Source organism: Pseudophryne corroboree, chromosome 9 (genome assembly GCF_028390025.1).
Source record: "Pseudophryne corroboree isolate aPseCor3 chromosome 9, aPseCor3.hap2, whole genome shotgun sequence".
Lineage (NCBI taxonomy): Eukaryota > Metazoa > Chordata > Amphibia > Anura > Myobatrachidae > Pseudophryne > Pseudophryne corroboree.
In genome coordinates, this window is record NC_086452.1 from 86,774,616 (window position 1) to 86,918,794 (window position 144,179).

Here is a 144,179-nt window from a genome sequence, read left to right on the forward strand (position 1 = left end):
CAGAAACTGCATGAAAGATCCAGTTTAAACTGTATGTTACAGTAGTAAACGATATCCAACTGGCTAAGGAAAAACATGCAGGAACATAAAAATGGAATGCTAGAGGCAGGATCTCAGCTCTAGTCAATGGGTAAGGACATACATTGCACTGGAAACAATACATGAAGTGGAATTAAGGCGCACTGTGTGAAAACCAAATGTACAGATATATCAGTATTGAAAGCAACTCATACATAATAGCATGGAAATTGACACTGGAACATCCCTTAAAACCAAAAGGTATAAAGTCAAACAAAAAGGAAACAAGTATGTTTTAGACGCAAGAACAAAGATTGCTCAATATGGAGAGCAGAGCAACAGAGAAATTTTACAAAAGGCTCCAAGCAGAAAATGGTAGCCATACTCACTGATGTACACATCTGTGGCATGCAGCTTTAAAAGCTTTAGAAGTACAAAAAGAACATTAATTAGAGACATAAAATGAGAAAAGAGTGGAGGCCTTGTTACCAGGAGCTTATAATAATAATAATAATAATTATTATTATTATTATCCTTTATCAATATGGCGCCACAAGGGTTCCGCAGCGCCCAATTACAGAGTACATATGCACATAATCAAAACAGGTAAACAGTGAGCAGCGCCAGCTAGACGCCGGGACCCGACGACCGCCGGTGGCGGGGACCGCCAGACGGACCAGCGGACACGCAGGGGTAAGCACGGCGGCCGCTGCCCCTGGCGTGTGACAGTAACCCCTCCTCCAGGAGTGGCCCCCGGACACTTCCTGGGCTTTGTTGGATGTCTGGAATGGAAGATCCGCACTAGTCGGGGAGCCGTGACTTCAGCAGCTTTGACCCAGCTCCTCTCCTCAGGACCATAACCTTTCCATTCCACCAGATACTGTAGATTCTTGTGAAGATAACGAGAGTCAAGAATAGCTTTGATTTCAAATTCCGTTCCAACTTCAGTCTCTGCAGAGGTTGGCCTAGGAGATTCTGAATGGAACCGATTTAAAATGAGGGGACGAAGGAGAGAAACATGGAAAGAATTTGGTACTCGAAAGTGGGAAGGCAATCCCAATTTGCAGACAACTGGGTTCAGGACTTGCAACACAGGGAAAGGACCAATGAACCTCGGAGCAAACTTCATAGCGGGCACTCTTAAACGGAGATTGCGGGTAGAGAGCCATACCCTGTCACCAACTTTATATTGGGGAGCTGCCCGTCGCTTCCTATCCGCAAAGAATTTGTAGCGGCCAGAGATTCTCTTGAGGTTAGCATAAACCCTACTCCAGATTTGACTGAAGTGCCGGAGGGTAGAGGCTGCAGCAGGGACATCTTCCGGAGGACAGATGGGTAATTCTGGAACTTGTGGATGGAATCCATAATTAATGAAGAATGGGGACTCACCAGTGGAAGAGTGGTACAGATGATTATGGGCAAACTCGGCCCAGGGTAACAGTTCCACCCAATCGTCTTGCGAGGGAGAGAGATAAACACGGAGAAAAGTCTCTAAATCTTGATTGACGTATTCAGTTTGCCCATTGGTCTGAGGATGGTAAGCAGATGAGAACTTGAGTTTTATTTGTAAGGCTGAACAGAGAGCCCTCCAGAATCTTGCAGTGAACTGCACCCCCCGATCAGAGACTATCTCCTGAGGTAACCCGTGCAGGCGGAAGTGTTCACGGATAAATAATAAAGCCAACTTGGGAGCTGACGGTAACCCAGTTAATGGAATAAAATGTGCCATCTTAGAAAAGCGGTCAATAATCACCCAGATGGTATTGTGACCCTTGGAGAGAGGTAATTCGGTAACAAAGTCCATAGAAATATGGGTCCAAGGTCTCTTAGGAATGGGTAGTGGACGAAGCAACCCCACAGGAGGCAGACCAAGAGTTTTGTGCTGAGCATACTGAGGACATGAGTTGACATAATCCTGTATATCCTTCTTCATAGTGTCCCACCAGTATGAGCTTCGTAGAAATTCACACATTTTTTGAACTCCAGGATGACCGGAAAACTTGGAGATATGAGCCCACTGCAGCAACTTCGGTCGAAATTCAGCTGGTACCAACATCCTCCCAGGAGGAGGACCCAGAGAGGTGGGAGCTGCCGAAATAGAGACTGGACTGAGAATCAAAGCCTTTTCAACGGAATTCTCCTCATCCGAAGCCATTAAGGAACGAGACAGAGCATCAGCCTTAGCGTTAATAGTCCTGGCCCGGTACTTAATGATGAACGAGAACCGAGTGAAAAAGAGCGCCCATCTAGCTTGACGGGGATTCAAGCACTGGGCCATCTTGAGATACAGCAAGTTCTTGTGATCCGGTGTAAATCGTAATTAGGTGTTTAGCACCTTCCAATAGGTACCTCCATTCTTCTAGGGCAGATTTTATCGCTAAAAGTTCCTGATCTCCAATGGTGTAGTTTCGTTCAGCAGGAGAGAACTTGCGAGAATGGAAACCACATGGATGCAACTTCCCATCAGAGGAGTACTGAGAAAGCACGGCACCGATGCCTACTGAGGAAGCATCGACCTCCAAGAAGAATGGTTTTGAAAAATTCGGTTGCTGGAGTACCGGAGCGGACATAAAGGCTGCTTTCAACCGGGCAAACGCTGCTACAGCTTCAGAAGACCAGTGACTTGGGTCAGACCCCTTTTTGGTTAGGGCAGTAATAGGTTCCACAATGGTAGAGAATCCCTTTATGAATTTCCGGTAGTAGTTTGCAAAACCCAGAAATCTTTGTACCGCTTTCAAGGAGAGAGGCTGAGTCCAGTCCCGAATGGCAGTGAGTTTTTCCGGATCCATGCGAAGCTCCGTACCTGAGATGACATAGCCAAGAAATGGAATTGAAGGAACCTCAAAGGTACATTTGGAAATCTTGCCGTAGAGATGATTCCTTCGTAGGTGAAGAAGTACTTACTTGACCTGTACTCTGTGCTCGGAGAGATTCTTAGAGAATATCAGAATGTCATCCAAGTATACCACTACGCTTAGATATAACATATCTCGGAAGATTTCATTCACAAATCCCTGGAAGACGGCAGGGGCATTGCTGAGGCCAAACGGCATTACCAGATATTCGTAATGCCCGTCCCTGGTATTGAAGGCCGTCTTCCATTCGTCCCCCTGTTGGATACGTATCAAATTATAGGCTCCCCTTAAGTCGAGCTTAGTGAAGACGTGGGCTCCACGAACCCTATTAAATAGTCCCGTGATGAGCGGCAAAGGGTATTTGTTCTTAACGGTAATATCATTTAAGCCACAATAGTCAATACATGGGGGTATATTTACTAAGGTCCCGATTTTGACCGAGATGGTGTTTTTTCTTCAAAGTGTTATCTCGGGAATTTACTAAACTCAAATCACAGCAGTGATGAGGGCATTCGTATTTTTTTGGAACTCAAAGAAAAAAATTACGAATGAATACACCATCGGTCAAATACGCCTGAAATTTGGTAGAACTCAGTCATTTACTAAAAAGTGTAATTCACAAACACTGCCGGCAATAGCCAAACACTGCCGTGAAAAAATACAAATTGTAAAAAAGTGCTAAAATAAAACAGACCTGCTTTTTTTTACCGTGTTCTGATAGGCATGCACGGGTCCATGAGATCCGTGCATGTTTATCAGTGGGAAGGGGTGGGAAAGTGTTACATTTTTAGGAAAAAAATGCGTAGGGTCCCCCCTCCTAAGCAGAACCAGCCTCGGGCTCATTGAGCCAGTCCTGGTTGAAATAATATGGGGGAAAAAGTGACAGGGGTTCCCCCATATTTAATCAACCAGCACCGGGCTCTGCGCCTGGTCCTGGTTCCAAAAATACGGGGGACAAAAAGCGTAGGGGTCCCCCGTATTTCTGAAACCAGCACCGGGCTCCACTAGCCAGATACATAATGCCACAGCCGGGGGACACTTTTATATTGGTCCCTGCGGCCTTGGCATTACATACCCAACTAGTCATCCCTGGCCGGGGTACCCTGGAGGAGTGGGAACCCCTTAAATCAAGGGGTCCCCCCTCCAGCCACCCAAGGGCCAGGGGTGAAGCCCGAGGCTGTCCCCCCCATCCAAGGGCGGCGGATGGGGGGCTGATAGCCTTTTTGACAAAATGTGAATATTGGTTTTAGTAGCAGTACTACAAGTCCCAGCAAGCCTCCCCCGCAAGCTGGTACTTGGAGAACCACAAGTACCAGCATGCGGAGGAAAACCGGGCCCACTGGTACCTGTAGTACTACTACTACTAAAAAAATACCCCAATAAAAACAGGGGACACACACCTTGAAAGTAAAAGTTTATTACATACATCCACACCACCAAACATACATACTTACCTATGTCCACACGAGGGTCGGTCCTCTTCTCCATGTAGAATCCATGGGGTACCTGTAGGAAAAATTATACTCACATAATCTAGTGTAGATCGGTCCTCTTCTGTTCTATTTGTAATCCACGTACTTTGCAAAATAAAAAAATGGACACCCGACCACGCACTGAAAGGGGCCCCATGTTTTCACATGGGACCCCTTTCCCCGACTGCCAGGAACCCCCCTGACTTCTAAGGGGCCCCATGTTTTCACATGGGACCCCTTTCCCCGACTGCCAGGAACCCCCCCTGACTTCTGTCTAAGAGGGTTCCTTCAGCCAATCAGGGAGCACCACGTCGTGGCACCCTCCTGATTGGCTGTGTGCTCCTGTAGTGTCTGTCAGGCAGCACACAGCAGTGATACAATGTAGCGCCTATGCGCCCCATTGTAACCAATGGTGGGAACTTTGTGGTCAGCGGTGAGGTTACTTTCGGTCAACCACTGACCACAAAGTTCCCACCATTGGTTACAATGGAGCGCATAGGCGCTACATTGTATCACTGCCGTGTGCTGCCTGACAGACACTACAGGAGCACACAGCCAATCAGGAGGGTGCCACGACGTGGCACTCCCTGATTGGCTGAAGGAACCCTCTTAGACAGAAGTCAGGGGGGTTCCTGGCAGTCGGGCAAAGGGGTCCCATGTGAAAACATGGGGCCCCTGGGTGTCCGTTTTTTTATTTTGCAAAGTATGTGGATTACAAATAGAACAGAAGAGGACCGATCTACACTGGATTATGCAAGTATAATTTTTCCTACAGGTACCCCATGGATTCTACATGGAGAAGAGGACCGACCGTCGTGTGAACATAGGTAAGTATGTATGTTTGGTGGTGTGGATGTATGTAATAAACTTTTACTTTCAAGGTGTGTGTCTCCTATTTTTATTGGGGTGTTTTTTTAGTAGTAGTACTACAGGTACCAGCGGGCCCGGTTTTCCTCCGCATACTGGTACTTGCGGTTCTCCAAGTACCAGCTTGCGGGGGAGGCTTGCTGGGACTTGTAGTACTGCTACTAAAACCAATATTCACATTTTGTCAAAAAGGCTATCAGCCCCCCATCCGCCGCCCTTGGATGGGGGGGGGACAGCCTCGGGCTTCACCCCTGGCCCTTGGGTGGCTGGAGGGGGGGACCCCTTGATTTAAGGGGTTCCCACTCCTCCAGGGTACCCCGGCCAGGGGTGACTAGTTGGGTATGTAATGCCAGGGCCGCAGGGACCAATATAAAAGTGTCCCCCGGCTGTGGCATTATGTATCTGGCTAGTGGAGCCCGGTGCTGGTTTCAGAAATACGGGGGACCCCTACGCTTTTTGTCCCCCGTATTTTTGGAACCAGGACCAGGCGCAGAGCCCGGTGCTGGTTGATTAAATATGGGGGAACCCCTGTCACTTTTCCCCCCATATTTTTTCAACCAGGACCGGCTCAATGAGCCCGAGGCTGGTTTTGCTTAGGAGGGGGGACCCCACGCATTTTTTATTTTAACAATGTTTTATTTTTTACGAAAGGTGCACAATGAAGCCCAGCACAGATCTCACAGATCCGGCCGAGATTCATTGTGTTAAAGTCGGCAGTGTTTTACAATTCACTCCCGTAAAACACTGCCAAAAAATACGAATTACATCAACATCGGTAAATACGAAAATGCAGAATACGACAGCTTAGTGAATTAGTCGTAATAAATTCAAAAAGTTGCAAATTTAAACTTTCGATGTCATTCGTGTTTGAACTTTAACCTCATTCGGAAAAATACGAATTTTAGTAAATATACCCCATGGTCTTAACTCTCCGTCCTTCTTCTTTACAAAAAAGAAACCTGCTCCCGCCGGGGAGGTAGAGGGGCGAATGAATCCTTTCAGCAGATTAGACTTGATATAGTCCAACATAGCTTGAGTCTCGGGTAATGACAAGGGATAAGTGCGCCCCCGGGGTGGCATTTTCCCTGGGATAAGCTCAATGGGACAGTCCCAGGGTCTATGGGGCGGTAACTGATCAGAGAATTCCCGATAGACCTCCGGAATGAGCTCCTCATCTGACTTGGAAGATACACGGAGCGGGTAGACAGGAGTGAGACAGTTAGAATGACAAAATGAACTCCAGGACATTATTTGTGACGTGAGGGTTGTGAATTTTAAGCCAAGGAAGACCAAGAACCAAATCGTGGGGCATCTCCCGAATCACTAGGAACTCCAGATGTTCTTGATGCAGAGCTCCAACCTGCAGCTTAATAGGCACTATGCGACTTGTAATAAGACCATTAGAAATTTGGGTACCATTGATGGCAGTCAACGTAATAGGTCGTTTGACAGACTGTAACTGTAAACCCAGATTCTGGACACAAGAAAGGGAAACAAAATTCCCTGCAGCCCCAGAATCCAGCAGAGCCTTAACAGGTTTGGCTACTGACTCAGAAAACAGAGACACGGAGAGTAAACAGTCCACTGTCGGAGAAGGTTTAGATAAGACCCCTAACTCGACTCCTCCGGAACAAGCTAGGACTGCCCGTTTCCCGGTCGGGACTTGCAGAACTTGAGAAAATGATCCGCGGCTCCACAGTAGAGGCAGAGTCTACCCTCACGACGGCGCTGTCGTTCTTCCGGGGACAGCCGAGATCGATTGATTTGCATGGGTTCGTCTGGACTTGGGATAACCATTTGCTTAGACGGGAGAGACCGGAATCTGGATCGATCTGACCGACTACGTTCACCACCTCGTTCCTGCATGCGAAGATCTACCTTTACACAGAGTGAGATCAACTGTTCTAAAGAATCTGGCAGATCCCTAGTGATCAGTTCGTCCTTTAGGCGGTCGGAGAGCCCGTTCCAAAAAGCGGCCCGAAGAGCATCATTATTCCAGCGCAGTTCCGAGGCTATGGTCTGGAAATGAATCACATATTGTCCCACTGAACGGGGGCCTTGTCGGACTCGGAGCAAGTCTGTAGAAGCAGTGGTCGTTCTGCCGGGCTCATCAAAGATCCTTCAGAATGACGCAATGAAATTGATGTAACTGGAAACCAAAGGGTCAGATTGCTCCCATAACGGAGACACCCAATCCAACGCTGAACCTTCAAGCAAGGAAATAATGTATGCCACCTTGGACCGATCCATGGGAAAATTGTGTGAGAGAAGTTCAAAATATACCTCACACTGATTGAGAAAACCACGGTAATTCTTAGGATTCCCATTATAGCGAGAGGGAGTGGGAAGCTGAAGGCGTGACCTGGTTCCAGGCAAGGATTGAACATTACTAGGGACAACCACTGGAGCGGGTACTGGAGCTGGAGCCGGAACTACTGAAGCCAGGGAAGCCTGAATTTGATCCAGCCGGCCGGATAATTCCTGGAGATACTGCATCACCTGGCTCTGTGCCGCCTCCTGACTCTGAACTCGGGAAACCAGGTCCTGGATGGCGCTTGCCTCTGGGTTCCGATCCCCGGGGTCCATGTGGCCTGAGCATACTGTCACTGACCTGGGTTAGGAGTGTTGTGAACTCGGGGGTTCTTCCGATGGTCGGGAAGAGGAACCACAGCTGGGTCGGAGCAGAGATGGCCGGATATAGGTTTTTCTCATACAGGACTCTGACAATTATCATTGGTGAATAATACTAAAGAACTTTATTATGGGAGGGGAGCAATACAGCGACACATAGAAGAAAGAGAACTTGTGGGCGATGTCCAAGGCTACTGAAGAATTTGTGAGTGATGTTTAAAGACACATGAATAAAGAACTTGTGAGCGATGGTGAAAGACACTGATGAATGAAGAACTTGTGAACGATGGTGAAAGACACTGGATAATTTGTGAGCGATGTTTAAAGTTACTGATGAATGAAGAACTTGTGAGCGATGGTAAAAGACACTGAAGAATTTGTGAGCGAGGTTTAAAGACACTGATGAATGAAGAACTTGTGAGCGGTGGTAAAAGACACTGAAGAATTTGTGAGCGATGTTTAAAGACAATGATGAATGAAGAACTTGTGAGCGATGGTGAAAGACACTGAGGAATTTGTGAGCGATGTTTAAAGACACTGATGAATGAAGAGCTTGTGAGCGATGGTAAAAGACACTGAAGAATTTGTGAGCGATGTTTAAAGACACTGATGAATGAAGAGCTTGTGAGCGATGGTAAAAGACACTGAAGAATTTGTGAGCGATGTTTAAAGACACTGATGAATGAAGAACTTGTGAGCGATGGTGAAAGGCACTGGATAATTAGTGAGCGATGTTTGAAGACACTGATGAATGAAGAACTTGTGAGCGGTGGTGAAAGGCACTGAAGAATTAGTGAGCGATGTTTGTAGACACTGATGAAAGAAGAACTTGTGAGTGGTGGTGAAAGGCACTGAAGAATTAGTGAGCGATGTTTGTAGACACTGATGAATGAAGAACTTGTGAGTGGTGGTGAAAGGCACTGAAGAATTAGTGAGCGATGTCTGAAGACACTGATGAATGAAGAACTTGTGAGCGAGCAGAATGATGTGCAGGGAAGGTTGACTGGATGCTGGAAACACTAGGAGATAGCACAGCGGTAACAGGAGCACTGGGGATCACCTCTGGGAAAGCGACGATACTCAGGCGCCGGGGCTCTGGCCGGCATCTGGTTTTGAATCTCCCGCCCTAACAAGATTGGTGGAGCAGGTCGGTGACGTCACCCGCTCCCCTCCTGCGTGACCCCGGGCGTAATGGCGGCGCCCACACTCCGGGGAACCGCCAGGAGCAGCGCCAGCCAGACGCTGGGACCCGACGACTGCCAGAGGCGGGGACCGCCTGACGGACCAGCGGACACGCAGGGGTAAGCGCGGCGGCCGCTGCCCCTGGCGTGTGACAAAAAGAGAAGTGATTTCATCAGTGTCACTATAAAACATCCATTTTCAGTAATAGGGGGATTTTATGTAGATTTGGCTGAATTGCCACAACAACAACAAAAAAGAGAAACTTAGGGGTGCAGCTGCACTCACGTTACCCAATGCACAGAGCCAGCTTGGACACTGCTCTTAGGGCACATTCAAGGTGGACGTTGTTTTTCGATAATCTCGCTATTCTCCAATGGTTTTGGATCTGCGCATGTGCAGGAGGTGTACTGTGCATGTGCAGATCTGGCACTGGATTGTCGGACACTGTGCTGGTGCAGACAACGTCAGGAAATTGAGAGTCTGCAGCTGTTTTGGGTTGTATTGGTGGAGTGTTCCGGAAAATGGGGGCATAAAGGCCTTTTTTTCTGGGCATGGCAAAGCCAGCGCTGGCGTCCTTAGGTGTAGATTCACTGGCCTTGGCAGCATAGTTGGCTGGACATCCTGAGTAATCTGAGGGTTGCTCAAAGGTCTGATGCTGCGACCAATGGATGTTGGGATGTTGATCTGATGCTGCATCTTGGGACGCAAGCAGTGGATCGGAGAAGCTGGCAGTGGGAGATTTAGAATTGGGAGGGGTGTGTCCTAACTGAACTCTAAGTCTAAAAATAAAGCTGTACATGTGGACTACATGCAAAAGCAGACAGTATTTACCCTGCATGTAGAAAATAATTAAATGTATTTGCACCCCTTGTATTGCAACATAGATTGAAGTGCAGAGTTGCTACTTTTTTTTCTTTCCTCCCAACTCTGAATCAGCACCAACAACCCTACAATAGAGCTCTATGGAAGACATTCCATAGATACATACTGAAGAACTATGGCCAGCTTGCAGTGTGCTCATTTTATTAACCTCCCATTATACTGTACATGTATTCTGTGTACAAGATGGTAAATATCAAAATATTGTGGAGGTAATCTATAAAATGCCCAATGACAGCTCCATGGCACAAATGCAGCTGTAGACCCGCCATGTGCCTCAATTTGGGCAGAATATTTCCACATGAGTTATCAGAGCAAGAGGGCAGGAACACAGAAAGATGCATTCAATGCTGCATATGGGCGAATATCCACATTTATGTCCGTGCACACAGTGCAGAGCACTTTTGCCGATTTACAACCAAATTTATGTCATACATGCCTACTTTCTTTTCTCTATGGGGGAGACCGGATGAGAGATGCTGCTGACTGGCAATGGAGGCAGGATTGCGTGACTCTCATCATTAGGCCCACTCCTTATGGCAGTGGTGTTATTTATTCAGCAATGTGACGTGTACAGCCATATTCACTTTTCTGCATTTACAGACTCTTATGCATGGAGCGAAACATACAGGTCACCACCCAATGACTGTGTCAGGGTAGCATACAGGGCAGGATACAAGTGGTAACTGTTGCTAATCCATCCTGCCAGAGCCACTATCTCTCTGGAGCTATGACGTCCACTTCCCACTGTGGCGCCCTAACAGTGATATGGTGCGCAGAAGTATGGTCTGCGGCCATTTTGGTTAGGGATTTGCAGGGCTCTCCAACTTGGCCATAAATGGATTTTCATGCACAGTGTGCTGTGTAAAGAAAAATTTAAACAAATAACTACATTGTTGTCTTGGACTGATTTCCACCGTAACAGGGAGAATGCTGCTCCCCCTGCTACGGATAAAACCAGAACTAAAACAGTGTAATGTACCTATTTTACTCATAAGTTTTTGAGAAGGGAACTTCCTATCACAAAGAGATTGACTTGCGTGTTAATTGGTGCATGCATGTCTGCAACAGATCACAGCGAGTTGACAAACCACAAAAATCTTTCATGTGCCTGGCCAAAAAAAAATATTTATCTACCACAGATCAAATTGATTCGTGTGTGGTCCGCAGAGAACATTTTGCTGAATTAGAGCAGGCACATTTAATTTTGATGTTGATCTGTCACGTCACATTCCTCGTATTCCCCTTGTACGCAGCAACCGAATCTGTGTGAAATCACTGGGGCAATTCGATCTGTGTACAGTCAGCCTTCTTTCTATGCAACTGTGTTTGTCTGCGGGTCTCTGCAGTGTTTCACATTTTCTATTTACTTCTGTAGGTACAACTCTGAATTACAAAAGTATTCAGTCTGAGGTGCACAAGATTATAGTACATGAATATAGGCTGTTTTAAAAGATGGCCGTAAGATTAAATTTATTTACAATGACTCTTTCCATTTTGATCTTGTGGAAACGATGACTCTTTCCATTTTGATCTTGTGGAATGCAAAAATGCAGATTTCTACAGAACTAAAACATCGTAGAAGAATTCCAGAGAAATTATTTAGAACAAACTCTGTAGCCTATGTTGTTGTTTCTTGGTCTTTCACACTATTACAGGGGTGAAGCTAGGCTCTGATTGTGTGTAATTCACAATCAGAGCAGATGGACAGTATTCCCTACCTGCCTCCTAAACTAAGCTCTAGGCACCAGCCCACCCCTGCTTGAAGGCCCCTAAAATCATGGGGCCCTGGGCTCCACAGTGGCCTTGCCTGGGATAGTGGTTCTGTCTCCCCTGCTGGCACCTGCCTCCCAACCTCTGTCACATAGGCCTTGTCTACACCCCTCTAGCTACACCCTTGCATTGTACTTATCCAAACATTGAACCAAATTGGGGCAGAAAAAATAAAGAGCTACCTTGACCATGCCATATTGGGGTTATAGTCACACCACACAGAGGGTGCACCTAACAATTCTGAAGTATTAGGCCACCTCCTCCTCCACTCACCTCCCCTAAAAAGACTTTTGATTAATATGCTCTAACAGGCAAGGGTGTGTAAAGAATCAGGCAATTAGCACATCTCTCAACAATAGGGAGGAGAATGTATCAAGACACTGAACCTCATTTATTTAAGAGCACTGGATGCACAGAGAACAATACCTCTGGCTTGTGCCAGAGCATTTGAATTGGCCACTGAGAGTCCTGGTGGGCCTGGGTGGTTGTGTGGGGGTGTGACCACAGAAGGAGGAGTGGCTATGCCCTAAATGTTATAGTTCTGTTAATTTTATATGTTGTACAACCCTACAAAGTTCTGGGTGAGTGGACATGTCAAAGTGGGGGCATAGCCACACCTCCCTGTAATTCTAGGCCCCTACCCAGCCCTGATAATCACTACCCGCATCTGGTCCTCTCAGTGCCCCTCATGGTTTACCATATCATGCACCCATCATACACATTTCAGTTGCATCCACACTTGAAACTGAAGGGGTTTAACTGGTCTGTATTGAGATACTCTCATGTAGGCAATGTTCAGTAAATGCAGGTCTGTGGAATATGCAGAATAGGCCTGAAGCCTATTTTCTGACAAATCTCTTATACCAAGGATATGGTTGGGGAACTAGTGCACTGATGATGATGATGATGATGATGATGATGATGATGATGATGATGATGATGAAGGCTATCAAGTTAAGAACACAGATACATATGGCCCTTTTGTGTGTTGGACAATTTATTTCCAGCTGAGTTAGAACTGGCAGGTTACACAAATGCACCCAATCTCCTATATATTTGCCTTGTCTGTGCCTGGCCCTCTAACGCTGGGCGGAGTCACAGCGGTGGGCGGAGTCACAGAGCCCACCCACATGTGCAGCAAGTCTCTGTGCAGAGTGTTAGGTCCTGCTGCCTGTCCGCCATCAGCAACTCGGACTCCCCGGCCGCGGCGCCAGGGGCACAACACTGCCGCCGACATACACACTTACGAGGGACGGGTGGTGCAGGAGAAGCTTTTCGTAGCCCTCCCTGACCCGCGCACACAGACCCGGCGCCTCCTCCACGCACGGTGACAGGGGGGTCAGAGGGGTCCCGGGGGTGAAGTATACAGTTTTACAATTGCCGGCCGTCCCCCCCCCCCACCCTTAGCCTGTCACTACGTTCGGCTCGGTCGTGCCGCTGCCCCTGCCCTTCCCACCAGAACTGCCGCAGATGCAGTGGCTCATGCAGCACTGAGCCAGCGCTGCGGTATGCACACCTCTGCCCCAGCCTCCCGCCGGCGCCGAACACAAGGAGAGTGTCAATGTCGTCAGAAGGGGGGACACCAAAGTGCCAGCTGTACTGCTATGACAGGAGCCGAGTGAGATAAGCCTCTGCAGCACTCGCCTCCTGTCACAGAGAAGAGCCGGCACACACTCTCTCCAGTCTCTGGGGGCAGCCAGCATCTTCAGGCAAGCTGGACACACCCCCGGAGCGAGAGAGAAAATACCAGCGAGGCCACGCCCCCTTTTACATTTAGCAACGCCCCATTTTCGGACGCCGCGCGGCACAGGGGGGGGGGGGGGGGGGGTTAGGCATATATAAACGCATGTGTATGTGTGTTGAGGAGGGGGGTGGCCCAAGCTGTCACTGTACAGGGCCCCAAGTATTCAGTTGCCGCCCGTTCGCACGCCACATTCTAACGCTGCCTCCCCAGACGCTCTAACTCCACAACACACGGCCGGCCCGACAGCCCACAGACGGGGGATGAGACAGGCAGAGTGCGTGATACTGTGGAGGGAGATATCTCTGGACGCTGCACCAATTTCACAGGTGAGAGAGCAGCGCTGTGTCAGGTGCCAACTGGGAGCCAGGAGAGAGCTCTGCCACCCCGGTCTCACCCTTCTGGTGTCCACCCCCTCCACAACTTAACATGCTCTCTTTGTCAGCTTCCTCTCTGGGGACTCCCCTCCCTACCACCCCGTGTCTCTGTATCCCCTCCCTACCGCCCCGCGTCTCTGTATCCCCTCCCTACCACCCCGCGTCTCTGTATCCCCTCCCTACCACACCGCGTCTCTGTATCCCCTCCCTACCGCCCTGCGTCTCTCTATCCCCTCCCTACCACCCCACGTCTCTGTATCCCCTCCCTACCGCCCCGCGTCTCTCTGTCCCTTCCCTGCCGCCCTGCGTCTCTGTATTCCCACCCCTCGTCTCTGTATCCCCTCCCTACCGCCCCGCTTCTCTCTGTCCCCTCCCTACCGACCTGCGTCTCTGTATTCCTTCTCTACTGCCCTGCGTCTCTGTATTCCCGCCTGCGTCTCTGTATCCCCTCCCTACCGCCCTTCGTCTCTGTATTCCCGCCTGCGTCTCTGTATCCCCTCCCTACCGCCCTGCATCTCTGTATTCCCGCCCCGCGTCTCTGTATCCCCTCCCTACCACCCCACGTCTCTGTATCCCCTCCCTACCACCCCGCGTCTCTGTATCCCCTCCCTACCGCCCCGCGTCTCTGTATCCCCTCCCTACCACCCCGCGTCTCTGTATCCCCTCCCTACCGCCCCGCGTCTCTCTATCCCCTCTCTACCACCCTACGTCTCTGTATCCCCTCCCTACCGCCCCGCGTCTCTCTGTCCCTTCCCTGACGCCCTGCGTCTCTGTATTCCCACCCCGCGTCTCTGTATCCCCTCCCTACCGCCCCGCGTCTCTCTGTCCCCTCCCTACCGGCCTGCGTCTCTGTATTCCCGCCTGTGTCTTTGTATCCCCTCCCTACCGCCCTGCGTCTCTGTATCCCCTCCCTACCGCCCCGCGTCTCTCTGTTCCCTCCCTACCGGCCTGCGTCTCTGTATTCCCGCCTGCATCTTTGTATCCCCTCCCTACCGCCCTGCGTCTCTGTATCCCCTCCCTACCGCCCCGCGTCTCTGTATCCCCTCCCTACCGCCCCGCTTCTCTGTCCCCTCCCTACCGCCCTGCGTCTCTATTCCCTTCTGCGTCTCTGTATCCCCTCCCTACCGCCCTGCGTCTCTGTATTCCCGCCCCGCATCTCTGTATCCCGTCCCTACCGCCCCGCGTCTCTCTGTCCCTTCCCTGCCGCCCCACGTCTCTGTATCCCCTCCCTACCGCCCTGCGTCTCTGTATTCCCGCTCCGCGTCTCTGTATCCCCTCCCTACCGCCCCGCGTCTCTCTGTCCCTTCCCTGCCGCCCCACGTCTCTGTATCCCCTCCCTACCGCCCCGCGTCTCTGTATTATCGCCCTGTGTCTCTGTATCCCCTCCCTACCACCCTGCGTCTCTGTATCCCCTCCCTACTGCCCTGTGTCTCTGTATCCACTCCCTACCGCCCTGCGTCTCTTTATCCCCTCCCTACCGCCCTGCGTCTCTGTATCCCATCCGTACCACCCTGCGTCTCTGTATGCCCTCCCTACCGCCCCATATCACAGTATTCCCTCCCTTCCGCCCTGCGTCTCTGTATCCCCTCCCTACCGCCCTGCGTCTCTGTATCCCCTCCCTACCGCCCTGCGTCTCTGTATCCACTCCCTACCGCCCTGTGTCTCTGTATCCCCTCCCTGCCGCCCCACATCTATGTATCCCCTCCCTAGCGCCCTGCATCTCTGTATTACCTCCCTGCATCTCTGTATCCCCTCGCTACCGCCCTGTGTCTCTGTATCCACTTCCTACTGCCCTGTGTCTCTGTATCCACTCCCTACCGCCCTGCGTCTCTGTATCCCCTTCCTACCGCCCTGCATCTCTGTATTCCCGCCCTGCATCTCTGTATCCCCTCCCTACCACCCTGTGTCTCTGCATCCCCTCCCTACCGCCCTGCGTCTCTGTATTCCCGCCCTGCGTCTCTGTATCCCCTCCCTACCGCCCTGCGTCTCTGTATTCCCACCCTGCGTCTCTGCATTCCCGCCCTGCGTCTCTGCATTACCACCCTGCGTCTCTGTATCCCCTCCCTACCACCCTGCGTCTCTGTATCCCCTCCCTACCGCCCTGCGTCTCTGTATCCCCTCCCTACCGCCCTGCGTCTCTGTATCCCCTCCCTACCGCCCTGTGCCTCTGTATCCACTCCCTACCGCCCTGTGTCTCTGTATCCCCTCCCTGCCGCCCCACATCTATGTATCCCCTCCCTACCGCCCTGCGTCTCTGTATTACCTCCCTGCATCTCTGTATCCCCTCCCTACCGCCCTGTGTCTCTGTATCCACTCCCTACTGCCCTGTGTCTCTGTATCCACTCCCTACCACCCTGCGTCTCTGTATCCCCTTCCTACCGCCCTGTGTCTCTGTATCCCCTCCCTACCACCCTGTGTCTCTGCATCCCCTCCCTACCGCCCTGCGTCTCTGTATTCCCGCTCTGCGTCTCTGCATTCCCGCCCTGCGTCTCTGCATTCCCGCCCTGCGTCTCTGTATCCCCTCCCTACCGCCCTGCGTCTCTGTATTCCCGCCCTGCGTCTCTGTATTCCCGCCCTGCGTCTCTGCATTACCACCCTGCATCTCTGTATCCCCTCCCTACCACCCTGCGTCTCTCTATCCCCTCCCTACCGCCCTGCGTCTCTCTATCCCCTCCCTACCGCCCTGCGTCTCTCTATCCCCTCCCTACCGCCCTGCGTCTCTGTATTCCCGCCCTGCGTCTCTGTATCCCCTCCCTACCGCCCTGCATCTCTGTATCCCCTCCCTACCAATCCGCGTCTCTCTGTCCCCTCCCTACCGCCCTGCGTCTCTGTATCCCCTCCATACCGCCCTGCGTCTCTGTATCCCCTCCCTACCACCCTGCGTCTCTGTATCCCCTCCCTACCGCCCCGCATCTCTGTATGCCCTCCCTACCGCCCCATATCACAGTATTCCCTCCCTTCCGCCCTGCGTCTCTGTATCCCCTCACTACCGCCCTGCGTCTCTGTATCCCCTCCCTACCGCCCAGCGTCTCTGTATCCCCTCCCTACCGCCTGCCTCTCTCTGTCCCCTCCCTACCGCCCCGCCTCTCTCTGTCCCCTCCTTACCGCCCGCCTCTCTCGTCCCCTCCCTACCGCCCAGCGTCTCTGTATCCCCTCCCTACCGCCCCTCTGTATACCCTCCCTACCGCCCAGCGTCTCTGTATCCCCTCCCTACCGCCCCACGTCTCTGTGTCCCCTCCTCATTGCCGGCCATAGGTATAGGCAAACTAGGCAATTGCCTAGGGCATTTGATATGCCTAGGGGCATCAGAAGCTTCTGCTGATTAAAATGATATGCGGCATGCCTATATTCTGTGTGTAGCATTTCATATGCAGATACAGCCACAGCCTCACACAGTATATAGGCATGCTGCATATCATTTTAATCAGCAGAAGCTGCTTGTGCATCCTAGCCACATAGCAATGCAAATAAGATGCATTTTCATAAAAAAAGGTACCCGACGTTAGCATTGAGGCAAGATTTATGAGGACACATCTGTATCCAAGCAGAGGCAGAGGTCACAGTGTTAGTGGTAGTGTGAGTGCTGTGTGCATGTGAGTGGTTGGTTGTGCATGCAGTAGTGTTCGGAATATATGTAAGGAGTATGTGTGTCATATAAAAATGCATTAATAATGTGCAACATATGTGTAGGGGGCACTATGTGTGTCATTATGTGTATAAGAGCATTAATAATGTGCGGCATATGTGTAACAGGGTACTACTGTATGTGTGTCATTATGTGTATAGGGGCACTAATAATGTGCAGCAAATGTGTAGGGGGCACTATGTGTGTCATTATGTGTATAAGGGCATTAATAATGTGCGGCATATGTGTAAGGGACATTATGTGTAAAAGGGCATTAATAAAGGTTGTCATAATGTGTAAGGCGCATTATGTTTATAAGGACATTAATAATGTGTGTCATATGTGTAAGGTGCATTACTGTGTGGAATTATGTGTATAAATGCATTACTAATGTGTGGCATTATGTGTATAAGGTGCTCTACTATGTGGCGTTGCGTATAGAAAGGGCACTACTGTGTCATCTAATGTGAATAAAGAGCAATAAGGTGTGGTGTAATGTGAATAAGGAGAAATTCAGTGTGATGTAATGTGAATAAGGGGCTCTACTGTGAGGAGTAACGTTTAAGGTAAAGTGATACTACTGTGGGATGTAATATGAATTATGGACACTATCACATGATCAAATGTGAATAAAGCTGCAGTACTGTGTGGCGTAATTGGAATTGGGGTTACTATTGTGTGGTCATGCCTCTTGCCAGCAAAACCACACCCCTTTTTCGGCTGTGCGCCAAATGTGCAAACTGTTCCTATTTAAAATATAGGGGGTACAAACACAAAAATAAGGACTGCTCTGGGTGAGGGGTGATGGTGCTGGGAAAGAGGTGCAAGGTCAGAGGCGGAACCAGCGGTGGTGCTAGGGGGCACCAGCCAAAATCTTGCCTAGGGCATCATATTGGTTAGGGCCGGCTCTGCCCCTCCTTACCCCCCTGTGCCCATACAGGGTCCATACCACCGGCTCCTGGATACCCCCCTGACAAACCCTCACCAGGAGGACAGGAGCCGTAACCCCCTGTGGTGCCCCCCGTAGTTACCGGTATATCGGTGATGCTCTGCTCTGCCGCCTCCTCCCTATCCCTCACACAGCAAGCGCAGGGCGCAAGCCCAGCACCGAGCACATGACCGCGCTGCACATGGCCATTGGCCCTGGTACCACCTCCAGGCTCCGCACCCTCCTCCTACTGCATTTGAGGGGGCGCGCACATAGCAGAGGGAACTGGTGCACCTGTGGCCGCGTGGAGGGCTCGCGTGCGCAACATGTCCGCATCACTACACCTGAAGGATGGTATGGTATAGAGAGAGGACACAGCTGCCCCCGTTCAGCATTGTAGCAGCACTCCTCTGTGTCTGATGACACTATTTACCTCTTCATGCGGGTATGTCTATATCACATACATCCTTATCCGTGTCCTATATATTGTTACACATAACATCACATAGTTATAGGTCCCGCACCCCCCCACCTGCATCCACCCCCCCTCCACCCGCAGCATCTACAGACTCCCTGCCTCATCATCGTGCCCTGCAGCCACTCTTCACGCCATCGCAGGGGACTACTTCCCCCTCACCATCGGACGCCCTTTCGTCGTGCAATATTTAACCACTAACAAACCTAGGAAGGCAGGTAATACTCCATATAATACAAATATTGAACCCCAGCAAAGCGGCCTGGGGTTAAGGGGCGTAGCCCCTTTCGACGGTGTGAAGAGCGCCCGTAGGGCGCGATGAAGCACCTAGTTACAAGTATAGCATGAGATCAATTCAGAGCAGATTATCCACTAGGCGACCAAGGTTCCCACCTAGGTTCTTCTGTTTTTATATCCTGAGGAACCTGGCTTATCCTTTCCTATTGGGCCAGCATTTTTTTGTTTGACTGCATTTTGTCTTCAAATGCTAGCATGTTGCCAGCTCTTCTATAATGAGTGGCGGGCGAGTAGTATAGTGAGTATACAGCACATTTACTGCTATGTCTGGGATCTTGATCTCCACCAGCTAGAGCTGATGCAAGTAACTAGCTCCGTATATAGAGTGAAAATGGCTACACGCCCCAATGCACATCAGGTAACACTCCTAAACATGTGCCCTCTCCATTCCTTTATTCAATTTCAGCTATATTTCTCCACAAAAGGAAATTTAGTTGTTGCATTGCCCCACATAACTAGGGACACTGGCGGACCTCCATACTTCCTTATCAAAGAACTCCCCCCTTCTATTCAGCTCCAACTCCTCACATAACCATGGGAGGGGTTGGAGACTGCAAACCTTTAAACCACTGCATGTGCAGAGAGAGTTAGATTTGAGTGGGGTGTGTTCAAACTGAAATCTAAATTGCAGTGTAAAAATAAAGCAGCCAGTATTTACTCTGCACAGAAACAAAATAACCCACCCAAATCTAACTCTCTCTGCAAATGTTATATCTGCCTCCCCTGCAGTGTACGTGAGGGTCATTCTGACCTGATCGCACGCAGCAGTTGTTCGCAGCGGTGCAATCAGGTCTGAATTGTGCATGTGCCGGCGCCAAAGGCCGTCATTGCCTAGCGATAAATTTGTGTTTGGATGTTAGCTTGTTTATCTGTAGCCTACCTGGAGACAGAAGGGCCTAACCTATTGATTGAACCAAGCAGTGGCGTCACAAGGCGGGTGCGGGGTGTGACACCTGGAGGGGGTGACACCAAGTGTCAGCTCCTCCGCAGTGACAGGAGCCAGGTGCTGCAGTGAGAAAGTCTCCTACAGCACCCGGCTCCTGTCATAGAAGAGGAGCCGACAGCACACGGAGACTGTCTCTGGGGGAAGCCCAGCATCTCCGGAGATGCTGGGCACGCCCCCAGAGTGACGATTCTAGGCTCCCCGCGAAGCCACACCCCCTAAGTGTACGCCCACGCCCCCTTTTTGCCGCAAACGTGGCAGGAGATCAGGGGTGCGCACCGGGTGTCACCACACCCGGTGATGTCTCTGGAACCAAGCACTGAACAATTGGATCAATTTTCTGTTTGGCCACAGAGCCACATGGCCGTGAATGTGTGTGAATAATATTTAGCAGCCCTTTTATAAGAGTCAACTTGTATGTTAGGTTTAGTGGTCCTCTAATGGAACTACTGACAGAAAGACTGATATCCCGAGTACTGTACACCCCTTTACTAATGATCAAAACCTTCTTAATGATATTCTACCAATTGTTCAATGAATTGGTATTTTTATCGTTGACACAAAAACATTTTATTTTTAAAAACCCACTTTTTAAGAGTTGTGCATAATGTACATATTTTAATTCCCCTTTTTTAAGTCACTGTATTAGCACAGGCTGATGTGCTAGACAGGAAACTACTGGCGTAGCAATAATGGTTGCAGGGTGTGTGGTGCACAAGGGTCCCTGTACTCAAAGGGGCACATGTGCAGCACACCATGCACCCATATAGTTACTGATCTAACGGGCTGGCACTGGCAGCAGAGCGGCCATTTTCCCAGTGATTCACACATGTGCACTAGAGATGTCCCCAGGAACAAGGTGTGTGCGCCATGTTCCTGGAGGCCAGCGCAAGTGCAGTAGACTCTGGCACAATGGCAGAGTCTACTGCACTGCCGGAATGGAGGATCTGATCGGAGCCTGCACATTGACCCCCTACTCCAGGCATTCCCAACCACGGTCCTCAAGGCACACCAACAGTGCAGGTTTTAGTGATATCCAGGCTGCAGCACAGATGGTTAAATCATAATAACTGAGCTACTAATTAAGTCACCTGTGCTGAAGCCTGGATATCACTAAAACCTGCACTGTTAGTGTGCCTTGAGGACCGTGGTTGGGAATGCCTGCCCTACTCTCTTAAACCGCTTCTGTAGGAAACACTGAATTCACACAAACCTGACATTTGCTGACATGTTGAACTGAAATGTATATAACTTTCCATTATAATCACAAAGTTGGGCTTATTCAGAGTAGAATGGAAATCATCAGCAGATGCCGCTAACCAGGGACGGTCTGGGCCTCCATTTCAGCATGGGCATTTGTGAACGCGTGCACGCACATCATAGGGGGCTGCGCACACATTACAGAGGGCGAGCTGACACAATGTACGGGGGCGTGCTGCAAGTCAGGGGGCGTGGAACCATGGCACACCCCCATTTCCATGTAGACGCTTGCTGGGCGCCAGGGCGCGCCACGAGTCCGGGGGCGTGGCCTCGCAGCACTCCCCTATTTCCATGGAGACTGGCGAGGCTGCCAAAGCAGAGAGCCGGAGGCTAATTTCAGCCTACCCCTTATGTGCAATCTAGCACCGGACTGTGAAGCACCAAGACGCCCAATTCCAGTGTCCTTGGACAGTGCAACTCTGCTGGTGGTTGTAAAAACTCCATCGTGTGCACCATTGGCACTTGCACCAGCGTATGCCATACCACCCAACTTCTGAAAGCAGTGAAGCGGGACCTGGTGTGCCTGCATCCGAAAAGGGTGGCAGGGCCTCGGGATAAGGGGGCGGCGATTCGCTTTACAACCCCCAGTTTCGTAAGTTTAGGGACGTACTCAGTGCTCCCTGAGCACCTGCGCAGCCCCTGGCTCACCTCCCCGTACTATTAGATCACTATTCAATGATCATCGACTGCTCTGCAGAGCAGCGGCGATCACATGCTCCCCCAACTTACTCCCCCCTGCGCGCCCACAGGATGCTGCGGCTCATGGGTGGGGCAGTGGGACAGTGTCTGAATAGCAGTACTGTCCCGGAGGAATCAGGACAGTTGGGCGGTATGGTATAGCTGGTCTCCTGCACCAGAGTGTTATGGCGGAGCAGTCACTTAGATCTGGTAGACTCGGAATTCAGGAGGATGGTCACATGGATATCCGATTGCATGATTTCTTATTGCAGGAATTTATATTCTAGATCATCTTTTGATAAAGGAGGATATTTCTAATCAGCCAGTTATTTGCCTTACATGTATCAAACATAATAACATTATTCATGTAAACTTAATTTTAGGAATGAAATATTGATTTATAATAGTTTTCAAGCTCACCTGTCACGTGTGTGCGGTTGGTCGAAGGGACTGAGCTACTGCAAAGTGAAAACTTATGGAGAAAGGGTGGGTGGACGTTATTATGTTCCGATCTTGGGCCTGAGTTATGTTTGTAAATAAAGCCAAAAAAAAAGCATGCAACTTTGTATTTGGAACAAACCATGTTGCCATGGAAGGGGAGTAAATACATTTATATTTTTTTCTGTGCAGGGTAAATACTGGCTGCTTTTGCATGTAGCCCACAAATATTATACAGCTTTATTTTGACACTGCAAGTTAGATTTCAGTTTGAACACACCCACCCAAATCTATCTCTCTCTGCACATGTGAAATCTGCCCCACCTGCAGTGCAGCATGGTTTTGCCCAGTTTCTTGCGTTTTCCCTTTACTTACAAACATGAATCAGGCCCTTTCTCTGGATATGTTTAGGGATCCGTGTAACCCTGCTACCTGATTAAATTATAGGGGTTTCATTACAAAGCGTTCGATTGTAAATCTGGTGCTTTTGATGGGCGGTATTTCATGAGACACAGACGTAGTGATGTCACTAGTCCGGGAACGAAGCTTGGAGCTCAGGGACTTCTCTGGCAAAGGCTGGGGGACGGCAGCGTATGGTATATTTTTATTTATATCACATCTACATTTAGAGCCTGATGTAGATGCACATGCTAATGCAATTGCAGCCGCGATTCTGTATGCAGATTGATGTGCAAACATATGCTAACGCTGCCGCCAGCTGGAAATGTATTGAGATCCCCACTGTGGCCCAGCTAATATCCGCCACAGCGTACACACACACAGCAGTGGCTGCAGATCCTTTGATAAGCGATCATCTGAGTGACTCTGTGTTTGCGCAGAATGGCAGCGGGAACTAAGACGCTGGCTCATGTATTCTGCATGTGAGATTGTAGATGTAGGCAGAGATATGCCCGGCAAACAGTGTTTTTGTCCCCACTCCCCATTATTGCTTGTAAAACGGTCTCCTCATGTCAATCATTCGCGATTCATTCTTCACTATGAATGTCCTTGCAAAAGTACACAAAAGTACCTTGGTGTGTGCGCAGTGCCATTTCAGAGCATGCACAGTCGGACGATAATTGGTCCACTGCATTATTATCAGCACTGAGGGCCTAATTCAGCATGGATCGCAAATCAGCAAAATTAGCACACAAAAAAAGCGTAAAACCGCAAATTCTGCAACTTAAATAGCAAAAACTGAGAAAAAAAACAATTTCTGAGACTTAGCAAAAACTGCGTATGCACTACGAAAAGTAAGCGTGTAGGGGGCGTATTAACGGACTGGACTCGCAAATACTACGATCAGGGGCGTGTTGCGGGGCGTGTTGTGGGCGTATGCTGATGGATGGTGGGCGGTGCATTCGCAATTTTTACAACAGATCGCACATTTCTGATGTGCAGTTTCTGAGTGACTACAGGTCTACCTTAAAAATTGCACAAGCTGACCTCAGTTGTAGACTGCATGTATACTGCAATCATTGCTTCATCACACCCAGCTGAAGAAACTCACGCCTCAGACCACAAATCACTTCATTCAGCTGTATTGGAACTTAGAAACATGTAAGGTATTGTATAACTCTGTAACACATGTTGATTGTGAAATATATGTTACTAACCGATTTGTGTTTACACTTACTAACAATCGAGGTTTGACAACCACACTATTTGATGGAAGCAAATGTAAAATAACCTTTACAAGCATTTTGCTTAGTAGTATCTGCTGAATGACATTTAGCTTCCTAACATTTTTGTATTTTTTTTTAAACAACCAACATTTTTTTTGTTAAACAAAACATACCCACATACAATTTTATTTTTTTTATTTTATTTGTGTGCTACACATAAACATATGTGGAAGAACAGCAACACCATCTTTTTATTTTCAAGTTTTGCAAATTCTGCTCCATTTGTATACTTACTTATTGAAACAAATATTTACACATAATTCCTTGAAGTAAGGTATGTAAATAAAAGCAGAGAAACAATAATATGTAATGTTGGACCACTTCACAATCAAAAACACACTATTTTATTTATTTATTTTATAAAAATGTTACTGTTGTTTCCGAATTAAAATATTTAGACTCCAAAAAAAGTGTGTTTGTTAAAACATATACCAATAACTGCTGTTGTGTAGGGTTTAGAGGCTAGAAATCACACTCTCTCTAGTTGAATATATTTGAACACAGTTATGGGCATTAGTCAATGTTTGAAGAAAAACACTATGGTGTCTTTAAGATAATGGCCCTCATTCCGAGTTGATCGGTCGCAAGGCGAATTTAGCAGAGTTACACACGCTAAGCCGCCGCCTACTGGGAGTGTATCTTAGCATCTTAAAATTGCGACCGATGTATTCGCAATATTGCGCTCACAAACTACTTAGCAGTTTTAGAGTAGCTCCAGACTTACTCTGCCTGTGCGATCAGTTCAGTGCTTGTCGTTCCTGGTTTGACGTCACAAACACACCCAGCGTTCGCCCAACCACTCCCCCGTTTCTCCGGCCACTCCTGCGTTTTTTCCGGAAACGGTAGCGTTTTCAGCCACACTCCCATAAAACGGCCTGTTTCCGCCCAGTAACACCCATTTCCTGTCAATCACATTACGATCGCCGGAGCGATGAAAAAGCCGTGAGTAAAAATACTATCTTCATAGCAAAGATACTTGGCACAGTCGCAGTGCGAATATTGCGCATGCGCACTAAGCGGAATTTCACTGCGATGCGATGAAAAATACAGAGCGAACGACTCGGAATGAGAGCCAATAATTGCTAAATTACCACAAGATCATTTGACCAATTAAGTGATGATTGAATTGATTTACAATTGTTGAGTAGTTTCTTTTATTTGGGTGCAGGAAAGTAGGTTGTGCAATTTTTAAGGGAAAAACACTGTTGTTAGCAAAAAATGCAACATCAGAAACATGTACGCAAAAATTGCGTACATTTGTAATATGTACGCAAAAAATTGCGATTATTAGGATGATTTTCGCATTATTTGCACATTTCACAAGGCCACCTTCTTTTTGTTAAATTAAATTAGTGTTGCTGTTTTTCCGTTTGGGTGTGCTTTCGGAATTTTGCTTTTGCTCGCAATTTTTGCTAATTTGTAATTTTTGCAATCCTTGCTGAATTTGCCCCTGAGTCTGCATCTGTATTAGACCCCTTATGAGTGTTTTATTAGGGGTCTATACTAAGCCTTGAATGGAAATAAAGTGGACGGAGATAAAGTACCAACCAATCAGCTCCAAACTACCATGTTACAGGCTGGGGTTAAAAAATGACAGGAACTGGTTGGCTGGTGCTATATCTCCGTCCACTTTAACTCCATCTAAAGTGCCCTACTCACTGGCCGACCCGCCGCCGAGCTGCCCGACGGCAGATACGGCCGACGAGCGACCCGGCGGCGGGGGGCAGTGACGGGGGGAGTGAAGTTTCTTCACTCCCCCCGTCACGCGGCTGCATTGAAGTGCAGGCAAATATGGACGAGATCGTCCATATTGGCCTGCATGCACAGCCGACGGGAGACCAGCGATGAACGAGCGCGGGGCCGCGCATCGTTCATCGCTGGAGTCTCCACACTGAAAGATATGAACGAGTTCTCGTTCATTTATGTACGAGATCGTTCATATCTTTCAAAAAATCGGCCAGTGTGTAGGGCCTATAAGGCTTAGTAAATAGACCCCTAATTAATTCTTTAGTAAAGTTTATTCTTTGGTTTACTTAAGGTGGATCTAATCAACACTACGGGCCATGTCGGCTAGTGTTCTGGCTTGTTTTTTATTTGACAGTGGAGTCAGCCTTTCATATTTTGGGATTTTCTGCGCTGGGATGTGGTAAGCCTATTTTGTGAAAGGTGCCTGGAGCTCGTAGCTTCATCAGCATTTCGCTAATCTGGCCCTGATGTTCTGCTGTAATGACACCCATATGGAATTCATCTATTTTAAGAAATATTCCGTCAAAGAAGCACACGCATGAGAATGAAAGGAGAAATTTGAAATCCATTTTCATGGAACATAGCGAATAAAAAAACAACAAATTTGTCATTGCCTAATGAAAGTTGTTTCTAATTAACAATTAATCGGAGAGCATGCAAATCTCTTTGCTGCGGCTGAGTACTGGCTTAGCATTTTATTGGCACAGTGGGAACGGATTAAAAGAAATTGTGTATTTAGTGTTGGTTCAGCTGTAATCTTCATGTTCTTACCAATAACAGAAGGCAGTGCCCTGGTCACTGCCGGCGTGGGAAGAATAAAGGAAAGGCTGTTAACATGTGTTAATGTGTGACTAGCGTGAATACCATAAGACCGCGCCAATCACGCTCCAAGTAACACCGTCATCTGTTGATGAATGCTGTATATCAGCTGCTTAACACTTAAAAGGAGGCTGAAAGGGGAGAGGTCTACTTAGAAAGGGGTGTGGTCGTACAGAGAGTGGTTATATGGGTTGTAGCCAAAATTTTCCAAAATTTCCAATCAGGGATGCTGTGTGGTACGGGCTATAGTACACCAGTAAATCAGCCCGGTGTTGGACTGGAGTATGAAGGGTCCACCGGAGGAAGGAAGTGGTGAGGTACCATGTTTAGGGGTGTGGCCAGCTAACATAGAAGCTTTGCTAAACATTAGAGAGAGCATGATTTTGGTCCTTTAAAAAAAAAAAAAAATATATATATATATATATATATATATAGTAACAGAGTAGGCAGCACTCCAAATAAAGTTCAAGGTAGCTCCGGTGCCCTCCTAGGTGTCCTGTGCTCAGAAACCCAAATGTACAGCATACAAGGCGGCACTCAATCAAATGATGAAAGGAGCAGGTAAATGTGTTTAACGTTTCGAGATTTATTTCTCGTCGTCAGGATACCACGTCCTGACGACAAGAAATAAATCTCGAAACGTTGAACACATTTACCTGCTCCTTTCATCATTTGATTGAGTGCTGCCTTGTATGCTGTGTATATATATATATATATATATATATATACATACATATATATATATATATATATATATATCTAGCTATACATATATAGATAGATAGATAGATATTTATTTTTACTGATAGTGCATGCATGATAATGTACCAGATTAATAACAGCAATGCACTGTAGAAAATACACCATAGTGCTGTGCTGTATAAGGTAACATATATATAATAATGTACACAGTAAGTGCACAGTCTGAAAATTCATCCCTAGGAGGTGGTGGTCTCTCAGGCGTAGGGACCACCGTGGGGGAGAGTTGTAGGTACAGGGCAGTTGCCATTCCAATTTCTGGTAAACTACACTGCCGATATTTGTGGAACAGCCTCAAAAGGCCTTCCATAGGGCAGGATACGTACAGGGAAGGGAAGCTGTCCCTTCTTTCAGTATCTTACCACATCTATCTTTATGTATGGCTCCAGTGTACAATAGTATGATGCAGGGTGTTGCTGGCTGCTGCTGTGATCTCTGCTCCTGGGTGATGGGTGCTGGGTCAGAGGTGGAACTAGCAGCAGTGCTAGGGGGCACCAGTCAAAACTTCTCTAGGGCATCACATTTGTTACGGCCATAGTTTGCCATCCCTGCTGTCAGTATAAAGCAGCAATAATTTAGAATATGGTTTTGCATTTTACATTTTTGCTGCTTTAAATCTAAGGGCTAAATCATCGGGCTAGGGACACCATTCAGTAAGGATTGCAAATTCTGCTTTGCCTCGCATGCTGGGGGCCGCCCATTGCAGGGCAAGGCTGCCCAGCTGGCTAACCGCCGCTCCCCCCATCTGCGACCCGCCGTAATTATTGCATTGTCACAGAAATTAGGGAAGCCTCCAGCTGCATGAGGCCTGCCGCCAGTGTCGGACTGGGGTAAGAAGGGCCCACCGGGGTAATGCAGTGGTAGGGGTCCATGCTTAAGGGTGTGGCCAGGCAATAGTGGAGGTGTGGCCAACCACCACAGAGACCCGGCTAACCGCTAGGGAGTGCATGGGCTGGGCCCATAGTCCTGTGCAGTATAAGGTAACATGTATAATGTATAATTAAACTGCACTGGGATAATGTCTGGCACCTAATCCCTAGAGGAAGACGTGGCCCCACAGGCAGTGGGGCCCACCGGTGATTTCCCCTGTTCCCCTGTGGGCCAGTCCGACCCTGCCTGCCGCCATCTTTTTGATCGAGGCAACTGTGTGTGACATTACACAGCCCCCCGTTCACACCGCCACACTCCAGTTTCCCTGCCGCCTCCCTCCCTCCCTCTCCGCGAACACCTCTACCTGTCAATCAGGCAGAGGCGCTCGCATTTACTGTGGGGTGCCTGCAGTAAATGCGAGTGCATGCGCAGGACGGGCCCTGTGCATGCACCCGCCGGGCAAATGGAAAATTCCGATTGGATCGCGATTTCTGATCCAACCTGAATTAGGCCCTAAAAATGCAAAACTGAAGCTGAATGAGGGGCCACATTCATTTGGAAGCAGAGCAGATGCGTTGCTTTATTTTATTCTGTGCAGATTAGGGAAAGGTAAGTAGTCATATATGACAATATGAAAATGGTGGGGAGCACATGTGAAAAGAACATTGAGGATGTACAGTATATCACAGGAACTAACCCCCACCCCCCCACCCCCATCAAGCTTGGCATATTGGGGTCTCATATGATAGCTAGGCAATTTTTACACACTGTACTGTAGTCACAAAACTCAAACCATGAGGAAACTGGTGTTTTAAGTAGAGATGAGCGGGTTCGGTTTCTCTGAAACCGAACCCGCACGAACTTCATGTTTTTTTTACGGGTCCGAGCAGACTCGGATCCTCCCGCCTTGCTCGGTTAACCCGAGCGCGCCCGAACGTCATCATGACGCTGTCGGATTCTCGCGAGACTCGGATTCTATATAAGGAGCCGCGCGTCGCCGCCATTTTCACACGTGCATTGAGATTGATAGGGAGAGGACGTGGCTGGCGTCCTCTCCATTAGAAATTAGATTAGAAGAGAGAGAGAGATTGTGCAGAGTCAGACAGAGTTTACCACAGTGACCAGTGCAGTTGTTGTTAGTTAACTTTTATTTATTTTAATATAATATATCCGTTCTCTGCTATATCCGTTCTCTGCCTGAAAAAAAACGATACACAGCAGCAGCCAGTCACACAGTGTGACTCAGTCTGTGTGCACTCAGCTCAGCCCAGTGTGCTGCACATCAATGTATAAAAGGCAAAGCTTATAATAATTGTGGGGGAGACTGGGGAGCACTGCAGGTTGTTATAGCAGGAGCCCCCAGGAGTACATAATATTATATTAATTTAAAATTAAACAGTGCACACTTTTGCTGCAGGAGTGCCACTGCCAGTGTGACTAGTGGTGACCAGTGCCTGACCACCAGTATAGTAGTATATTGTTGTATGTATTGTATACTATCTCTTTATCAACCAGTCTATATTAGCAGCAGACACAGTACAGTGCGGTAGTTCACGGCTGTGGCTACCTCTGTGTCGGCAGTCGGAACTCGGCAGGCAGTCCGTCCATCCATAATTGTATTACAATATATACCACCTAACCGTGGTATTTTTTTTTCTTTCTTTATACCGTCGTCATAGTGTCATACTAGTTGTTACGAGTATACTACTATCTCTTTATCAACCAGTGTACAGTGCGGTAGTTCACGGCTGTGGCTACCTCTGTGTCGGCAGTCGGCAGGCAGTCCGTCCATCCATAATTGTATTATTATTATAATATATACCACCTAACCGTGGTTTTTTTTTCATTCTTTATACCGTCATAGTGTCATACTAGTTGTTACGAGTATACTACTATCTCTTTATCAACCAGTGTACAGTGCGGTAGTTCACGGCTGTGGCTACCTCTGTGTCGGCAGTCGGCAGGCAGTCCGTCCATCCATAATTGTATTATTATTATAATATATACCACCTAACCGTGGTTTTTTTTTTATTCTTTATACCGTCGTCATAGTGTCATACTAGTTGTTACGAGTATACTACTATCTCTTTATCAACCAGTGTACAGTGCGGTAGTTCACGGCTGTGGCTACCTCTGTGTCGGCAGTCGGCAGGCAGTCCGTCCATCCATAATTGTATTATTATTATAATATATACCACCTAACCGTGGTTTTTTTTTCATTCTTTATACCGTCGTCATAGTGTCATACTAGTTGTTACGAGTATACTACTATCTCTTTATCAACCAGTGTACAGTGCGGTAGTTCACGGCTGTGGCTACCTCTGTGTCGGCACTCGGCAGGCAGTCCGTCCATCCATAATTGTATTATTATTATAATATATACCACCTAACTGTGGTATTTTTTTTTCTTTCTTTATACCGTCGTCATAGTGTCATACTAGTTGTTACGAGTATACTACTATCTCTTTATCAACCAGTGTACAGTGCGGTAGTTCACGGCTGTGGCTACCTCTGTGTCGGCAGTCGGCAGGCAGTCCGTCCATCCATAATTGTATTATTATTATAATATATACCACCTAACTGTGGTATTTTTTTTTCTTTCTTTATACCGTCGTCATAGTGTCATACTAGTTGTTACGAGTATACTACTATCTCTTTATCAACCAGTGTACAGTGCGGTAGTTCACGGCTGTGGCTACCTCTGTGTCGGCAGTCGGCAGGCAGTCCGTCCATCCATAATTGTATTATTATTATAATATATACCACCTAACCGTGGTTTTTTTTTCATTCTTTATACCGTCGTCATAGTGTCATACTAGTTGTTACGAGTATACTACTATCTCTTTATCAACCAGTGTACAGTGCGGTAGTTCACGGCTGTGGCTACCTCTGTGTCGGCAGTCGGCAGGCAGTCCGTCCATCCATAATTGTATTATTATTATAATATATACCACCTAACTGTGGTATTTTTTTTTCTTTCTTTATACCGTCGTCATAGTGTCATACTAGTTGTTACGAGTATACTACTATCTCTTTATCAACCAGTGTACAGTGCGGTAGTTCACGGCTGTGGCTACCTCTGTGTCGGCAGTCGGCAGGCAGTCCGTCCATCCATAATTGTATTATTATTATAATATATACCACCTAACCGTGGTTTTTTTATACCACCTAACCGTGGCAGTCCGTCCATAATTGTATACTAGTATCCAATCCATCCATCTCCATTGTTTACCTGAGGTGCCTTTTAGTTCTGCCTATAAAATATGGAGAACAAAAAAGTTGAGGTTCCAAAATTAGGGAAAGATCAAGATCCACTTCCACCTCGTGCTGAAGCTGCTGCCACTAGTCATGGCCGAGACGATGAAATGCCAGCAACGTCGTCTGCCAAGGCCGATGCCCAATGTCATAGTACAGAGCATGTCAAATCCAAAACACCAAATATCAGAAAAAAAAGGACTCCAAAACCTAAAATAAAATTGTCGGAGGAGAAGCGTAAACTTGCCAATATGCCATTTACCACACGGAGTGGCAAGGAACGGCTGAGGCCCTGGCCTATGTTCATGGCTAGTGGTTCAGCTTCACATGAGGATGGAAGCACTCAGCCTCTCGCTAGAAAACTGAAAAGACTCAAGCTGGCAAAAGCACCGCAAAGAACTGTGCGTTCTTTGAAATCCCAAATCCACAAGGAGAGTCCAATTGTGTCGTTTGCGATGCCTGACCTTCCCAACACTGGACGTGAAGAGCATGCGCCTTCCACTATTTGCATGCCCCCTGCAAGTGCTGGAAGGAGCACCCGCAGTCCAGTTCCTGATAGTCAGATTGAAGATGTCAGTGTTGAAGTACACCAGGATGAGGAGGATATGGGTGTTGCTGGCGCTGGGGAGGAAATTGACCAGGAGGATTCTGATGGTGAGGTGGTTTGTTTAAGTCAGGCACCCGGGGAGACACCTGTTGTCCGTGGGAGGAATATGGCCGTTGACATGCCAGGTGAAAATACCAAAAAAATCAGCTCTTCGGTGTGGAGGTATTTCACCAGAAATGCGGACAACAGGTGTCAAGCCGTGTGTTCCCTTTGTCAAGCTGTAATAAGTAGGGGTAAGGACGTTAACCACCTCGGAACATCCTCCCTTATACGTCACCTGCAGCGCATTCATAATAAGTCAGTGACAAGTTCAAAAACTTTGGGTGACAGCGGAAGCAGTCCACTGACCAGTAAATCCCTTCCTCTTGTAACCAAGCTCACGCAAACCACCCCACCAACTCCCTCAGTGTCAATTTCCTCCTTCCCCAGGAATGCCAATAGTCCTGCAGGCCATGTCACTGGCAAGTCTGACGAGTCCTCTCCTGCCTGTGATTCCTCCGATGCATCCTTGCGTGTAACGCCTACTGCTGCTGGCGCTGCTGTTGTTGCCGCTGGGAGTCGATGGTCATCCCAGAGGGGAAGTCGTAAGCCCACTTGTACTACTTCCAGTAAGCAATTGACTGTTCAACAGTCCTTTGCGAGGAAGATGAAATATCACAGCAGTCATCCTACTGCAAAGCGGATAACTGAGTCCTTGACAACTATGTTGGTGTTAGACGTGCGTCCGGTATCCGCCGTTAGTTCACAGGGAACTAGACAATTTATTGAGGCAGTGTGCCCCCGTTACCAAATACCATCTAGGTTCCACTTCTCTAGGCAGGCGATACCGAGAATGTACACGGACGTCAGAAAAAGACTCACCAGTGTCCTAAAAAATGCAGTTGTACCCAATGTCCACTTAACCACGGACATGTGGACAAGTGGAGCAGGGCAGGGTCAGGACTATATGACTGTGACAGCCCACTGGGTAGATGTATGGACTCCCGCCGCAAGAACAGCAGCGGCGGCACCAGTAGCAGCATCTCGCAAACGCCAACTCTTTCCTAGGCAGGCTACGCTTTGTATCACCGCTTTCCAGAATACGCACACAGCTGAAAACCTCTTACGGCAACTGAGGAAGATCATCGCGGAATGGCTTACCCCAATTGGACTCTCCTGTGGATTTGTGGCATCGGACAACGCCAGCAATATTGTGTGTGCATTAAATATGGGCAAATTCCAGCACGTCCCATGTTTTGCACATACCTTGAATTTGGTGGTGCAGAATTTTTTAAAAAACGACAGGGGCGTGCAAGAGATGCTGTCGGTGGCCAGAAAAATTGCGGGACACTTTCGGCGTACAGGCACCACGTACAGAAGACTGGAGCACCACCAAAAACTACTGAACCTGCCCTGCCATCATCTGAAGCAAGAAGTGGTAACGAGGTGGAATTCAACCCTCTATATGCTTCAGAGGTTGGAGGAGCAGCAAAAGGCCATTCAAGCCTATACAATTGAGCACGATATAGGAGATGGAATGCACCTGTCTCAAGTGCAGTGGAGAATGATTTCAACGTTGTGCAAGGTTCTGATGCCCTTTGAACTTGCCACACGTGAAGTCAGTTCAGACACTGCCAGCCTGAGTCAGGTCATTCCCCTCATCAGGCTTTTGCAGAAGAAGCTGGAGGCATTGAAGAAGGAGCTAACACGGAGCGATTCCGCTAGGCATGTGGGACTTGTGGATGCAGCCCTTAATTCGCTTAACAAGGATTCACGGGTGGTCAATCTGTTGAAATCAGAGCACTACATTTTGGCCACCGTGCTCGATCCTAGATTTAAAGCCTACCTTGGATCTCTCTTTCCGGCAGACACAGGTCTGCTGGGGTTGAAAGACCTGCTGGTGACAAAATTGTCAAGTCAAGCGGAACGCGACCTGTCAACATCTCCTCCTTCACATTCTCCCGCAACTGGGGGTGCGAGGAAAAGGCTCAGAATTCCGAGCCCACCCGCTGGCGGTGATGCAGGGCAGTCTGGAGCGACTGCTGATGCTGACATCTGGTCCGGACTGAAGGACCTGACAACGATTACGGACATGTCGTCTACTGTCACTGCATATGATTCTCTCAACATTGATAGAATGGTGGAGGATTATATGAGTGACCGCATCCAAGTAGGCACGTCACACAGTCCGTACTTATACTGGCAGGAAAAAGAGGCAATTTGGAGGCCCTTGCACAAACTGGCTTTATTCTACCTAAGTTGCCCTCCCACAAGTGTGTACTCCGAAAGAGTGTTTAGTGCCGCCGCTCACCTTGTCAGCAATCGGCGTACGAGGTTACATCCAGAAAATGTGGAGAAGATGATGTTCATTAAAATGAATTATAATCAATTCCTCCGCGGAGACATTGACCAGCAGCAATTGCCTCCACAAAGTACACAGGGAGCTGAGATGGTGGATTCCAGTGGGGACGAATTGATAATCTGTGAGGAGGGGGATGTACACGGTGATATATCGGAGGGTGAAGATGAGGTGGACATCTTGCCTCTGTAGAGCCAGTTTGTGCAAGGAGAGATTAATTGCTTCTTTTTTGGGGGGGGTCCAAACCAACCCGTCATATCAGTCACAGTCGTGTGGCAGACCCTGTCACTGAAATGATGGGTTGGTTAAAGTGTGCATGTCCTGTTTTGTTTATACAACATAAGGGTGGGTGGGAGGGCCCAAGGATAATTCCATCTTGCACCTCTTTTTTCTTTTCTTTTTCTTTGCATCATGTGCTGATTGGGGAGGGTTTTTTGGAAGGGACATCCTGCGTGACACTGCAGTGCCACTCCTAGATGGGCCCGGTGTTTGTGTCGGCCACTAGGGTCGCTTATCTTTTTCACACAGTCAGCTACCTCATTGCGCCTCTTTTTTTCTTTGCGTCATGTGCTGTTTGGGGAGGGTTTTTTGGAAGGGACATCCTGCGTGACACTGCAGTGCCACTCCTAGATGGGCCCGGTGTTTGTGTCGGCCACTAGGGTCGCTTATCTTACTCACACAGCGACCTCGGTGCAAATTTTAGGACTAAAAATAATATTGTGAGGTGTGATGTGTTCAGAATAGGCTGAAAATGAGTGTAAATTATGTTTTTTGAGGTTAATAATACTTTGGGATCAAAATTACCCCCAAATTCTATGATTTAAGCTGTTTTTTAGGGTTTTTTGAAAAAAACACCCGAATCCAAAACACACCCGAATCCGACAAAAAAAATTCGGTGAGGTTTTGCCAAAACGCGGTCGAACCCAAAACACGGCCGCGGAACCGAACCCAAAACCAAAACACAAAACCCGAAAAATTTCAGGCGCTCATCTCTAGTTTTAAGTAATAAAAGGGGCTTCATAAATAGGCCCCTATACTGTACTATACTGTACTGTACTGTAAGTGGTAATTCATCAAAGGAACAATAGCAGGTTATGGTCGCAGTATTGGATGTGTAACAGGTGACTGGCTTTAATGTTCCATGTACATCAGAGTATTGGCAAATTGTCTTCACATGCTTACAACATGCATTGTGGGCTGACGCAGTATTGCAGACAATGCGGCTGCATTATGTACAAGGATCTGATTACATATATTTACCATCATCTATTCAGCCGCACTGACCCCCACCCAGTTACTTATGGAAGTACCATTACTATCAGCACGTCTGTGCCCCATACCTCTACCTGCTGTAAAAGAGCTGTGATTCTTACATAAAATGACATGCACGTGACTTTAATAATATTAGATCCCCATATGTAACAAGTTAAATGTTTACTTGTATTCCTTTTGCAGCCAGAACAATGTTTTACCTAATTGAAATACACAAATACATGTTGCATTAATGTAAAACAATGAAAATGAAAAATAGAAAGAAGTTATTCAATTAAGATCAAAAATATGCAGTGATATCAAGTATTCTTTTAGTAGTATAAAAAGAATAAACTGTTTAGTATTGAATAAACATTGAACATGGTAATCTCTTGTGGTACAGGTATTTACTTTCTCTCTCCGAGTTATAATGTGTAGTCTGTATAGGTCGTTCTATTCAGAAATGTAAATGAAACGTATACTACCAAAGGAAAAGTAGAAAAAGTTCGTAACTGGCGCAGTGTAGCGCTGCGCTGCGTTACCATAAACACTTTGTACATTTCACTACAGCTGTCATGCGCATTTACACTAGAGATGAGCGACGGAAATTTTTCGGGTTTTGTGTTTTGGTTTTGGGTTCGGTTCCGCGGCCGTGTTTTGGGTTCGACCGCGTTTTGGCAAAACCTCACCGAATTTTTTTTGTCGGATTCGGGTGTGTTTTGGATTCGGGTGTTTTTTTCAAAAAACCCTAAAAAACAGCTTAAATCATAGAATTTGGGGGTCATTTTGATCCCAAAGTATTATTAACCTCAAAAACCATAATTTCCACTCCTTTTCAGTCTATTCTGAATACCTCACACCTCACAATATTATTTTTAGTCCTAAAATTTGCACCGAGGTCGCTGTGTGAGTAAGATAAGCGACCCTAGTGGCCGACACAAACACCGGGCCCATCTAGGAGTGGCACTGCAGTGTCACGCAGGATGTCCCTTCCAAAAAACCCTCCCCAAACAGCACATGACGCAAAGAAAAAAAGAGGCGCAATGAGGTAGCTGTGTGAGTAAGATAAGCGACCCTAGTGGCCGACACAAACCCCGGGCCCATCTAGGAGTGGCACTGCAGTGTCACGCAGGATGTCCCTTCCAAAAAACCCTCCCCAAACAGCACATGACGCAAAGAAAAAAAGTGGTGCAATGAGGTAGCTGACTGTGTGAGTAAGATAAGCGACCCTAGTGGCCGACACAAACACCGGGCCCATCTAGGAGTGGCACTGCAGTGTCACGCAGGATGTCCCTTCCAAAAAACCCTCCCCAAACAGCACATGACGCAAAGAAAAAAAGAGGCGCAATGAGGTAGCTGTGTGAGTAAGATAAGCGACCCTAGTGGCCGACACAAACACCGGGCCCATCTAGGAGTGGCACTGCAGTGTCACGCAGGATGTCCCTTCCAAAAAACCCTCCCCAAACAGCACATGACGCAAAGAAAAAAAGAGGCGCAATGAGGTAGCTGACTGTGTGAGTAAGATAAGCGACCCTAGTGGCCGACACAAACACCGGGCCCATCTAGGAGTGGCACTGCAGTGTCACGCAGGATGTCCCTTCCAAAAAACCCTCCCCAAACAGCACATGACGCAAAGAAAAAAAGAGGCGCAATGAGGTAGCTGACTGTGTGAGTAAGATAAGCGACCCTAGTGGCCGACACAAACACCGGGCCCATCTAGGAGTGGCACTGCAGTGTCACGCAGGATGTCCCTTCCAAAAAACCCTCCCCAAACAGCACATGACGCAAAGAAAAATAAAAGAAAAAAGAGGTGCAAGATGGAATTGTCCTTGGGCCCTCCCACCCACCCTTATGTTGTATAAACAAAACAGGACATGCACACTTTAACCAACCCATCATTTCAGTGACAGGGTCTGCCACACGACTGTGACTGATATGACGGGTTGGTTTGGACCCCCCCAAAAAAGAAGCAATTAATCTCTCCTTGCACAAACTGGCTCTACAGAGGCAAGATGTCCACCTCATCATCACCCTCCGATATATCACCGTGTACATCCCCCTCCTCACAGATTATCAATTCGTCCCCACTGGAATCCACCATCTCAGCTCCCTGTGTACTTTGTGGAGGCAATTGCTGCTGGTCAATGTCTCCGCGGAGGAATTGATTATAATTCATTTTAATGAACATCATCTTCTCCACATTTTCTGGATGTAACCTCGTACGCCGATTGCTGACAAGGTGAGCGGCGGCACTAAACACTCTTTCGGAGTACACACTTGTGGGAGGGCAACTTAGGTAGAATAAAGCCAGTTTGTGCAAGGGCCTCCAAATTGCCTCTTTTTCCTGCCAGTATAAGTACGGACTGTGTGACGTGCCTACTTGGATGCGGTCACTCATATAATCCTCCACCATTCTTTCAATGTTGAGAGAATCATATGCAGTGACAGTAGACGACATGTCCGTAATCGTTGTCAGGTCCTTCAGTCCGGACCAGATGTCAGCATCAGCAGTCGCTCCAGACTGCCCTGCAACACCGCCAGCGGGTGGGCTCGGAATTCTGAGCCTTTTCCTCGCACCCCCAGTTGCGGGAGAATGTGAAGGAGGAGATGTTGACAGGTCGTGTTCCGCTTGACTTGACAATTTTCTCACCAGCAGGTCTTTCAACCCCAGCAGACTTGTGTCTGCCGGAAAGAGAGATCCAAGGTAGGCTTTAAATCTAGGATCGAGCATGGTGGCCAAAATGTAGTGCTCTGATTTCAACAGATTGACCACCCGTGAATCCTTGTTAAGCGAATTAAGGGCTCCATCCACAAGTCCCACATGCCTAGCGGAATCGCTCCGTGTTAGCTCCTCCTTCAATGTCTCCAGCTTCTTCTGCAAAAGCCTGATGAGGGGAATGACCTGACTCAGGCTGGCAGTGTCTGAACTGACTTCACGTGTGGCAAGTTCAAAGGGCATCAGAACCTTGCACAACGTTGAAATCATTCTCCACTGCGCTTGAGACAGGTGCATTCCACCTCCTATATCGTGCTCAATTGTATAGGCTTGAATGGCCTTTTGCTGCTCCTCCAACCTCTGAAGCATATAGAGGGTTGAATTCCACCTCGTTACCACTTCTTGCTTCAGATGATGGCAGGGCAGGTTCAGTAGTTTTTGGTGGTGCTCCAGTCTTCTGTACGTGGTGCCTGTACGCCGAAAGTGTCCCGCAATTCTTCTGGTCACCGACAGCATCTCTTGCACGCCCCTCTCGTTTTTTAAAAAATTCTGCACCACCAAATTCAAGGTATGTGCAAAACATGGGACGTGCTGGAATTTGCCCATATTTAATGCACACACAATATTGCTGGTGTTGTCCGATGCCACAAATCCACAGGAGAGTCCAATTGGGGTAAGCCATTCCGCGATGATCTTCCTCAGTTGCCGTAAGAGGTTTTCAGCTGTGTGCGTATTCTGGAAACCGGTGATACAAAGCGTAGCCTGCCTAGGAAAGAGTTGGCGTTTGCGAGATGCTGCTACTGGTGCCGCCGCTGCTGTTCTTGCGGCGGGAGTCCATACATCTACCCAGTGGGCTGTCACAGTCATATAGTCCTGACCCTGCCCTGCTCCACTTCTCCACATGTCCGTGGTTAAGTGGACATTGGGTACAGCTGCATTTTTTAGGACACTGGTGACTCTTTTTCTGAGGTCTGTGTACATTTTCGGTATCGCCTGCCTAGAGAAATGGAACCTAGATGGTATTTGGTACCGGGGACACAGTACCTCCAACAAGTCTCTAGTTGGCTCTGCAGTAATGATGGATACCGGAACCACGTTTCTCACCACCCAGGATGCCAAGGCCTCAGTTATCCGCTTTGCAGTAGGATGACTGCTGTGATATTTCATCTTCCTCGCAAAGGACTGTTGGACAGTCAATTGCTTGGTGGAAGTAGTAAAAGTGGTCTTACGACTTCCCCTCTGGGATGACCATCGACTCCCAGCAGCAACAACAGCAGCGCCATCAGCAGTAGGCGTTACACGCAAGGATGCATCGGAGGAATCCCAGGCAGGAGAGGAATCATCAGAATTGCCAGTGACATGGCCTGCAGGACTATTGGCATTCCTGGGGAAGGAGGAAATTGACACTGAGGGAGTTGGTGGGGTGGTTTGCGTGAGCTTGGTTACAAGAGGAAGGGATTTACTGGTCAGTGGACTGCTTCCGCTGTCGGCCAAAGTTTTTGAACTTGTCACTGACTTATTATGAATGTGCTGCAGGTGACGTATAAGGGAGGATGTTCCGAGGTGGTTAACGTCCTTACCCCTACTTATTACAGCTTGACAAAGGGAACACACGGCTTGACAAATGTTGTCCGCATTTCTGGTGAAATACTTCCACACCGAAGAGCTGATTTTTTTGGTATTTTCTCCAGGCATGTCAACGGCCATATTCCTCCCACGGACAACAGGTGTCTCCCCGGGTGCCTGACTTAAACAAACCACTTCACCATCAGAATCCTCCTTGTCAATTTCCTCCCCAGCGCCAGCAACACCCATATCCTCCTCATCCTGGTGTACTTCAACACTGACATCTTCAATCTGACTATCAGGAACTGGACTGCGGGTGCTCCTTCCAGCACTTGCAGGGGGCGTGCAAATGGTGGAAGGCGCATGCTCTTCACGTCCAGTGTTGGGAAGGTCAGGCATCGCAACCGACACAATTGGACTCTCCTTGTGGATTTGGGATTTCGAAGAACGCACAGTTCTTTGCGGTGCTTTTGCCAGCTTGAGTCTTTTCAGTTTTTTAGCGAGAGGCTGAGTGCTTCCATCCTCATGTGAAGCTGAACCACTAGCCATGAACATAGGCCAGGGCCTCAGCCGTTCCTTGCCACTCCGTGTGGTAAATGGCATATTGGCAAGTTTACGCTTCTCCTCCGACAATTTTATTTTAGGTTTTGGAGTCCTTTTTTTACTGATATTTGGTGTTTTGGATTTGACATGCTCTGTACTATGACATTGGGCATCGGCCTTGGCAGACGACGTTGCTGGCATTTCATCGTCTCGGCCATGACTAGTGGCAGCAGCTTCAGCACGAGGTGGAAGTGGATCTTGATCTTTCCCTAATTTTGGAACCTCAACATTTTTGTTCTCCATATTTTAATAGGCACAACTAAAAGGCACCTCAGGTAAACAATGGAGATGGATGGATACTAGTATACAATTATGGATGGACTGCCGAGTGCCGACACAGAGGTAGCTACAGCCGTGGACTACCGTACTGTACTGTGTCTGCTGCTAATATAGACTGGATGATAATGAGATGTAGTATGTATAAAGAAGAAAGAAAAAAAAAACACGGGTAGGTGGTATACAATTATGGATGGACTGCCGAGTGCCGACACAGAGGTAGCTACAGCCGTGGACTACCGTACTGTACTGTGTCTGCTGCTAATATAGACTGGATGATAATGAGATGTAGTATGTATAAAGAAAAAAAAAAAACCACGGGTAGGTGGTATACAATTATGGATGGACTGCCGAGTGCCGACACAGAGGTAGCTACAGCCGTGGACTACCGTACTGTACTGTGTCTGCTGCTAATATAGACTGGATGATAATGAGATGTAGTATGTATAAAGAAGAAAAAAAAACCACGGGTAGGTGGTATACAATTATGGACGGACTGCCGAGTGCCGACACAGAGGTAGCTACAGCCGTGGACTACCGTACTGTACTGTGTCTGCTGCTAATATAGACTGGTTGATAATGAGATGTAGTATGTATAAAGAAGAAAGAAAAAAAAACCACGGGTAGGTGGTATACAATTATGGACGGACTGCCGAGTGCCGACACAGAGGTAGCTACAGCCGTGGACTACCGTACTGTACTGTGTCTGCTGCTAATATAGACTGGTTGATAATGAGATGTAGTATGTATAAAGAAGAAAGAAAAAAAAACCACGGGTAGGTGGTATACAATTATGGATGGACTGCCGAGTGCCGACACAGAGGTAGCTACAGCCGTGGACTACCGTACTGTACTGTGTCTGCTGCTAATATAGACTGGATGATAATGAGATGTAGTATGTATAAAGAAGAAAAAAAAAAACACGGGTAGGTGGTATACAATTATGGATGGACTGCCGAGTGCCAACACAGAGGTAGCTACAGCCGTGGACTACCGTACTGTACTGTGTCTGCTGCTAATATAGACTGGATGATAATGAGATGTAGCATGTATAAAGAAGAAAGAAAAAAAAACCACGGGTAGGTGGTATACAATTATGGACGGACTGCCGAGTGCCGACACAGAGGTAGCTACAGCCGTGGACTACCGTACTGTACTGTGTCTGCTGCTAATATAGACTGGTTGATAATGAGATGTAGTATGTATAAAGAAGAAAGAAAAAAAAAACACGGGTAGGTGGTATACAATTATGGATGGACTGCCGAGTGCCGACACAGAGGTAGCTACAGCCGTGGACTACCGTACTGTACTGTGTCTGCTGCTAATATAGACTGGATGATAATGAGATGTAATATGTATAAAGAAGAAAGAAAAAAAAACCACGGGTAGGTGGTATACAATTATGGATGGACTGCCGAGTGCCGACACAGAGGTAGCTACAGCCGTGGACTACCGTACTGTACTGTGTCTGCTGCTAATATAGACTGGATGATAATGAGATGTAGTATGTATAAAGAAGAAAGAAAAAAAAACCACGGGTAGGTGGTATACAATTATGGACGGACTGCCGAGTGCCGACACAGAGGTAGCTACAGCCGTGGACTACCGTACTGTACTGTGTCTGCTGCTAATATAGACTGGTTGATAATGAGATGTAGTATGTATAAAGAAGAAAGAAAAAAAAACCACGGGTAGGTGGTATACAATTATGGATGGACTGCCGAGTGCCGACACAGAGGTAGCTACAGCCGTGGACTACCGTACTGTACTGTGTCTGCTGCTAATATAGACTGGATGATAATGAGATGTAGTATGTATAAAGAAGAAAAAAAAAACCACGGGTAGGTGGTATACAATTATGGATGGACTGCCGAGTGCCGACACAGAGGTAGCTACAGCCGTGGACTACCGTACTGTACTGTGTCTGCTGCTAATATAGACTGGATGATAATGAGATGTAGTATGTATAAAGAAGAAAGAAAAAAAAAACCACGGGTAGGTGGTATACAATTATGGATGGACTGCCGAGTGCCGACACAGAGGTAGCTACAGCCGTGAACTACCGTACTGTGTCTGCTGCGACTGGATGATAAATAATGATATAAAAAATATATATATATCACTACTGCAGCCGGACAGGTATATATTATATAATGACGGACCTGCTGGACACTGTCTGTCAGCAGAATGAGTTTTTTATAGAATAAAAAAACACCACACAAGTCACACGACGAGTGTTTAACTTTTTCAGGCAATCACAATATAGTATACTATACTGGTGGTCAGTGTGGTCAGGTCACTGGTCAGTCACACTGGCAGTGGCACTCCTGCAGCAAAAGTGTGCACTGTTTAATTTTAATAATATGTATGTACTCCTGGCTCCTGCTATAACCTATAACTGCTCCCCAGTCTCCCCCACAATTAAGCTGTGTGAGCACAGTCAGATATTATACATAGATGATGCAGCACACTGGGCTGAGCACAGATATGGTATGTGACTGAGTCACTGTGTATCGTTTTTTTCAGGCAGAGAACGGATTATATTAAATAAAACTGCACTGGTGGTCACTGGTCAGTGGTCAGTCACTAGTAAACTCTGCACTCTCTAGTACTCCTAAGCTCCAGTAAATCAAGTGTCTCTGTCTCAATCTCACTCTCTCTCTTCTAATCTAAATGGAGAGGACGCCAGCCACGTCCTCTCCCTATCAATCTCAATGCACGTGTGAAAATGGCGGCGACGCGCGGCTCCTTATATAGAATCCGAGTCTCGCGATAGAATCCGAGCCTCGCGAGAATCCGACAGCGTCATGATGACGTTCGGGCGCGCTCGGGTTAACCGAGCAAGGCGGGAAGATCCGAGTCGCTCGGATCCGTGTAAAAAAAGCTGAAGTTCGGGCGGGTTCGGATTCCGAGGAACCGAACCCGCTCATCTCTAATTTACACCTTGCATGCATTTCAATGGCAGAACCTTGTTAACACACTGAGATACGGCTACACAGTGATTATACAACTGTTTGAACACGCATTTGGATTGAACAATATAACAATTTCCTGTTTTGTCACAGACACATGAATGAAACACAAACTGAACACATTTCTAAACACAATCTAAACACATAACACACAGGTATATACTAGAGATGAGCGGGTTCGGTTTCTCTGAATCCGAACCCGCACGAACTTCATGTTTTTTTTCACGGGTCCGAGCGACTCGGATCTTCCCGCCTTGCTCGGTTAACCCGAGCGCGCCCGAACGTCATCATGACGCTGTCGGATTCTCGCGAGGCTCGGATTCTATCGCGAGACTCGGATTCTATATAAGGAGCCGCGCGTCGCCGCCATTTTCACACGTGCATTGAGATTGATAGGGAGAGGACGTGGCTGGCGTCCTCTCCATTTAGATTATAAGAGAGAGAGATTTACTGGAGCTTAGGACTAGGAGGAGTACTGTAGAAGTGTAGAGAGTGCAGAGAGTTTACTAGTGAGTGACCACCAGACAGTGCAGTTTATTTAATATATCCGTTCTCTGCCTGAAAAAAGCGATACACACAGTGACTCAGTCACATACCATATCTGTGTGCACTGCTCAGGCTCAGCCCAGTGTGCTGCATCATCTATATATATTATATATCTGTCTGACTGCTCAGCTCACACAGCTTATAATTGTGGGGGAGACTGGGGAGCACTGCAGTGCCAGTTATAGGTTATAGCAGGAGCCAGGAGTACATAATATTATATAGTGAGTGACCACCAGACAGTGCAGTTTATTTAATATATCCGTTCTCTGCCTGAAAAAAGCGATACACACAGTGACTCAGTCACATACCATATCTGTGTGCACTGCTCAGGCTCAGCCCAGTGTGCTGCATCATCTATATATATTATATATCTGTCTGACTGCTCAGCTCACACAGCTTATAATTGTGGGGGAGACTGGGGAGCACTGCAGTGCCAGTTATAGGTTATAGCAGGAGCCAGGAGTACATAATATTATATAGTGAGTGACCACCAGACAGTGCAGTTTATTTAATATATCCGTTCTCTGCCTGAAAAAAGCGATACACACAGTGACTCAGTCACATACCATATCTGTGTGCACTGCTCAGGCTCAGCCCAGTGTGCTGCATCATCTATATATATTATATATCTGTCTGACTGCTCAGCTCACACAGCTTATAATTGTGGGGGAGACTGGGGAGCACTGCAGTGCCAGTTATAGGTTATAGCAGGAGCCAGGAGTACATAATATTATATTAAAATTAAACAGTGCACACTTTTGCTGCAGGAGTGCCACTGCCAGTGTGACTGACCAGTGACCTGACCACACTGACCACCAGTATAGTTAGTAGTATACTTATATTGTGATTGCCTGAAAAAGTTAAACACTCGTCGTGTGACTTCACTTGTGTGTTGTTGTTGTTTTTTTTATTCTATAAAAATAAAACTCATTCTGCTGACAGACAGTGTCCAGCAGGTCCGTCATTATATAATATATAATATATACCTGTCCGGCTGCAGTAGTGATATATATATATTTTTTATATCATTTATCATCCAGTCGCAGCAGACACAGTACGGTAGTTCACGGCTGTGGCTACCTCTGTGTCTGCACTCGGCAGGCAGTCCGTCCATAATTGTATACCACCTAACCGTGGTTTTTTTTTCTTCTTTATACATACATACTACTACGACATCTCTTTATCAACCAGTCTATATTAGCAGCAGACACAGTACAGTACGGTAGTTCACGGCTGTGGCTACCTCTGTGTCTGCACTCGGCAGGCAGTCCGTCCATAATTGTATACCACCTAACCTTTTTCTTTGCATCATGTGCTGATTGGGGAGGGTTTTTTGGAAGGGACATCCTGCGTGACACTGCAGTGCCACTCCTAAATGGGCCCGGTGTTTGTGTCGGCCACTAGGGTCGCTAATCTTACTCACACAGTCAGCTACCTCATTGCGCCTCTTTTTTTCTTTGCGTCATGTGCTGTTTGGGGAGGGTTTTTTGGAAGGGACATCCTGCGTGACACTGCAGTGCCACTCCTAGATGGGCCCGGTGTTTGTGTCGGCCACTAGGGTCGCTAATCTTACTCACACAGCTACCTCATTGCGCCTCTTTTTTTCTTTGCGTCATGTGCTGTTTGGGGAGGGTTTTTTGGAAGGGACATCCTGCGTGACACTGCAGTGCCACTCCTAGATGGGCCCGGTGTTTGTGTCGGCCACTAGGGTCGCTAATCTTACTCACACAGTCAGCTACCTCATTGCGCCTCTTTTTTTCTTTGCGTCATGTGCTGTTTGGGGAGGGTTTTTTGGAAGGGACATCCTGCGTGACACTGCAGTGCCACTCCTAGATGGGCCCGGTGTTTGTGTCGGCCACTAGGGTCGCTTATCTTACTCACACAGTGACCTCGGTGCAAATTTTAGGACTAAAAATAATATTGTGAGGTGTGAGGTATTCAGAATAGACTGAAAATGAGTGTAAATTATGGTTTTTGAGGTTAATAATACTTTGGGATCAAAATGACCCCCAAATTCTATGATTTAAGCTGTTTTTTAGTGTTTTTTGAAAAAAACACCCGAATCCAAAACACACCCGAATCCGACAAAAAAAATTCGGTGAGGTTTTGCCAAAACGCGTTCGAACCCAAAACACGGCCGCGGAACCGAACCCAAAACCAAAACACAAAACCCGAAAAATTTCAGGCGCTCATCTCTAGTATATACACTCAAAGCCATTCTAAATTAATGTGTTTTTACTGGCATCTTCAAAAATCATTGCAAACACCGGTGTGCATGTAAACTGAGACAACTGCAACTCACAAGTGGTTAAAAGCATACCTCCCAACATTACCCCCTCCAGGAGGGACACAATGCTCTGCTTCTGGACTTTTCTCTTAATTTATGATTGCCATCACCTGTGCTGACCAGGTTAATGGATAAGAAAGGTGTTCCAGCACAGGTGATGACAATCATAAATTAAGAGAGAAGTCCAGCAGCAGAGCATTCTGTCCCTCCTGGAGGGGGTAATGTTGGGAGGTATGTTAAAAGGCATTTTGGCCATAGTTAAAACTACAGTATATAGGCAGTATCCTGAGAACTGGAACCCCTGGAATTTGGACCTATACTCTGACTCCATAATGAACAGAAAAGCGTTCATTTCTTTTATTCATGTACATTTGATACTTACCATTTGTCTTCATAATACATTATTCTAATAAATTAAGCTTTGAAGATCTTTATGAGTTTTGCCATGATTCCTGAGATGGTCTATTTCTAATAGACCCATGCAGTTATATACTGTGCCGCCAACAGTCTCTATAAGTATATATTTCTGATTGGTTCAAATGATCTATACCATAGGTTCTCAAACTTGGTCCTCAGGACCCCACACAGTGCATGTTTTGCAGGTCTCCTCACAGAATCACAAGTGAAATAATTAGCTCCACCTGTGGACCTTTTACAATGTGTCAGTGAGTAATTAATACACCTGTGCACCTGCTAGGTTACCTGCAAAACACGCACTGTGTGGGGTCCTGAGGACCGAGTTTGAGAACCTGTGATCTATACCATGATGATATCCTTTTTTCACTTTTCTACTGCAATATAATGGATCATTCTTTTAGGAACGACTAACAATACCACTTTCAGATATAAGAACAGAGAAATTCCCAGGTCTATCAAGCCAGGGTACTTCCAGGTCTCAGTCTGGCCCTGGCAGTGAGCCGGGTCATAGTTCCAGGAACTTTCATTTCACACATACCAAAAACTCAGGTTGATGTGCATTCACGGGTAAATACCTGGGTTTTTGATGTACTGTATGTGTGATGCCGCTTTCAGACATGTGACCAGGGAATTTACCGGATCTAGCTAGCTGGCAAAATCCTGGGTCTCAGCTCCATGACCCTAGTCAGGAGCAGGGTCGTGGACCCAGGACTTAGGGGGTTATTCAGAGTTGGTAGCAGTTTTTGCTAAAATAGCAAAAACTTCTACCAATAAAATTGCATATTGGGGGCCGTCCCAGCACAGAGCAAGGGCACCCAGCATGTGTAGCACCGCCCAGCGATGTGATCGCAATTCAATTGCGATCACATCGCAAAAACCACTGAACAGTGATCGACCCACTGCCATGTTTCCTATCCAAAAATGGCCTTGACACCCCCGCGTTTCCCGCGATACTCCCACCCCATCGATGCAAGCCACCCCCGACGGTCCGCCGCCTGTCAATCCTTCCAAGATGTGATCACATAGTGAAAGTCCGGGCATGCGCAATTCTGCCGCAGCGCATGTGAAGTTGGCCAAAAACCGGACGTTTGCGATTTTCTTTCTGTTGCATTCATCACTGAATATACATATACAGTATACTGTAAGTTTGGCGTTTTGCCCTACTTTTTCCTAAATTATAGCGCGAAGTAATATTCTTTTGCAGTATTTTATATATGTACATACTCTGCCAAAATCAAGAGATTCAGTAAAAGAAAAGCATACAAAGAAACATATTACTGCAGTAACATGCTAAATTAAAATGATTCAAGTGACCAGGGAATTGAATTTACTTGCCAGATTTGTGCTCAAACAAAATGATATATTCAAAGTCTGATTTTCTCTCTCTTCACGTTCCTGTCTTGTACGTATCAGCTCCTGGCTTAAACTCAATTTCCTGCAGTTAAAAGTTTATAAAGCTCAATGTTCCTGGGCAGGGAGCCATTTGTAATAAAAGTTCAATGCTCTCTATATTTTTATTCAGATGTCACTTGAAGATTCAATATTGTAATGTTTCTGTCATCACCCTCATCTTCATTAGAATATTCCTAATACCGCTGTTTCTGTATCTAGTGCCTGGCTACAAAACAAGGTTTCAGTCAATAATGCTTAATGTTCCTTAAAATGATCATTATAACAATATAATAATCTCTATATGGTTTTGTTAGCATTGGAAAGAGATACTTACAGTACAATGTGATTTGATTATGGTCTATAACTATTAACTATTAAAGGTCATTTAAACGGCAAAACCACTGTCCTCCTTCATCTACACCGCTACTAAGTACTGTTTCTCACTAATGATCTATTCAACCAAACAACTTGCTATTATATTATATTATATCACTGTTTGTTATTTCGTATTGTTATTGATAGTCTACTACTGTATGTACCATTGCTTACATCTGTCTTGTAATGCAATAAATGTATGTACCGGTACTGCTTGATATGTGATGCTTCAATAAACATAAATAGAGTTTAAAAAATTAATTAATAAATATTGAAATCAGTCACCATACATCTACTATATACATATCTACTGTCGTTAAAATGTCCCTCTTGTGGTGTATTCATTTTATTTAAAATAAACTCTTATCTGACTTTGAGGCCTATTTATTAACATTATTTATACTAAAATAATGTGAATAGGGTGTTTTCACAACCGTTTCACATTAATTAGTATCACTTAAATGTATTAAAGGGCTTTTGGAGCAGTTTTCATGGAAAACTGCTCCAAACACTTTAATTCACTTTATCTAGCATCCATAAGGGATATTGGGGAACACATTAGTATGGTGGGGGTATAGACGGGTACAAAGGAGCCAGTGCACTTTAAATTTCTTCAACAGGGTGTGCTGGCTCCTCCCCTCTATGCCCCCTCCTACAGGCAGTTTAGAAATAAGTGCCCTCAGGAGAGGATGCACACTCTGCAAGCTCCAGAGTTTTTCTTCAATTTCATTTAAACTTTTACTTATTTCGATATGCTGTTTGGGCAACAGCATACCTGCACCGTGGGAGTTAGGGGGGGAGACGGTTACTGGCCTCATGGGGTGCAGAGCTGCTTCTCCGCTGCAGGACCACCGCCCTGAGGGGCTGTTTGTTCAGCGGGGCACTGCACCTTAGCTGTCTCGCAGCCGCAGTTTGCCGCACACCCCTAACAGAGCCTGAAGATGATTGTCGTGGTGAGTACAAGCCGGGGACCCCGCTAGGGGTCCCCCCTGGTTCACTGTGTGGCAGAAGCGTAGGTGAGGCATACTGGCTGGAGCGGTGTTGTACCAAGCATTTATGTGAGGCTACACAGCCTGTGGAGACATTGCCTGGCGCCATAGCGGGGGGTGGAGCTACATCAGAGCGGGCTCGGCTGCATTTTGGAGCCTGCCTCTGCATAAGCAAGCAGCAGCAGCCTCATGCAACTCCTCAAAACGGTCACAGGATCACTGGTACTGGGTGTAGAGGGTGAGAGCCGCTATTAGTGCACAGTTTACATTGCTTTGGGGAATTCTCTGTACAGCAGTATCACTGTTATATGTTGCTACATAAAACGCTGACAGTCTCACTGGGGCTGTACAGTGTTGGGTGCGCTGGTGTCCTCTCTTCTGTGTTTCCTCTCGCATGCAATGTGGACTCTCTTCCCTTCACAGGTGAATGGCTCTTCGGAGGCGAATTGGACGCATGGATCTCCAAAGCTACTGCTGGGAAATCCATGTTTCTTCCCTCAGGGGCTCCACCTGCTAGACGTACCTACCCGGGACGTCTACTCAGTCCTTTCGGTCCTCCAGATTTCAATCTAGGGCCAGAGGTGCCTCCAACGCAGCTCGAGGCACCAGAGGTAAGCCTAAGAAACCAGCCATTTGCCGGCTCTCAGGAACAGAGCACGAGTTCAGCTTCCGCAAAGACTTCAGCATGAGGAGATCTCGTGGTGGGAGCTCGGTTACGTCACTACAGCCACATCTGGGTTGGTTCCTGCCAGGATGCCTGGGTAAGGGGCTTATCTCTCAGAGTTACAAGCTGGAGTTTGACGGTGCTCCTCTCCAACGATCTTTCAAATCAAACTTACCAGCTTTGGAAAATGTGTGTGTTACGCTACTACTGGCCATCGAAAAGTTGGTCCAGTCCCAGGTCATTGTTCCAGTATCCCTGCAACAGCAAGGACAAGGTTACTATTCCAGTTTGTTTGTAGTGCCAAAACCAGATGGGTCTGTGAGACCCATTTTGAATCTGAAGTCCTTGAATCCTTACCTGAAGGATTTCAAATTCAAGATGGAATCTTTAAGGGTGGTAATCGCAGGCCTGGAACAACAGGAAATCCTAGTGCCCCTGGATATCAAGGACGCCTACCTCCATATCTCAATTTGGCCTCCTCATCAGGCCTATCTGAGGTTCGCCCTGCTGAACGATCACTACCAGTTCCAGGCGTTACCCTTCGGCCTGTCTAAAGCGCTGAGGGTGTTCACGAAGGTGATGGCGGAAATGATGTTTCAGCTCAGAGTCCAGGGGGTCAACGTGGTTCCTTACCTGGACGATCTCCTGATAAAAGCGAGTTCCTGGGAGCTTCTACTGCTTCATATAGATCGCACTATTCAACTTCTGTCTCACCACGGGTGGATCCTCAATCTACAGAAGTCTCACCTGTCTCCTGTTTCTGGGAATGCTACTGGATACTGTAGTGCAGAAAGTGTTGCTCCCAGAACACAAAGCGAAAACACTCCAAGAAATGGTTCGCATAGTTCTCCGACCTGCTCGAATATCCATCCATCTTTGTATAAAATTTTTGGGAAAATGGTGGCCTCATACGAGGCGATACAGTATGGAAGGTTCCATGCCAGGCCCTTTCAATTGGACATCCTGAACAAGTGGTCTGGTTCCCATCTTCAGATGCACTGGATGATTCAGCTGTCACCCCAGGCCAGGATTTCACTCCTGTGATGGCTACAGTCTCCAAATTTGCTGGAAGGTTGATGCTTCGGGATTCAGGATTGGATCCTCCTCACAACGGATGCGAGTCTGAGAGGATGGGGAGCTGTCACCCAGGGGGCGCATTTCCAGGGCAGGTGGTCTGCCCAAGAGGCCCTGCTTCCGATCAACATCCTGGAACTTCGGGCTATATACAATGCTCTGATTCAGGCTTCCCCTCTGCTCCAGGATCAGGCAATCCAGGTTCAGTCCGCCAACGCCACGGTAGTGGCGTACATCAATCGACAAGGAGGGACAAAAAGCAGAGCCTGCATGCGAGAAATGTCAATAATACTCCTCTGGTAAGAAAGAAATGCAGGAGCACTGTCCGCAATCTTCATCCCAGGAGTGGACAACTGGGAAGCAGTCTTTCTGAGTCGCCACGATCTCTACCCGGGGGAGTGGGGACTACACCCTCAGGTGTTTCAGCAGATCATCGACAGGTGGGGTTGCCCCCAGATCGACTTGATGGCATCTCGCCTCAACAAGAAACTTCACTTCTATTGCTCGCGAACCAGAGACCCTCAGGCGAGCGCAGTGGATGCGCTGACATCGCCTTGGCCTTACCAGCTGACCTACCTACTATATTTCCCCCGATTCCGTTGATTCCAAAGGTGCTCAAGAGAATCAGGCATCAGGGAGTGCAGGCGATCCTGATTGCCCCGGATTGACCCCAGAGAGTGTGGTAAGTGGCTCTTCTGGACATGTCCATAGAAGACCCTTGGCCTCTGCCAATAAGAAAAGATCTTCTTCAGCAAGGACCGTTCATTTACCCGGACTTACGGCGGCTTCGTTTGATGGCATAGAAGTTGAGCAGAACATCCTAGCTCACAAAGGGCTTTCCAAAAAAGTAATTGCCACTATGGTGCAAGCCAGGAAACCCGTGACGTCAAAGCACTATCATCGTATCTGGCAGAGATATATCTCCTGGTGCAAGGAATGCACTTATCCGTCTGCAGAGTTCCACTTGGGAAGATTCCTTTGTTTCCTGTATGCTGAAGTGGATAAAGGTTTACGTCTGGGATCAATTAAGGTCCAGATTTCAGCTCTTTCAATCTTCTTCCAGAAGAAGTTGGCTATGTTGCCAGAAGTCCAGACCTTCTTGCAAGGTGTACTTCACATACAACCTCCGTTTGTGCCGCCTATGGCACCTTGGGACTTGGAGGTGGTGTTAAGATTTCTACAGTCTTCCTGGTTTGAACCTCTGACAACGGTAGAAGATAAGTACCTCACATGGAAGACCGTGATGTTACTGGTCCTGGCTTCTGCTAGGCATGTCTCAGAATTGGGGGCCTTATCATGTAAAAGTCCATACTTGGTCGAGAACAGAGAGGAGCTCGGGACTAGACAGCAGTTCCTGCCGAAGGTGGTCTCCGCGTTTCACTTGAATCAACTTACTGTGAGTCCATCCAGTTGGGGCACTTCTGCTCCTCCGAAGGCATTGGATGCGGTGCGAGACTTGAAGATCTATGTCAAGAGGACGGCTCGTGTCAGAAAGATGGATTCCTTGTTCGTGCTGTATGATGCGCAGAAAAAGGGTTGCCCTGCTTCAAAGCAGTCCATTGCTCGTTGGATTAGGCTCACTATCCAACAGGCCTATATGTCAGCAGCCTTACCTATTCCACAGTCTCTGAAGGCCCACTCTACAAGATCGGTGGGGTCTTCCTGGGCGGCTGCCCGTGAAGTCTCGGCCCTGCAACTGTGCCGAGCTGCTACCTGGTCGGGGAAGAACACCTCTGTGAAGTTCTACAAATTTGATACCATGACCAAAGAGGATACCCAGTTTGGGCAGGTGGTGCTGCAGCAGTCTCCACACATTCCCGCCCGTTCTGGAAGCTTTGGGACGTCCCCATCTTACTAATGTGTTCCCCAATATCCCTTATGGATGCTAGAGAAAATAGGATTTTGATACCCTCCAGTAAATCCTTTTCTTGTAGTCCATAAGGGATATTGGGCGCCCGCCTCTGTGCGGTGACTTTCTGCAGGTTCTCTGTTCTGGGTTACCTGTTCAGCTGTTGCTGTTTTGTGTTGACAGCCGTTGCTGGCCAGGTTATGTTATGGTGTGCTGGTGTGTAAATCTCACCACGCTTATTGTTGTTATGTTCCTTCTCTCAAGTATGTCATTTCTCCTTCAGGCACTGTTTTACCTATAACTGCCTGTAGGAGGAGGCATAGAGGGGAGGAACTAGCACACCCAGTTGAAAAAATGTAAAGTGCACTGGCTCCTTTGGACCCGTCTATATCCCATCGTACTAATGTGTTCCCCAATATCCCTTATGGACTACAAGAACAGGATTTACCGGTAGGTATCAAAATCCTATTTTTATTTTGTAACCTACATTGCATTTCCCATACTTATAATAGGAAATGCGATCTGGGACGGATTTACTAAAATAAAAAAAATGTGAAAAAAAAATCGCAGTGAGCTCTGTGATAATTTTGACAGCTCAGGCTGGCAAAATCACAGGGCAGCACTGCCTTCTGCACAGCTTTCTCTGCCCCCTAGACAGGTCAGTGTGATCAGCTATGTGTGTCCGAAGCTGATCACTTGGAACAAACAAAAACAAAGTAAACAAAGCCAAACAAACTTACTGTACTTACCAGTCCAGGGAGCCGGTGATAGGTGCTCTGCTGCAGGCTGCCGGGTGCCGGGTCCTCCATGCGCTGTGACCCCCAGTGCAGTAAAGTGACGCTGCAAAACGGCAGCTCACTTTACAGCACCGGGGGTCACAGCAGTGCACAGGATCCGGCAGCCCTGCAGGAGCAGCAATGATCGGCTCCCTGGACTGGTACGTATATTTACCATGCGGCACGGGGGGGGGTTAGTCGCGATGGGGGGTTGACCCGGTGGCGGCAGTGGTGGCGCAAAATACCCCAATGATGCTGCGGACAGGCATTGCAGGGACAGAGCTTGCTCGCAAGCTCTGTCCCTGCATGCGATAATTGATACATCTGTGCCATGTAATCAGTTATCGCAGTGCGGATTCGGGCGATTTTATCAGTGCGGATTAGGCCCCTTTCTGAAGACAGCATATTCAAGAGATTGTTTTAAACAGAAATGTAATACATATAACAGAAAATATATATTCAGTTGCACCCAAGTTTGGACAAGAGACCATCATAAAAGCTGGAATCTCAGAGGCAGAATAACTTCAGAATCAGCCTTATTTATCACCATGAAGATTGAATACAATTATTTAACTTTGCTAATATTTTATTTTATAACAGGTTCTGGAGCATCTGCAATATTTTTGTATCATTCAAGAGGCGAATAATGTTCAGCTCCGGATAAGCATCAAGCATGACTTTCCACAAGCTAGTTCAAACCCGCCATGGGAGACCTCATTTAAAAGGTGATTTTGAGTTAACAAATCCTGCTTAATCTGAACTGTCACATCTGATGCTTTAATCTTATTTGATAAATTGTATTTAAAACTAAGAAGCTACTTTCAGTAGGTAGCTGTTTCAACACGAGATTAACGTTGACTGCAATCAGTGATACTGGTGCTCACTGTGGTGTGAACACTCAAGAATGGAGAGTTTTCATAGGCCTGGAACCTTTGCTTAGACTTGTGTGTTGTATTGGTACAGAATGTCTCATTTACAGATGTGCACAACACAGTGCAAATGTTGTTTTGTGATGCAACACCTAACTTTGCACACAAATCGGGGCGACAGTACCAATATTGCTTTTTAAAGTGTTTGCTCCAACTGCTCAAATTAAGTAATAAAAAAATGAATAGTGTGTGTGTGTATATAATTACCTCCCAACGTTCTTCTTTATTAAAGAGGGACACATGCGCGGCTTCGCTGTGCACTCCCAAAGAGGGGCATGGCATCGAAAAGGGGGTGTGGCTTCACGGTGATGCCACGATTGTAAGCCACACCTCCCTTGTCCGTCACTAAAGGGGACATGCCCCGCGCTCTATGAGCTGCTGACATGCCCCTTCTCTCTCTGTCACTCGTGAACAGAAGCTGTGCACATGCGCACAGCTTCTTTTCACCGCTGCAGAGCAACAGTGACAGGAGCCTCCCAACTGCCCCCCCACCCCCACCACGGGACACTGCGGCCCGGGGATTGGACAGCGGGACAGTCCCAAAAAAACGGGACTGTTGGGAGGTATGGTATATACGAAAGTTACATTTTTTTAAAAACGTTGATATTTCAACACCGACTATGAGTAGTTATCTAAAGTCATCTTGAGTGCCTCCTCCATGGACTTTATATATATATATGAATATATATATATATATATATATATATATATATATGCAGTCATGTAGAAGTGGCACTCTGGGTTCTTGCTAGGATGCCGGGGTGCCTTCCTGGAAATAATTGTATATCATACCAGTTTCCTTAGGGCAAAGGAGAGGCGGCACTCATCCGGTCTTGAGTAAAGGTGAAAAAATGCTGTTTATTCACAAAGTTTCAAAGCTTACATGCTTTGTCATCAGGTGCATAATAGTGTAAATTGCAAAAGACATACCTTATATAGGGAGGATAAATGATCCTCAGATGCAGTGCATCAACGTGATCTCCCGCCAAGTGGATCCGGTCCAGTGATGTCACTGATGCGCCAGAATCCAGATTGGACCAGCAGGGGTTGCTAAGTAGCCAAATGCCGCTGGCTCGAGCGGCCGGAAGGGCGGGTTTAAACATGAGACCTGTGCTGTATACACGCGTTGTCTCAGTAACCAAATGCCGCTGGCTGGGGCGGCCGGAAGTGACGTGTAGTTGCTAGGAGATGGCCACGCCATAGAGGGGGGAAGCAGCCGTGTTTATCGTTGCTATGCAACGTGCGGCTGACGGCCAATGGGGAAGCGCTGGGTGTGGCCACCGGACCGGGGACACCACTCTGAAAGAGAGAGGGCAACAGTGAAAATAACGTGAAAAAGATCCAAAATACAAATTCACATACCAAAGTGGGCATTTGTACATGGAAATAAAGATACATATGGAACCAAAGATAAATATGGAACTACTGAAGGGGATGCTGTCCATGCATGTCACAGGAAAACATTCCAAAGGATCTTTTCATTTAAACCCTTAGGGGCAATGGTGTCTAGGATGTAAATCCATTTGGATTCAATTTGAAGCAGTCTCCTTGCTCGATCTCTACCCCGTATGGATGGAGGTACATGATCAATAATTTTGTATCGGAGTGCAGATAGTTGGTGTCCAGCCTGTAAGAAATGTTTGGCTACTGGTTGGTCTGAACTTTTTGTGGTGAGCGCTTGTTTAATTGATGACTTATGCATGGCCATGCGTTCTTTGAACATGCGGGTAGTTTGCCCTATATAGCTCAACCCGCATGGGCATGTAATCATGTAAATGACGTACCTTGTACTACACGACAGGAAATGATTGATTTTGTATTTTTTTCCCGTATGTGGGTGATTGAATGTTGATCCAATTTCAAGACGACTACATGTAATACATGAGACACAGCGGTAACACCCTGTTTTTTTGTAGAAGGTGTTGGGTTGTTTAGATAGCAATGGGGTTATGTCTGTCTTGACAATCATATTCTTCAGGTTACGTCCCCTGCGGTAGCAAATTAAAGGTTTGTATTGTTGTAAACCTGGAAGGTCCTTGTCAGTGGTGATAATGGGCCAAAGTGCCTTGGTGGCCTTTGCGATGACTGGACTGGCAAGAGTATATTCAGTGGTAAATGGCAGAAGTTGTGAAGACTGTGATTTCCGTTTGACAGCTAATAGTTGTTGTCTAGAGTATTTCATAACCTCCATTTTTTGCTGTTTTAATTGTTGAAGGTTATATCCCCGTTGTGTAAATTACTCCACTATATTGTCTATGGCAGCCTCAACGTCCTCAGGGTTACTGGTGATGTGCGCTACACGCATCATTTGGGACTTGGCTAGTCCTTTTTTAAGGGCTGGAGGGTGGAAGCAGGGTGTTACGATCTGTGTCTTTTACGTATACTGAAGTTTGTATAGTATTGTCCTTGCATCCTAGCAAGAACCCAGAGTGCCACTTCTACATGACTGCATATCTATTGGGACCAGCAAAGTCCCTAATTAGCGAAGAGGCACCGGGCAATAATATACTATCAGCACCTTTGTAGCTTCTACCAGTGCATTTTCCCTGACACTAAGCACTTTTTTCAACTAAGCACTTTACCACTGAAGCACCTTTATATCACTTGCACTAGCACTTTGATACCACTATGGAGGCATCTTCAAGCAAAACGGACCACTTTGCCTTCACTAGTATGGAACTACCCAAGGGAGAAACATTGGGGGTAATTCCAAGTTGATCTCAGCAGGATTTTTTTTTTAGCAGTTGGGCAAAACCATGTGCACTGCAGGGGAGGCAGATATAACATGTGCAGAGAGAGTTAGATTTGGGTGGGGTGTGTTCAATCTGCAATCTAATTTGCAGTGTAAAAATAAAGCAGCCAGTATTTACCCTGCACATAAACAAAATAACCCACCCAAATCTAACTCTCTCTGCACATGTTATATCTGCCTCCCCTGCAGTGCACATGGTTTTGCCCAATTGCTATAAAAAAATCCTGCTGCGATCAACTTGGAATTACCCCCTTTGTCGTTCACTGATGATCAAATTACACAGATACTATTTACCAACAATGATGACTTTTCCATAGAATCCTCCACAGCAGAGGACATCTACCATCAACTTCTCAAGCTTAAAAAATGGGAAATAGACTTCCAGTTACACGGCAGTATGCTGTCGGATTATTTTAGATCAAAAATGATTCCCCGGGGATTTCGTACAAAAAACTGCCCCACCATAGGACGCCACAATGCAGAATTTTGTCGTCGTTGGATAGCTATTTTAAACAAATGCAGCCTAGACGTAATGATCCTGGTCATTGAGGAAGCAGGAAAAGAGCTCAAGTTTACCAAAACGAAAATACAAACCCTGTCGGAAACACATGTAACAACTCTACAAGATCCTGCACATCAGCATTTATGGAATCGTTTAAAAGCACAATGTGACCAATATAGAAAAGATCTGCTAAAGTATAAAAAAGGCAAACTGCATACGGTCACGGCCGACTATGACAATCACCAAGTATATAAGTGCCTGACAGGCACAGACAGGCCCCAGGGAATACCAAGACGTGATCCTAGAGGATCTTGGGGAAACAAAAAATACCGGCAAAGACGGGAACCTGCCACATCCAACAGTGACAGCGACTTTCAAATGGCTGACTCAGATGATCCATCTACTCCCAGGTTGGCCCCTTTAGGGACCACCAACAGGGCCAAAGCCGACATCCCTCCATCAGGCCTACACGGCCCTGGGAGACAAAATCAAAGGATCCACAAAGGCCACAAAAGAAAAGAAAAAGAACACCTGATCCACAACCTATCCTCTAGAATCTTCACATCTGCCGAACTAGATGTCTTATTCAAAGGTTTATCCTTCATCCCCACTAACAAACATAGGGAGTTTGAATGGAAAGTGGAAAACCATAAATTCACAAGATCACTGCGTCTCAAGGAACATTTTCAACATCAACCTTCAATAGAAGCTTCACCACTTGCTTTCACATTAAAAAACAAATTAAAAAGGAATGTCACCACATTTGACCCCATGTCATCGAACGCATCAATCAAAACATTCTCCAGGTTTATGGATGATTCAGTTCAAAAGTACAATGCGGCACAACCCAAAATTTATCACAATTTATACAAACTGCCCTTAAAGCTCTGTCCAATTATACAGACATCATCATACGCCCCGCGGATAAAGGCGGGGTTATAGTCATACAATACATTAATGACTATAAAACTGAATTAGAATCCCAATTGTCAGATGTAAAAGTGTATGAAAAACTGCCACGTGACCCCACCGAAATGTACCAACAGGAATTGGATTCCATTTTGACTCAAGCAGCACGTGACGGCTTACTGGACCCCAAAATTGTCAAAAAACGTCAAACTACATCTCCCAGGGTCCCAGTGATATACAGATGTAGCCACTTTTATCTTGACCGATTCTCCGCCAAGACGGACGTTTAGTCACGCTAAGGCGATAGCTGAGTTTAATCACAGGCAGGCGCGTTGAGGCGATTCTAGATACTCAGCATGCATTACACATCTCCACCACTGGGTGGCTAATGCTCCACTAATCCAGTACTTTCGATCGTACAGTATAGTGGCGGATTGATCTACAGCTCTGGCAATTGGTCAGTGACGACTGTAATGTTAATACTGTAAGCGTAACGGGAGGCGGTGGAAAAAGATGGTGACCTACACTGTGCTTTTAAAATACATGTACAGTACATGAGCGTCTGAGTTCCCTAAGGCATAATGGGAATGGTGGGCTAGCGGGAAGCGGTGGAAAATACCGTGCTTTACAAATGCGAGCGTCTGAGTCCCCTAAGGCATAAACCAACACCAATGGGGAGGGGGCCGGGCGCTTGTGACAGGACGGTACCGTACGGAAGCACTCGCCGCTTGCCGCGTCCCGTCGACTGCGCACAGAATAGAAGGTCAAGCCGCACGAGGCCTGACCACATAGGGGATTCCCGCTTACCGTCAGTAACCGCCTGTTACTGACTCCACCCACTGCGTTGTGGGCGGGTTCTCGCTGCCACCACCAAACTCCTAACCTGCCGTGGCGTTTGGAACCACGGTTCTGCTCTGTATGTGCCGACGCACTGCCTTACCACACCTGTGTGGTGTTGACGAATCCCCTCTAGCCACTTGCTAGGCCTCTACCGGTAGCTGGCGGAAGGCGGAGCTTGGAGACGTCAGGTGCTTCCCTGGACAGCCGGAGAACGGGGCTAGGTTTGGCCTAACCCTGTAGGTCACAAGATGAAGCAGTCTTGAGGCAAAGATGTTTATTGCTCAGATAACCTTTAAAAAGGCTCCTCCCTATTGCTAGGGGCAACAGCATACAATCAAGATGTTTTCAGCAGAAGAAGATGTTACAATTACACACTCCTATGGGCCAACTGCCCTTCTTTTATCCCTCTCCAAGACCCCTTACCACAGGGGGTAAGCCCGCCCTGTGGTGCACAACCAATCAATGTTTACCCATGAGCTGTGCATGCTCTGGTCTCATGCACACCTAACATTGTTCCCTATGGACAGTGGGGAGTGGTCGGTCTCCTTGGACTCTACCATCTGGGAGAGTCAGGATACTCCCCGGTGCCGTTCAGTCTGGTTGGGGGGAAGTTTTCCCTCCTAAACTGACTTCCAGAAACCTGCCCGGGACCCCTCTCACTGCCTGCAGCCTGGATTTGGGCTCCAGAGCTGGGCAGCCTGGCTCCCCGGTCCAGGTTTCTTGGCACTACGGCTGATCTCCATGGAGCTCCAAGAAACCACTCAGCTTGTTTCATAGCTAAGCTGCTTCTCTCTCTCCCTGTGCCTCTTGGAAATGTGAGGCTGGATGGGAAAACATTCCGTTTTTGGGGAAAAGGTCTGGGAGAATCCATCAGCCTGCACAGCTATGGATTCCCCCCTCCTGGGACACACAATCAAGTAAGTGCAATTTATCTTTAAATACATTACATTTAAATCACACTGTACATTTCCCTGTAAATATACACTGAGCCTGTGCCCTGCACAGACTCTACATACTCAGGCACTGCAGTGCCTTACAACACACTGTATGTCATTATTTAACTACTGTGCCCAGCGCTCAGCGCTGGGCTTCCCTAGCCCTGCAGCCTGGCTGCTAGGGCTCTCTCTCAGTGCTGGAGGTATGGGGCTGGCTTCCCCCATCCTCCAGCCTGCCTTCCTGCCTCTGGGGTTCCAGGGAGCTGGCTCTCCCTGTCCCCCCAGTGTGGCACTAACCAGTGGCCTCGCCGCACGCAGCGGCGCACCCCCCTGTACCGAAGTCCGGCGGCCCGGGACACTTGTCCCGGCCGCCGTGACCCTGGCTTGTTTCAGCGCTGAGGCGCCGGGAGCGTAGCTCCCGGACCCCAGCGCTTCACCATCCTGCTCGGCAGCCTAATGTCCCCCACACCGCTAGGGAGCCGGCTAGCCCGGTCCCCCATGAGCGGCGCTGACTATTAGCCTCGCCGCAGCGTCCGGCGGGAGCCGGGCTGCGGCGCACCCCCCTCGCCAGCTAGCAGCCCGGGACGTCCGTCCCGGCTGCCACGGCTGGCCACCTCCGACGGGCTGAGGCGCCGGGAGCAGAGCTCCCGGCCCCCAGCGGCGGCTCTCACAGAGAACACTGCAGCGGGAGCCGAGCTCCCAGCCGCTGCGCTCACCCTTCTCCCCGGCGCGCACACTCCAGTGCGCCCGGGGCTACACTGACCGCTGCCGGGAGCGGAGCTCCCGGACTCCGGCGGTCAGCGGCTGCCTTCTCTCCCCCGGCGCGCACACACTGCTGAGCGCGCCGGGGGGCTGTCCTCCCTGCCGTGGTCTCCGGAGGGGTCCGGGACCACGGCACATCTTAAAATACAAATATTTTACACAGTGCAATACATTTTTCAAATCTGGCGCCAAGCGCCCTTTGTCCCTCCAAATGGCGCCGGGCACTAGGGGTTAACCCCTTCAGTGCCAAAGCGGCCATTTGCCTCGTGGCTGGGGCTCTCCGGCCACACTCCTCCCCCCCCCATTCAAGCGGGTCAACCAGGGACCCATGTCCCAACGATTTGGGTCCTGGTCCCGCAGTCCGTTGGGGTGAAGGGGACGCTACCTGGGGGGTGTAGGCTCTGGCCTAGACAGTTCATCCATAGTGTAGTGGACCTCTCTTCGTGGGTGCAGAATGTTCAAATAGTCCACCTGAAGTCCAAGTTCAAGGCTCCACCACAAAAGTCTGTCCAATTCCCCCAAGGTAGGTTGCAGCCACCTAACAGGTAGGTGGTAAGTCACCACGGTGGGGGGCCGGTTACAAACAAGTGCCACCCACGGTGTCTCAACTGTGGCATACCCCACCTCCCACAATAGCAGTTTCCTGCTTAAACAGGCCACAGGGTGCTCCTGCCCATATGGCTCTTTCTGGCTCGGTACTGCTCCCAGTCCGTGCAGTGGCGCAATAGTTCGTAACACACAGTCCTGGTCAAGAATGTGCGCCATCAGCACTGGAGCGGGTATCCGAGCCTCCTTCAATGACTGGAATGCCAACTCGCAAGCGGGTGCAAAGTCCACTGACTTGGGAATGCCCTTCCTAGCCATCTCTGTTAAGGGGTTCACTACAGGACTAAAGTCAATGACAACATGTCCGTAGGGCCTTACAGGTTCTAAGGTCAGTACCGGTCTGGGTGATGTGGGTCGGAGACAGCCTCTGGTTGCCTCCACCCCCTCTGGGTTGGGCCTACCCCTGTCTCCTCCCACATGGTGCCCCAGGCACTGCACCTCCGTCATACCTATCTGGCAACTGTCTGCCCTAACTGTCAGACCTGCCCTCCAATCCTCCTCCGTCGACCTATGACTCGGGAAACCTACCCTGTCACCTAGGCCTACTCCTTCCTCCTCGTCCGTTACCTGTGCCACAGTGATGGCGGCCAGACCACCAGCCTCTGGATCCTGTGTGGCATCCACTACAGGGAGGCTGCGTGTCTTCCCCGATCTACTGCGCACAGGCAGGGGACCTGCTATGTCCACAGCAACTTGCTGCAAGGGTTCTCCTATGGGCAGAGGCCCAGAGACAACACAACCGCTGGAGTGCCCCGGCTGCCAACGCATGGCACCAGCCTTACAGTTGGTCTGGGCGTCATCCGACATTCCAGACCAGGGTAAGCTCTGTGTCAGGCACTTCAGGGTACGGTCTGTCCCCGGGTTACTGTCCAAAGGGGTTTCACTGGCAACCGACACCGGTTGCGCAGGAACGTTCCCTGAGGGGACCAGTTGGACACATTCCCTATCTGGTCTATCCCCTCCCACTTTCCTGGCTACCCTGTACCTTAACCCTTCCCGCCAGGTCAACCTCCCCGCCCCAACCCTGTCAAGGCCGCTGCCAGAGTGGCGCCTCATGCCTTTCGGGGATGGGTCAGAGAGTTGAGCCTCCCTAAACTCCTGCCTGTGGCCCTCAATCTCTCCTAAATTGGGACACTCTACAGGGGGATCTAGGTGGGGACTACTAGGGTCAGTCTGGTAGGGGTCAGTCATGGAAAAGTCAGTGTGGTTTCTCATACTCACCGCCGGAGTTGGCAAACCACTTGGGTCAGGAGCATCATTGGGCACCCCCACAGGATTACACGAGCTGGAACCGACATCCTCTGCGTTGCTAGGGGACGTAGGCATACCAGAGGCAAAAGGCATGCGGGGTCGATGTACTGATCTAGCCGCTGTAATCTTTTCCTCTGGGCTGGTTGATGCTGTGGTTGGCTGTGCTGGCAGTTGTCTAGCAGCTGTAGTCTTTTCCTCTGGGCTGTGCTGGAGTAGCTGATGTCAACGGTGGGTTTGGAACTTGACTCCGGGGAATGGCGCCAACAAACGTAGTGACGATCCCACCACCCAGGTCATTTCCTAGGACCACATCAGTTGGGAGACCATCCATGACGGCAACTTCTCGCAACTCTGGTCCAGCTCCCCAGTCCAGGTAGACTCTTGCCATGGGAACCGCTTTTTCTGTTCCTTCTGCCAGGGTGACCGTGGCAGTGCGACCCTGCAATACTGCAGCAGGATCTATAAGGTGGGGGCTCACCACAGTGATTGAGGCCCCAGAGTCTCTTAGGCCTTCTCCCTGCAGGGGTCCCACGTGGACCGGCTGCAGGTGCCTCCACATGTTGTGTAGGGGCTGTTTGGCCATGCAGGTGACTCTCTCCGCAGAGTGCACCTGTCTCTCGCCACACTCCATCGGACTGACTGGAGGGGGAACAGTCTCTGTAGGCTCATCTCCTCTCGTCAAACAAGCGAGCCGGGCTCCAGCACTCGGATTTGGGGCACGAGTCTGGGGTGCTTGGGATGCAGGACAGTTCATCCTCAGATGTCCGATTTTCCCACAGCCGTAGCACTTCTTCTCCAGTCGTGGCACCGATGATCTCTGATCAGTTGCAGGGACGCTGCGGTGCGGTTGCTGGCCAAGAGCACCCGGGTTGGAAGATGCTTGTCTTTGGGGGTGATGAGCTGAAGAGGGTGGTCCCCTTGGTGGTACAGTCTGTTGGAGCTGGCTGCTGGCGGGGCGCTTCTGCCCCCGTGGCCGAATTGCCACATATTTGTCGGCTAATTGGGCAGCCATTTTTAAGCTGGGTGGCTCCCGATCTAGCACCCACTCCTTCACTTCTTGGGCGCACCTGCGGTAGAACTGCTCCCTGCAGATCAGGTCGATCAGTGCGTCCCATGTAGTGGCTTCCGAATCCTTCACCCACTTCACCACGTACTGCCGCAGCTGGGTAGCGAACTGCTCATGGGTGCTGCTAGGATTCTTGGGCAAGTCTCTGAACTTCTTCCTGTAAGACTCTGGAGTGATGAAGAATCGCTGGAGGAGGGCCTTCGCGACTTCGTCGTAGTTCCCACAGTCCTCCGTGGCAACTCCTCGATAGGCCTCCAAGGCCTGTCCATGCAGAGTGGGCACAAGGTGTCTCACCCACTCTGACTTGGGTAGATCGTGTAGTTTGCAAGTCCTTTCAAAAACTTGTAAATGTCCATCAATGTCCCCATCACTGTCTGCAAACTTGGCAAACTGAATACGTCCTGATCTGTGTACAACAGCTGACAACGGCTCCCGGGGTACCACGGCCTGTGGTGCCCGCTCCGCATGCCACATCCGAATGACAAGCATGCGTTCTTGCTCCGTTGCCCTTTCCCCCAATTCCGCTAGCCGATCTGCTAGGGTATCCGGGCCGCCCCCCCTGGGACGTTGGGATCCTGGCCCTGCTAGGGATTGCTGGGAAACATTGCTGCTGTGAGAGAGGGCGGGGCTTGTGGTTCTCACCGGTTCCTTACGAAGGTCCACTGTTGGGCCGTCCTCTGCGATGCTGACGCCGTCAGTGCTTTCCACCTCCGCCCGATGAGACTCCTCCACGCTCCTGAGCGCCGCCTTCATGACGCTTCTGGACGCGTTGGAAGGGATATCCACACCCTTCCCCTGGCATACGATCTCCAGATCCTCCTTGGACATTCCGCTGAATTCCGCCATCTTGTGCGTTCTCCTGCGCTGCAGTTACTCCTCTCCTGAGTAACTCGGCTTCTCCAATCGGGTGACGAAAAGCCGCCTGGGAATATCCCACCACTATGCCACCAATTTCTGTGACAGGACGGTACCGTACGGAAGCACTCGCCGCTTCCCGTCGACTGCGCACAGAATGGAAGGTCAAGCCGCACGAGGCCTGACCACATAGGGGATTCCCGCTTACCGTCAGTAACCGCCTGTTACTGACTCCACCCACTGCGTTGTGGGCGGGTTCTCGCTGCCACCACCAAACTCCTAACCTGCCGTGGCGTTTGGAACCACGGTTCTGCTCTGTATGTGCCGACGCACTGCCTTACCACACCTGTGTGGTGTTGACGAATCCCCTCTAGCCACTTGCTAGGCCTCTACCGGTAGCTGGCGGAAGGCGGAGCTTGGAGACGTCAGGTGCTTCCCTGGACAGCCGGAGAACGGGGCTAGGTTTGGCCTAACCCTGTAGGTCACAAGATGAAGCAGTCTTGAGGCAAAGATGTTTATTGCTCAGATAACCTTTAAAAAGGCTCCTCCCTATTGCTAGGGGCAACAGCATACAATCAAGATGTTTTCAGCAGAAGAAGATGTTACAATTACACACTCCTATGGGCCAACTGCCCTTCTTTTATCCCTCTCCAAGACCCCTTACCACAGGGGGTAAGCCCGCCCTGTGGTGCACAACCAATCAATGTTTACCCATGAGCTGTGCATGCTCTGGTCTCATGCACACCTAACATTGTTCCCTATGGACAGTGGGGAGTGGTCGGTCTCCTTGGACTCTCCCATCTGGGAGAGTCAGGATACTCCCCGGTGCCGTTCAGTCTGGCTGGGGGGAAGTTTCCCTCCTAAACTGACTTCCAGAAACCTGCCCGGGACCCCTCTCACTGCCTGCAGCCTGGATTTGGGCTCCAGAGCTGGGCAGCCTGGCTCCCCGGTCCATGTACGTTACAAGCTGTTCATGCTAATTAGTACCCTAATAGGACATTCTGTACAGAGATACTAAGTGCGGTGATTTGGCATTCCGTAAATAGCTGTTTGTGCTAATTAGTACACTAGTAGAACATACTGTACAGAGATACTAAGGACGGTAATTTGGCATCTAGGAACTTACAGAGGAGCTATTATCTCTCTCCATTATACATAGAAATATTAAACTTGCCACTGTACGTTACAAGCTGTTCATGCTAATTAGTACACTAGTAGAACATAGAATACAGAGATACTAAAGACTGTAATTTGGCACCCAGGAACTTAGGGAGGAGCTTTTATCTCTCTCCATTATACTTAGAAAGATTACAATGGAGAGAGATTAAAGCTCCTCCCTAAATTCGTGGATGCCAAATCACTGTCCTTAGTATCTCTGTACAGTATGTTCTACTAGTGTACTAATTAGCACGAACAGCTTGTAACGTACAGTGGCAAGTGTAATTTTTCTAAGTATAATGGAGAGAGATAAAAACTCCTCCCTATGTTCCTGGATGTCAAATTACCATGCTTAGCATTTCTGTACAGTATTTCCTATCTAGCCAGAAACCCTGCATCCTGTGCAAGCTAGGCGGACAACTGGAGGGGTCCCGAAACACGGTTGCTTCCCGTTTCCCTTTCCAGTGTCACATAAACTAGTGGTTGGTCTGCCCCGAAAGCCAAGAGTCTCCTCTTTTGTATGGTACCAGTGCTTAATCTCTGGGACACCCAGAACCAGAGATATCAGTACGCAAATTGGACCCATTTTCCCATAGACTATAATGGGCCCGTTAATTCAGACCCACCATGGGTTCCGACGCTTGCCATGAGCCTTGTGGGGGTCACAGAAACTTGGGGTTGGTACCCTCCAGTAGCTAATTGTCTCCCCTTCCATACCAACCTAGCGATGAAGGCTCCCACGCTGAGAGTCCCAAAGTGCCAACCTATTTTTTTCTATGTTCCCGTGACATTCACTTTATTATTATTTTTTCTTTGTTATACATTCAATGAAAGGGTGCACACAGGTTTCACATAAATCAGAGTAGTTGGGGGATTTTCCTACATACAGTAGTATACTTTTGCACATGTCTTGTAACCTGATCGGAACTCCCTCTCTGTCTACTGCATGTACTTTGCAGGCTCCCAGGGGGGAAGGGGAAAGTGGGATGGGGGTAGGGCGAGGCAGTGGAAAATACCGTGTTCAAAGAAAAGGCATAATCAAAACCATGGGGAACTTTGCGGTGTATCGTTATGTGCATTGACCTCGCTTATCCCTATCACCCCTGTGTATTTTAGCTAGGGTATTCTGACGCTCCTTCAGCATTGCTTCAAATCTGTGCTGTTACTAGCTCCATAGCCGAGTGTCTCCATGGAGCTAGGAGTCACAGGCGGTAGCCATTTCAATTGAGTTTGCCCTGCTATAGAATTGTATGTGTACCATACAGTGCATATCTCTATCGCCCCTGTGTTTTTTGGCCAGGGGATTGTGACGCTCCTTCAGCATTGCACCGTAGCCTGCAAAACTTATACCATCTCTCACTCCATATCCGAGCGCTGCCTGTCACATGGTGGGGGTTCAGGGGCAGTGGCCATTTTGCCAGTGTGCTATGCGATCGAGTCCGGTGTACCGCAATGTGCATAGACCTCACTTATTCCTATCGCCCCTGTGTATTTTAGCTAGGGGATTGTGACCCTCCTTCAGCATTGCCCCATAGCCTGCAAAATCTGCACTGCTACTTGCTCTGTAGCCTAGGGCCTCCATGGGGCAAGGAGTCATAGGTGGTAGCCATTTCTATTGAGTCTACCCTGCTACAGAATTGTATGTGTACTGTACGGAGCATAGAACCTCAACAGTAGAACCGCTCCTGCAGCTTTGCCCTGGTTTATGTGAATAAAAATAATAATAAGGTGTCTGGAAAAAACTAACATGCATTCGTACTTTAGGAATCGAACCCGGGACTATGAGTATAGGAAGCGGAACACTTCACCACTTCGCCGCAGACAGATGAATAAATCCATTGGTTTTGATTATGCTGTAATGGCTACGGGATTAGGACGCTAACATACTGTACAAAATTCCTAATCTCAAGAGGCAATAGTGAACTTCTAACACGTCAATTTGCGACAGTATACACTACTGGTTTTATGTTGTTTTGTCTGCGGGACTTGGACGCTCACATATTCATAAAGTACTGTAGATGGATCATATACTGTATGCTGTACTATTTGCATCTGTACCGTATATACTGTATTAAATAACGCAGAGCAATGAGTATTTACTGTATTAAATAATGCAGCGTAATAAGTATTTACTGTATGCAGTGTAATGAGACGCCTTAGAAAAGTAGTCCTTATTATATATTTCAGTATTGTATTTTATGGGAGACCACACGCATGCGCAGTGGTGATTGTAAAAAGCGACATCTGGTGGATGATCACAGGTATTACATGTAAAGGTAACGCCAAACGCTCTCCGTGCGATTAGGTACGCCTCTCTGTGACTAGGCGCGCCTCCCTACACCTCGGGACGCTGCGTATGCTCGATCAGGACAAACGCCTCAGCCAGTCAAGATAAAGGTGGCTACATCTGTACACGGTCCCTAAGATTCACAAAAATAAGGACAAACCTCCTGGAATGCCAATCATTTCGGCTAATAGTTCACTATTCCAACCCATTGCACAATTCTTGGACACTTTGTTACAACCTTATGTCACAAAACAAATAACTTACCTCAAGGACACCACATCCCTACTCACTAAATTACAACAGTTACCTGTTCTTCCATCTGATACAACACTGTGCACACTAGATGTACACAGTTTATATTAGTGATGAGCGGGTTCGGTTCGTCGGAATCCGAACCCCCCCGAACTTCACCCTTTCTACACGGGTCCGAGGCATTGGAAATGATAGTGAGAGTACGTGGCTGGCGTCCTCTCAGTTTTATTCAGGTGGCTGCAAATATCTGTGCTCACTGCTTTATTGTGGGGACTGGGGACCAGCAGTATTATATAGGAGGAGTACAGTGCAGAGTTTTGCTGACCAGTGACCACCAGTAGTATACGTTCTCTGCCTGAAAAACGCTCCATATCTGTGCTCAGTGTGCTGCATATATCAGTGCTCACACTGCTTTATTGTGGGGACTGGGGACCACCAGTATTATATAGGAGGAGTACAGTGCAGAGTTTTGCTGACCAGTGACCACCAGTATTATACGTTCTCTGCCTGAAAAACGCTCCATATCTGTGCTCAGTGTGCTGCATATATCTGTGCTCACACTGCTTTATTGTGGGGACTGGGGACCAGCAGTATTATATAGGAGGAGTACAGTGCAGAGTTTTGCTGACCAGTGACCACCAGTATTATACGTTCTCTGCCTGAAAAACGCTCCATATCTGTGCTCAGTGTGCTGCATATATCTGTGCTCACACTGCTTTATTGTGGGGACTGGGGACCACCAGTATTATATAGGAGGAGTACAGTGCAGAGTTTTGCTGACCAGTGACCACCAGTATTATACGTTCTCTGCCTGAAAAACGCTCCATATCTGTGCTGCATTGTAGTATATAGTAGAAGTACAGTGCATAATTTTGCTGACCACCAGTATATAATATATAGCAGTACGGTACAGTAGGCCACTGCTCTACCTACCTCTGTGTCGTCAAGTATACTATCCATCCGTACCTGTGGTGCATTTCAGTTGTGCGCAGTATATATAGTAGTAGGCCATTGCTATTGGTACTGGCATATAATTCCACACATAAAAAAATGGAGAACAAAAATGTGGAGGGTAAAATAGGGAAAGATCCACTTCCACATCGTGCTGAAGCTGCTGCCACTAGTCATGGCCGAGACGATGAAATGCCATCAACGTCGTCTGCCAAGGCCGATGCCCAATGTCATAGTAGAGGCATGTAAAATACAAAAAACAAAAGTTCAGTAAAATGACCCAAAAATCAAAATTAAAAGCGTCTGAGGAGAAGCGTAAACTTGCCAATATGCCATTTACGACACGGAGTGGCAAGGAACGGCTGAGGCCCTGGCCTATGTTCATGGCTAGTGGTTCAGCTTCACATGAGGATGGAAGCACTCATCCTCTCGCTAGAAAACTGCAGTGCCACTCCTAGATGGGCCAGGTGTTTGTGTCGGCCACTTGTGTCGCTTAGCTTAGTCACACAGCGACCTTGGTGCGCCTCTTTTTTTCTTTGCATCATGTGCTGTTTGGGGACAATTTTTTTGAAGTGCCATCCTGTCTGACACTGCAGTGCCACTCCTAGATGGGCCAGGTGTTTGTGCCTTCTGTACCGTACTGCTATATATACTGGTGGTCACTGTCAGCAAACTGCAAAACTAAAATGCACCACAGGTATAGAATCTAGATGGATAGTATACTTGACGACACAGAGGTAGGTAGAGCAGTGGCCTTCCGTACCGTACTGCTATATATACTGGTGGTCACTGTCAGCAAACTGTAAAACTAAACTGCACCACAGGTTAGAATCTAGATCAGTGGTTCTCAAACTCGGTCCTCAGGACCCCACACGGTTCACGTTTTCCAGGTCACCCGGCAGCTGCTCTGTGTATCACCAACTGACACATTTTAAGAATCTACAGGTGACCTGCAAAACATGAACCGTGTGGGGTCCTGAGGACCGAGTTTGAGAACCACTGATCTAGATGGATAGTATACTTGACGACACAGAGGTAGGTAGAGCAGTGGCCTTCCGTACCGTACTGCTATATATACTGGTGGTCACTGTCAGCAAACTGCAAAACTAAAATGCACCACAGGTATAGAATCTAGATGGATAGTATACTTGACGACACAGAGGTAGGTAGAGCAGTGGCCTTCCGTACCGTACTGCTATATATACTGGTGGTCACTGTCAGCAAACTGCAAAACTAAAATGCACCACAGGTATAGAATCTAGATGGATAGTATACTTGACGACACAGAGGTAGGTAGAGCAGTGGCCTTCCGTACCGTACTGCTATATATACTGGTGGTCACTGTCAGCAAACTGCAAAACTAAATGGCACCACAGGTATAGAATCTAGATGGATAGTATACTTGACGACACAGAGGTAGGTAGAGCAGTGGCCTTCCGTACCATACTGCTATATATACTGGTGGTCACTGTCAGCAAACTGCAAAACTAAAATGCACCACAGGTATAGAATCTAGATGGATAGTATACTTGACGACACAGAGGTAGGTAGAGCAGTGGCCTTCCGTACCGTACTGCTATATATACTGGTGGTCACTGTCAGCAAACTGCAAAACTAAAATGCACCACAGGTATAGAATCTAGATGGATAGTATACTTGACGACACAGAGGTAGGTAGAGCAGTGGCCTTCCGTACCGTACTGCTATATATACTGGTGGTCACTGGTCAGCAAAACTCTGCACTGTACTCCTCCTATATAATATACTGGTGGTCCCCAGTCCCCACAATAAAGCAGTGTGAGCACAGATATATGCAGCACACTGAGCACATATATGGAGCGTTTTTCAGGCAGAGAACGTATAATACTGGTGGTCACTGGTCAGCAAAACTCTGCACTGTACTCCTCCTATATAATACTGCTGGTCCCCAGTCCCCACAATAAAGCAGTGTGAGCACAGATATATGCAGCACACTGAGCACAGATATGGAGCGTTTTTCAGGCAGACAACGTATAATACTGGTGGTCACTGGTCAGCAAAACTCTGCACTGTACTCCTCCTATATAATACTGCTGGTCCCCAGTCCCCACAATAAAGCAGTGTGAGCACAGATATATGCAGCACACTGAGCACAGATATGGAGCGTTTTTCAGGCAGACAACGTATAATACTGATGGTCACTGGTCAGCAAAACTCTGCACTGTACTCCTCCTATATAATACTGCTGGTCCCCAGTCCCCACAATAAAGCAGTGTGAGCACAGATATATGCAGCACACTGAGCACAGATATGGAGTGTTTTTCAGGCAGCGAACGAATAAAACTGGTGGTCACTGATCAGCAAAACTCTGCACTGTACTCCTCCTATATAATACAGCTGCTCCCCAGTCCCCACAATTAAGCAATAAGCACAAATATTTGCAGCAACATTAATAAACGGAGAGGACGCCAGCCACGTCCTCTCCCTAACATTTCCAATGCACGAGTGAAAATGGCGGCGACGCGCGGCTCCTTATATAGAATCCGAATCTCGCGAGAATCCGACAGCGGGATGATGACGTTCGGGCGCGCTCGGGTTAACCGAGCCATACGGGAGAATCCGAGTATGCCTCGGACCCGTGTAAAATGGGTGAAGTTCGGGGGGGTTCGGTTTCCGAGGAACCGAACCCGCTCATCACTAGTTAAAAGGATGCAGTTCGCGACTTCCTACTACACTGGCTAGCACACCTATGGTGCCTGACTGCCCATGCTGCGCAAACTCTGCAGCTCTCTTCCTACCATGCCATAGCTATCCAAAACTGACTCAGAGAAATAACTAAAATGATCACTGGATACTGCAAATACGCTGGAACGGGTTCACTACGGCTGGCCGGCGGTCGGGCTCCCGGCGACCAGCATCCCGGCGCCGGGAGCCCGACCGCCGGCTTACCGACAGCGTGGCGAGCGCAAATGAGCCCCTTGTGGGCTCGCTGCGCTCGCAACGCTACGGGCACGGTGGCGCGCTAAGCGCGCCACACTATTTTATTCTCCCTCTATGGGGGTCGTGGACCCCCACGAGGGAAAATAAGTGTCGGTATGCCGGCTGTCGGGCTCCCGGCGCCGGTAAACTGAGCGCCGGGAGCCCGACCGCCGGCATACAGAAGACCACCCGTAGGAACAAAACACACTGAAAGTCCCATTGTGATCACCCACTGACATACTAGCAGATGCCTCATCCACCGGAGCATCCAGATCTGATAGCTCTTCCTCAGACCCTGCATATAAAGTAAAATACTTAGCAGTAGAGACATCAGGGAGAGGAGAAACCAAAGGAGCAGCAGAAGGCAAACCAGCATTTGCTAAAGCCTGCAAAACCTGGACAACTATCGGGGTCAATTAATCAGCGGAAAGGGGTAAAGGAGACAAAGACGTAGTCTCAGCTGCAACAGGTGACATAGCAACTGACTGGGACAGTAAGGGGTTACCAGCCGACAGACTATTAGAATCCCTGTCTCTATGCCTGTGTGGGGTAGGTAAGGGGCATCCTGCCTGCTGAGAAGTAACCAGGGAGGATAGAGCCTGGTTGCCAGCAGCCATAGGGCCTAAAACAGGCTGTAATACAGCCGCTGCAGTCAGGAGTGAAGACACAGCAGCACTGTCACCTGACTGTCATCACCCACAGGGAAAATCGGCCTCTGGTGCCCCTTCCCCCTTGCCGTCCTGCAGGAAGCAAAATGGCAGCCATGATGGGACTCACTACTGGCCGAATTGTTGGTGGGTGGCAACCTGTTTAAACTTAATGCCTCACTGACAGCTGGAGAAACCCAAGTGGCAGGTCTCACATCCACCTCTGAGTTGTGTATTCGACCTTTGTGGCTGCTGTGGACACGCACCTGCTGCAAATCAAGCAAAAAGTGCTGACTAGCAAAACATGGCTAAAAGAGGTAGGGTCACTAGGTGGACAGTCAATAGGTAAACAATCAATAGATAGACAATGTCTTAGAAAGACAGGGCCAAAAGGTCAACAGACGAATGATAACACAAAAATATGTAAACACACAGTTTTTCTTGAATTTTCATCATTTTTAGGGTTAGGGTTAGGCACTTGGCAGAGGGTTAGGGTTATGCTGTGGAAGGAGACAGTTACTGTTAGTCACTAGAATAAGGTTAGGCAGGGTTAGGGTTAGTCTGCGGAAGGAGACAGTTACTGTTAGTCACTAGAATTGTTATGAGCCGCTGCAGTGGCTCTTTCCCCATTGCATTCTGTATATGTTTTACTTCTGTTTCTGTTCCCCTTGGCTATTATGGGGTGTCCGAAGTCCACCCTTAAGGAGTAGGTACTGTTATGAACCACAAGCAGTGGTTCATTCCTGTTTGCTTTCTGTTCATGAATTTTATGTTATATTTCTGTTTGCATGCCAGGATTTCTCTTGTACTCGTTTAGAAGATTCTTGTTGGCCGCCTGTGGCGAGTCTGTGTAACTGCAGCCTGTTTTCTATGTGTTTAAGCCTCACCTGTCAGCAGTGCTTAAAGTGGTCCTAGAGAGGTGGTGGAACTCACCCCCCTTCCCACGGTGGCAATTCAAGAAAGGTATTCCGCGTGCCGTAGGCGGGCGCCGCAAAAAGGGGCGTGGTCTCAAAAAAGGGGCGTGTTACACAATAGTAATAATGCCCACAGTAGTAGCACCCCATAATACACATAATGCCTACAGCAGTAGCGCCTCTTATACAATGCCCACAGTGGTAGCGCCCCTTATATAGAGCCCATAGTAGTGGTGCCCCTTATGCAATGCTCGCAATAGCAGTGCCCCTTATGACCCCAGGAGTGATGCCCCTTATGAAGTGCCCCCTTTACAATGCCCTCATTAGTAGTGCCCCCAGTAGTAATGCCCTTAATGGTAATGCCCCCAGTCGTTTAGCCCCTGTAGTTATGCCCCCTTGTAGTTTAGCCCCCAGTAGTAATGCCTCCAAGCAGTAATGCCCCCAGTAGTTTAACCCCTGTAGTTACGCCCCCAGTAGTAATGCCACTGTAGTTATGCCCCCAGTAGTAATGCCCTCCTGTAGTTTGCCCCCTGTAGTTTGCACCCAGTAGTAATGTCTCCCAGTAGTAATGCCCCCAGTAGATGCCCCTCTGTAGTTTGCCCCCCAGTAGTAATGCCCCCCCAGTAGTAATGCCCTCCTGTAGTAATGTCCCCAGTAGTAATGCTCCTCAGTAGTTTGCCCCCCAGTAGTAATGTCCCCCAGTAAATGCCCCCCAGTAGATGCCCCTCAGTAGCTTGCCCCCCAGTAGTAATGCCCTCCTGTAGTTTGCCCCCTTGTAGTAATGTCCCCCAGTAGTACTGCCCCTCGGTAGTCTGTCCCCCAGTAGTAATGCCCTTCTGTAGTTTGCCCCCTTGTAGTTTGCCCCCAGTAGTAATGTCCCCCAGTAAATGCCCCCCAGTAGTAATGACTCCAGTAGACGCCCCTCAGTAGTTTGCCCCCCAGTAGTAATGCCCCGTAGTAATGACCTCTCAGTAGTTTGCCCCCCAGCTGCTACACAAATAAAAAAATAAAAAAACACAGCACACACCATACTTACCAAGCCCCGCTCCTTGTCCGGCCGCTGCAGTCCTCTCGCCGCCCGCTCCCCTGCACTATGAGAGAGACGTCATGACGTCTCTCCCATAGCGCGCACTGACTGAGCCGGAAGGCGGAGCTCAGTACTGAGCTCCTGCCTCCGGCTGCCGCTGTGCGGGAAGACGGGTGCCCGCTGGTAACACACTCTCAGTGTGCGCCCGTCATCTCCCTGCAGCGACGGGGACACATCGCCGGGTTAGGTGAGCCAGAGGAGGCGGAACTGCGTTCCGTCTCCAAGTGGAACTGACGGAACGCAGTTCCTCCCCGTTCCGGCTCACTTTAACCCCTGCCTGTCAGATATTTGGTCATTATGTGGTGAGTCTGTGTACTGCAGTCTGGCTCTTGTCTGTGTTGCCTCACCTGCCAGTATTTTGGCCATTACCTTGTGCCTGGCTTCCAGCCATCCTGATTGGGGCGTGCTTCCCTTATTACCCAGCTAGCCCTGCAGTCCAGGGCCGGTGATAGAAGTTTGTTGTTGTACCTGTATGTTCCAGTTCTTGGTTAACTTCCTGCAAGCTTGTTCCTGGTCCCTGTCAGCAGCTTCCTGTGGAGCCTGTCTTCCTGCCTCTGGTGTGTTCCTGCGTCCAGCTTGTGTACTCCAGTGTCCTGTGTCCAGTTTCCTGAGTCCTGTCTGAGGAATCATTTTCTGCTGTCCTCCGAGTTGCCTTCTAGTAAAGTGGTCTGGTATCTGAAGCTTCTGGGTTCTGGTCGTTTCCTGCACACACCTGTTGTGGTGTCGTGAGTAGCGGCTCTGCGCACTTTATGGCTGAAGCCATATTGTCTATTTTTGGTTGTGTCATTTTTGCAGAGGTTTCCGCCTTACTACGACAGGTTCGTATTTGGCAGTTAGGTTGCATTACTTGATTTGCTGTTGTTCCAGGTGGCCGTGCCGCACATAAACTACTTTGTTATTTTTGTATCCTTCTCTGTTTTAGTCGTGTCAGTCTTAGTTAGTTTTCCCCTTGTTCTCCTTGGTCTCGGTTAATGCATTGTCTCCTATTAAGACCGGGGGGCATCGGAGTCTGGGCGGACCTAATTCGCCCATTCAAATGCTGCTGCCGTGGGCACAAGAAACCATAGTCTTGCAGGCGTTAATTGACCACTGGGAAGGACAACGGAGTCAGGGATTTTTGTTAGGGGAAGCTGCATATCTCAGTTCTATCGCAGCTTCACGTACTGTATCTGTAACCGGAACCCTTCTATTTCCACCCAATCTCTTGGGTTCCAAGTACGTTGAGCATAACAAGAATAAGGTTAGGCAGGGTTAGGGTTAGGCTGTGGAAGGGGACAGTTTGGGTTAGGCACTAGGGGGAGGTTAGGGCTAAAATAACAAAGAAGTGTCAACAATTTGTCTGTTGACCTTTTGACTCTGAAAAGGAAGTTGTGGGTCCACACCAGCCAAAAGGATAAGCAATATAATGATAAATATAAAGAAACCAATATACTGACTGTTGGTATTAATATAAAACAGTACTCAATTGGTGCTCACAATGATTTTGTAGATTGGACTACAAGGAAACAAAGGAAGAAAAAAGACAAAATACTCTTTTTTGGAGGCACTCTTTGAAAAATGAAAGATATATGTATATATAATTTTTATTATCCACTAGCGATTACAATGTAAAATGTAACCTTAATTTAGTTCCTAATTAAAAATTCTCACAAATGGTGAGCCTCATGTTGAATATTAATAAAAACCTTGATTGCCTTTGTACCAAATAGGGTACAAGGTAAGGAGGTGAAAATATCAGGAGAGTGTTGTTTGGACTTCTTAAGCAATGACTTGAGGGTATCCTGATGATCAATGAATAATTCAGATCTTATTCATATCAATTGTCAAGCTATGACATTGTAACATTGGTGATCAGCACAATGTAGTATCAAGGATAATGGACTCTAAGAATAGTTTTTATAATACAAAAGTGAGGAGTAAAAGTTTCCTGAGCAAAATGCCCACAATACCTAGTATTCCCTGGTCTCCCATCTGAGTACTGACCAGTGTCTGCGTTACTCCTGATTGACAGGCTAGTAGCGCACAGCCAAGCAGGAGAGCGTCATGTCCCTGATTGGCTGCTGGGATCTCCAGTGACAGAAGTCACAGGGGGTCCCGGCATTCGGGGAAACATGGAACCCTTTTAGTGGCGTGGATCGGACTTTCATTTTTTTATTTTAGACAAGGCCGTGGATTACTTCAGGAAAGAAGAGGACCGATAATCACTGGATAATAGGTTTGTATATTGGAATTTTGGATTTACAGGTAAACGTTTGGATTCTACATGGAGAAGGGGACGTGATTGGGCGGCGTGAGATGTAGGTAAGTATGTATGTTGTAGAACTACAGGTACCAGCGGTCCCGTTATTTCCCCGCATGCTGGTACATGTGGTTCTCCAAGTACCAGCAAGCGGGGGAGGCTTGCTGGGACTTGTAGTTCTAAAACAAAAGACAATATTCGTTTTTTACACACAAAAAAGCTATCAGCCTCCCATCCACTCAGAGCCGGATTAAGGCTCTGGGGGGCCCGGGGCACTTCAGAGAGCGAGGCCCCTAATTAAAAGGCAGGCAGCTGATAGATATATATATATATATATATATATACACACACACACACACGTATACATACATACACATATAAATACAAATACATATATACCCACGCATATACAGTATGTTTACATATACTGTATATGCACACTCAGATATATACACAGATATAGATATATATACAGACAGATATATATATATATATATATATATATACTAACAAACATTTATGCACATATGTATAGACACAAACGTGACGTGAGGCATAATAATACAGCCAGCCTTACTTTTGCTGGCAGGCTGCTGTAGCACAGGAGACAGGAGAGTGAGTGTTCGTTCCTCTCCTTCTCCAAACACCGCTCCATACTGCTGCCATTCCCTACACTACATTCTCTCATACAGCCTGCGCGCTCAGACGGTGACTGAGCCGCAGGCTGTTACACTATTGGACAGCTGAGCCGTCATTCAGCTGTCCTGTACTGATAGGCGGCGCCGGCGCCACGGCTCAGGTGTTAGGTTGCCAGGGCAACCAAATGGGAGCCGGGAATGCAGCGCAGCGCCGCAGATCCGTAAGAGCTCCGATCTGCGGCGGGGGCCCTTTTAGGAAGGGGGGCCTGGGGTACATACCTCCCGGCCCCCCCCCTTAATCTGGCTCTGCATCCACTGCCCAGGGATGGGGGGGGGAACAGCCTCGGGCTTCACCCCTGGCCCTTGGGTGCCTGGAGGGGGGAGCCCTTGATTTAAGGGGTCCCCACTCCCCCAGGGTACCCCGACCAGGGGTGACTAGTTGGGGGGGTAATGCCACGGCTGCAGGGACCTACATAAATGTGTCCCCTGGCTGTGGCATTATCTTCTCGGCTAGTGGAGCCCAGTGCTGGTTTTAAAAAAAATGGGGGACCCCTACGTCTTTTGTCCCCCGTATTTTTTGAATCAGGGCTGGCCCAAGAGCCCGGTGCTGGTTGTCTAAATACAAGGGTACCCCAGTCAATTTTTCACCGGTACTTAAACTACCAGGACCGGCTCAAGGAGCCCGAGCCTGGTTATGCTTAGAAGGGGGGACCCCACGCAAAAAAATTTTTTACATTTTTAACTATTTCTGACCATTTTCCACAGAGAAGCATGCACGGATCTCATTGATCTGTGCATGACTATCTAAACACGCCAGCAAAGAGCAGGTCTATTTGAAAGCTCCTTTTTTTTACGAATTCTATGCTTTCCCAGCAGTGTTTGGCTATTGTTGGCAATGATTGAGAATACAAATTCTGAGTACTAAGTGCTATTTAGTACTCAAATACAAAATACCATACAAAGACACTAAGCACAGTGATTTGGCATCCAGGAACTTAGGGAGGAGCTTTTTTCTCTCCCCATTATACTTAATACTAAGGGATTTGGATACTTACATATCCCTAACATCAATAGACCATACTGTACCTGTAACACGTTCATTTGCATCTGTATATACTGTACTATTTGCATCTATACTGTATATACTGTTATATACTGTATGACATACTGTAGCGTGTAGCGTAATGAGACGCACCAGTAAAGTAGTTCTCATGCTGTAGTTCAGTATTGTATTTTAATGGAGACCACACGCATGCGCATTGGTAATTTGAAAAAGTGACATCTGGTGGATGATCGCAGGTATTACACTCAAAGGTAACGCCAAACGCTCTGTGCGCCTCCCTACGACTAGGCGCGCCTCTCTATGACTAGGTACGCTGTGTATGCCCGATCGCGACTAACGCCTCAGCCAGCCAAGATAATGGAGGACCCATCTGTATATGGGTGAAATTAATAGACACATGAGTTATACTAAGACATACAGTAAGACTCAAAAGTTATACAACAGCAAAAATGACTAAGGAATTGAAAGTACTTACTACTAGAGCAGTAAATCAAAAGATAATAACTCAGACTGAATTTGATTAACTTAATATAAAAAATCCATCGATACCCACAATATACTGTATGTCCTCCCGAAAATACATAAGGACCCCCTTGACCCTCCAGGACGTCCAATTATTTCAGGTTGTAATAGTGTCACTAGCAATCTATCTGCCCTTGTAAATTTTTACCTACAACCATTCGTACAGAACACAAAGCATATTTGAAAGATACCGGTGACGTATTGCAAAAACTTTCTTAATATGATTGGCATGAAGGTGATCATTTATGCAGTGCCGATGTAGGCACACTGTATACTATTATTGAAAAAGAAAAATGTCTAGCTGCAGTATCTCACTTTTTAAATGTAAGCACTTTAGGGGTAGAATTAAAGAATTTTACCCTAGAAAGCATTGCTTTTATTTTAGTAAATAATTATTTTATATTTGATGGAACATTCTATATACAGCATATGGGTACTGCTATGGACACCAGGTTTGCCCCAGTTATGCCAATTTATTTATGGTGCACTGGGAAGAACAAGTGGTGTTTGGTGGGGAGGAGCTGGGGGTGAGCCTGGTGTCCTGGCAACAGTTTATAGATGATATAGTTTTTAAATGGAGAGGGAATTTGCAGGAATTGAATAGCTTTTGCACTTTATTAAATTCTAACGAGCCTTCTATTAAATTGACTTCTAATATTAGCACAGTGGATGTACCCTTTTAAGATCTTAATATATATGTGGAGATGGGTCAATTAAAAACTCTGACTTTTTTCGTAAGGCAACAGACTCAAATAGTTTTATTGATATAACAAGCCAACATCATTCCAATTGGCTGGGGTCAATCCCTTTTAGTCAGTATATACGCATTAAAAGAAATTGTACAGATGATGCAGTTTGTAGTGAACAACAAAATTATCTAAGAAATTTATTGCTAAGGGTTACTCCACCGAATTATTTAAAAAAAACAACCTAGAAATAGAATAGATAATATTGATAGAGGAGATCTTTTGAAAGAAAAGGTAAATAAACAGGATGATAAAAATAAAGATTTTCAATGGGCTTTTATAAGTCAATTTAATGCAAGACATAAAGAAATAGAAAATATTTTTAAGACTAATTGGAAGCTGCTAAAACAATTATTAGGGGGTGTTCTCCCAGATAAACCTATTTTTATCTATAAAAGAGCACCCTATTTGAAAAATAATTTAGTGAAAAGTCATATTTTGAGAGTAATCCAAGACAGAGTATACGCACAAAGGGTTATCACAATTGCGGTGATTGCCTAATGTGCAAAACTGTTAAAAGTAAAGAGAAAAAGCTAACACATTTGGTGATTAATGGTAAGTCTGTTGAAATGAAAGAGTTCATTACTTGCCATTTTAAAAATATTATATATGTCTTGGAATGTACTTGTGGCTACTATTATGTAGGGAATCCACTAGATGTTTAAAAGTGAGAGCAGCAGAGCACATTTATCCGTAAAGGATTAATGACACACACTGTCGCCTCTCATTTTAAAACGAATTATCAAGCAAATGAGTGCAATATACAAAGTTTTTATGGTATACAATAAGTACAACCAAATTGGCGAACAAGGGGGGTAATTCTGAGTTGATCGCAGCAGGAACTTTGGTAGCAATTGGGCAAAACCATGTGCACTGCGGGGGGGCAGATATAACATTTGCAGAGAGAGTTAGATTTGGGTGTGGTGAGTTTAATCTGCAATCTAAATTGCAGTGTAAAAATAAAGCAGCCAGTATTTACCCTGCACAGAAACAAAATAACCCACCCAAATCTAACTCTCTCTGCACATGTTATATCTGCCCCCCCCCCCCCTGCAGTGCACATGGTTTTGCCCAATTGCTAAAAAATGTCCTGCTGCGATCAACTTGGAATTACCCCCAAGGAGCATAGATAAAAGGTTGTCCCAATCAGAAATGAGGTGGATACACCATTTAGGCACCCTTGTTCCCAAGGGACTCAATGGTGACTTTGAGCATAAATGCTTTTTAGCTTAGTATTTATATCCTATTTCTCTAATATTTTATATATCTGCACAGTTTGTCCATGGTTCGCTTTTTTTAGTATATTGATCTGTTTATATAAATCTGCTGCTAATATCTATCTTAATCCATATGTGTCACTAATTTTGTTTTTATCTTTGAGGTACCGCTATGTTACTTGGATATATTTTACTATTGTGTGTAATGGATATTTGTTATTACACATCTGGAGAAGCTTTGAAAATGCCCACATGCAAGAGATTACTGATATCAGTGACTGGAATGCAAACAAACCTATGATATGATGATTTCCGGCCGGGTGGAAAGCACGGCCATACTGTTTCCGGTCGCACGATCCCCCTGCACATGTGCATGTGGAACGGTATACCAATTAACGGCAATGTAGAACAGCTGGACACTCTATTAGTTAGGGTATAAGTAGGAGGATTTGGGAGATGTCTACACGCTTCTGAGGAAGGACTATAATTGTGTGAAATGCGTTAAGCGTATAATATCCCCGCTGTATCATCCCGTTGAGGCTGTCATCTTCAGCTGGTGCCGAGTCGCTGTGTTGGATCCCGGATTCTGGAGCCATTTATCCAAGGTTCTTCTGTTCATCTGGAGCCTCCAGGACCCTGCTACTAGTTGCTGCTAATGCCGTTGGGGATACGTCTATGTGCTTTTTTTCATCTGTCTGGTGTAAGTGCGATGTAGAAATATATTTGTGTGATTTTAAAAGGATAATTGCACTATTGCACTTTCTCTGTTTGTACTCCTTTATGAGCTTTAATGCTCAGGGAGATGTGAAGGGATTACAATTTGTTACAGAGTCGTCAGTCCAGGGTGCTTTCATCCATCTGTGATCTCCAGGATCCTGAGACCAGTTGCTGCTAATACCTATGGCAGAGGTTCCCAAACTGTGTGCCGTGGCTCCCTGGGGTGCCTCGGGACACTTGCAGGGGTGCCCTGGGTTGGTGGTCCAGGACCAATTAAAATTATTCATGGTCAATATAAAAGGCAAAACCAGTGCTGGTGGCTGTCAGTCATAAATTATATGGACAAACAGAAGCAAATCTTGTCCCTCACCACACAACTGACCATAAGGATTACATATAAACGCAATCTACTTAATGTAATATTTCTTTCTAAATTTCTCAATAAGAAATTTTTGGCCTCGGGGTGCCGTGAAAAAAATTCTGACATTCTAGGGCGCCGTGATTCAAAAAAGTTTGGAAACCACTGACCTATGGGGATGTTTATGTGCCATTTCATTCTGTCTGTCTGGTGTAAGTGTGATGTATAAATAAGTTTGTGAGTTTTTAAAAAGGATAATTGCACTATTGCACTTTTTTCTTTGTACTCCTTCATTAGCTTTGGTGCTCATCTATATGTGAAGGGGTTACAGAGTATAGAAAGTTATGGTTGGACTCTAATTGAATATTTGGATACCCAAAATCACTGTATTGCTTTTGTTTATTATCCATCCTTCTGGTGTGTATATGTAAAATTGGGAGTTATTGGAGCGCTCCGATCTGTATTTCCTTTTCTATATTTAAATTGCTATTTTGGGTGTAAGGGGATATGCACTGAGAATTACAGATTCTAGCTGCACTATTAACAACTTTATGCAGATCCTCAATACTTTGTAACTTGTTCTAGCAGGGACATAGAGACGGAGAATGGTGGCAGGGACACAGAGAGAGGGTGCCGGCAAGGACATAGGGACAGAGATAGGCAGCAGGGACTTAGGGACAGAAAGAGGCAGTTAGGGCATAGAAACAGAGAGAGTGGCAGAAGGGATGTACTCGTAGGGGCAGAAAGAGGCAGCAGGGGCATAGAAACAAAGAGGCAGCAGGAATGTAGGGACAGATATACAGGCAGCAGGAACATAGAGACAGAGAGAGTGGCAGCAGGGACACAGAAACAGAGAGTGACAGCAGGGACACAGATAGAGAGTGCCGGCAAAGATAGAGGGACAGAGATAGGCAGCAGGGATTTCGGGACAGAAAGAGGCAGCTGGGGCATAGAAACAGAGAGAGAGGCAGAAGGGACGTAGAGACAGAAAGAGGCAGCAGTGGCATAGAAACAGAGGAGAGGCAGCAGTGACGTACTGTAGGGACAGAGAGAGGGAGTAGGGACAGATAGAGATGCAGCAGAGATGTAGGGACAGAGATGTAAATGCAACATGCAATAAAAGAAAGAAAACAGATGTCAGCAATTCTGCATATATAATATATGCCCAAATAAAATACATATAAAATCCCAAGTTTAAAGGAAGCAATGACAGGCCGCTTCCGTTGCCATACAACATGCACGCATCTATCCGGAATACACATCACTAAGACAGCAGGCGGGGAGGAAATGAAGCAGTGACAGTGCCATCTCCATTGGAATGGAGACACAGTGATGGAGATTACGGCAGCAGATCGACGCCATGCCCAAACATGTAACCAATATCAAGTGACATCAGCGTTAATAGAAAAACACACTGTTGCCCTGGAGATGGGAACTGTTTGCGGTCACATGATTTAGAGGAGATCTATGATTGGAGCGAGATCAGACTCAGCTGTTATGTATTTTCAGTAGGGGGAAGTGAAGGGATTGGATATTATGGGTATATAAGGATTGTTTGGATGGGCTAGCAACACTCATTACCTTGAAAAAGACCCCAAAGGGGGTTGAAACACGTTAGTGGGATCAGGCGACTGCAGAGTGCATTGCCTTAAGCAGCAAAGTGCTGCGAGTCTACTCGGGATACCGCATGGTGCTATATCATCCTCCCTATGCCCTTTTGGACCTGATTAAAACCCAGTTCCAAGATTTCTGGTAATTACCCATTTGCAATCACTGCCTGTCTGATCCCATTCTTGAGTGTTGTATACATATACCTTTGGACTTATTTTATTGTATGATGTGTGCTTTTTTTTATTTATAAAACAGTATTATGTTATGTGTTTTTTCACTCTTTCTTGAATGTACTAAAAAAATATGAGACATCATTGAAAGAGACATTTGACACAGTACTGATGAAATTTCTATTAGAAAAAAACAATATATATATATATATATATATATATATATATATATATATATAGGCGTTTCTATCATGGGTGTAATGCGCATGGTGTACACGGGCTCTTGGGTCCAGGGGTGCCCCACACCGCACACATGTTTTAGACTTACCTTTCAGGAGTCCCGCAACGGATGCTGCAGCCGCGGCAAAAATTACTTCCAAAATGGCTGCTGTACATGCGCAGTAGTAAATTTGTCTCCGGACCATGGCGGGCACCATGTTTCCAGAGACCTGCGAATGCACAGTACACTCCGGCACAATGCCGGAGCCTATGGCGCTGTGGAGAGAAGGAGTCCTACCCGGAATAAGCACAGGGGCCCCCTTCACTCTTAAAATGCGCCTGTGTATATATATATATATATATATATGACACACACACATAGAACACTGCAAGAAAATGGATTTGGACACAAATCCTCTTTATATCACATTCATGCACTTAACCCGAGAGCTCGCCGCCATTCAGCCACAATACTCCTCATTAAATAAAACATTCCAATATACTGCCACGCCCAGGACTCCAACCCACAACCTGCTGCATCCCAGCCAAACACCCCACCCACCGAGCCACTTGATCCCGCATAAAAACTATGAGATTTATAACTATATGAAGCTACCAGTACCCCGTAAAAAAATAACCAGAACCATAAATCGAGCAGATCCATGCAGTGTGGAGCCACATATCCAATCCCTTGCAGCCACACACTACATAGATCTGCCCAGCCGTAACGCTGATCACCCCTTCGCAAAGTGCAAGATAAGCTTCAAATATTTAGAACTCTACAGCTTGGAATTCTCTAGCTTTCTATTCAAGGGCAGATAGCTGAATGAATAGTGTCCAACTGCAATGCCATAGGCAACGGGTTCGAATCCCGGGCACATCAGCAAATGTAATAGAGGGAAGTGTGACTGAATATCAAAGAGCTATCATGTCAAGTCCATGAATGCTGTATAGCAGACATGTCAAACTCAAAATCCCAACTGGGCCGAATGATTAAGGTCCAAGTCTTGTGTGGGCCGCAAGAAAGAGATATTTATATATAAGTATTCTTAAGAAACGTGTTGGTTAGCGCACATTAGAGACACCAGCCACAGGCCCCAGAGGGCGCAAGTCCAATATCTGTCGCACACGGGAGAAGCTGCAAGAAGGGAATCAGCTGGGAACAGCTTACCATACAAGCGTCCAGGATTTACCGCTGACAGGCGCAGGGGAGAAGCCACAGGAGGGAACCAGCCGGGAACCGCTGACTATACAGGTACTAGTGTTAGGGAGAGATAGCGGCTGTAAGTACCTGCTTCTGCTCCCATTGCATCCTCCAACAATAATACTTTGGAACCCTTAAAGCTTTTTATATGTGGACTCTCTAATCATCACACAGAGTTTTAAACAGTATTATCTAACATTTTATTTCCCCATAGGTGTGCGTTCACATACAAACAAGCACTCTGTTATTAATAGGGACACCACCGGGTTGCCAGGAGCGGGGCTGGGCAATATAAGAGGTCGGGCAGGTGAGCAGAGCTGCACCGTGCTGCAGGTGAGATGCTGGGGGGGGGGAGGTGATGGAGTCGCTCCCCTGCTCGCTGCTCTCGCTGGCCGTGCTGTGTGTGCTGGGGGCCGTGCTGCTGGTCTGTGCCGGGAGCCTCCTTCTCAGCCTGCTGCCCCTGCTCCAGCCCAGTCCCCTCCTCGCTCTCTGCTGCTGTCCGGAGCTTGTTCCTCTCCATGGTGCTGCTGCTGCCGCTGGGGCTGGGGGGTGGCGGCTGCTGAGCCGGCCCCAGGTCATCCTACGGAGCCAAAACGAGGTGCGCTACATCCCAGGCTGGAGGCTGGAGCCGGGCACCGCTAACCCGGTCAGCTGGCTCAATTCCCTACCAACGGACCACATAAGGACCCCTGCTCAGGGGCCACAAAAGGGTACGGTAGGGGCAGCATGCGGCCCTTGGGCCACGAGTTTAACACCCTTGCTGTATAGGTATTAGCCACAGAAGGGGTTAGGGTAGAGGACAGGGACAGTCAGGAGATGCTGGGCTACAAAAAGTGGGGAAGCTGCAAGAGAAAGTAATTAAAACAGGTGATTAACAAGTTCTGCCAACAGCGCCCCCTACCCTGCAGCGCTATGTGCGGTGCCCCCTCCGCACACACCTATTTAGTATTTACGGCCCTGCCTGTGCAGCAGTCACAGAAAGGGTTAACCTCTGCAGCCTGCTACTCAAATTACATTGTTGCTTTTTTTTTTTTTTTTTTTTTTTTTGCAGGAGCTGAGCTGGGAGCTCTAACCCACCAACCAACTGCAATAATTACTTTTAGACATAACACAGCCAACACTATATTCCTGCATAGTGGAAGTAATTCTCAGTATACAGTATGTCACTGACACCCTCTGCTAAGTCAAGGGGGGTTGCAGGAGGCCCAGAGATATCGGTGTACCAGGCCCCAACATTTCTGTTGCCCGCCCTGGTTGTGGGGGAGGGACGAGGCCAAGATCTCCGACAGAGGACAGAGATTTCCTGGTCTCTTTTTTGCTTCTGTGGTGGCCGGCTTTTGCAACCTCATGGGTCACGCAGCTGACCGGTGTCGCAGGTGGTCTCATGCCATGTCTTAGGTTGCAGCACAGATCACTAATGCAAGAAGGAGGCATCTACTTACGTTAGAGACCTTCCCCCCCATGCTGCATTACCATATTAGAGCCATCACTACTTCCATGTAAGCAGCAGCAACAGCTACTCCGCCCTCATCTGAATCAGGCCTTATACATACCTCCCAACTGTCCTGATTTCAGCGGGACAGTCCCGAAATTCGGACACTGTCCCTCCCGTGGGTCGCAGTGTCCCGCAGGCGGGGGGGAGTTGGGGGAGGCTTTGATCACCCACTGCTTTGCTCTGCAAAGCAACCAGTGATCACTGAATAGATGCCGTGCACACCCGCACGGCATCTATTCAATGCTAGGGGGGGAGCAGGAGGCTGCCCAGCTGCTCGGGGAGCACTGGGCCCGCCCCCAAAATGCAAAAAAAGGATCCGTGACGCCGGCCATGCCCACTCAACCGAGGACACGCCCCTCCCACATTAAGCCACACACCCTTTTCGGGGCGCGCACGGCTTGGCTGCGCAGGGGTCCCTATTTCTCCCTCATCAAAGTTGGGAGGTATGCTTATATGTGGGGAGGTAGTTTTTATGGGTGGTCTTCAGTATGCCGAATGTCGGGATCCCGGCGCACAGTATACTGGCGCCGGAATCCCGACAGCCAACATACCGACACTTTTTCTCCCTCGTGGGGGTCCACGACCCCCCTGGAGGGAGAATAAAATAGCGTGGCGCATGTAACGCGCCACCGTGCCCGCAGCGTGGTGAGTGCAGCGAGCCCGCAAGGGGCTCATTTGCGCTCGCCACTCTGTTGGTATGCCGGCGGTCGGGCTCCCGGCGCCGGCATGCTGGTCACCGGGAGCCCGGCCGCCAGCATACCATACTACACCCGTTTTTATAGCTTTGCTGGAGGGCTAACAGCCCTCTTTACCATGCAAAGGGGCATGTTCTAATACCCTGGTCTGGTGAGTTTATATAGGCACATTCAAAGTGACTCATGTAATAAAGAAAGCACATGTTATTGATCTCACATGAGTCATTTAAATGAGGCTAATCACAGCTTTATTATACTTTATGCTGCCTGAGGCAACTGATTGTATCTTTGCTGGCAGCGCAGCAAACGTGTGCGCGCATTGCGGTATACAAGTTGCAACATACAGCAAAGTATGCCACGCTGTGGCACTGTTCGCACCATGCGATCCTATGGGATCAAGTGTGCAAACACACACAGCACACGCGCCCGCTAGCGGCACTTTTTCAGTGGCATCCATGCCGTGGCGTGCCGTAGTGCCGGCAAAGATACAAGAGTACAGATCTGTATGTACATGCTAATTTTTAAAAGTGTTTCTAATGCAGGTTAAGTGCGTGCAGACACCTTTCCATCAGGCCGTGGCAGTCTGCTTACTACCTTATGATAATACGAGTATCCACCCTTCTATGCCGAGTATCTATCATGCGGAAAGCCGGGCCACCCACTGTTTTTCCGTCCGCAGTGTCATCATTAGTGATGACCCTTGAACCCACCCCATGTTGTGTGCAAAGGCTCCATCAGAAACGGGAAGTCTGCCTACATGCCCACAACACTGTCGCAAGACGCATTGGTTCCATGCGATCGCATTGTATGCGCCCTGTTGCACCCAGAAATGCCCATTTCGCAACAAGACTGATCCAATAAAGGACAGATCAAACCATCCACACTATCAACCTCTGTCTGTGTGTCCATACATGGCACGAAGTATGTGCAGGCTGCTATTGCTCTCTATGGTGCATGCTCAGCTCGCAGATATCCACGGGTTCCGCCCTCATTTGAACCTGCTTCCCCCTCAGTAACCATGCCAAGTATGCACATTTTTATCGTGAATTGCTGTGTACTGTAGTGTGTTCCATTCAGTGCCTCTAATGCCAACCTCAATGCCCTGGAGAGAGATAAAGTGGAGACAGATAATTAACCAGCCAATCAGCATCTAACTGCCATAGATCAAACACAGCCTGTAACATGGCAGCCAGGAGATGATTGGTTGGTACTTTGGGGGTCATTCCGAGTTGATCGCTCGCTAGCAACTTTTGCAGCGCTGCGATCAGGTTAAAACTCGGCAAAACTGCGCATGCGTATGTACCGCAATGCGCAGGCGTGTCGTGCGGGTTCAAAGAGGATCGGTGCTGGGTGATGGATTTAAGAATCCATTTGCACAGCCGATCGCAAGGTGATTGACAGGAAGAGGGCGTTTATGGGTGTCAACTGACCATTTTCTGGGAGTGTTTGGGAAAACGCAGGCGTGTCCAAGCGTTTGCAGGGCGGGTGTCTGACGTCAATTCCGGGACCAAACAGACTGAAGTGATCGCAGTGGCTGAGTAAGTCCAGAGTTGCTCAGAAACTGCAAAAAACGTTTTTGTGCTGCTCAGCAGCAAAAGCGTTCGCACACTTGCAAAGCGAAAATACACTCCCCCATAGGTGGCGACTATCTGATCGCAGTGCTGCAAAAAATAGCTAGCGAGCGATCAACTCGGAAAGACCCCCTTTATCTCTCCCCAATTTACCTTTCTCCAAGACTGCCAGATACACAGTAGTGCTTACATATGCATTTCCTCTTGTGGTTAGCAACTTTTTGTTTTGTCTCAAACGCAATATTGCTTCATCATTGCATGTACATACCTCCCAACTGTCCCGATTTTCACGGGACAGTCACGTTTTTTGGGGACTGTCCAGCTGTCCCACCCCCAGTCCGCAATGTCCCGCGGTGGGAGGGGGGACAGTTGGGAGGCTCCTGTCACTGGGAGGTATGCATGCGCACATCATCTATTCAGTGGAGACAGAGGGAGAGGGGGCATGCCAGCAGCTCACAGAGCGCAGTGCAAGCCCCCTCAGTGACGACAAAGAGGGCGTGGCTCGTGATCGCAGTCTCTCCCATGAAGTCATGCCCCTTTTCCATAGGCCACGCCCCCTTTTACACGCGTGCACGCAAATGTCCCTCTTTATGGGTGTCAAATGTTGGGAGTTATGCAGGTACAGTTGTTTAACATTTAAGCCATATTGAAACTAGTGATGTGCACCGGAAATTTTTCGGGTTTTGTGTTTTGGTTTTGGGTTCGGTTCCGCGGCCGTGTTTTGGATTCGGACGCGTTTTGGCAAAACCTCACCGAAATTTTTTTGTCGGATTCGGGTGTGTTTTGGATTCGGGTGTTTTTTTCAAAAAACCCTCAAAAACAGCTTAAATCATAGAATTTGGGGGTCATTTTGATCTCAAAGTATTATTAACCTCAATAACCATAATTTCCACTCATTTTCAGTCTATTCTGAACACCTCACATCTCACAATATTATTTTTAGTCCTAAAATTTGCACCGAGGTCGCTGGATGGCTAAGCTAAGCGACCCAAGTGGCCGACACAAACACCTGGCCCATCTAGGAGTGGCACTGCAGTGTCAGAAAGGATGGCCCTTCAAAAAAATTGTCCCCAAACAGCACATGATGCAAAGAAAAAAAGAGGCGCAATGAGGTAGCTGTGTGACTAAGTTAAGCGACACAAGTGGCCGACACAAACACCTGGCCCATCTAGGAGTGGCACTGCAGTGTCACGCAGGATGGCACTTCAAAAAAATACTCCCCAAACAGCACATGATGCAAAGTAAAAAAGAGGCGCACCAAGGTCGCTGTGTGACTAAGCTAAGCGACACAAGTGGCGGACACAAACACCTGGCCCATCTAGGAGTGGCACTGCAGTGTCACGCAGGATGGCCCTTCAAAAAAATACTCCCCAAACAGCACATGATGCAAAGAAAAAAAGAGGCGCAATGAGGTAGCTGTGTGACTAAGATAAGCGACCCAAGTGGCCGACACAAACATCTGGCCCATCTAGGAGTGGCACTGCAGTGTCACGCAGGATGGCCCTTCATAAAAAATACTCCCCAAACAGCACATGATGCAAAGAAAAATGAAAGAAAAAAGAGGTGCAAGATGGAATTGTCCTTGTGCCCTCCCACTCACCCTTAGTGGCCCTCCCACCCACCCTTATGTTGTATAAACAGGACATGCACACTTTAACGAACCCATCATTTCAGTGACAGGGTCTGCCACACGACTGTGACTGAAATGACTGGTTGGTTTGGGCCCCCACCAAAAAAGAAGCAATCAATCTCTCCTTGCACAAACTGGCTCTACAGAGGCAAGATGTCCACCTCCTCCTCATCCTCCGATTCATCACCCCTTTCACTGTGTACATCCCCCTCCTCACAGATTATTAATTCGTCCCCACTGGAATCCACCATCTCAGGTCCCCGTGTACTTTCTGGAGGCAATTGCTGCTGGTGAATGTCTCCACGGAAGAATTGATTATAATTAATTTTAATGAACATCATCTTCTCCACATTTTCTGGAAGTAACCTCGTACGCCGATTGCTGACAAGGTGAGCGGCTGCACTAAACACTCTTTCGGAGTACACACTGGAGGGAGGGCAACTTAGGAAGAATAAAGCCAGTTTCTGCAAGGGCCTCCAAATTGCCTCTTTTTCCTGCCAGTATACGTACGGACTGTCTGACGTGCCTACTTGGATGCGGTCACTCATATAATCCTCCACCATTCTTTCAATGGTGAGAGAATCATATGCAGTGACAGTAGACGACATGTCAGTAATCGTTGCCAGGTCCTTCAGTCCGGACCAGATGTCAGCACTCTCTCCAGACCGCCCTGCATCACCGCCAGCGGGTGGGCTCAGAATTCTTAGCCTTTTCCTCGCACCCCCAGTTGCGGGAGAATGTGAAGGAAGAGCTGTTGACGGGTCACGTTCCGCTTGACTTGACAATTTTCTCACCAGCAGGTCTTTGAACCCCTGCAGACTTGTGTCTGCTGGAAAGAGAGATACAACGTAGGTTTTAAATCTAGGATCGAGCACGGTGGCCAAAATGTAGTGCTCTGATTTCAACAGATTGACCACCCGTGAATCCTGGTTAAGCGAATGAAGGGCTCCATCCACAAGTCCCACATGCCTAGCGGAATCGCTCTGTTTTAGCTCCTCCTTCAATGTCTCCAGCTTCTTCTGCAAAAGCCTGATGAGGGGAATGACCTGAATCAGGCTGGCAGTGTCTGAACTGACTTCACATGTGGCAAGTTCAAAGGGTTGCAGAACCTTGCACAACGTTGAAATCATTCTCCACTGCGCTTGAGACAGGTGCATTCCACCTCCTTTGCCTATATCGTGGCCAGATGTATAGGCTTGAATGGCCTTTTGCTGCTCCTCCATCCTCTGAAGCATATAGAGGGTTGAATTCCACCTCGTTACCACCTCTTGCTTCAGATGATGGCAGGGCAGGTTCAGGGATTTTTGGTGGTGCTCCAGTCTTCTGTACGCGGTGCCTGAACGCCGAAAGTGGCCCACAATTCTTCGGGCCACCGACAGCATCTCTTGCAAGCCCCTGTCGTTTTTTAAATAATTCTGCACAACCAAATTCAAGGTATGTGCAAAACATGGGACGTGCTGGAATTTGCCCAGATGTAATGCACGCACAATATTGCTGGCGTTGTCCGATGTCACAAATCCCCAGGAGAGTCCAATTGGGGTAAGCCATTCTGCGATGATCTTCCTCAGTTGCCGTAAGAGGTTTTCAGCTGTGTGCGTATTCTAGAAAGCGGTGATACAAAGCGTAGCCTGCCTAGGAACGAGTTGGCGTTTGCGAGATGCTGCTACTGGTGCCGCCGCTGCTGTTCTTGCAGCGGGAGGCAATACATCTACCCAGTGGGCTGTCACAGTCATATAGTCCTGAGTCTGCCCTGCTCCACTTGTCCACATGTCCGTGGTTAAGTGGACATTGGGTACAACTGCATTTTTTAGGACACTGGTGAGTCTTTTTCTGAGGTCTGTGTACATTTTCGGTATCGCCTGCCTAGAGAAATGGAACCTAGATGGTATTTGGTACCGGGGACACAGTACCTCAATCAAATCTATAGTTGGCTCTGAATTAACGATGGATACCGGAACCACGTTTCTCACCGCCCAGGCTGCCAAGGCCTCAGTTATCCGCTTTGCAGCAGGATGACTGCTGTGATATTTCATCTTCCTCGCAAAGGACTGTTGGACAGTCAATTGCTTACTGGAAGTAGTACAAGTGGTCTTCCGACTTCCCCTCTAAGATCGACTCCCAGCAGCAACAACAGCAGCGCCAGCAGCAGTAGGCGTTACACTCAAGGATGCATCAGAGGAATCCCAGGCAGGAGAGGACTCGTCAGACTTGCCAGTGACATGGCCTGCAGGACTATTGGCTTTCCTGGGTAAGGAGGAAATTGACACTGAGGGAGTTGGTGGTGTGGTTTGCAGGAGCTTGGTTACAAGAGGAAGGGATTTACTGGTCAGTGGACTGCTTCCGCTGTCGCCCAAAGTTTTTGAACTTGTCACTGACTTATGATGAATGCGCTGCAGGTGACGTATAAGGGAGGATGTTCCGAGGTGGTTAACGTCCTTACCCCTACTTATTACAGCTTGACAAAGGCAACACACGGCTTGACACCTGTTGTCCGCATTTGTGTTGAAATAATTCCACACCGAAGAGCTGATTTTTTTTGTATTTTGACCAGGCATGTCAATGGCCATATTCGTCCCATGGACAACAGGTGTCTCCCCGGGTGCCTGACTTAAACAAACCACCTCACCATCAGAATCCTCCTTGTCAATTTCCTCCCCAGCGCCAGCAACACCCATAACCTCATCCTGGTGTACTTCAACACTGACATCTTGTTAGGGTCTCCTGCCCTGTGCTGCCACGTCGTCATGGCAACCGGGAGACAAGTGCTAGTGGAGTAACCTGAGCGCAGCTGATACTCCGGTTCGGGTCTTTTGCTGTGCAGTGGTTATAGGCTCTGTGCACGGCAGGGGATCCGGTGCTGGTTTTTGTGCTCACAGTCTGTGAGGTCTGAGTGGGGCGTGGACAGCACCTGCTTTATAAGGCCTCTTTTCAGGGTAAGCAGATGCTGCTGAATCTTTGTTGGTTAGTCAGTTCATGAAAGTTAGCCAGTACTGTGTAGCTTTGTATTTGTTTGTTGCTTACTGCAAATAGGCCTGGGGATTTGGTATTACACTCTGCCAATCCAGACCTAGCAGTAAGACTGGAGTCAGTCGTTTAGCTTGCTGGGGTTCTGTTACCACTCTGTGAACTTAGCAAGTTTGCGGCTGTATTCTAAGACTTGCCTGTCTAATCCTGTCTCACTGTGCTAGGTGTCAGGGGTCAGTTTAGTGGCAGTAAGCTAAAACCTGTGCACTGCAAGTGAGAAATAGGATTGTGGAGACTCTCCTTGTGTCTATCATTCCATCTCTGACCAAGGAGTTTACTGCCACACCCGTTGGTAACCCTTTAGGGTTTTGCTGTTGCCCTTAGCAACAGCATTTCGGGTTCTCTATGTATTAAAACACAACATCTTGCTTTTTCCATCTGTGCAGTTCTAATACAAAGGAGATACCCAGTTCCTTAGCCTCTGGGCTTCTCTGTTCACTTTGTGTGTATTTTGTTACCCTATTACCTTCTGTGTACGTTATGTCATATTCCCCAGTTTGTCTGTGAGTCCATTTGTTTTGCATAACAGTTCAAACACCAGTACATTCCTGCAGACACTGGAGTGCATAACAGTTCTGACACCAGTACTTTCCTGCAGGCACTGGTGTGCATAACATATTCAGCAGCCTAATACTCCTGTTGAAATTTTGTGGGAATATGGAGCATACCCCTCAAAATACGTTGCAACAGGTGGTCGATCAGGTGCAGGTCCTGACTCGACAATTTAATGATTTGTCCATTAAAATGCACACCTCCCAGGCTGCTGGTGGAGCTCCCGCAGCAGCAGCACCTGCAGGGGTTAAGGAGCCGAAAGTAAATCTCCCGGATCGTTTTTCTGGAGATCGCTCGCAGTTCTTTTGTTTCAAGGAGAGCTGCAAGCTATACTTCCGGCTTAGGCCTCAGTCTTCTGGGTCGGAGATTCAGCGGGTGGGCATAGTGATTTCCTTGCTACAAGGAGACCCACAGGTCTGGGCATATGGGTTGCAGCCTGACTGTCCGTCGCTTAAAAGTGTTGATGCTTTTTTTACGGCACTGGGCATGTTGTATGATGACCCTGACAAGACGGCCTCAGCCGAGGCTCAGATTTCGATCCTTAAGCAAGGGCGAAGGCCAGTTGAGGTTTACTGTACGGAGTTTCGGAGGTTGGCCCATGATACCCAGTGGAATGACCCAGCCCTGAGACACCAGTACCGAAGAGGTCTTTCTAACCAGATAAAGGACCAACTGGTACAATATCCCTTGCCTGATAGCTTGGATCAGCTCATGCAGTTATCCATCCGGGTGGATAGACGGCTGAGAGAGCGTAGGCTTGAAAGGGAGACTGAGATTTCCTTCCTTCCCAAGGGAACCTCAGACTCTGAGGAATTTTCTGAGGAGCCTATGCAGATTGGGGCTACCCGCCTCTCCTCGCGTGAGAAGACGCGGAGGAGACAGCAGGGGTTGTGTTTGTACTGTGGGAATAAAGGTCATGTGGTAGTATCATGCCCAGAAAAGCCGGAAAACTTCAGGGCCTGAGGGTGATGGGAAATATCCTGTCAGGCCAGAAGTCAGAATTTCCCAAGAAGACTTTTATCATTCCGGTGACCTTGAAGATCCTCGGTCAAACTGTCAAGACTGAGGCCTTTGTGGACAGTGGGGCCGACGGGGTTTTTATGGACCGCCAATTCGCCCTGAAACACTCTGTTCCCTTAGTACCCTTGGCATCGGAAATTGAGATTTGTGGGTTAAACGGGGAACCATTATCCCAAGGTAAAATTACCTCTTGCACTAGCCAGATTTCTTTGTTTATTGGAGCCACACACTCTGAAAAATTGTCCTTTTATGTGACTGTCTGTACTTTTGCCCCATTGGTGTTGGGGTTACCCTGGTTAAGGGCCCACAATCCTCAATTTGACTGGGTCTCTAGGGAGATTCTTAGTTGGGGTACTGATTGTTTCAGGAGTTGCTTGAGCCTTCCAGTCAGGCTCTCGCAGCTAAGTTTGCCAGGATTGCCAGGGTGTTATGCAGATTTTGCGGACGTGTTCTCCAAAAAAGTTGCAGAGGTACTACCTCCCCATCGCCCCTATGACTGTGCCATTGATTTGTTGCCAAATGCTAAGCTTCCCAAGAGCAGGTTGTACTCCCTGTCACGTCCTGAGACTCAGGCTATGGCAGAGTACATTCAGGAGAACTTGGCTAAGGGATTTATCAGACCTTCACAGTCTCCAGTTGGGTCGGGGTTCTTCTTCGTGGGTAAAAAGGACGGTTCGTTGCGACCCTGCATCGACTTCAGGGAATTGAACCGTATCACGATTAAAAACTCATACCCACTGCCTCTCATTTCGGTCTTGTTTGACCAGCTTCGTACTGCCACCATTTTTTCTAAGATTGACCTACGCGGTGCGTACAATCTAATCCGAATAAGAGAGGGGGATGAATGGAAGACTGCCTTTAATACCCACTCAGGGCATTATGAATATTTGGTGATGCCTTTTGGGCTCTGTAATGCCCCGGCAGTCTTCCAGGATTTCATGAATGATGTGCTCAGGGAATATTTGGATAGATTCTTAGTTGTATACTTAGATGACATCCTAATCTTCTCCCATTCCCTGGAGGAACATCGGAAGCATGTACGCTTAGTCCTCCAGAAACTCAGAGACCACCGGCTTGGGGCGAAGCTGGAGAAGTGCGAATTTGAAGTTCAGCAAATCGCATTTCTAGGATATATTATCTCCCCAGAAGGTTTCCAAATGGAGGGTTCCAAGGTACAGGCAGTCCTGGATTGGGTGCAGCCCACTAGTTTGAAGGCGCTTCAGCGTTTCCTGGGCTTTGCAAATTTTTATAGACGATTTATCGCTGGATTTTCGTCTATAGTGGCGCCCTTGGTGGCACTCACTAAGAAAGGGGCGGATGTTGCTCACTGGTCTTGTGAGGCTAAAGCGGCTTTTGCCCGTCTCAAAAGGGCATTTGTTTCGGCCAAGGTGCTGCGACACCCAGATCCAGAGCGTCCTTTTGTGGTGGAGGTGGATGCCTCTGAGATGGGTATTGGGGCAGTGCTTTCTCAGATGGGAGTGTCTGATAATCGCCTTCATCCCTGTGCTTACTTTTCCCGTAAATTTTCGCCTGCCGAGATGAATTATGACGTGGGTAACCGGGAATTGTTGGCTATTAAGGATGCACTCGAGGAGTGGAGACACTGGCTTGAGGGGGCTAAGTTTGTGGTCTCAATTCTCACTGACCATAAGAATCTGGCATATTTAGAGTCAGCGAAGCGTCTCAATGCCAGGCAGGCACGATGGGCTTTGTTTTTTGCTCGCTTTAATTTTTTGATAACATATCGCCCTGGGTCAAAAAACATCAAGGCTGATGCGCTCTCGCGTAGTTTTGCTCCAATCCAGGAGACCACCGAGGAGCCGTTGCCCATTGTTTCCCCATCATGTATTAAAGTGGGCATTACCCAGGACCTCTTATCATTAGTCCTTAGAGCACAGGAGCAGGCTCCTCCAGACCTTCCGGTAGGTCTTTTGTTTGTGCCTCCTAGGTTAAGACAGCGAGTGTTCCTGGAATTCCATGCCAAGAAGTCGGCAGGTCACCTGGGTATTGCCAGAACTCGGGAGTTGCTATCTAGGGCGGTGTGGTGGCCCTCGGTGGCTAAGGATGTGGATCAGTGGGTTCGGGCATGTGACATCTGTGCCCGAAATAAGACTCCTAGAGGGGTTCCTGTTGGCCCATTACATCCACTCTCTATCCCATCTAAGCCATGGACCCACATTTCAATGGATTTTGTGGTGGACTTGCCCAAATCCTCGGGGATGACAGCCATCTGGGTTGTCGTTGACAGGTTTTCGAAGATGGCGCACTTCGTTCCACTGGTTGGGCTGCCATCAGCCAGACGCCTGTCTGAATTATTTATGCTGCATGTTGTGCGTCTCCACGGGTTGCCACTTGATGTGGTCTCTGACCGCGGATCCCAGTTTGTGGCCAAATTCTGGAGGGCATTTTGTTCCGATCTCCAGATTTCTGTCAGCTTGTCGTCAGGCTACCATCCGCAGTCTAATGGGCAGACTGAAAGGGTGAACCAGTCCTTGGAGCAGTTCCTCAGGTGTTATGTCTCCAAGTGTCAGACTGACTGGGTTGCTCATCTGTCCATGGCGGAGTTTGCCTATAACAACGCGGCTCACTCTGCTACAGGGATCTCTCCCTTCCTTTGTGTGTATGGGCATCATCCTAAGGCCAATTCTTTTGACCCCCTGGACTCCACGCCTGGTGGTTCCTCTGTGGTTTCGGTCCTTAGAGGTATTTGGCGGAAAGTGAAGAAAGCCCTTGTGTCTGTGTCATTAGTGACCAAAAGGGTTTTTGATAAGCGGAAAAGACCCTGCAGCTTCAAATTAGGAGACTTCGTCTGGTTGTCTACCAAGAATTTGAAGTTGAGACAGCCATCTCATAAGTTAGGGCCCCGGTTCATCGGCCCTTATAAGATCACCAGGGTTATCAATCCGGTGGCATTTCAGTTAGATCTGCCCCGTTCTTTGGGTATCAATAAAACATTTCATTGTTCCCTTTTAAAACGGGCGATTAGTAATCCTTCTTCCAGTGGAAGACCTTCCCCTCTTCTGATACGTGGCCAGAGGGAGTTTGTTGTTGAAAGGATTCTTGACTCCAAGGTGGTTCGGGGTCGGCTGTCATTTTTGGTGCACTGGAAGGGGTATGGCCCGGAGGAACGGTCGTGGGTGCGCAGTTGTGATCTTCATGCCCCCAGACTGATACGCTCTTTCTTCTCGCAGTTCCCCGATAAACCCGGTGGTAGGGGTTCTTTGACCCCTCGTCAGAGGGGGGGTACTGTTAGGGTCTCCTGCCCTGTGCTGCCACGTCGTCATGGCAACCGGGAGACAAGTGCTAGTGGAGTAACCTGAGCGCAGCTGATACTCCGGTTCGGGTCTTTTGCTGTGCAGTGGTTATAGGCTCTGTGCACGGCAGGGGATCCGGTGCTGGTTTTTGTGCTCACAGTCTGTGAGGTCTGAGTGGGGCGTGGACAGCACCTGCTTTATAAGGCCTCTTTTCAGGGTAAGCAGATGCTGCTGAATCTTTGTTGGTTAGTCAGTTCATGAAAGTTAGCCAGTACTGTGTAGCTTTGTATTTGTTTGTTGCTTACTGCAAATAGGCCTGGGGATTTGGTATTACACTCTGCCAATCCAGACCTAGCAGTAAGACTGGAGTCAGTCGTTTAGCTTGCTGGGGTTCTGTTACCACTCTGTGAACTTAGCAAGTTTGCGGCTGTATTCTAAGACTTGCCTGTCTAATCCTGTCTCACTGTGCTAGGTGTCAGGGGTCAGTTTAGTGGCAGTAAGCTAAAACCTGTGCACTGCAAGTGAGAAATAGGATTGTGGAGACTCTCCTTGTGTCTATCATTCCATCTCTGACCAAGGAGTTTACTGCCACACCCGTTGGTAACCCTTTAGGGTTTTGCTGTTGCCCTTAGCAACAGCATTTCGGGTTCTCTATGTATTAAAACACAACATCTTGCTTTTTCCATCTGTGCAGTTCTAATACAAAGGAGATACCCAGTTCCTTAGCCTCTGGGCTTCTCTGTTCACTTTGTGTGTATTTTGTTACCCTATTACCTTCTGTGTACGTTATGTCATATTCCCCAGTTTGTCTGTGAGTCCATTTGTTTTGCATAACAGTTCAAACACCAGTACATTCCTGCAGACACTGGAGTGCATAACAGTTCTGACACCAGTACTTTCCTGCAGGCACTGGTGTGCATAACACATCTTCAATTTGACTATCAGGAACTGGACTGCGGATGCTCCTTCCAGCACTTGCAGGGGGTGTGCAAATGGTGGAAGGCGCAAGCTCTTCCCGTCCAGTGTTGGGAAGGTCAGGCATCGCAACCGACACAATTGGACTCTCCTTGGGGATTTGTGATTTCGAAGAACGCACAGTTCTTTGCTGTGCTTTTGCCAGCTTAAGTCTTTTCTTTTTTCCAGCGAGAGGATGAGTGCTTCCATCCTCATGTGAAGCTGAACCACTAGCCATGAACATAGGCCAGGGCCTCAGCCGTTCCTTGCCACTCCGTGTCGTAAATGGCATATTGGCAAGTTTACGCTTCTCCTCAGACGCTTTTAATTTAGATTTTTGGGTCATTTTACTGATCTTTTGTGTTTTGGATTTTACATGCTCTGTACTATGACATTGGGCATCGGCCTTGGCAGACGACGTTGATGGCATTTCATCGTCTCGGCCATGACTAGTGGCAGCAGCTTTAGCACGAGGTGGAAGTGGATCTTGATCTTTCCCTTTTTTTTTAACCTCCACATTTTTGTTCTCCATATTTTAATGCGCACAACTAAAAGGCACCATAGGTATACAATGTAGATGGATGGATAGTATACTTATGGACGACGAGTGATGACACAGAGGTAGGTACAGCAGTGGCCTACCGTACTGCTATATACAGTATAATGGACCTGGTGGACACTGTCAGCAGACTGCTAAACTAGTACTACTAGTATAAAGAAAAAAAGGCACCACAGGTATACAATGTAGATGGATGGATAGTATACTTATGGACGACGAGTGACGACACAGAGGTAGGTACAGCAGTGGCCTACCGTACTGCTATATACAGTATAATAAATGGACCTGGTGGACACTGTCAGCAAACTGCTAAACTAGTATAAAGAAAAAAAGCCACCACAGGTATACAATGTAGATGGATGGATAGTATACTTATGGACGATGAGTGACGACACAGAGGTAGGTACAGCAGTGGCCTACCGTACTGCTATAAACAGTATAATAAATGGACCTGGTGGACACTGTCAGCAAACTGCTAAACTAGTATACAGAAAAAAAGCCACCACAGGTATACAATGTAGATGGATGGATAGTATACTTATTATTATTAATGGATGACGAGTGACTGACGACACAGAGGTAGGTACAGCAGTGGCCTACCGTACTGCTATTTACAGTATAATGGACCTGGTGGACACTGTCAGCAGACTGCTAAACTAGTACTACTAGTATAAAAAAAAGCCACCACAGGTATACAATGTAGATGGATGGATAGTATACTTATGGACGACGAGTGACGACACAGAGGTAGGTACAGCAGTGGCCTACCGTACTGCTATATACAGTATAATGGACCTGGTGGACACTGTCAGCAGACTGCTAAACTAGTACTACTAGTATAAAGAAAAAAAGCCACCACAGGTATACAATGTAGATGGATGGATAGTATACTTATGGACGACGAGTGACGACACAGAGGTAGGTACAGCAGTGGCCTACCGTACTGCTATATACAGTATAATAAATGGACCTGGTGGACACTGTCAGAAAACTGCTAAACTAGTATAAAGAAAAAAAGGCACCACAGGTATACAATGTAGATGGATGGATAGTATACTTATGGACGACGAGTGACGACACAGAGGTAGGTACAGCAGTGGCCTACCGTACTGCTATATACAGTATAATAAATGGACCTGGTGGACACTGTCAGCAAACTGCTAAACTAGTATAAAAAAAAAAAGCCACCACAGGTATACAATGTAGATGGATGGATAGTATACTTATGGACGACGAGTGACGACACAGAGGTAGGTACAGCAGTGGCCTACCGTACTGCTATATACAGTATAATAAATGGACCTGGTGGACACTGTCAGCAAACTGCTAAACTAGTATAAAAAAAAAAAGCCACCACAGGTATACAATGTAGATGGATGGATAGTATACTTATTATTATTAATGGATGACGAGTGACTGACGACACAGAGGTAGGTACAGCAGTGGCCTACCGTACTGCTATATACAGTATAATGGACCTGGTGGACACTGTCAGCAGACTGCTAAACTAGTACTACTAGTATAAAAAAAAAGCCACCACAGGTATACAATGTAGATGGATGGATAGTATACTTATGGACGACGAGTGACGACACAGAGGTAGGTACAGCAGTGGCCTACCGTACTGCTATATACAGTATAATGGACCTGGTGGACACTGTCAGCAGACTGCTAAACTAGTACTACTAGTATAAAGAAAAAAAGCCACCACAGGTATACAATGTAGATGGATGGATAGTATACTTATGGACGACGAGTGACGACACAGAGGTAGGTACAGCAGTGGCCTACCGTACTGCTATATACAGTATAATAAATGGACCTGGTGGACACTGTCAGCAAACTGCTAAACTAGTATAAAGAAAAAAAGGCACCACAGGTATACAATGTAGATGGATGGATAGTATACTTATGGACGACGAGTGACGACACAGAGGTAGGTACAGCAGTGGCCTACCGTACTGCTATATACAGTATAATAAATGGACCTGGTGGACACTGTCAGCAAACTGCTAAACTAGTATAAAGAAAAAAAGCCACCACAGGTATACAATGTAGATGGATGGATAGTATACTTATTATTATTAATGGATGACGAGTGACTGACGACACAGAGGTAGGTACAGCAGTGGCCTACCGTACTGCTATATACAGTATAATGGACCTGGTGGACACTGTCAGCAGACTGCTAAACTAGTACTACTAGTATTAAAAAAAAAGCCACCACAGGTATACAATGTAGATGGATGGATAGTATACTTATGGACGACGAGTGACGACACAGAGGTAGGTACAGCAGTGGCTTACCGTACTGCTATATACAGTATAATGGACCTGGTGGACACTGTCAGCAGACTGCTAAACTAGTACTACTAGTATAAAGAAAAAATGCCACCACAGGTATACAATGTAGATGGATGGATAGTATACTTATGGACGACGAGTGACGACACAGAGGTAGGTACAGCAGTGGCCTACCGTACTGCTATATACAGTATAATAAATGGACCTGGTGGACACTGTCAGCAAACTGCTAAACTAGTATAAAGAAAAAAAGGCACCACAGGTATACAATGTAGATGGATGGATAGTATACTTATGGACGACGAGTGACGACACAGAGGTAGGTATAGCAGTGGCCTACCGAACTGCTATATACAGTATAATAAATGGACCTGGTGGACACTGTCAGCAAACTGCTAAACTAGTATAAAGAAAAAAAGCCACCACAGGTATACAATGTAGATGGATGGATAGTATACTTATTATTATTAATGGATGACGAGTGACTGACGACACAGAGGTAGGTACAGCAGTGGCCTACCGTACTGCTATATACAGTATAATGGACCTGGTGGACACTGTCAGCAGACTGCTAAACTAGTACTACTAGTATAAAAAAAAAAGCAACCACAGGTATACAATGTAGATGGATGGATAGTATACTTATGGACGACGAGTGACGACACAGAGGTAGGTACAGCAGTGGCCTACCGTACTGCTATATACAGTATAATGGACCTGGTGGACACTGTCAGCAGACTGCTAAACTAGTACTACTAGTATAAAGAAAAAAAGCCACCACAGGTATACAATGTAGATGGATGGATAGTATACTTATGGACGACGAGTGACGACACAGAGGTAGGTACAGCAGTGGCCTACCGTACTGCTATATACAGTATAATAAATGGACCTGGTGGACACTGTCAGAAAACTGCTAAACTAGTATAAAGAAAAAAAGGCACCACAGGTATACAATGTAGATGGATGGATAGTATACTTATGGACGACGAGTGACGACACAGAGGTAGGTACAGCAGTGGCCTACCGTACTGCTATATACAGTATAATAAATGGACCTGGTGGACACTGTCAGCAAACTGCTAAACTAGTATAAAGAAAAAAAGCCACCACAGGCATACAATGTAGATGGATGGATAGTATACTTATTATTATTAATGGATGACGAGTGACTGACGACACAGTGGTAGGTACAGCAGTGGCCTACCGTACTGCTGTATACAGTATAATGGACCTGGTGGACACTGTCAGCAGACTGCTAAACTAGTACTACTAGTATAAAAAAAAAGCCACCACAGGTATACAATGTAGATGGATGGATAGTATACTTATGGACGACGAGTGACGACACAGAGGTAGGTACAGCAGTGGCCTACCGTACTGCTATATACAGTATAATGGACCTGGTGGACACTGTCAGCAGACTGCTAAACTAGTACTACTAGTATAAAGAAAAAAAGCCACCACAGGTATACAATGTAGATGGATGGATAGTATACTTATGGACGACGAGTGACGACACAGAGGTAGGTACAGCAGTGGCCTACCGTACTGCTATATACAGTATAATAAATGGACCTGGTGGACACTGTCAGCAAACTGCTAAACTAGTATAAAGAAAAAAAGGCACCACATGTATACAATGTAGATGGATGGATAGTATACTTATGGACGACGAGTGACGACACAGAGGTAGGTACAGCAGTGGCCTACCGTACTGCTATATACAGTATAATAAATGGACCTGGTGCACACTGTCAGCAAACTGCTAAACTAGTATAAAGAAAAAAAGCCACCACAGGTATACAATGTAGATGGATGGATAGTATACTTATTATTATTAATGGATGACGAGTGACTGACGACACAGAGGTAGGTACAGCAGTGGCCTACCGTACTGCTATATACAGTATAATGGACCTGGTGGACACTGTCAGCAGACTGCTAAACTAGTACTACTAGTATAAAAAAAAAAGCCACCACAGGTATACAATGTAGATGGATGGATAGTATACTTATGGACGACGAGTGACGACACAGAGGTAGGTACAGCAGTGGCCTACCGTACTGCTATATACAGTATAATGGACCTGGTGGACACTGTCAACAGACTGCTAAACTAGTACTACTAGTATAAAGAAAAAAAGCCACCACAGGTATACAATGTAGATGGATGGATAGTATACTTATGGACGACGAGTGACGACACAGAGGTAGGTACAGCAGTGGCCTACCGTACTGCTATATACAGTATAATAAATGGACCTGGTGGACACTGTCAGAAAACTGCTAAACTAGTATAAAGAAAAAAAGGCACCACAGGTATACAATGTAGATGGATGGATAGTATACTTATGGACGACGAGTGACGACACAGAGGTAGGTACAGCAGTGGCCTACCGTACTGCTATATACAGTATAATAAATGGACCTGGTGGACACTGTCAGCAAACTGCTAAACTAGTATAAAGAAAAAAAGCCACCACAGGTATACAATGTAGATGGATGGATAGTATACTTATTATTATTAATGGATGACGAGTGACTGACGACACAGAGGTAGGTACAGCAGTGGCCTACCGTACTGCTATATACAGTATAATGGACCTGGTGGACACTGTCAGCAGACTGCTAAACTAGTACTACTAGTATAAAAAAAAAAGCCACCACAGGTATACAATGTAGATGGATGGATAGTATACTTATGGACGACGAGTGACGACACAGAGGTAGGTACAGCAGTGGCCTACCGTACTGCTATATACAGTATAATGGACCTGGTGGACACTGTCAGCAGACTGCTAAACTAGTACTACTAGTATAAAGGAAAAAAGCCACCACAGGTATACAATGTAGATGGATGGATAGTATACTTATGGACGACGAGTGACGACACAGAGGTAGGTACAGCAGTGGCCTACCGTACTGCTATATACAGTATAATAAATGGACCTGGTGGACACTGTCAGCAAACTGCTAAACTAGTATAAAGAAAAAAAGCCACCACAGGTATACAATGTAGATGGATGGATAGTATACTTATTATTATTAATGGATGACGAGTGACTGACGACACAGAGGTAGGTACAGCAGTGGCCTACCGTACTGCTATATACAGTATAATGGACCTGGTGGACACTGTCAGCAGACTGCTAAACTAGTACTACTAGTATAAAAAAAAAGCCACCACAGGTATACAATGTAGATGGATGGATAGTATACTTATGGACGACGAGTGACGACACAGAGGTAGGTACAGCAGTGGCCTACCGTACTGCTATATACAGTATAATGGACATGGTGGACACTGTCAGCAGACTGCTAAACTAGTACTACTAGTATAAAGAAAAAAAGCCACCACAGGTATACAATGTAGATGGATGGATAGTATACTTATGGACGACGAGTGACGACACAGAGGTAGGTACAGCAGTGGCCTACCGTACTGCTATATACAGTATAATAAATGGACCTGGTGGACACTGTCAGCAAACTGCTAAACTAGTATAAAGGAAAAAAGCCACCACAGTTATACAATGTAGATGGATGGATAGTATACTTATTATTATTAATGGATGACGAGTGACTGACGACACAGAGGTAGGTACAGCAGTGGCCTTCCGTACTGCTATATACAGTATAATGGACCTGGTGGACACTGTCAGCAGACTGCTAAACTAGTACTACTAGTATAAAAAAAAAAGCAACCACAGGTATACAATGTAGATGGATGGATAGTATACTTATGGACGACGAGTGACGACACAGAGGTAGGTACAGCAGTGGCCTACCGTACTGCTATATACAGTATAATGGACCTGGTGGACACTGTCAGCAGACTGCTAAACTAGTACTACTAGTATAAAGAAAAAAAGCCACCACAGGTATACAATGTAGATGGATGGATAGTATACTTATGGACGACGAGTGACGACACAGAGGTAGGTACAGCAGTGGCCTACCGTACTGCTATATACAGTATAATAAATGGACCTGGTGGACACTGTCAGCAAACTGCTAAACTAGTATAAAGAAAAAAAGGCACCACAGGTATACAATGTAGATGGATGGATAGTATACTTATGGACGACGAGTGACGACACAGAGGTAGGTACAGCAGTGGCCTACCGTACTGCTATATACAGTATAATAAATGGACCTGGTGGACACTGTCAGCAAACTGCTAAACTAGTATAAAGAAAAAAAGCCACCACAGGTATACAATGTAGATGGATGGATAGTATACTTATTATTATTAATGGATGACGAGTGACTGACGACACAGAGGTAGGTACAGCAGTGGCCTACCGTACTGCTATATACAGTATAATGGACCTGGTGGACACTGTCAGCAGACTGCTAAACTAGTACTACTAGTATAAAAAAAAAAGCCACCACAGATATACAATGTAGATGGATGGATAGTATACTTATGGACGACGAGTGACGACACAGAGGTAGGTACAGCAGTGGCCTACCGTACTGCTATATACAGTATAATGGACCTGGTGGACACTGTCAGCAGACTGCTAAACTAGTACTACTAGTATAAAGAAAAAAAGCCACCACAGGTATACAATGTAGATGGATGGATAGTATACTTATGGACGACGAGTGACGACACAGAGGTAGGTACAGCAGTGGCCTACCGTACTGCTATATACAGTATAATAAATGGACCTGGTGGACACTGTCAGAAAACTGCTAAACTAGTATAAAGAAAAAAAGGCACCACAGGTATACAATGTAGATGGATGGATAGTATACTTATGGACGACGAGTGACGACACAGAGGTAGGTACAGCAGTGGCCTACCGTACTGCTATATACAGTATAATAAATGGACCTGGTGGACACTGTCAGCAAACTGCTAAACTAGTATAAAAAAAAAAAGCCACCACAGGTATACAATGTAGATGGATGGATAGTATACTTATTATTATTAATGGATGACGAGTGACTGACGACACAGAGGTAGGTACAGCAGTGGCCTACCGTACTGCTATATACAGTATAATGGACCTGGTGGACACTGTCAGCAGACTGCTAAACTAGTACTACTAGTATAAAAAAAAAGCCACCACAGGTATACAATGTAGATGGATGGATAGTATACTTATGGACGACGAGTGACGACACAGAGGTAGGTACAGCAGTGGCCTACCGTACTGCTATATACAGTATAATGGACCTGGTGGACACTGTCAGCAGACTGCTAAACTAGTACTACTAGTATAAAGAAAAAAAGCCACCACAGGTATACAATGTAGATGGATGGATAGTATACTTATGGACGACGAGTGACGACACAGAGGTAGGTACAGCAGTGGCCTACCGTACTGCTATATACAGTATAATAAATGGACCTGGTGGACACTGTCAGCAAACTGCTAAACTAGTATAAAGAAAAAAAGGCACCACAGGTATACAATGTAGATGGATGGATAGTATACTTATGGACGACGAGTGACGACACAGAGGTAGGTACAGCAGTGGCCTACCGTACTGCTATATACAGTATAATAAATGGACCTGGTGGACACTGTCAGCAAACTGCTAAACTAGTATAAAGAAAAAAAGCCACCACAGGTATACAATGTAGATGGATGGATAGTATACTTATTATTATTAATGGATGACGAGTGACTGACGACACAGAGGTAGGTACAGCAGTGGCCTACCGTACTGCTATATACAGTATAATGGACCTGGTGGACACTGTCAGCAGACTGCTAAACTAGTACTACTAGTATTAAAAAAAAAAGCCACCACAGGTATACAATGTAGATGGATGGATAGTATACTTATGGACGACGAGTGACGACACAGAGGTAGGTACAGCAGTGGCTTACCGTACTGCTATATACAGTATAATGGACCTGGTGGACACTGTCAGCAGACTGCTAAACTAGTACTACTAGTATAAAGAAAAAAAGCCACCACAGGTATACAATGTAGATGGATGGATAGTATACTTATGGACGACGAGTGACGACACAGAGGTAGGTACAGCAGTGGCCTACCGTACTGCTATATACAGTATAATAAATGGACCTGGTGGACACTGTCAGCAAACTGCTAAACTAGTATAAAGAAAAAAAGGCACCACAGGTATACAATGTAGATGGATGGATAGTATACTTATGGACGACGAGTGATGACACAGAGGTAGGTATAGCAGTGGCCTACCATACTGCTATATACAGTATAATAAATGGACCTGGTGGACACTGTCAGCAAACTGCTAAACCAGTATAAAGAAAAAAGCCACCACAGGTATACAATGTAGATGGATGGATAGTATACTTATTATTATTAATGGATGACGAGTGACTGACGACACAGAGGTAGGTACAGCAGTGGCCTACCGTACTGCTATATACAGTATAATGGACCTGGTGGACACTGTCAGCAGACTGCTAAACTAGTACTACTAGTATAAAAAAAAAGCCACCACAGGTATACAATGTAGATGGATGGATAGTATACTTATGGACGACGAGTGACGACACAGAGGTAGGTACAGCAGTGGCCTACCGTACTGCTGTATACAGTATAATGGACCTGGTGGACACTGTCAGCAGACTGCTAAACTAGTACTACTAGTATAAAGAAAAAAAGCCACCACAGGTATACAATGTAGATGGATGGATAGTATACTTATGGACGACGAGTGACGACACAGAGGTAGGTACAGCAGTGGCCTACCGTACTGCTATATACAGTATAATAAATGGACCTGGTGGACACTGTCAGAAAACTGCTAAACTAGTATAAAGAAAAAAAGGCACCACAGGTATACAATGTAGATGGATGGATAGTATACTTATGGACGACGAGTGACGACACAGAGGTAGGTACAGCAGTGGCCTACCGTACTGCTATATACAGTATAATAAATGGACCTGGTGGACACTGTCAGCAAACCGCTAAACTAGTATAAAGAAAAAAAGCCACCACAGGTATACAATGTAGATGGATGGATAGTATACTTATTATTATTAATGGATGACGAGTGACTGACGACACAGAGGTAGGTACAGCAGTGGCCTACCGTACTGCTATATACAGTATAATGGACCTGGTGGACACTGTCAGCAGACTGCTAAACTAGTACTACTAGTATAAAGAAAAAAAGCCACCACAGGTATACAATGTAGATGGATGGATAGTATACTTATGGACGACGAGTGACGACACAGAGGTAGGTACAGCAGTGGCCTACCGTACTGCTATATACAGTATAATGGACCTGGTGGACACTGTCAGCAGACTGCTAAACTAGTACTACTAGTATAAAGAAAAAAAGCCACCACAGGTATACAATGTAGATGGATGGATAGTATACTTATGGACGACGAGTGACGACACAGAGGTAGGTACAGCAGTGGCCTACCGTACTGCTATATACAGTATAATAAATGGACCTGGTGGACACTGTCAGCAAACTGCTAAACTAGTATAAAGAAAAAAAGCCACCACAGGTATACAATGTAGATGGATGGATAGTATACTTATTATTATTAATGGATGACGAGTGACTGACGACACAGAGGTAGGTACAGCAGTGGCCTACCGTACTGCTATATACAGTATAATGGACCTGGTGGACACTGTCAGCAGACTGCTAAACTAGTACTACTAGTATAAAAAAAAAGCCACCACAGGTATACAATGTAGATGGATGGATAGTATACTTATGGACGACGAGTGACGACACAGAGGTAGGTACAGCAGTGGCCTACCGTACTGCTATATACAGTATAATGGACCTGGTGGACACTGTCAACAGACTGCTAAACTAGTACTACTAGTATAAAGAAAAAAAGCCACCACAGGTATACAATGTAGATGGATGGATAGTATACTTATGGACGACGAGTGACGACACAGAGGTAGGTACAGCAGTGGCCTACCGTACTGCTATATACAGTATAATAAATGGACCTGGTGGACACTGTCAGAAAACTGCTAAACTAGTATAAAGAAAAAAAGGCACCACAGGTATACAATGTAGATGGATGGATAGTATACTTATGGACGACGAGTGACGACACAGAGGTAGGTACAGCAGTGGCCTACCGTACTGCTATATACAGTATAATAAATGGACCTGGTGGACACTGTCAGCAAACTGCTAAACTAGTATAAAGAAAAAAAGCCACCACAGGTATACAATGTAGATGGATGGATAGTATACTTATTATTATTAATGGATGACGAGTGACTGACGACACAGAGGTAGGTACAGCAGTGGCCTACCGTACTGCTATATACAGTATAATGGACCTGGTGGACACTGTCAGCAGACTGCTAAACTAGTACTACTAGTATAAAAAAAAAAGCCACCACAGGTATACAATGTAGATGGATGGATAGTATACTTATGGACGACGAGTGACGACACAGAGGTAGGTACAGCAGTGGCCTACCGTACTGCTATATACAGTATAATGGACCTGGTGGACACTGTCAGCAGACTGCTAAACTAGTACTACTAGTATAAAGAAAAAAAGCCACCACAGGTATACAATGTAGATGGATGGATAGTATACTTATGGACGACGAGTGACGACACAGAGGTAGGTACAGCAGTGGCCTACCGTACTGCTATATACAGTATAATAAATGGACCTGGTGGACACTGTCAGCAAACTGCTAAACTAGTATAAAGAAAAAAAGCCACCACAGGTATACAATGTAGATGGATGGATAGTATACTTATTATTATTAATGGATGACGAGTGACTGACGACACAGAGGTAGGTACAGCAGTGGCCTACCGTACTGCTATATACAGTATAATGGACCTGGTGGACACTGTCAGCAGACTGCTAAACTAGTACTACTAGTATAAAAAAAAAGCCACCACAGGTATACAATGTAGATGGATGGATAGTATACTTATGGACGACGAGTGACGACACAGAGGTAGGTACAGCAGTGGCCTACCGTACTGCTATATACAGTATAATGGACCTGGTGGACACTGTCAGCAGACTGCTAAACTAGTACTACTAGTATAAAGAAAAAAAGCCACCACAGGTATACAATGTAGATGGATGGATAGTATACTTATGGACGACGAGTGACGACACAGAGGTAGGTACAGCAGTGGCCTACCGTACTGCTATATACAGTATAATAAATGGACCTGGTGGACACTGTCAGCAAACTGCTAAACTAGTATAAAGAAAAAAAGCCACCACATGTATACAATGTAGATGGATGGATAGTATACTTATTATTATTAATGGATGACGAGTGACTGACGACACAGAGGTAGGTACAGCAGTGGCCTACTGTACTGCTATATACAGTATAATGGACCTGGTGGACACTGTCAGCAGACTGCTAAACTAGTACTACTAGTATAAAAAAAAAAGCCACCACAGGTATACAATGTAGATGGATGGATAGTATACTTATGGACGACGAGTGACGACACAGAGGTAGGTACAGCAGTGGCCTACCGTACTGCTATATACAGTATAATGGACCTGGTGGACACTGTCAGCAGACTGCTAAACTAGTACTACTAGTATAAAGAAAAAAAGCCACCACAGGTATACAATGTAGATGGATGGATAGTATACTTATGGACGACGAGTGACGACACAGAGGTAGGTACAGCAGTGGCCTACCGTACTGCTATATACAGTATAATAAATGGACCTGGTGGACACTGTCAGCAAACTGCTAAAGTAGTATAAAGGAAAAAAGCCACCACAGTTATACAATGTAGATGGATGGATAGTATACTTATTATTATTAATGGATGACGAGTGACTGACGACACAGAGGTAGGTACAGCAGTGGCCTTCCGTACTGCTATATACAGTATAATGGACCTGGTGGACACTGTCAGCAGACTGCTAAACTAGTACTACTAGTATAAAAAAAAAGCAACCACAGGTATACAATGTAGATGGATGGATAGTATACTTATGGACGACGAGTGACGACACAGAGGTAGGTACAGCAGTGGCCTACCGTACTGCTATATACAGTATAATGGACCTGGTGGACACTGTCAGCAGACTGCTAAACTAGTACTACTAGTATAAAGAAAAAAAGCCACCACAGGTATACAATGTAGATGGATGGATAGTATACTTATGGACGACGAGTGACGACACAGAGGTAGGTACAGCAGTGGCCTACCGTACTGCTATATACAGTATAATAAATGGACCTGGTGGACACTGTCAGCAAACTGCTAAACTAGTATAAAGAAAAAAAGCCACCACAGGTATACAATGTAGATGGATGGATAGTATACTTATTATTATTAATGGATGACGAGTGACTGACGACACAGAGGTAGGTACAGCAGTGGCCTACCGTACTGCTATATACAGTATAATGGACCTGGTGGACACTGTCAGCAGACTGCTAAACTAGTACTACTAGTATAAAAAAAAAGCCACCACAGGTATACAATGTAGATGGATGGATAGTATACTTATGGACGACGAGTGACGACACAGAGGTAGGTACAGCAGTGGCCTACCGTACTGCTATATACAGTATAATGGACCTGGTGGACACTGTCAGCAGACTGCTAAACTAGTACTACTAGTATAAAGAAAAAAAGCCACCACAGGTATACAATGTAGATGGATGGATAGTATACTTATGGACGACGAGTGACGACACAGAGGTAGGTACAGCAGTGGCCTACCGTACTGCTATATACAGTATAATAAATGGACCTGGTGGACACTGTCAGCAAACTGCTAAACTAGTATAAAGAAAAAAAGCCACCACAGGTATACAATGTAGATGGATGGATAGTATACTTATTATTATTAATGGATGACGAGTGACTGACGACACAGAGGTAGGTACAGCAGTGGCCTACCGTACTGCTATATACAGTATAATGGACCTGGTGGACACTGTCAGCAGACTGCTAAACTAGTACTACTAGTATAAAGAAAAAAAGCCACCACAGGTATACAATGTAGATGGATGGATAGTATACTTATGGACGACGAGTGACGACACAGAGGTAGGTACAGCAGTGGCCTACCGTACTGCTATATACAGTATAATAAATGGACCTGGTGGACACTGTCAGCAAACTGCTAAAGTAGTATAAAGGAAAAAAGCCACCACAGTTATACAATGTAGATGGATGGATAGTATACTTATTATTATTAATGGATGACGAGTGACTGACGACACAGAGGTAGGTACAGCAGTGGCCTTCCGTACTGCTATATACAGTATAATGGACCTGGTGGACACTGTCAGCAGACTGCTAAACTAGTACTACTAGTATAAAAAAAAAGCAACCACAGGTATACAATGTAGATGGATGGATAGTATACTTATGGACGACGAGTGACGACACAGAGGTAGGTACAGCAGTGGCCTACCGTACTGCTATATACAGTATAATGGACCTGGTGGACACTGTCAGCAGACTGCTAAACTAGTACTACTAGTATAAAGAAAAAAAGCCACCACAGGTATACAATGTAGATGGATGGATAGTATACTTATGGACGACGAGTGACGACACAGAGGTAGGTACAGCAGTGGCCTACCGTACTGCTATATACAGTATAATAAATGGACCTGGTGGACACTGTCAGCAAACTGCTAAACTAGTATAAAGAAAAAAAGCCACCACAGGTATACAATGTAGATGGATGGATAGTATACTTATTATTATTAATGGATGACGAGTGACTGACGACACAGAGGTAGGTACAGCAGTGGCCTACCGTACTGCTATATACAGTATAATGGACCTGGTGGACACTGTCAGCAGACTGCTAAACTAGTACTACTAGTATAAAGAAAAAAAGCCACCACAGGTATACAATGTAGATGGATGGATAGTATACTTATGGACGACGAGTGACGACACAGAGGTAGGTACAGCAGTGGCCTACCGTACTGCTATATACAGTATAATAAATGGACCTGGTGGACACTGTCAGCAAACTGCTAAACTAGTATAAAGAAAAAAAGCCACCACAGGTATACAATGTAGATGGATGGATAGTATACTTATTATTATTAATGGATGACGAGTGACTGACGACACAGAGGTAGGTACAGCAGTGGCCTACCGTACTGCTATATACAGTATAATGGACCTGGTGGACACTGTCAGCAGACTGCTAAACTAGTACTACTAGTATAAAAAAAAAGCCACCACAGGTATACAATGTAGATGGATGGATAGTATACTTATGGACGACGAGTGACGACACAGAGGTAGGTACAGCAGTGGCCTACCGTACTGCTATATACAGTATAATGGACCTGGTGGACACTGTCAGCAGACTGCTAAACTAGTACTACTAGTATAAAGAAAAAAAGCCACCACAGGTATACAATGTAGATGGATGGATAGTATACTTATGGACGACGAGTGACGACACAGAGGTAGGTACAGCAGTGGCCTACCGTACTGCTATATACAGTATAATAAATGGACCTGGTGGACACTGTCAGAAAACTGCTAAACTAGTATAAAGAAAAAAAGGCACCACAGGTATACAATGTAGATGGATGGATAGTATACTTATGGACGACGAGTGACGACACAGAGGTAGGTACAGCAGTGGCCTACCGTACTGCTATATACAGTATAATAAATGGACCTGGTGGACACTGTCAGCAAACCGCTAAACTAGTATAAAGAAAAAAAGCCACCACAGGTATACAATGTAGATGGATGGATAGTATACTTATTATTATTAATGGATGACGAGTGACTGACGACACAGAGGTAGGTACAGCAGTGGCCTACCGTACTGCTATATACAGTATAATGGACCTGGTGGACACTGTCAGCAGACTGCTAAACTAGTACTACTAGTATAAAGAAAAAAAGCCACCACAGGTATACAATGTAGATGGATGGATAGTATACTTATGGACGACGAGTGACGACACAGAGGTAGGTACAGCAGTGGCCTACCGTACTGCTATATACAGTATAATGGACCTGGTGGACACTGTCAGCAGACTGCTAAACTAGTACTACTAGTATAAAGAAAAAAAGCCACCACAGGTATACAATGTAGATGGATGGATAGTATACTTATGGACGACGAGTGACGACACAGAGGTAGGTACAGCAGTGGCCTACCGTACTGCTATATACAGTATAATAAATGGACCTGGTGGACACTGTCAGCAAACTGCTAAACTAGTATAAAGAAAAAAAGCCACCACAGGTATACAATGTAGATGGATGGATAGTATACTTATTATTATTAATGGATGACGAGTGACTGACGACACAGAGGTAGGTACAGCAGTGGCCTACCGTACTGCTATATACAGTATAATGGACCTGGTGGACACTGTCAGCAGACTGCTAAACTAGTACTACTAGTATAAAAAAAAAGCCACCACAGGTATACAATGTAGATGGATGGATAGTATACTTATGGACGACGAGTGACGACACAGAGGTAGGTACAGCAGTGGCCTACCGTACTGCTATATACAGTATAATGGACCTGGTGGACACTGTCAACAGACTGCTAAACTAGTACTACTAGTATAAAGAAAAAAAGCCACCACAGGTATACAATGTAGATGGATGGATAGTATACTTATGGACGACGAGTGACGACACAGAGGTAGGTACAGCAGTGGCCTACCGTACTGCTATATACAGTATAATAAATGGACCTGGTGGACACTGTCAGAAAACTGCTAAACTAGTATAAAGAAAAAAAGGCACCACAGGTATACAATGTAGATGGATGGATAGTATACTTATGGACGACGAGTGACGACACAGAGGTAGGTACAGCAGTGGCCTACCGTACTGCTATATACAGTATAATAAATGGACCTGGTGGACACTGTCAGCAAACTGCTAAACTAGTATAAAGAAAAAAAGCCACCACAGGTATACAATGTAGATGGATGGATAGTATACTTATTATTATTAATGGATGACGAGTGACTGACGACACAGAGGTAGGTACAGCAGTGGCCTACCGTACTGCTATATACAGTATAATGGACCTGGTGGACACTGTCAGCAGACTGCTAAACTAGTACTACTAGTATAAAAAAAAAAGCCACCACAGGTATACAATGTAGATGGATGGATAGTATACTTATGGACGACGAGTGACGACACAGAGGTAGGTACAGCAGTGGCCTACCGTACTGCTATATACAGTATAATGGACCTGGTGGACACTGTCAGCAGACTGCTAAACTAGTACTACTAGTATAAAGAAAAAAAGCCACCACAGGTATACAATGTAGATGGATGGATAGTATACTTATGGACGACGAGTGACGACACAGAGGTAGGTACAGCAGTGGCCTACCGTACTGCTATATACAGTATAATAAATGGACCTGGTGGACACTGTCAGCAAACTGCTAAACTAGTATAAAGAAAAAAAGCCACCACAGGTATACAATGTAGATGGATGGATAGTATACTTATTATTATTAATGGATGACGAGTGACTGACGACACAGAGGTAGGTACAGCAGTGGCCTACCGTACTGCTATATACAGTATAATGGACCTGGTGGACACTGTCAGCAGACTGCTAAACTAGTACTACTAGTATAAAAAAAAAAGCCACCACAGGTTTACAATGTAGATGGATGGATAGTATACTTATGGACGACGAGTGACGACACAGAGGTAGGTACAGCAGTGGCCTACCGTACTGCTATATACAGTATAATGGACCTGGTGGACACTGTCAGCAGACTGCTAAACTAGTACTACTAGTATAAAGAAAAAAAGCCACCACAGGTATACAATGTAGATGGATGGATAGTATACTTATGGACGACGAGTGACGACACAGAGGTAGGTACAGCAGTGGCCTACCGTACTGCTATATACAGTATAATAAATGGACCTGGTGGACACTGTCAGCAAACTGCTAAACTAGTATAAAGAAAAAAAGCCACCACAGGTATACAATGTAGATGGATGGATAGTATACTTATTATTATTAATGGATGACGAGTGACTGACGACACAGAGGTAGGTACAGCAGTGGCCTACTGTACTGCTATATACAGTATAATGGACCTGGTGGACACTGTCAGCAGACTGCTAAACTAGTACTACTAGTATAAAAAAAAAAGCCACCACAGGTATACAATGTAGATGGATGGATAGTATACTTATGGACGACGAGTGACGACACAGAGGTAGGTACAGCAGTGGCCTACCGTACTGCTATATACAGTATAATGGACCTGGTGGACACTGTCAGCAGACTGCTAAACTAGTACTACTAGTATAAAGAAAAAAAGCCACCACAGGTATACAATGTAGATGGATGGATAGTATACTTATGGACGACGAGTGACGACACAGAGGTAGGTACAGCAGTGGCCTACCGTACTGCTATATACAGTATAATAAATGGACCTGGTGGACACTGTCAGCAAACTGCTAAAGTAGTATAAAGGAAAAAAGCCACCACAGTTATACAATGTAGATGGATGGATAGTATACTTATTATTATTAATGGATGACGAGTGACTGACGACACAGAGGTAGGTACAGCAGTGGCCTTCCGTACTGCTATATACAGTATAATGGACCTGGTGGACACTGTCAGCAGACTGCTAAACTAGTACTACTAGTATAAAAAAAAAGCAACCACAGGTATACAATGTAGATGGATGGATAGTATACTTATGGACGACGAGCGACGACACAGAGGTAGGTACAGCAGTGGCCTACCGTACTGCTATATACAGTATAATGGACCTGGTGGACACTGTCAGCAGACTGCTAAACTAGTACTACTAGTATAAAGAAAAAAAGCCACCACAGGTATACAATGTAGATGGATGGATAGTATACTTATGGACGACGAGTGACGACACAGAGGTAGGTACAGCAGTGGCCTACCGTACTGCTATATACAGTATAATAAATGGACCTGGTGGACACTGTCAGCAAACTGCTAAACTAGTATAAAGAAAAAAAGCCACCACAGGTATACAATGTAGATGGATGGATAGTATACTTATTATTATTAATGGATGACGAGTGACTGACGACACAGAGGTAGGTACAGCAGTGGCCTACCGTACTGCTATATACAGTATAATGGACCTGGTGGACACTGTCAGCAGACTGCTAAACTAGTACTACTAGTATAAAAAAAAAGCCACCACAGGTATACAATGTAGATGGATGGATAGTATACTTATGGACGACGAGTGACGACACAGAGGTAGGTACAGCAGTGGCCTACCGTACTGCTATATACAGTATAATGGACCTGGTGGACACTGTCAGCAGACTGCTAAACTAGTACTACTAGTATAAAGAAAAAAAGCCACCACAGGTATACAATGTAGATGGATGGATAGTATACTTATGGACGACGAGTGACGACACAGAGGTAGGTACAGCAGTGGCCTACCGTACTGCTATATACAGTATAATAAATGGACCTGGTGGACACTGTCAGCAAACTGCTAAACTAGTATAAAGAAAAAAAGCCACCACAGGTATACAATGTAGATGGATGGATAGTATACTTATTATTATTAATGGATGACGAGTGACTGACGACACAGAGGTAGGTACAGCAGTGGCCTACCGTACTGCTATATACAGTATAATGGACCTGGTGGACACTGTCAGCAGACTGCTAAACTAGTACTACTAGTATAAAGAAAAAAAGCCACCACAGGTATACAATGTAGATGGATGGATAGTATACTTATGGACGACGAGTGACGACACAGAGGTAGGTACAGCAGTGGCCTACCGTACTGCTATATACAGTATAATAAATGGACCTGGTGGACACTGTCAGCAAACTGCTAAAGTAGTATAAAGGAAAAAAGCCACCACAGTTATACAATGTAGATGGATGGATAGTATACTTATTATTATTAATGGATGACGAGTGACTGACGACACAGAGGTAGGTACAGCAGTGGCCTTCCGTACTGCTATATACAGTATAATGGACCTGGTGGACACTGTCAGCAGACTGCTAAACTAGTACTACTAGTATAAAAAAAAAGCAACCACAGGTATACAATGTAGATGGATGGATAGTATACTTATGGACGACGAGTGACGACACAGAGGTAGGTACAGCAGTGGCCTACCGTACTGCTATATACAGTATAATGGACCTGGTGGACACTGTCAGCAGACTGCTAAACTAGTACTACTAGTATAAAGAAAAAAAGCCACCACAGGTATACAATGTAGATGGATGGATAGTATACTTATGGACGACGAGTGACGACACAGAGGTAGGTACAGCAGTGGCCTACCGTACTGCTATATACAGTATAATAAATGGACCTGGTGGACACTGTCAGCAAACTGCTAAACTAGTATAAAGAAAAAAAGCCACCACAGGTATACAATGTAGATGGATGGATAGTATACTTATTATTATTAATGGATGACGAGTGACTGACGACACAGAGGTAGGTACAGCAGTGGCCTACCGTACTGCTATATACAGTATAATGGACCTGGTGGACACTGTCAGCAGACTGCTAAACTAGTACTACTAGTATAAAAAAAAAGCCACCACAGGTTTACAATGTAGATGGATGGATAGTATACTTATGGACGACGAGTGACGACACAGAGGTAGGTACAGCAGTGGCCTACCGTACTGCTATATACAGTATAATGGACCTGGTGGACACTGTCAGCAGACTGCTAAACTAGTACTACTAGTATAAAGAAAAAAAGCCACCACAGGTATACAATGTAGATGGATGGATAGTATACTTATGGACGACGAGTGACGACACAGAGGTAGGTACAGCAGTGGCCTACCGTACTGCTATATACAGTATAATAAATGGACCTGGTGGACACTGTCAGCAAACTGCTAAACTAGTATAAAGGAAAAAAGCCACCACAGTTATACAATGTAGATGGATGGATAGTATACTTATTATTATTAATGGATGACGAGTGACTGACGACACAGAGGTAGGTACAGCAGTGGCCTTCCGTACTGCTATATACAGTATAATGGACCTGGTGGACACTGTCAGCAGACTGCTAAACTAGTACTACTAGTATAAAAAAAAAGCAACCACAGGTATACAATGTAGATGGATGGATAGTATACTTATGGACGACGAGTGACGACACAGAGGTAGGTACAGCAGTGGCCTACCGTACTGCTATATACAGTATAATGGACCTGGTGGACACTGTCAGCAGACTGCTAAACTAGTACTACTAGTATAAAGAAAAAAAGCCACCACAGGTATACAATGTAGATGGATGGATAGTATACTTATGGACGACGAGTGATGACACAGAGGTAGGTACAACAGTGGCCTACCGTACTGCTATATACAGTATAATAAATGGACCTGGTGGACACTGTCAGCAAACTGCTAAACTAGTATAAAGAAAAAAAGCCACCACAGGTATACAATGTAGATGGATGGATAGTATACTTATTATTATTAATGGATGACGAGTGACTGACGACACAGAGGTAGGTACAGCAGTGGCCTACCGTACTGCTATATACAGTATAATGGACCTGGTGGACACTGTCAGCAGACTGCTAAACTAGTACTACTAGTATAAAAAAAAAGCCACCACAGGTATACAATGTAGATGGATGGATAGTATACTTATGGACGACGAGTGACGACACAGAGGTAGGTACAGCAGTGGCCTACCGTACTGCTATATACAGTATAATGGACCTGGTGGACACTGTCAGCAGACTGCTAAACTAGTACTACTAGTATAAAAAAAAAGGCACCACAGGTATACAATGTAGATGGATGGATAGTATACTTATGGACGACGAGTGACGACACAGAGGTAGGTACAGCAGTGGCCTACCGTACTGCTATATACAGTATAATAAATGGACCTGGTGGACACTGTCAGCAAACTGCTAAACTAGTATAAAGAAAAAAAGCCACCACAGGTATACAATGTAGATGGATGGATAGTATACTTATTATTATTAATGGATGACGAGTGACTGACGACACAGAGGTAGGTACAGCAGTGGCCTACCGTACTGCTATATACAGTATAATGGACCTGGTGGACACTGTCAGCAGACTGCTAAACTAGTACTACTAGTATAAAGAAAAAAAGCCACCACAGGTATACAATGTAGATGGATGGATAGTATACTTATGGACGACGAGTGACGACACAGAGGTAGGTACAGCAGTGGCCTACCGTACTGCTATATACAGTATAATAAATGGACCTGGTGGACACTGTCAGCAAACTGCTAAACTAGTATAAAGGAAAAAAGCCACCACAGTTATACAATGTAGATGGATGGATAGTATACTTATTATTATTAATGGATGACGAGTGACTGACGACACAGAGGTAGGTACAGCAGTGGCCTTCCGTACTGCTATATACAGTATAATGGACCTGGTGGACACTGTCAGCAGACTGCTAAACTAGTACTACTAGTATAAAAAAAAAAAGCAACCACAGGTATACAATGTAGATGGATGGATAGTATACTTATGGACGACGAGTGACGACACAGAGGTAGGTACAGCAGTGGCCTACCGTACTGCTATATACAGTATAATGGACCTGGTGGACACTGTCAGCAGACTGCTAAACTAGTACTACTAGTATAAAGAAAAAAAGCCACCACAGGTATACAATGTAGATGGATGGATAGTATACTTATGGACGACGAGTGACGACACAGAGGTAGGTACAACAGTGGCCTACCGTACTGCTATATACAGTATAATAAATGGACCTGGTGGACACTGTCAGCAAACTGCTAAACTAGTATAAAGAAAAAAAGCCACCACAGGTATACAATGTAGATGGATGGATAGTATACTTATTATTATTAATGGATGACGAGTGACTGACGACACAGAGGTAGGTACAGCAGTGGCCTACCGTACTGCTATATACAGTATAATGGACCTGGTGGACACTGTCAGCAGACTGCTAAACTAGTACTACTAGTATAAAAAAAAAGCCACCACAGGTATACAATGTAGATGGATGGATAGTATACTTATGGACGACGAGTGACGACACAGAGGTAGGTACAGCAGTGGCCTACCGTACTGCTATATACAGTATAATGGACCTGGTGGACACTGTCAGCAGACTGCTAAACTAGTACTACTAGTATAAAAAAAAAGCCACCACAGGTATACAATGTAGATGGATGGATAGTATACTTATGGACGACGAGTGACGACACAGAGGTAGGTACAGCAGTGGCCTACCGTACTGCTATATACAGTATAATAAATGGACCTGGTGGACACTGTCAGCAAACTGCTAAACTAGTATAAAGAAAAAAAGCCACCACAGGTATACAATGTAGATGGATGGATAGTATACTTATTATTATTAATGGATGACGAGTGACTGACGACACAGAGGTAGGTACAGCAGTGGCCTACCGTACTGCTATATACAGTATAATGGACCTGGTGGACACTGTCAGCAGACTGCTAAACTAGTACTACTAGTATAAAAAAAAAGCCACCACAGATATACAATGTAGATGGATGGATAGTATACTTATGGACGACGAGTGACGACACAGAGGTAGGTACAGCAGTGGCCTACCGTACTGCTATATACAGTATAATGGACCTGGTGGACACTGTCAGCAGACTGCTAAACTAGTACTACTAGTATAAAGAAAAAAAGCCACCACAGGTATACAATGTAGATGGATGGATAGTATACTTATGGACGACGAGTGACGACACAGAGGTAGGTACAGCAGTGGCCTACCGTACTGCTATATACAGTATAATAAATGGACCTGGTGGACACTGTCAGCAAACTGCTAAACTAGTATAAAGAAAAAAAGGCACCACAGGTATACAATGTAGATGGATGGATAGTATACTTATGGACGACGAGTGACGACACAGAGGTAGGTACAGCAGTGGCCTACCGTACTGCTATATACAGTATAATAAATGGACCTGGTGGACACTGTCAGCAAACTGCTAAACTAGTATAAAGAAAAAAAGCCACCACAGGTATACAATGTAGATGGATGGATAGTATACTTATTATTATTAATGGACGACGAGTGACTGACGACACAGAGGTAGGTACAGCAGTGGCCTACCGTACTGCTATATACAGTATAATGGACCTGGTGGACACTGTCAGCAGACTGCTAAACTAGTACTACTAGTATAAAAAAAAAAGCCACCACAGATATACAATGTAGATGGATGGATAGTATACTTATGGACGACGAGTGACGACACAGAGGTAGGTACAGCAGTGGCCTACCGTACTGCTATATACAGTATAATGGACCTGGTGGACACTGTCAGCAGACTGCTAAACTAGTACTACTAGTATAAAGAAAAAAAGCCACCACAGGTATACAATGTAGATGGATGGATAGTATACTTATGGACGACGAGTGACGACACAGAGGTAGGTACAGCAGTGGCCTACCGTACTGCTATATACAGTATAATAAATGGACCTGGTGGACACTGTCTGAAAACTGCTAAACTAGTATAAAGAAAAAAAGGCACCACAGGTATACAATGTAGATTGATGGATAGTATACTTATGGACGACGAGTGACGACACAGAGGTAGGTACAGCAGTGGCCTACCGTACTGCTATATACAGTATAATAAATGGACCTGGTGGACACTGTCAGCAAACTGCTAAACTAGTATAAAAAAAAAAGCCACCACAGGTATACAATGTAGATGGATGGATAGTATACTTATTATTATTAATGGATGACGAGTGACTGACGACACAGAGGTAGGTACAGCAGTGGCCTACCGTACTGCTATATACAGTATAATGGACCTGGTGGACACTGTCAGCAGACTGCTAAACTAGTACTACTAGTATTAAAAAAAAAGCCACCACAGGTATACAATGTAGATGGATGGATAGTATACTTATGGACGACGAGTGACGACACAGAGGTAGGTACAGCAGTGGCCTACCGTACTGCTATATACAGTATAATGGACCTGGTGGACACTGTCAGCAGACTGCTAAACTAGTACTACTAGTATAAAGAAAAAAAGCCACCACAGGTATACAATGTAGATGGATGGATAGTATACTTATGGACGACGAGTGACGACACAGAGGTAGGTACAGCAGTGGCCTACCGTACTGCTATATACAGTATAATAAATGGACCTGGTGGACACTGTCAGCAAACTGCTAAACTAGTATAAAGAAAAAAAGGCACCACAGGTATACAATGTAGATGGATGGATAGTATACTTATGGACGACGAGTGACGACACAGAGGTAGGTACAGCAGTGGCCTACCGTACTGCTATATACAGTATAATAAATGGACCTGGTGGACACTGTCAGCAAACTGCTAAACTAGTATAAAGAAAAAAAGCCACCACAGGTATACAATGTAGATGGATGGATAGTATACTTATTATTATTAATGGATGACGAGTGACTGACGACACAGAGGTAGGTACAGCAGTGGCCTACCGTACTGCTATATACAGTATAATGGACCTGGTGGACACTGTCAGCAGACTGCTAAACTAGTACTACTAGTATAAAGAAAAAAAGCCACCACAGGTATACAATGTAGATGGATGGATAGTATACTTATGGACGACGAGTGACGACACAGAGGTAGGTACAGCAGTGGCCTACCGTACTGCTATATACAGTATAATAAATGGACCTGGTGGACACTGTCAGCAAACTGCTAAACTAGTATAAAGAAAAAAAGGCACCACAGGTATACAATGTAGATGGATGGATAGTATACTTATGGACGACGAGTGACGACAAAGAGGTAGGTATAGCAGTGGCCTACCGTACTGCTATATACAGTATAATAAATGGACCTGGTGGACACTGTCAGCAAACTGCTAAACCAGTATAAAGAAAAAAGCCACCACAGGTATACAATGTAGATGGATGGATAGTATACTTATTATTATTAATGGATGACGAGTGACTGACAACACAGAGGTAGGTACAGCAGTGGCCTACCGTACTGCTATATACAGTATAATGGACCTGGTGGACACTGTCAGCAGACTGCTAAACTAGTACTACTAGTATAAAAAAAAAGCCACCACAGGTATACAATGTAGATGGATGGATAGTATACTTATGGACGACGAGTGACGACACAGAGGTAGGTACAGCAGTGGCCTACCGTACTGCTATATACAGTATAATGGACCTGGTGGACACTGTCAGCAGACTGCTAAACTAGTACTACTAGTATAAAAAAAAAGCCACCACAGGTATACAATGTAGATGGATGGATAGTATACTTATGGACGACAAGTGACGACACAGAGGTAGGTACAGCAGTGGCCTACCGTACTGCTATATACAGTATAATAAATGGACCTGGTGGACACTGTCAGCAAACTGCTAAACTAGTATAAAGGAAAAAAGCCACCACAGTTATACAATGTAGATGGATGGATAGTATACTTATTATTATTAATGGATGACGAGTGACTGACGACACAGAGGTAGGTACAGCAGTGGCCTTCCGTACTGCTATATACAGTATAATGGACCTGGTGGACACTGTCAGCAGACTGCTAAACTAGTACTACTAGTATAAAAAAAAAAGCAACCACAGGTATACAATGTAGATGGATGGATAGTATACTTATGGACGACGAGTGACAACACAGAGGTAGGTACAGCAGTGGCCTACCGTACTGCTATATACAGTATAATGGACCTGGTGGACACTGTCAGCAGACTGCTAAACTAGTACTACTAGTATAAAGAAAAAAAGCCACCACAGGTATACAATGTAGATGGATGGATAGTATACTTATGGACGACGAGTGACGACACAGAGGTAGGTACAGCAGTGGCCTACCGTACTGCTATATACAGTATAATAAATGGACCTGGTGGACACTGTCAGCAAACTGCTAAACTAGTATAAAGAAAAAAAGGCACCACAGGTATACAATGTAGATGGATGGATAGTATACTTATGGACGACGAGTGACGACACAGAGGTAGGTACAGCAGTGGCCTACCGTACTGCTATATACAGTATAATAAATGGACCTGGTGGACACTGTCAGCAAACTGCTAAACTAGTATAAAGAAAAAAAGCCACCACAGGTATACAATGTAGATGGATGGATAGTATACTTATTATTATTAATGGATGACGAGTGACTGACGACACAGAGGTAGGTACAGCAGTGGCCTACCGTACTGCTATATACAGTATAATGGACCTGGTGGACACTGTCAGCAGACTGCTAAACTAGTACTACTAGTATAAAAAAAAAAGCCACCACAGATATACAATGTAGATGGATGGATAGTATACTTATGGACGACGAGTGACGACACAGAGGTAGGTACAGCAGTGGCCTACCGTACTGCTATATACAGTATAATGGACCTGGTGGACACTGTCAGCAGACTGCTAAACTAGTACTACTAGTATAAAGAAAAAAAGCCACCACAGGTATACAATGTAGATGGATGGATAGTATACTTATGGACGACGAGTGACGACACAGAGGTAGGTACAGCAGTGGCCTACCGTACTGCTATATACAGTATAATAAATGGACCTGGTGGACACTGTCAGCAAACTGCTAAACTAGTATAAAGAAAAAAAGGCACCACAGGTATACAATGTAGATGGATGGATAGTATACTTATGGACGACGAGTGACGACACAGAGGTAGGTACAGCAGTGGCCTACCGTACTGCTATATACAGTATAATAAATGGACCTGGTGGACACTGTCAGCAAACTGCTAAACTAGTATAAAGAAAAAAAGCCACCACAGGTATACAATGTAGATGGATGGATAGTATACTTATTATTATTAATGGATGACGAGTGACTGACGACACAGAGGTAGGTACAGCAGTGGCCTACCGTACTGCTATATACAGTATAATGGACCTGGTGGACACTGTCAGCAGACTGCTAAACTAGTACTACTAGTATAAAAAAAAAAGCCACCACAGATATACAATGTAGATGGATGGATAGTATACTTATGGACGACGAGTGACGACACAGAGGTAGGTACAGCAGTGGCCTACCGTACTGCTATATACAGTATAATGGACCTGGTGGACACTGTCAGCAGACTGCTAAACTAGTACTACTAGTATAAAGAAAAAAAGCCACCACAGGTATACAATGTAGATGGATGGATAGTATACTTATGGACGACGAGTGACGACACAGAGGTAGGTACAGCAGTGGCCTACCGTACTGCTATATACAGTATAATAAATGGACCTGGTGGACACTGTCAGAAAACTGCTAAACTAGTATAAAGAAAAAAAGGCACCACAGGTATACAATGTAGATTGATGGATAGTATACTTATGGACGACGAGTGACGACACAGAGGTAGGTACAGCAGTGGACTACCGTACTGCTATATACAGTATAATAAATGGACCTGGTGGACACTGTCAGCAAACTGCTAAACTAGTATAAAAAAAAAGCCACCACAGGTATACAATGTAGATGGATGGATAGTATACTTATTATTATTAATGGATGACGAGTGACTGACGACACAGAGGTAGGTACAGCAGTGGCCTACCGTACTGCTATATACAGTATAATGGACCTGGTGGACACTGTCAGCAGACTGCTAAACTAGTACTACTAGTATAAAGAAAAAAAGCCACCACAGGTATACAATGTAGATGGATGGATAGTATACTTATGGACGACGAGTGACGACACAGAGGTAGGTACAGCAGTGGCCTACCGTACTGCTATATACAGTATAATAAATGGACCTGGTGGACACTGTCAGCAAACTGCTAAACTAGTATAAAGGAAAAAAGCCACCACAGTTATACAATGTAGATGGATGGATAGTATACTTATTATTATTAATGGATGACGAGTGACTGACGACACAGAGGTAGGTACAGCAGTGGCCTTCCGTACTGCTATATACAGTATAATGGACCTGGTGGACACTGTCAGCAGACTGCTAAACTAGTACTACTAGTATAAAAAAAAAAAGCAACCACAGGTATACAATGTAGATGGATGGATAGTATACTTATGGACGACGAGTGACGACACAGAGGTAGGTACAGCAGTGGCCTACCGTACTGCTATATACAGTATAATGGACCTGGTGGACACTGTCAGCAGACTGCTAAACTAGTACTACTAGTATAAAGAAAAAAAGCCACCACAGGTATACAATGTAGATGGATGGATAGTATACTTATGGACGACGAGTGACGACACAGAGGTAGGTACAACAGTGGCCTACCGTACTGCTATATACAGTATAATAAATGGACCTGGTGGACACTGTCAGCAAACTGCTAAACTAGTATAAAGAAAAAAAGCCACCACAGGTATACAATGTAGATGGATGGATAGTATACTTATTATTATTAATGGATGACGAGTGACTGACGACACAGAGGTAGGTACAGCAGTGGCCTACCGTACTGCTATATACAGTATAATGGACCTGGTGGACACTGTCAGCAGACTGCTAAACTAGTACTACTAGTATAAAAAAAAAGCCACCACAGGTATACAATGTAGATGGATGGATAGTATACTTATGGACGACGAGTGACGACACAGAGGTAGGTACAGCAGTGGCCTACCGTACTGCTATATACAGTATAATGGACCTGGTGGACACTGTCAGCAGACTGCTAAACTAGTACTACTAGTATAAAAAAAAAGCCACCACAGGTATACAATGTAGATGGATGGATAGTATACTTATGGACGACGAGTGACGACACAGAGGTAGGTACAGCAGTGGCCTACCGTACTGCTATATACAGTATAATAAATGGACCTGGTGGACACTGTCAGCAAACTGCTAAACTAGTATAAAGAAAAAAAGCCACCACAGGTATACAATGTAGATGGATGGATAGTATACTTATTATTATTAATGGATGACGAGTGACTGACGACACAGAGGTAGGTACAGCAGTGGCCTACCGTACTGCTATATACAGTATAATGGACCTGGTGGACACTGTCAGCAGACTGCTAAACTAGTACTACTAGTATAAAAAAAAAGCCACCACAGATATACAATGTAGATGGATGGATAGTATACTTATGGACGACGAGTGACGACACAGAGGTAGGTACAGCAGTGGCCTACCGTACTGCTATATACAGTATAATGGACCTGGTGGACACTGTCAGCAGACTGCTAAACTAGTACTACTAGTATAAAGAAAAAAAGCCACCACAGGTATACAATGTAGATGGATGGATAGTATACTTATGGACGACGAGTGACGACACAGAGGTAGGTACAGCAGTGGCCTACCGTACTGCTATATACAGTATAATAAATGGACCTGGTGGACACTGTCAGCAAACTGCTAAACTAGTATAAAGAAAAAAAGGCACCACAGGTATACAATGTAGATGGATGGATAGTATACTTATGGACGACGAGTGACGACACAGAGGTAGGTACAGCAGTGGCCTACCGTACTGCTATATACAGTATAATAAATGGACCTGGTGGACACTGTCAGCAAACTGCTAAACTAGTATAAAGAAAAAAAGCCACCACAGGTATACAATGTAGATGGATGGATAGTATACTTATTATTATTAATGGACGACGAGTGACTGACGACACAGAGGTAGGTACAGCAGTGGCCTACCGTACTGCTATATACAGTATAATGGACCTGGTGGACACTGTCAGCAGACTGCTAAACTAGTACTACTAGTATAAAAAAAAAAGCCACCACAGATATACAATGTAGATGGATGGATAGTATACTTATGGACGACGAGTGACGACACAGAGGTAGGTACAGCAGTGGCCTACCGTACTGCTATATACAGTATAATGGACCTGGTGGACACTGTCAGCAGACTGCTAAACTAGTACTACTAGTATAAAGAAAAAAAGCCACCACAGGTATACAATGTAGATGGATGGATAGTATACTTATGGACGACGAGTGACGACACAGAGGTAGGTACAGCAGTGGCCTACCGTACTGCTATATACAGTATAATAAATGGACCTGGTGGACACTGTCTGAAAACTGCTAAACTAGTATAAAGAAAAAAAGGCACCACAGGTATACAATGTAGATTGATGGATAGTATACTTATGGACGACGAGTGACGACACAGAGGTAGGTACAGCAGTGGCCTACCGTACTGCTATATACAGTATAATAAATGGACCTGGTGGACACTGTCAGCAAACTGCTAAACTAGTATAAAAAAAAAAGCCACCACAGGTATACAATGTAGATGGATGGATAGTATACTTATTATTATTAATGGATGACGAGTGACTGACGACACAGAGGTAGGTACAGCAGTGGCCTACCGTACTGCTATATACAGTATAATGGACCTGGTGGACACTGTCAGCAGACTGCTAAACTAGTACTACTAGTATAAAAAAAAAAGCCACCACAGGTATACAATGTAGATGGATGGATAGTATACTTATGGACGACGAGTGACGACACAGAGGTAGGTACAGCAGTGGCCTACCGTACTGCTATATACAGTATAATGGACCTGGTGGACACTGTCAGCAGACTGCTAAACTAGTACTACTAGTATAAAGAAAAAAAGCCACCACAGGTATACAATGTAGATGGATGGATAGTATACTTATGGACGACGAGTGACGACACAGAGGTAGGTACAGCAGTGGCCTACCGTACTGCTATATACAGTATAATAAATGGACCTGGTGGACACTGTCAGCAAACTGCTAAACTAGTATAAAGAAAAAAAGGCACCACAGGTATACAATGTAGATGGATGGATAGTATACTTATGGACGACGAGTGACGACACAGAGGTAGGTACAGCAGTGGCCTACCGTACTGCTATATACAGTATAATAAATGGACCTGGTGGACACTGTCAGCAAACTGCTAAACTAGTATAAAGAAAAAAAGCCACCACAGGTATACAATGTAGATGGATGGATAGTATACTTATTATTATTAATGGATGACGAGTGACTGACGACACAGAGGTAGGTACAGCAGTGGCCTACCGTACTGCTATATACAGTATAATGGACCTGGTGGACACTGTCAGCAGACTGCTAAACTAGTACTACTAGTATAAAGAAAAAAAGCCACCACAGGTATACAATGTAGATGGATGGATAGTATACTTATGGACGACGAGTGACGACACAGAGGTAGGTACAGCAGTGGCCTACCGTACTGCTATATACAGTATAATAAATGGACCTGGTGGACACTGTCAGCAAACTGCTAAACTAGTATAAAGAAAAAAAGGCACCACAGGTATACAATGTAGATGGATGGATAGTATACTTATGGACGACGAGTGACGACAAAGAGGTAGGTATAGCAGTGGCCTACCGTACTGCTATATACAGTATAATAAATGGACCTGGTGGACACTGTCAGCAAACTGCTAAACCAGTATAAAGAAAAAAGCCACCACAGGTATACAATGTAGATGGATGGATAGTATACTTATTATTATTAATGGATGACGAGTGACTGACGACACAGAGGTAGGTACAGCAGTGGCCTACCGTACTGCTATATACAGTATAATGGACCTGGTGGACACTGTCAGCAGACTGCTAAACTAGTACTACTAGTATAAAAAAAAAGCCACCACAGGTATACAATGTAGATGGATGGATAGTATACTTATGGACGACGAGTGACGACACAGAGGTAGGTACAGCAGTGGCCTACCGTACTGCTATATACAGTATAATGGACCTGGTGGACACTGTCAGCAGACTGCTAAACTAGTACTACTAGTATAAAAAAAAAGCCACCACAGGTATACAATGTAGATGGATGGATAGTATACTTATGGACGACAAGTGACGACACAGAGGTAGGTACAGCAGTGGCCTACCGTACTGCTATATACAGTATAATAAATGGACCTGGTGGACACTGTCAGCAAACTGCTAAACTAGTATAAAGGAAAAAAGCCACCACAGTTATACAATGTAGATGGATGGATAGTATACTTATTATTATTAATGGATGACGAGTGACTGACGACACAGAGGTAGGTACAGCAGTGGCCTTCCGTACTGCTATATACAGTATAATGGACCTGGTGGACACTGTCAGCAGACTGCTAAACTAGTACTACTAGTATAAAAAAAAAAGCAACCACAGGTATACAATGTAGATGGATGGATAGTATACTTATGGACGACGAGTGACAACACAGAGGTAGGTACAGCAGTGGCCTACCGTACTGCTATATACAGTATAATGGACCTGGTGGACACTGTCAGCAGACTGCTAAACTAGTACTACTAGTATAAAGAAAAAAAGCCACCACAGGTATACAATGTAGATGGATGGATAGTATACTTATGGACGACGAGTGACGACACAGAGGTAGGTACAGCAGTGGCCTACCGTACTGCTATATACAGTATAATAAATGGACCTGGTGGACACTGTCAGCAAACTGCTAAACTAGTATAAAGAAAAAAAGGCACCACAGGTATACAATGTAGATGGATGGATAGTATACTTATGGACGACGAGTGACGACACAGAGGTAGGTACAGCAGTGGCCTACCGTACTGCTATATACAGTATAATAAATGGACCTGGTGGACACTGTCAGCAAACTGCTAAACTAGTATAAAGAAAAAAAGCCACCACAGGTATACAATGTAGATGGATGGATAGTATACTTATTATTATTAATGGATGACGAGTGACTGACGACACAGAGGTAGGTACAGCAGTGGCCTACCGTACTGCTATATACAGTATAATGGACCTGGTGGACACTGTCAGCAGACTGCTAAACTAGTACTACTAGTATAAAAAAAAAGCCACCACAGATATACAATGTAGATGGATGGATAGTATACTTATGGACGACGAGTGACGACACAGAGGTAGGTACAGCAGTGGCCTACCGTACTGCTATATACAGTATAATGGACCTGGTGGACACTGTCAGCAGACTGCTAAACTAGTACTACTAGTATAAAGAAAAAAAGCCACCACAGGTATACAATGTAGATGGATGGATAGTATACTTATGGACGACGAGTGACGACACAGAGGTAGGTACAGCAGTGGCCTACCGTACTGCTATATACAGTATAATAAATGGACCTGGTGGACACTGTCAGCAAACTGCTAAACTAGTATAAAGAAAAAAAGGCACCACAGGTATACAATGTAGATGGATGGATAGTATACTTATGGACGACGAGTGACGACACAGAGGTAGGTACAGCAGTGGCCTACCGTACTGCTATATACAGTATAATAAATGGACCTGGTGGACACTGTCAGCAAACTGCTAAACTAGTATAAAGAAAAAAAGCCACCACAGGTATACAATGTAGATGGATGGATAGTATACTTATTATTATTAATGGATGACGAGTGACTGACGACACAGAGGTAGGTACAGCAGTGGCCTACCGTACTGCTATATACAGTATAATGGACCTGGTGGACACTGTCAGCAGACTGCTAAACTAGTACTACTAGTATAAAAAAAAAGCCACCACAGATATACAATGTAGATGGATGGATAGTATACTTATGGACGACGAGTGACGACACAGAGGTAGGTACAGCAGTGGCCTACCGTACTGCTATATACAGTATAATGGACCTGGTGGACACTGTCAGCAGACTGCTAAACTAGTACTACTAGTATAAAGAAAAAAAGCCACCACAGGTATACAATGTAGATGGATGGATAGTATACTTATGGACGACGAGTGACGACACAGAGGTAGGTACAGCAGTGGCCTACCGTACTGCTATATACAGTATAATAAATGGACCTGGTGGACACTGTCAGAAAACTGCTAAACTAGTATAAAGAAAAAAAGGCACCACAGGTATACAATGTAGATTGATGGATAGTATACTTATGGACGACGAGTGACGACACAGAGGTAGGTACAGCAGTGGCCTACCGTACTGCTATATACAGTATAATAAATGGACCTGGTGGACACTGTCAGCAAACTGCTAAACTAGTATAAAAAAAAAAGCCACCACAGGTATACAATGTAGATGGATGGATAGTATACTTATTATTATTAATGGATGACGAGTGACTGACGACACAGAGGTAGGTACAGCTGTGGCCTACCGTACTGCTATATACAGTATAATGGACCTGGTGGACACTGTCAGCAGACTGCTAAACTAGTACTACTAGTATAAAAAAAAAGCCACCACAGGTATACAATGTAGATGGATGGATAGTATACTTATGGACGACGAGTGACGACACAGAGGTAGGTACAGCAGTGGCCTACCGTACTGCTATATACAGTATAATGGACCTGGTGGACACTGTCAGCAGACTGCTAAACTAGTACTACTAGTATAAAGAAAAAAAGCCACCACAGGTATACAATGTAGATGGATGGATAGTATACTTATGGACGACGAGTGACGACACAGAGGTAGGTACAGCAGTGGCCTACCGTACTGCTATATACAGTATAATAAATGGACCTGGTGGACACTGTCAGCAAACTGCTAAACTAGTATAAAAAAAAAAAGGCACCACAGGTATACAATGTAGATGGATGGATAGTATACTTATGGACGACGAGTGACGACACAGAGGTAGGTACAGCAGTGGCCTACCGTACTGCTATATACAGTATAATAAATGGACCTGGTGGACACTGTCAGCAAACTGCTAAACTAGTATAAAGAAAAAAAGCCACCACAGGTATACAATGTAGATGGATGGATAGTATACTTATTATTATTAATGGATGACGAGTGACTGACGACACAGAGGTAGGTACAGCAGTGGCCTACCGTACTGCTATATACAGTATAATGGACCTGGTGGACACTGTCAGCAGACTGCTAAACTAGTACTACTAGTATAAAGAAAAAAAGCCACCACAGGTATACAATGTAGATGGATGGATAGTATACTTATGGACGACGAGTGACGACACAGAGGTAAGTACAGCAGTGGCCTACCGTACTGCTATATACAGTATAATAAATGGACCTGGTGGACACTGTCAGCAAACTGCTAAACTAGTATAAAGAAAAAAAGGCACCACAGGTATACAATGTAGATGGATGGATAGTATACTTATGGACGACGAGTGACGACACAGAGGTAGGTATAGCAGTGGCCTTCCGTACTGCTATATACAGTATAATAAATGGACCTGGTGGACACTGTCAGAAAACTGCTAAACTAGTATAAAGAAAAAAAGGCACCACAGGTATACAATGTAGATTGATGGATAGTATACTTATGGACGACGAGTGACGACACAGAGGTAGGTACAGCAGTGGCCTACCGTACTGCTATATACAGTATAATAAATGGACCTGGTGGACACTGTCAGCAAACTGCTAAACTAGTATAAAAAAAAAGCCACCACAGGTATACAATGTAGATGGATGGATAGTATACTTATTATTATTAATGGATGACGAGTGACTGACGACACAGAGGTAGGTACAGCAGTGGCCTACCGTACTGCTATATACAGTATAATGGACCTGGTGGACACTGTCAGCAGACTGCTAAACTAGTACTACTAGTATAAAAAAAAAGCCACCACAGGTATACAATGTAGATGGATGGATAGTATACTTATGGACGACGAGTGACGACACAGAGGTAGGTACAGCAGTGGCCTACCGTACTGCTATATACAGTATAATGGACCTGGTGGACACTGTCAGCAGACTGCTAAACTAGTACTACTAGTATAAAGAAAAAAAGCCACCACAGGTATACAATGTAGATGGATGGATAGTATACTTATGGACGACGAGTGACGACACAGAGGTAGGTACAGCAGTGGCCTACCGTACTGCTATATACAGTATAATAAATGGACCTGGTGGACACTGTCAGCAAACTGCTAAACTAGTATAAAGAAAAAAAGGCACCACAGGTATACAATGTAGATGGATGGATAGTATACTTATGGACGACGAGTGACGACACAGAGGTAGGTACAGCAGTGGCCTACCGTACTGCTATATACAGTATAATAAATGGACCTGGTGGACACTGTCAGCAAACTGCTAAACTAGTATAAAGAAAAAAAGCCACCACAGGTATACAATGTAGATGGATGGATAGTATACTTATTATTATTAATGGATGACGAGTGACTGACGACACAGAGGTAGGTACAGCAGTGGCCTACCGTACTGCTATATACAGTATAATGGACCTGGTGGACACTGTCAGCAGACTGCTAAACTAGTACTACTAGTATAAAGAAAAAAAGCCACCACAGGTATACAATGTAGATGGATGGATAGTATACTTATGGACGACGAGTGACGACACAGAGGTAGGTACAGCAGTGGCCTACCGTACTGCTATATACAGTATAATAAATGGACCTGGTGGACACTGTCAGCAAACTGCTAAACTAGTATAAAGAAAAAAAGGCACCACAGGTATACAATGTAGATGGATGGATAGTATACTTATGGACGACGAGTGACGACACAGAGGTAGGTATAGCAGTGGCCTACCGTACTGCTATATACAGTATAATAAATGGACCTGGTGGACACTGTCAGCAAACTGCTAAACCAGTATAAAGAAAAAAGCCACCACAGGTATACAATGTAGATGGATGGATAGTATACTTATTATTATTAATGGATGACGAGTGACTGACGACACAGAGGTAGGTACAGCAGTGGCCTACCGTACTGCTATATACAGTATAATGGACCTGGTGGACACTGTCAGCAGACTGCTAAACTAGTACTACTAGTATAAAAAAAAAAGCCACCACAGGTATACAATGTAGATGGATGGATAGTATACTTATGGACGACGAGTGACGACACAGAGGTAGGTACAGCAGTGGCCTACCGTACTGCTATATACAGTATAATGGACCTGGTGGACACTGTCAGCAGACTGCTAAACTAGTACTACTAGTATAAAGAAAAAAAGCCACCACAGGTATACAATGTAGATGGATGGATAGTATACTTATGGACGACGAGTGACGACACAGAGGTAGGTACAGCAGTGGCCTACCGTACTGCTATATACAGTATAATAAATGGACCTGGTGGACACTGTCAGAAAACTGCTAAACTAGTATAAAGAAAAAAAGGCACCACAGGTATACAATGTAGATGGATGGATAGTATACTTATGGACGACGAGTGACGACACAGAGGTAGGTACAGCAGTGGCCTACCGTACTGCTATATACAGTATAATAAATGGACCTGGTGGACACTGTCAGCAAACTGCTAAACTAGTATAAAGAAAAAAAGCCACCACAGGTATACAATGTAGATGGATGGATAGTATACTTATTATTATTAATGGATGACGAGTGACTGACGACACAGAGGTAGGTACAGCAGTGGCCTACCGTACTGCTATATACAGTATAATGGACCTGGTGGACACTGTCAGCAGACTGCTAAACTAGTACTACTAGTATAAAGAAAAAAAGCCACCACAGGTATACAATGTAGATGGATGGATAGTATACTTATGGACGACGAGTGACGACACAGAGGTAGGTACAGCAGTGGCCTACCGTACTGCTATATACAGTATAATGGACCTGGTGGACACTGTCAGCAGACTGCTAAACTAGTACTACTAGTATAAAGAAAAAAAGCCACCACAGGTATACAATGCAGATGGATGGATAGTATACTTATGGACGACGAGTGACGACACAGAGGTAGGTACAGCAGTGGCCTACCGTACTGCTATATACAGTATAATAAATGGACCTGGTGGACACTGTCAGCAAACTGCTAAACTAGTATAAAGAAAAAAAGGCACCACAGGTATACAATGTAGATGGATGGATAGTATACTTATGGACGACGAGTGACGACACAGAGGTAGGTACAGCAGTGGCCTACCGTACTGCTATATACAGTATAATAAATGGACCTGGTGGACACTGTCAGCAAACTGCTAAACTAGTATAAAGAAAAAAAGCCACCACAGGTATACAATGTAGATGGATGGATAGTATACTTATTATTATTAATGGATGACGAGTGACTGACGACACAGAGGTAGGTACAGCAGTGGCCTACCGTACTGCTATATACAGTATAATGGACCTGGTGGACACTGTCAGCAGACTGCTAAACTAGTACTACTAGTATAAAAAAAAAGCCACCACAGATATACAATGTAGATGGATGGATAGTATACTTATGGACGACGAGTGACGACACAGAGGTAGGTACAGCAGTGGCCTACCGTACTGCTATATACAGTATAATGGACCTGGTGGACACTGTCAGCAGACTGCTAAACTAGTACTACTAGTATAAAGAAAAAAAGCCACCACAGGTATACAATGTAGATGGATGGATAGTATACTTATGGACGACGAGTGACGACACAGAGGTAGGTACAGCAGTGGCCTACCGTACTGCTATATACAGTATAATAAATGGACCTGGTGGACACTGTCAGCAAACTGCTAAACTAGTATAAAGAAAAAAAGGCACCACAGGTATACAATGTAGATGGATGGATAGTATACTTATGGACGACGAGTGACGACACAGAGGTAGGTACAGCAGTGGCCTACCGTACTGCTATATACAGTATAATAAATGGACCTGGTGGACACTGTCAGCAAACTGCTAAACTAGTAAAAAGAAAAAAAGCCACCACAGGTATACAATGTAGATGGTTGGATAGTATACTTATTATTATTAATGGATGACGAGTGACTGACGACACAGAGGTAGGTACAGCAGTGGCCTACCGTACTGCTATATACAGTATAATGGACCTGGTGGACACTGTCAGCAGACTGCTAAACTAGTACTACTAGTATAAAAAAAAAAGCCACCACAGATATACAATGTAGATGGATGGATAGTATACTTATGGACGACGAGTGACGACACAGAGGTAGGTACAGCAGTGGCCTACCGTACTGCTATATACAGTATAATGGACCTGGTGGACACTGTCAGCAGACTGCTAAACTAGTACTACTAGTATAAAGAAAAAAAGCCACCACAGGTATACAATGTAGATGGATGGATAGTATACTTATGGACGACGAGTGACGACACAGAGGTAGGTACAGCAGTGGCCTACCGTACTGCTATATACAGTATAATAAATGGACCTGGTGGACACTGTCAGAAAACTGCTAAACTAGTATAAAGAAAAAAAGGCACCACAGGTATACAATGTAGATTGATGGATAGTATACTTATGGACGACGAGTGACGACACAGAGGTAGGTACAGCAGTGGCCTACCGTACTGCTATATACAGTATAATAAATGGACCTGGTGGACACTGTCAGCAAACTGCTAAACTAGTATAAAAAAAAAAGCCACCACAGGTATACAATGTAGATGGATGGATAGTATACTTATTATTATTAATGGATGACGAGTGACTGACGACACAGAGGTAGGTACAGCAGTGGCCTACCGTACTGCTATATACAGTATAATGGACCTGGTGGACACTGTCAGCAGACTGCTAAACTAGTACTACTAGTATAAAAAAAAAAGCCACCACAGGTATACAATGTAGATGGATGGATAGTATACTTATGGACGACGAGTGACGACACAGAGGTAGGTACAGCAGTGGCCTACCGTACTGCTATATACAGTATAATGGACCTGGTGGACACTGTCAGCAGACTGCTAAACTAGTACTACTAGTATAAAGAAAAAAAGCCACCACAGGTATACAATGTAGATGGATGGATAGTATACTTATGGACGACGAGTGACGACACAGAGGTAGGTACAGCAGTGGCCTACCGTACTGCTATATACAGTATAATAAATGGACCTGGTGGACACTGTCAGCAAACTGCTAAACTAGTATAAAGAAAAAAAGGCACCACAGGTATACAATGTAGATGGATGGATAGTATACTTATGGACGACGAGTGACGACACAGAGGTAGGTACAGCAGTGGCCTACCGTACTGCTATATACAGTATAATAAATGGACCTGGTGGACACTGTCAGCAAACTGCTAAACTAGTATAAAGAAAAAAAGCCACCACAGGTATACAATGTAGATGGATGGATAGTATACTTATTATTATTAATGGATGACGAGTGACTGACGACACAGAGGTAGGTACAGCAGTGGCCTACCGTACTGCTATATACAGTATAATGGACCTGGTGGACACTGTCAGCAGACTGCTAAACTAGTACTACTAGTATAAAGAAAAAAAGCCACCACAGGTATACAATGTAGATGGATGGATAGTATACTTATGGACGACGAGTGACGACACAGAGGTAGGTACAGCAGTGGCCTACCGTACTGCTATATACAGTATAATAAATGGACCTGGTGGACACTGTCAGCAAACTGCTAAACTAGTATAAAGAAAAAAAGGCACCACAGGTATACAATGTAGATGGATGGATAGTATACTTATGGACGACGAGTGACGACACAGAGGTAGGTATAGCAGTGGCCTACCGTACTGCTATATACAGTATAATAAATGGACCTGGTGGACACTGTCAGCAAACTGCTAAACCAGTATAAAGAAAAAAGCCACCACAGGTATACAATGTAGATGGATGGATAGTATACTTATTATTATTAATGGATGACGAGTGACTGACGACACAGAGGTAGGTACAGCAGTGGCCTACCGTACTGCTATATACAGTATAATGGACCTGGTGGACACTGTCAGCAGACTGCTAAACTAGTACTACTAGTATAAAAAAAAAAGCCACCACAGGTATACAATGTAGATGGATGGATAGTATACTTATGGACGACGAGTGACGACACAGAGGTAGGTACAGCAGTGGCCTACCGTACTGCTATATACAGTATAATGGACCTGGTGGACACTGTCAGCAGACTGCTAAACTAGTACTACTAGTATAAAGAAAAAAAGCCACCACAGGTATACAATGTAGATGGATGGATAGTATACTTATGGACGACGAGTGACGACACAGAGGTAGGTACAGCAGTGGCCTACCGTACTGCTATATACAGTATAATAAATGGACCTGGTGGACACTGTCAGAAAACTGCTAAACTAGTATAAAGAAAAAAAGGCACCACAGGTATACAATGTAGATGGATGGATAGTATACTTATGGACGACGAGTGACGACACAGAGGTAGGTACAGCAGTGGCCTACCGTACTGCTATATACAGTATAATAAATGGACCTGGTGGACACTGTCAGCAAACTGCTAAACTAGTATAAAGAAAAAAAGCCACCACAGGTATACAATGTAGATGGATGGATAGTATACTTATTATTATTAATGGATGACGAGTGACTGACGACACAGAGGTAGGTACAGCAGTGGCCTACCGTACTGCTATATACAGTATAATGGACCTGGTGGACACTGTCAGCAGACTGCTAAACTAGTACTACTAGTATAAAGAAAAAAAGCCACCACAGGTATACAATGTAGATGGATGGATAGTATACTTATGGACGACGAGTGACGACACAGAGGTAGGTACAGCAGTGGCCTACCGTACTGCTATATACAGTATAATGGACCTGGTGGACACTGTCAGCAGACTGCTAAACTAGTACTACTAGTATAAAGAAAAAAAGCCACCACAGGTATACAATGTAGATGGATGGATAGTATACTTATGGACGACGAGTGACGACACAGAGGTAGGTACAGCAGTGGCCTACCGTACTGCTATATACAGTATAATAAATGGACCTGGTGGACACTGTCAGCAAACTGCTAAACTAGTATAAAGAAAAAAAGGCACCACATGTATACAATGTAGATGGATGGATAGTATACTTATGGACGACGAGTGACGACACAGAGGTAGGTACAGCAGTGGCCTACCGTACTGCTATATACAGTATAATAAATGGACCTGGTGGACACTGTCAGCAAACTGCTAAACTAGTATAAAGAAAAAAAGCCACCACAGGTATACAATGTAGATGGATGGATAGTATACTTATTATTATTAATGGATGACGAGTGACTGACGACACAGAGGTAGGTACAGCAGTGGCCTACCGTACTGCTATATACAGTATAATGGACCTGGTGGACACTGTCAGCAGACTGCTAAACTAGTACTACTAGTATAAAAAAAAAAGCCACCACAGGTATACAATGTAGATGGATGGATAGTATACTTATGGACGACGAGTGACGACACAGAGGTAGGTACAGCAGTGGCCTACCGTACTGCTATATACAGTATAATGGACCTGGTGGACACTGTCAACAGACTGCTAAACTAGTACTACTAGTATAAAGAAAAAAAGCCACCACAGGTATACAATGTAGATGGATGGATAGTATACTTATGGACGACGAGTGACGACACAGAGGTAGGTACAGCAGTGGCCTACCATACTGCTATATACAGTATAATAAATGGACCTGGTGGACACTGTCAGAAAACTGCTAAACTAGTATAAAGAAAAAAAGGCACCACAGGTATACAATGTAGATGGATGGATAGTATACTTATGGACGACGAGTGACGACACAGAGGTAGGTAC

At 46.0% G+C, this 144,179-nt stretch overlaps 1 long non-coding RNA gene across 1 annotated transcript; it reads left to right on the forward strand.

Annotated features, from left to right (window-relative positions):
• Positions 1 to 23,858: 23,858 nt before the first annotated feature.
• Positions 23,859 to 83,080, forward strand: LOC134956717 (uncharacterized). Its single transcript, XR_010186122.1, has 3 exons — positions 23,859 to 23,999; positions 54,872 to 54,996; positions 82,522 to 83,080. It is a non-coding gene; the product is annotated as an uncharacterized LOC134956717 (long non-coding RNA).
• Positions 83,081 to 144,179: the final 61,099 nt, after the last annotated feature.